At 43.9% G+C, this 144,179-nt stretch overlaps 3 protein-coding genes across 6 annotated transcripts; all 3 read right to left on the bottom strand.

The window, feature by feature from the left end:
- Nucleotides 1-13,926: 13,926 nt before the first annotated feature.
- On the bottom strand, nt 13,927-16,788 carry LOC106571453 (leucine-rich repeat-containing protein 4). Of its 2 annotated transcripts, none has more exons than XM_014144582.2 (5): nt 16,679-16,788; nt 16,136-16,353; nt 15,701-15,889; nt 14,825-15,523; nt 13,927-14,645 (listed from the first exon to the last, which is right to left on the bottom strand). In XM_014144582.2, exons 3-5 carry the CDS (start codon nt 15,882-15,884, stop codon nt 14,455-14,457), a joined length of 1,074 nt encoding a protein of 357 aa, XP_014000057.2. In that variant the 5' UTR covers nt 15,885-15,889; nt 16,136-16,353; nt 16,679-16,788; the 3' UTR covers nt 13,927-14,454. The 2 variants fall into 2 exon arrangements, with proteins under 2 accessions (XP_014000057.2, XP_014000058.2); XM_014144583.2 differs by having other exon boundaries at nt 15,701-15,886; nt 16,679-16,783.
- A 6,977-nt stretch (nt 16,789-23,765) lies between these two features.
- Nucleotides 23,766-33,974, bottom strand: lbr (lamin B receptor). Of its 3 annotated transcripts, none has more exons than XM_014144578.2 (14): nt 33,808-33,974; nt 31,333-31,507; nt 30,863-31,066; nt 30,452-30,529; nt 29,089-29,260; nt 28,511-28,704; nt 27,852-27,906; nt 27,432-27,626; nt 27,021-27,124; nt 26,463-26,588; nt 26,207-26,375; nt 25,994-26,074; nt 25,741-25,863; nt 23,766-25,547 (listed from the first exon to the last, which is right to left on the bottom strand). In XM_014144578.2, exons 2-14 carry the CDS (start codon nt 31,501-31,503, stop codon nt 25,387-25,389), a joined length of 1,833 nt encoding a protein of 610 aa, XP_014000053.1. In that variant the 5' UTR covers nt 31,504-31,507; nt 33,808-33,974; the 3' UTR covers nt 23,766-25,386. The 3 variants fall into 3 exon arrangements, with proteins under 3 accessions (XP_014000053.1, XP_014000055.1, XP_014000054.1); XM_014144580.2 differs by having other exon boundaries at nt 30,881-31,066; XM_014144579.2 differs by lacking the exon at nt 33,808-33,974 and adding an exon at nt 32,540-32,559.
- A 2,165-nt stretch (nt 33,975-36,139) lies between these two features.
- Nucleotides 36,140-142,682, bottom strand: LOC106571529 (protein enabled homolog). The gene is given in 17 exon segments (XM_045695746.1): nt 36,140-39,313; nt 39,519-39,576; nt 39,998-40,076; nt 45,270-45,336; nt 45,556-45,613; nt 45,913-45,961; nt 46,240-46,397; nt 47,347-47,543; nt 47,546-47,655; nt 51,299-51,468; nt 51,521-51,711; nt 51,714-52,037; nt 54,873-55,348; nt 75,951-76,023; nt 107,749-107,926; nt 118,246-118,411; nt 142,654-142,682. Coding segments are annotated over 17 exon segments (2,406 nt in total). The 5' UTR covers nt 142,668-142,682; the 3' UTR covers nt 36,140-39,275.
- Between the last annotated feature and the right edge of the window lie 1,497 nt (nt 142,683-144,179).

Here is a 144,179-nt window from a genome sequence, read left to right as displayed (position 1 = left end):
GAAAAAGTCTCCTTATAGTCTATTCCTGCCACTTGACTATACCCCTTTGCAACATATCTTGCCTTGTATGTCTCAGTCTCATCTGAATTGTTTTTGACCGCATAGACCCACCTGCCCCCCACTGCATTTTTACCCTCTGGCAGTGTGGTTAATGTGAATGTATCATTTTCCCTAAGGGAATCCATCTCCTCCTTCATAGCAGTAGCCCAAATCTCTGATTTTGGTGAAATCATTGCTTCTTTGAAGGTTTGTGGTGCATTGCACATTACTCTGTAGCAGTAGTCAACACTAGGTGGTATCTGGTCATCACATTTCACTTTACACTCATAGTCTTTTAAGTACTGGGGTTTCTTCCTCGCTCTGTCTGGATAGCGTGGACTCTGACCATCTGAAGTCTCAATTTGCACATCTTGTGTCTCTTCTGAGTTTTGATCTGCCATCTTGGCTTTCGGCATGGGGTTTTCAAATCTCTCCCCATGAAGATCATCACTGTTTTCCAAATCTGTCTGAGTTTGGTGTTCGACTACACCTTTTGTAACACACTTGACTAATCTGTTTTTAAGAACTTTCCCAGTGTCTGGGTAGTAGACTAGGTATGCTGGACTATTTTTATCATACCCGACAAAAATACCCTTTTCACATCTTGAGTCTAACTTTTTCTTGTTCTGTCTATATGCATAGCAAACAGATCCAAATTCTTTCATCTTTGAAAGATCAGGCTTTCTCCCAGTAAACATGTAGTGTGGAGTCTGTCCTACACGCTTATTGTAACACCTATTGCGAATTACTGCAGCAGTCATTACAGCATATGTCCACAAGTTCTTTGGTAGGTTGCTTTCAAGTAGCATGCATCTTGCCATTTCGAACAGTGTTCTCCAATTTCTCTCAGCGGTCCCATTTTGATGGGGTGAGTAAGGGGCTGAAGTTTCATGTCTTATGGCGTTCTTACTGAGCAGTGACTGGAACTCTTTGGCTGTGAATTCTGTGCCATTATCTGACCTGACACACTTTATTTTCCCATAAGGGGCCACATCAGCAATAAACTTCTCAGTAGCTTTTACAGTATCACTCTTTGCTTTTAGGAAATACACAAAAACTGCCCCTGAATAATCATCCGTAAATGCTAGAGTATATCTGAACCCATCTTTCGCCTCTGGCTCAATAGGGCCAGCCAAATCAGTGTGCACAAGCTCAAGAGCCGCTTTTACCTTTTCATCAGGCTCTCTGTTTCTGCTCTGAACAAATTTTCCCTGAGTGCAGATTTCACAGTTGAGGGTAGATTTGTCAATCTTACCTGTGATTTTCATTCCCTCTGTCACATTTTCTAACTTTGACACATCCTCAAAATTACAGTGGCCAAGAATTTTGTGCCATGTGTGAATATCATAGCACCCATGACATCCATCATCATTTTCATCACTTACAGTGTTAAGATAGTAAAGTCTATCGTACTCCTTGATGTCAAAAGTGGTACCGTTCTTGTGGATGAGCTTGTTACACCCCTGTCGAAAGTTGACTGAAGCTCCGTTGGCTGTCGCTGCTTTAACAGAGAAAATGTCCTGTGGAAACGACGGCACGTACAGCGCCTTCGTCAGCGTTGTTTTTACCCGACGACCCGTGTTGTCTCTCAGGTAAACCTCCGCTGCACCTCTCCTCTCCGCGACACCATTCGTTCTTGTTCCGTCAGCCAGCTCCACGGAATGTTTTTCCGGTTTGAAAGTCTCGTCAAACTCCTTAAACTTCCCGATGTCCGTGACTATATGTGACGTTGCTCCCGTATCAACCATCAGCCCTTTCTGTTTCAGTCCACTAACCTGACAGTCACTTATTCTGAATGCAAATGTGTGGCTTTCAGCATCTGTTGCTTGTTTCACATTGTCTCTTCTTTTTCGTCTGCAATTTGCGTCAGTATGAGTGGATCTCTTGCAAAAACTACACCACTGTCTCCGTTCTTTGCGCTCTCCAGTAACGGTACATTCCCGGGCCTTGTGCCCTTTCTGGCCACAGTTGAAGCAGGTTATCTCGGTCCCTTTATCTCTCCCTCTTGGCCAGCTAACTTTAATGTTACTTGCCTTCATCACGTTGTCGTCAGTGGAAATGGCGCTAAACTTCTCGGTGCTTTCATAGCTCCTCAACTTGGTTTTGAACTTGCCAAAAGTTGTCGGCTCGTCACTCTGCGTAATGTGGATGGCAAACGGCTTAAATGATTCGGGCAAACCTTTCAGAATCATTGCAATCAACAGCCCATCACTTAAAGTCTCTTCAGCATTTCTCAGTGCTGTAATAGCCGTCTCAGCACGAATGATATAGTCCGTAACACTTTCGTCAGCGGCTTTCTGAAGAGAAGTTAGTTCAGTGTAGAGGCTAATCACACGTGGCTTCCCTTTACCTGCATAATGTTCCCTCAATATCTTTAACGCTTTTCTCCCATCATCTGCTGCTTCTCTCATTATCAGGGAAAGACTTTTATCATCCAAAACCTGTATCAATTCGGCGTAGGCTTCTTCATTTTTCTCTCCGTCTTCTTCATCTTCATCCACGCTCAATATGGCGGCCTTTAGCCCAAGCAAACGCAAGTGCCCCAAAAACTTTGTCTCCCATAACTCGTAGTTTTTTTCATCTCCGTCGAAATATAATCTATTCCATCGGCTTCCATGTTCCCTCCTGGGCCCATAACCTGTTGGTGCTGACATCTTCAGGACAGGAATACCGGTTTACTTAACGGAGGAATAAACACACATGTTCATCATTGGTGTTTCAACCAGAACGGGGGAAAATGCACTTTATTTATTTTCGCACATGCGCAGTCATACATCTCTCATAGGGCATGACTGTACCAGTGTAAGAACACAATTCAACAACATATTAGTCCACATGCCAACACGAAGGCACTGTAATTGTGTGTGTGGGGCACATTGATAGGGGTGGTCATTCAAAAATCATGTTAACACCGAATGAGTCCATATTAAGTGATTTGTTAACCACATTTTGACTCCTGAACCTATTTAGGCTTGCCATAACAAAGGCGTTGAATCGTTTTTGACTCAAGACATTTCACCTTTTCGTTTTGTATTTGTTTCTACAATTCCACTTTAACGTTATGGGGTATTGTGTGTAGGCCAGTGACACAAATTCTCAATTGAATCCATTTTAAATTCAGGCTGTAATACAACAAAAAGTGGAAAAAGTAAAGGGGATAGGAATACTTTCTGAAGGCACTGTACATCATGACTAGAATGAAGTGATCACTACAATTGGCATACAATACTACTAGAACGCAAAGATGGACTGACAGGGAGGAACTACATATGTAAAATGCATGACATATGATTAGAACATGGATAATAAATCAGAGCCTTAACCTAATGCTGCATGTAAGGATGATGACCTGCAGACAAATGGCCTGAAACAGTATGCACTAATAAGACAGCAGATACTCTGATTTGCTCAGAGCAGAAAGCACCAGAATTGTATCTATACAAGCACACTAATCCAGACCAGTCTGCAAATGAAGTTAAATATGTTTCTAGCTTAAACCTTGTAAAGGGATAAGGTTCCAAAGAATATTCAGAAATAATTTGTACAACATTTAAAGTGTGACTGCTGCGCTGATGGTGTGCCTTGCAGCGGTCTCCTGAGCTGCTCGACAAACAGTGATAGCTACTATCGATATTGACGCTGCACTAAACAAATTAACGGCCGCATGGAGACAGAAATACTGTCGAATCACTGCGCTAAGCAACATCTCCTGCTCATGATCAGAAAACATTGCTACTCACTCAGTGTGTATCGACACATAGGCTGTATAGCTAACCTAGCATAGGCTACTTCCTCCTTGTATGGACAAGAGATTATTCCCCATGATGGGGTGTGTGTTCACCGAGTGAGCGCACAGACTCTGCCCGAAAGCTGGCATTGGGAACAAACAAAGTATACTCCAGACACTAATTCTACTTAGCTAGTTGTAGCCGGCTATTGCCTGACAACAGTAGAGCAGCAACATGGCTCAATCTTTAGCTAGAGGACTCCTGATATCTCCAGGAGTGATTAATCAAATGTTTGTCTTAATCTGATGTTGGCTATTTTGAGTACTGTCTGTCTTCTCAGTAGCCTACTTGGTGTGTGATTTTCTGACTGCTCATCACTTGCAACTGATTGTTGACACATCATCCAGTATTAAGGGGCAGAGCAATTTGTAACTGTTGTTGTTTGGCAATCAGTAGCTGTATTGGAAGGGAGTGGTTTCTTCTGTACTAGGCAATCAGCAATTAATACCGGGAGGTGTGCCCTTCAGCTCTGCTAGGCAATTAGCAATTCACTTCTCTAGGGTAGGGGGCAGTGTTTTGACGTCCGGATGAAAGGCGTGCCCGTAGTAAACTGCCTGCTACTCAGGCTCAGAAGGTAGGATATGCACACTCTGAGGTTTGAATGATGTCTGTGAGTATAACAGAACTCATATGGCAGGCAAAAACCTGAGAAAAATCCAACCAGGAAGTGTGGAAATCTGAGGTTGTAGTTTTTCAAGTGATTGCCTATACAGTATACAGTGATTTAGGGTTCATTTTGCACTTCCTAAGGCTTCCACTAGATGTCAACAGTCTTTAGAATGTTGTTTCATGCTTCTACTGTGAATGGGGAGAGAACAAGAGGTCCTGGAGTCAGATGACTGAGAAAATGACATGAGTTCAGTGGCGCACTCACGTGAGAGTGAAATGTGTTCCTTTTCTTTTTTGAAGACATTGGAATTGTCCGGTTGGAATATTACTGAAGATTTATGATAAAAACATCCTAAAGGTTGATGCTATACATCGTTTGACATGTTTCTACGAATGTAAATATAATTTTTTTTTAACTTTTTGTTGTGACATTTTGGCGCGCTTCCTGCATTTGGAGTTGTGGATTAAACGCGCGAACAAAAAGGAGGTATTTGGACATAAATGATGGACTTTATCGAACAAAACAAACATTTATTCTGGAACTGGGATCCCTGGGAGTGCATTCTGATGAAGATCATCAAAGGTAAGTGAATATTTATAATGTAATTTTTGTCATTTCTGTTGACTCCAAAATGGCGGGTATCTGTATGGCTTGTTAGCGCTGTACTCAGATTATTGCAAACTTTGCTTTCGCCATAAAGCTTTTTTGAAAATTGACACAGCGGTTGCATTAAGGAAAAGTGTATCTATAATTCTTTAAATAACTGTTGAATATTTTATCAACGTTTATGATGAGTATTTCGGTAAATTGATGTGCTCATTCACCAGAAGTTTTGGGAGGCAAAACATTTCTGAACATTACACGCCAATGTAAAATGGTTTTTTTGGATATAAATATGAACTTTATCGAGAAAAACATACATGTATTGTGTAACATGAAGTCCTATGAGTACCATCTGATGAGGATCATCAAAGATTAGTGATTAATTTTAGCTGTATTTCTGGTTTTTGTGACGCCTCTCCTTGCTTGGAAAATGGCTGTGTGGTTTTTCTTGTTTAGGTGCTGTCCTAACATAATCTAATGTTATGCTTTCGCCGTAAAGCCTTTTTGAAATTGGACAATGTGGTTGGATTAACGAGTATCTTTAAAATGGGATATAATAGTTGTATGTTTGAGAAATTTGAATTATGAGATTTTTGTTGTTTTGAATTTGCCGCCCTGCTATTTCACTGGCTGTTGAATAGTGTGTCCCGCAGATGGGACGCTAGCGTTCCACATACCCCAGAGAGGTTAATATTAGTACTTCAGCATCCCCTGTTTTCTCAGTGGCAGCTGTAAGCGGCGGTCGTGTCAGCAGCGGTCTCGTCGCCAAAACAAACACGGTTCTGCCGAGTTGTTCTAGGAAGGAAAGAGAGAAGGCTCCACTCTCTCACTTGAGTATTTTTACCTAGTTATTTTCAGATTCTCATTTAGCTCTTTTGTATTTTTGTCAACTATGTGTGTGTTTTCTATACCTGTTAGCTCCTCTTCCTGTAGGAAATGATTGTGGACTACAGCAAAAGGAGGACCGAGCACGCCCCCATTCTCATCAACGGGGCTGTAGTGGAGCAGGTTGAGAGTTCCAAGTTCCTTGGCGTCCACATCACCAACAAAGTAACATGGTCCAAGCACACCAAGACAGTCGTGAAGAGGGCACAACAAAACCTAATCCCCTCAGGAGACTGAAAAGATTTGGCATGGGTCCTCAGATCCTCAAAGTCCTACAGCTGCACCATCGAGAGCATCCTGACTGGTTGCATGGTGCCTTGCTCGGCCTCTGACCGCAAGGCACTACAGAGGGAATTGTGTGCACATCACTGGGGCCAAGCTTCCTGCCATCGAGGACCTCTATACCAGGCTGTGTCAGAGGAAGGCCCAAAAAATTGTCAGACTCCAGCCACCCTAGTCATAGACTGTTCTCTCTGCTACGGCAGGGCAAGCGGTACCGGAGCACCAAGTCCAGGTCCTAGATGCTTCTAAAGAGCTTCTACCCCCAAGCCATAAGACTCCTGAACATCTAATCAAATGGCTACCCAGACTTTTTGCATTGCCCCCCCCCTTTACGCTGCTGCTACTCTGTTTATTACTCTACCTACATGTACAAATTACCTCAACTAACCGGTGCCCTCACACATTGACTCTGTACCAGTACCCCTTGTATATAGCCTCGCAATTGTTATTTTACTGTTGCTCTTTAATTTGTTACTTTTATTTATTGTACGTATTTTTTTTAGCTGCATTGTTGGTTAAGGGCTTATAAGCATTGTAAGGTCTACACCTGTTGTATTCGGTGCATGTGACAAATAAAATTTGATTTACAGATGCTCAAACCCTTCTATTTTAGTGTACTCTGCGCACCCAACCCGTGTGGAATTCCTGGTCTTTGATCTGTGGTCAAGAATGGCGAGTTCATCTCAGCCTATGCTTGACTTTTTGGCTGTGACGGAGACAAGGATCATCCCAGAAAAACACTGCTGCTCTCCATCGGAAGACATGTTCTCTGAAGACATGTCCGAGCATCTGGTCGTCACGGTGGTGGCACAGGGCTACTCATTTCTCTAAAGTGGAGATTTTCTATTTTCTACCTCACTCATCTGTCCATCTCCTCATTTCAATGTCATGCTGTCACTGTCACTTGTCCACTCAAGCTTAACATTGTTGTCATCTATCACCCACCACGTGCCGTTGGAGTTCCTTAATGAGCTTGACACCTTGATAAGCACACTTCCTGACGATGGCTCATCGTACTGGGCAACGTCTGCCTCCCAACATCTGCCTTTCATAAATCTTCATTCTTTGCCCCTTTTTAGACCTCACCCTTTCCCTGTCCCCTCCTACTCACAACACAGGCAATAGGTTTGACCTCATCTTTACTAGAGGCTGTTCGCCTACTAATCTCACTGGTCTCTGATCACTCAATTCTTTATTTTTCTCCCCATCTCTCCTCCAACCCTACCCACTCAGCCCCTACCCAAATGGTCATGAGCCTTTGCAAACTTTGCTCTTTCTCTCCCACTACTCTCTCCTTCTATGCTATCATCTCTCCCTTCTGCTAAATACTTCTCTCTCCTGTCTATTGATTCTGCCTCTTCGACCCTACTCTCCTCCCTTTTTGCATCCTATGACTCACACTGTCCCCTTTCCTCCCAACCGGCTCAGCCCTCCCCTCCTTCATCCCCCTTGGCGATTTTCCTATTTTGTTGCATTACAACCTGTAATTTAAATGGATTTGTATTTGGATTTCATGTAATGGACATACACAAAATAGTCCAAATGTTTGAAATGTAAAAAATGAAGTCACAATTAGTTAGTTGGCACACAGGTGGACTTTATTATAGTGTCACATGATCTCAGTATGTGTGTGTGTGTGTGTGTGTGTGTGTGTGTGTGTGTGTATATGTGTATATATATATATATATGTATGTATATATATACACACCTGTTCTGAAAGGCCTCAGAGTCTGCAACACCATTAAGTAAGGGGCACCACCAAGCAAGCAGCACCATGATGACCTAGGAGCTCTCCAAACAGGTCAGGGACAAAGTTGTGGAGAAGTACAGATCAGGGTTTGGTTATAAAAAATATCAGAAACTTTGAACATCCCACAGAGCACCATTAAATCCATTATTAAAAAATGGAAAGAATATGGCACCACAACAAACCTGCCAAGAGAGGGCCACCCACCAAAACTCACAGACCAGGCAAGGAGGGCATTAATCAGAGAGGCAACAAAGATAATGCTGAAGGAGCTAAGGGGACTTATTAGTCAGTTGTACAACTTAATGCATTCAACTGAAATGTGTCTTCTGCATTTAACCCAACCCCTCTGAATTAGAGAGGTGCGGGGGGCTGCCATAATCGACATCCACGGCACCCAGTGGGTTAACTGCCTTGCTCAGGGGCAGAACAACAGATTTTGACCTTGTCAGCTCTGGGATTCGAACTTGCAACCTTTCGGTTACTAGCCCAATGCTCTAACCACTAGGCTATTGCTAACCATTGCTGTACATCAGCGGAACCCATCCAACTTGAAGGAGCTAGAGCAGTTTTGCCTTGAAGAAAGGGCAAAAATCCCAATGGCTAGACGTGCCAAGCTTACAGAGACATACCCCAAGAGACTTGCAGCTGTAATTGCTGCAAAAGGTACAATGTATTGACTTTCTGGGGGTGAATAGTTATGCACGCTCAAGTTTTCAGTTTTATGTCTTATTTCTTGTTTGTTTCACAATAAGAAATATTTTGCATCTTCAAAGTGGTAGGAATGTTGTGTAAATCAAATGATACAAACCCCCCAAAAATATATTTTAATTCCAGGTTGTAAGGCAACAAAATTGGAAAAATGCCAAGGGCAGTAAATACTTTGGCAAGCCACTGTATCACTCTACATTTCAAGCTTTTGCTTGTAGCCCTAGGAAACAATTTTCCACCTCTTTAATCCTCCACCCCCTCACCCCTCACCCTCACCTCCCTCTCTGTGGACAACTTTGTCAACCACTTTGAAAAGAAGGTTGATGACATTCGCTCCTCATTCAGCCTTTTTGAGTCTTTTGTTCCCACTCACATATAACTACCCTACACCTTGACCTCTTTCTCCTCTCTCTCCAGATGACATCCTGCGGCTAGTGAGGTCCAGCCACGCAACAACCTGCCCGCTCGACCCCATCCCCTCTTCCAGACCATCTCTGTAGACATTTTCCCATTCCTCACTTCCCTCATCAACTCATCCCTGACCACTGGCGGCATCCCCTCTGACTTCAAAATGGCCAGAGACTCTCTTCTCCACAAGAAACACTCGACCCCTCTGACACTCAACTATTTTTGACACCCAGTCTCATCTCTGCCTGCCCGCTTGGTTGTCGGCCCACCACCTCAAGCTCAACCTTGACAAGACAGAGATGCTCTTCCTCTGGGCTAAGGCCTGCCCGCTCCAAGACCTCTCCATCATGATTGACAACTCCATGGTGTCACCCTCCCAGAGAGCAAAGAACCTTGGTGTGTTCTTTGCAAACATCAAAGCAGTGACTCGCTCCTGCAGGTTCATGCTACACAAAAATATGTTGTATTGTCACATACAGCAGATACGTGCAGTGAAATGTGTTGTTTTACAGGGTCACCCATAGTAGTACAGCGCCCCTGAAGCAAATTAGGATTACCTCACACAGGAAGTGGCGCAGGTCCTAATCCAGGCACTTGTCATCTCCCGTCTGGACTACTGTAACCTGATATTGACTGGGCTCCCTGCTTGTGCCATCAAACCCCTGCAACTTATCCAGAGGTTCTCCCATGTCACCCCGCACACTCTACTGTCTTCCAGTCAAAGCTCACATCCACTACAAGACCATGGTACTTTCCTACAGAACAGCAAGAGGAACCGCCCCTCCCTACCTTCAGGCTATGCTCAAACCCTACACCCCTTACACCCCTACTCCATTCTGCCATCTCTTGTGTCTTGGTCCTCCCACTTCTACAGGACGGCAGCTCCCGCTCAGCCTAGTCAAAGCTCTTCTCTGTCCTGGCACCCCAATGGTGGAACGAGCTTCCCCCTGAAGCTAGGTCAGTCCTTGCCCATCTCCTGAAAACATATGTAACCCTACCTCTTCAAAGAGTCTTTAATAATCGCCCCCCCTCGTATAAGAGCATCTGTTAAATGACAATGTCAAATGTAATGCTTGACGCTCGCAATCAATGACATCCTCACAGCAGCCAAACATTGCAACATGAGCATATTAAACGACGCGTGCGAGGTTCAAACACAGCTAGCGAGCGTTCACAAAGAACATTTCATATCAGAAAACATTAGCATAGCGAGTACATGTGGTTACAGCAGCAGCAAAAAAAGCTAATGCATACTAGCAGCAGGGTGTGTGAGCAGAACCAGTCAGCTTAAATAAACTGCCAAACAAGGTAGGTATTAGAAACTAGCACTTAATTGTTGCAATCTCAGCTGATGCGTCTCAGGTTGCCATTGTCAACTGGCTTCGTTCTATTTATCAACCATGTCTTTCTACAGCTATCCCCTCTCTGTGATCTGTTTTCCCATTTAGCTTGCCACACAATTTAGAATTACAATGGCTGATTCAATTTGCAACCTCCACATATTAACCCAAATTGAATTAACTTGTTTATCTCACTTTCTGAGTTTTGAGTCGCCTCCCCAACCCTGTCAGCTGTCCCTGGCCTGATACATCATGATGTGTGTGGGAATGTAAGAGTGGGTTGTTTAGTGTTCAGACAACAGATATTACAACATAGACCATGGGCTGTTGTCTGCAGCCCAATTCTATGTACAGTAGAGGAGGCCTCTATACAATGTTGTATTCCATACTGTTTGTACTATAATTTCAAACCTTTATCACACTGTTTTGATGTCAAACATGTTTCCTCAATTGAATTGACATATTTCTTTGACTTAATATCGTAATAGTGTTGTATTTCCCATCCCTTCAACAATGATTTCCCAATGCATGTATACATTTATGGGAGGTAATTGAAGGAAGACAGCCAGCTTGCTATGCGGGAGACGCATAAAGAAGCAAACCAACCATGAGTCTTGCGACCATAAAAATGTGGGCCTGTGGTTTGGATTGTGCAGGTAAGGTGAGTGAGTGTCATCGACAACTTCTGGCTCCAGACTAGTGGGGTTTTCCAACTGTCCATTCCAACACCATCTGCTGGTTCACTCTATCAGCAGTGTGAGATCATGGACCACCAGGATTCAGACATTTTTGGAGCTAATTAATGACATTTATTCTTTCTTCTATATGCTGTGTATCACTGGCCATAATTGGTTTGTTTTGAAGTGTAATTTTCTATACCAATACAGGTGATCCAAAAATACTTTGATGTACAATATAATTCATTGATTTAGAGCTGTAGAAAGCCAGTTACATAATAGCCTATTTTCACCGCATACTATAGGCCTACTATAATTATACCCCGTACCTTATGTTGTTGCTGCTACAATGGAAAGCCAGCCATGTGAAAGGTAAGACAGGTTAGCATTTGAGACAGAACTGTGCCATGGTGGAAGGCCTGCCTAGATGCTCAGGTCTATGCTGCCTCAGCAGCCTGTCTGACTGGCTCTGGAATGTGGAGGTGGAACGATGATTTCTATGGAAGCTTATTCAGCTGTAACAATCCGATGAGGAATTCCTTATTCCTTCTCAGGTGGTGATGGGAGTTTACCGTCACTTTGCAAGTAAAAAGGATGTTTTAACCTACTTTCCCTCTTTGAAGGAGCACTTCTCTACACAAAAATGGCTGGAGCAGAAAATAGCTGCATTTTCTGAACTTATGAATAATTTTGCAGTTGGTATTAAGGCTTGAATAACTCTTGATGTGATGAAATCATGTGTATAAACAAGATCCACTGCACTTCAGTAACTGTGAGAGATGACATGCTGTTCATTGCACAATGGCCTTTATTTCAAAATGTATGTACAGTATGAAATCAATTAGACTACAGACTTAGTAAATGCTGTTTTAGAATTGTACAAGTACAATAGCAGTAGATATTTTTCACTCAATGGAAACAATAAGATATATTCATTGTGCTTTAGATTCACTCATTACAACCTACAGAGTGAAGCTCGGAAGCATAGCCAAATCCTCAAAGATATCAAGCTAATAAGCATGGAATGATTCCATATCTGTGAAAATAATACAATTGCCCTATATACATATTGAGTTATGAAAAAAAACTCATGTTAAGATGATAGGTTTATCAGCATAGGATATTACTGTAAAGAAGTGCTAGAAATGAATTTCAGTTAATATAAAATATGCAAGAATAAAAAATAAAGCAGGAGAAGGAGCAGTATTAGAGAGGGTATTACAGTAGCATGTTTCTCAGCACACTTCCATAATAGCAGGTTTAACGAACGTGTAAATTGTGTGTTTGGGGTTGATGAAAAGTATAATATTTCAATGACAGAAAGCTCAGGGCAAGCTATTACATATCCCCTTCAGCTCTTCTTTCTCTTTGGCTTGTACAGCTAAACTCAGCAAAAAAAGAAACGTCCCTTTTTCGGACCCTGTCTTTCAAAGATAATTCCTAAAAATCCAAATAACTTCACAGATCTTCATTGTAAAGGGTTTAAACAATGTTTCCCATGCTTGTTCAATGAACCATAAACAATTAATGAACATGCACCTGTGGAACAGTCATGAAGACGCTAACAGCTTACAAACGGTAGGCAATTAAGGTCACAGTTATGAAAACTTAGGACACTAAAGTGGTCTTTCTACTGACTCTGAAAAAACACCAAAAGAAAAATTCCCAGGGTCCCTGCTCATCTGCGTGAACATGCCTTAGGCATGCTGCAAGGAGGCATGAGGACTGCAGATGTGGCCAAGGCAATAAATTGCTATGTCGGTACTGTGAAACGCCGAAGACAGAGCTACAGGGAGACAGGACGGACAGTTGATCGTCCTCGCAGTGGCAGACCACGTGTAACAACACCTGCACAGGATCGATACATCCGAACATCACACCTGCGGGACAGGTATAGGATGGCAACAACAACTGCCCGAGTTACACCAGGAACGCAGAATCCCTCCATCAGTGCTCAGACTGTCCACAATAGGCTGAGAGAGGCTGGACTGAGGGCTTGTAGGCCTGTTGTAAGGCAGGTCCTCACCAGACATCACCGGCAACAACGTCGCCTATGGGCACAAACCCACCATTACTGGACCAGACAGGACTGGCAGAAAGTGCTCTTCACTGACAAGTTGTGGTTTTGTCTCACCAGGGGTGATAGTCGGATTTGCGTTTATTTGTCGAAGGAATGAGCATTACACCGAGGACTGTACTCTGGAGCGGGATCGAATTGTAGGTGGAGGGTCCGTCATGGTCTGGGGAGGTGTGTCACAGCATCATCGGACTGAGCATGTTGTCATTGCAGGCAATCTCAACGCTGTGCGTTACAGGGAAGACATCCTCCTCCCTCATGTGGTACCCTTCCTGCAGGCTCATCCTGACATGCTCATCCTGACATGCTGGTGGCATGACAATGCCACCAGTCATACTGCTCGTTCTGTGCGTGATTTCCTGCAAGACAGGAATGTCAGTGTTCTGCCATGGCCAGTGAAGAGCCAGGATCTCAATCCCATTGAGCACGTCTGGGACTTGTTGGATCGGAGGGTGAGGCCTAGGGCCATTCCCCCCAGAAATGTCCAGGAACTTGCAGGTGCTATGGTGGCAAATCTGGTGCAGTCCATGAGGAGGAGATGCACTGCAGTACTTAATGCAGCTGGTGGCCACACCAGATACTGACTGTTACTTTTGATTTTGACCCCCCCTTTGTTCAATGACACATTATTCCCTTTCTGTTAGTCACATGTCTGTGGAACTTGTTTAGTTTATGTCTCAGTTGTTGAATCTTGTTATGTTCTTACAAATATTTACACATGTTAAGTTTGCTGAAAATAAATGCGGTTGACAGTGAGAGGACGTTTCTTTTTTTGCTGAGTTTATAATAACTTTCGCTGATGGCTGTACAGTAAAAGCTAATTTTACAGTTGTCAGTTACCGGGCCGTGGCTGGCTAGATGTTGCACAATGACATGTCATTCTGTGGTGGGACCTAGGCTAGGGTTGCACAATAATGGGTAACTGTTCTGTCGTTGGACCATAGCTAAGTATTAAGTGTTGTATAACAGGTTATTCTGTAGCAGGAATGTATGCAAATGTCTGCACTCACTACTGTAAATTGCTCTAGATTAGAGTGTCTGCAAAATATGTCAAATGTAAAAATGTAACGTGGCTGATGCAGGATGCTGGTGTGGAAGAAAGATTGATGTGGCTTTAGTCTAGGTCTGGTAGCACAGAGTAAAGGTTTGAGTGGCTCTAGTCTAGGCCCGACAGCACAGAGTAAAGGTTTGAGTGGCTCTAGTCTAGGTCCGACAGCACAGAGTAAAGGTTTGAGTGGCTCTAGTCTAGGCCTGACAACACAGAGTAAGGGTTGGTTTGGCTCTAGTCTAGGCCTGGCAGCGTAGGTTCTGGTCTTTCAGGCTGCTGAGGGATTTGTTGCGGTACTCTGTCGGGGCAACACACCTCAGGGACTCCAGAAGGGAAAGGTTGGCCTTTGTCTGGGACACCCAGCGCACCAGGCCATTGATGTTGCAGTCACACGTCCAGGGGTTGTCATGGAGATACACCTCCTTCAGGCCTGGCAGGAGGTAGAGGACAATCAGATTATGCTTGTTATGACACTTTTTTATAATAGAAATGTATATTACTTTTTATGAACATATGGCCAAACATGAAGTACACATATGACACATATAGTCCACAAATGCGTTTGAAAAAACACCTTGAAAAGTTTGCTGTACATTATTAATCTCTTACCAGACAGCTGGGTGAAAATGTTCCCATCCATGTTTTTGAGCCGGTTTCCACTGAGGGCCAGCTGGGAGAGCTTGGGTGTATGTCTAAACAGGTCCTGGGGCAGCCTCTCCAGCTCGTTGTTCCTCAGGTAGAGCTCCTGAAGGTTGGACAGGCCCTCCAGAGTGGCTGAGGTCAAAGTGGACAGCAGGTTGTTATCCAGCACCAGCATCTCCAGGGAGGCCAGAGGCTTGAAAGCACCAGCCGAGATGCTCTTCAGACTGTTGTTGTCCAGGTTGAGGAACAGCAGCTCTGTCAGGCCCACAAAGCCCTTTGGGGAGATCCTCTCGATGCGGTTGAGGGCCAGGTCCAGGACCTTTAGGGCGATCAGAGGCTTGAAGGCGTTGGAAGGAAGGGCAATCAGAGAGTTGAGGGGCAGGTCCAGGTCTGAAAGGTTCCTCATGCCTGTGAACATGTCTGGTTTGACACTGGAGATCTGGTTCTGGCCCAGCATGAGGAAGCGGAGGTTGATGAGATCCTGGAAGCCTTTCACAGGGAGTTTGTTGATCTGGTTCCCATACAGATTGATCAGCATCAGTCTCTGGGCTCCAGAGAAGGCCTGGGGGTGTATTGATTTGATGGCATTGCGTTCCAAGTTGATGCTTTCAATCTTGGGGATGGGTTTCAGGACGTTTGCTGGGAGGTCGACTATTCCGTTCTCACCTGGGACATGGACCACAGAAACAGCATGAGAAATCAATACCAATGGAAGATGGTAATACCAGCCTCTTTCTTGTGGTTATGTCAATAAAATAACCTATCGATTTGGAGCCAAATAGCTGGCACATACTAAAGTGGGACGGTGGTTTTCCCACAATTGCAAACAATAAGTGGACTCACCCATCTTTAGGATCCAGGAATCAGGGGGCAGTTTGGAGGGAAATGTCCTCATCCCCTTCTTGTGGCAGTTGACCTCTGACCTTTCAGGGCTGGTTTTCTTGGTGCATTTACAGACATCAGGACAGTTCTCTACAGCTTCTGCCACCCAGAACACCAGCACTGCTAAACAGGCTACCAGCCGCATGCCTACTACACCCACAGGGAATAGAAAAAGTCTTCAGCACTTGCAGACTGATTAAGTTTGACAGTTTAGTTTGTGTTGGAAGAACGATTAGAAATTCAATTTAAGATAATCCTATTTAAATTATATGAGAGTATTAAGAATTAACATCTTGCAGACATGCTCCAAAAAAATATAGACAAGTGCAGGGTGAACGGCTGCAGAGCTACAGTTTATGCTATTAGACTGATCAATATTTTCTCATCAGCATTTACCTGAACAGTTGGTGAGACTTGTCGTCGTATAAACCTCTTCTTTAAGCTGTCTGCTTTGTTTTGCCTCAAAGCGAGGGAGTCAGATTTTCTTAAACTGCCTGTTCTGCTGTCGTGTAACTTCTTGTTAGTCAGAGTGAATTAGCCCAGCCGTCTGCCCAGCAGCTACAGCAGCCAGCCTGCAAAACTACCAGCACAGCACCACTGCAATGTCACAGTCCCTGGAGAAAAATGCCATCCTCAGATTATGGATCAAAGCCACCTCACAGAAACGGAGAAACCTCTGCCAAGTTAACTCCTCCGTGCCCCAGAGGAGTGCATGGGGGTGTGTGAGAAATAAGACAACTCAGTCAGTATGTGCCAGTATGTGTGTGTGTGTGTGTGTGTGTGTGTGTGTGTGTGTGTGTGTGTGTGTGTGTGTGTGTGTGTGTGTGTGTGTGTGTGTGTGTGTGTGTGTTTGTTTGTGCCAGGAGAAGTGATATTCAAACTACACACAGATTGATGTCATGGAGTCTCAAAGACAGAGAGAGAGAGGATGTTGGGTACCTCAGAAGGCATGTCTCCCAGCCAACATCATGGAGATTATACTGAGGTTCTGCGACTCGCGAGGAGCCCAGCCGCACACAGACAGCCCGAAAGGAAGTCACGCTCGCAACTGTAATTCCTTATGAGGGGAGAGGAACAATCACACATGTCACTCTCTGTTACACAGGGCCAAGTGCTGAGAGAGGGAGGGGGAGAGTAGAGAGAGCGAGCGAGAGCAAGCAAGAGCAAGAGAGAGATACGGAAAGGCCAAGCTCCCCAGTAGTGATAAGGGATTACAGAAACACATGTTAAGAATAGCTGCAGATTGACGCGTCTGCTGAGTGAGACAATTTTATTGTATGCTAAAGATTAAAAGCTATTTTCAAGCCTAGGCAACAGCAAGACAATATGCAAGCCATCTGGAGCAGCGTAATTATGGTGTTCTGACTGAAGGCTCAGATGAGCAGTCACACCAGTCAGCTCCTCTTCACTGGAGGGGAGAGAGAAGCCCAGCTAACACACACTGAGTTTTGAGGAACACACAAGAACTTCTACAGCGATATGATATCATTCACAAACTCTACTCAACTCAATGTGGTGGGCTGGGCATTCACTTGGCATGGCTTGGCTGAAATTATTCCAATATTATTGCCAATTGCAGCCAATTGATCAAATGCTGTTTCTATCGAGTGGCCCGCCTCAGTTTCTAGTGCATACTGACATGAGGAAGATGATAAAAGACATGTGTAAGGTCTTGTAAAAGAATAGATGTGAGAAGTCTCTATTGAACAAGAGAGCTAGCTGTCTTTACATCCAATCAATGGTGTGGCATTGACTTATCTCCCATTTCTACAGTATGTTAGTCTTCAGTTAGCTCCATCATAAAGTACCCTGACTGTCTATCTACTGCACTGCACAGCTGTAAGCTCTAATGCACACCTAATGATGCCTTCCGTTTGCATACACCCACACTTCAAACATCTCCGAAAATGATTGTTTTTCGATCATTTTCACAATATCAAAGCTGGCCATTCTTACAACATTCTTCCTTGTCATCTTGCTTCTGACCTTGTCACAGTGGCCTAAAGATTCTGTACACGTTTACTTTGTAAAATAACGATTTATGTTTTATTATAGACTGCACAAACCCCCCTTTGCATCTCAAAGGTCACGCCATCCTTCACACTAGTTTTGACAGATGTTCTCTGCTCTCTTACAAACTACAGTGAAAAGCAATTTGTCACACAATGCATTCCATAATAAAGAACATTGTCTCACCAACATGCTCCAAACCCCTCCTCACTGTCAAACGCTTCATTTTATTTCAACTGACAAAGGAGTCTGACAAAGACTAAGAGGCTATTGGACTGTTATTCTCACTATTTGCATGAAAGACGTATTTCATCTACATCCTACAGATGCATTGTGCTAAAACGGAGGTGTGATAGATTTGAGTTCTTTAATGTCATAGTCTTTCCATTGATGCTAAAAAGCCAAAAAGTTTTCCCAGTTTTCCAATTAAAAGATGTGAGATTACTTTCCTAATGACAGCTCTTTGGGTTTCTATAAGACAGCAGTTGTGTCTAATGATGCTCACTTAAGCGTGGCAGCCCAAGCACCTATTTCCTATGTAGAACATTTAGACGGCTGAGTCAACCACTGTCTAATTAACAGAGAAATCAAGCACTGCTATCACTAATGAATCTCCCTCATGATCTTCGTTACTACGCTCTATCTCCAGTTCAGGAGATAGTTCTCTCGCTCTGCAATTTGAGTCCCCTGGATCTGATGTAGGACCCCCAAAGGAACACAATTACCATGGCACTTGAACCATCTGCAGCTCAGGAGTGATTGTGCCTCACTTGCGGCATCTGGTGTTCAAGTGGATTATCACTATAGCATTATTGTACATTTCACAGTCACTTCAGAACCGTCCTATACCCTATAATTTCCCTCCTACAGAGCTGGATCTTGACCGTGTTTGGATGAAATTTCCTGCTGCTAACAGATACATAGCTGGTTGTTTAAACATTTCTGACCCTGCTTAGTTGCAGAAGGATGAAGCGTTAGGTGTCTGGAGTGAATTTAGAGGCTTGTAGTCGAATAGAAAGGGGTTTTAACTGGATTCTTTGGGTGACGGGAAACAAACAAAGAGACATCAGCCACTAAAGCCTGAAATGTTCATTATTTCAACACTTCAATCTATCATGAATATTCTATTTGCATTATTTAGTGCTGATAGCACCACATATCACACCACAGGTATAGCTGTCAAAGAGAAAATGGTGATAGGCACTTGTTCCATTCTGTCTTTAGTACGAAAGAGACAAAGATAGAGAGAAATATTGCCTACGGCACCTGTCAGAATACCAGAACCCCAGTCACACACGCACATGGTCAGACACAGATTCCACCATGACAGGCCCAGCGTACATGCATGCTTCAATCCATGCCTGACATGAGCTATGGAGAACAATGAGAAGTTTAGAAGGAAGTGCATTTCAAAGTCTACTGTAAAGTTTAAACAATGCCGTAAGTTTCAGACAAGGGTACAGAATTCACAACTCACCATCCATTTCATAAAAAAACTAAAATAGAGGCAGCTATTTCTCAATTATCAGCAATCAAGGATTGTGAACATACTGCTTTTCCTCGAGAGTTTTCAAATATAGTCAACAAATATTACAGTAACTCCAATCCTTTTCATAAAATTATGTTTTACTCTTTATTATCACTAGTGAGGACTCTGGCACTGCTGAAAATGAATAGCAGCCAGGACAGAAAAAAACAATTTGCTTACGTAAGGGAAGAACAAACAGCAAAGGAGAAAAAAAATCACCTTGTTTTATGATTCAACATTTCTCACTTCAAAGAGTTCTTAGAATCAATTACCCTTGTCAAAACAGCAGCCTCTGTGTTCTAGCGTTTCTCCCTCCTGTATTCCACAAACCATGACCTCCATGTTGTGATTCTGAGTAAACACAGCTGAATGCAAAGCAATGCTGCTTTACTTTGATGTTATAAAATACTATTGGGTTACATAATGAGGCCGACCTTTATTGAATAGCAAAGTTATTACATTAATTTAAAAAAGTGAGTAAATCTCTGATGCTTTGCAGCACACTAGATTTGTCTGGGGACTTCCAGATATGCACTGGTAATGTGTGTCACCTTAGGAACAAATTGACAGTTTACTATGGGCCTCCCATTCACTTACTCCTGGTATTTCACTGATGGCACCCAACGAATCAGGTCTGACCTATCTGTTTTGAAACTGTTAAGAAAATGGGACAGTGCAGGTATAATCCAAACACCTCTTAGAATGCTACACACAATCAAAACAGATATCTTTATGTATTCTAATCTAAATGAAAACCTGTTCTGTGTGATATAATCTGTTTAAGCAATAGAGGTATACAGTTGAAGTCGGAAGTTTACATACACCTTAGCCAAATACATTTAAACTCAGTTTTTCACAATTCCTGACATTTAATCCTAGTAAAAATTCCCTGTCTTAGATCAGATAGGATCACCACTTTATTTTAAGAATGTGAAATGACAGAATAATAGTAGAGGGAATGATTTATTTCAGCTTTTATTTCTTTCACCACATTCCCAGTGGGTCAGAAGTTTACATGCACTCAATTATTATTTGGTAGCATTGCCTTTAAAAATTGTTTAACTTGGGTCAAACGTTTCGGGTAGCCTTCCACAAGCTTCCCACAATAAGTTGGGTGAATTTTGGCCCATTCCTCCTGACAGAGCTGGTGTAACTGAGTCAGGTTTATAGGCCTCCTTGCTCGCACACACTTTTTCAGTTCTGCCCACACATTTTCTATAGGATTGAGGTCAGGGCTTTGTGATGGCCACTACAATACCTTGACTTTGTTGTCCTTAAGCCATTTTGCCACAACTTTGGAAGTATACTTGGGGTCATTGTCCATTTGGAAGACCCATTTGCGACCAAGCTTTAACTTCCTGACTGATGTCTTGAGATGTTGCTTCAATATATCCACATAATTTTTGTTTCCTCATGATGACATCTATTTTGTGAAGTGCACCAGTCCCTCCTGCTGCAAAGCACCCACACAACATGATGCTGACACCCCCGTGCTTCACGGTTGGTGTTCTTCGGCTTGCAAGCCTCCCCCTTTCTCCTCCAAACATAACGATGGTCATTATGGCCAAACAGTTCAATTTTTGTTTCATCAGACCAGAGGACATTTCTCCAAAAAGTACGATCTTTGTCCCCATGTGCAGTTGCAAACCGTAGTCTGGATTTTTTATGGTGTTTTTGGAGGTGGTTTCTTCCTTGCTGAGTGTCCTTTCATGTCGATATAGGACTCGTTTTACTGTGGATTTTGACACTTTTGACCCTGTTTCCTCCAGCATCTTCACAAGGTCCTTTGCTGTTGTTCTGATATTGATTTGCACTTTTCGCAACAAAGTACGTTCATCTCTAGGAGATAGAACGCGTCTCCTTCCTGAGCGGTATGACATCTGCATTGTCCCATGGGGTTTGTACTTGCGTACTATTGTTTGTACAGATGTACACAAAGTACAGGTCAAGTGGACTTGATGGGTCTGTGAGGACAATACACATCTTCATGCATTGGTCTCATAGCAAGACTGCACAGATTCTTAAACTTAATGCAAGGTAGGTTTAAGGTTTAAAAGTGGATAGGATCTTACAGGTGCTTACCGTTCATGCGATTATTCAAATGACAGTCTAAATTATTTATAGATTAATTAACATACCATAATGATCTCGCTGCAATCCCCTAGGATCTAGTAAGGAAATATACCACTAATTAAAAAGACAACAGACAACAGGATTAAACCGGGAAAAAAGCAAATCAAGTGCGATGTTTATTTGGCCGGTTACTTCTTGACCTCTATGCTACTTCATGTCAGTGAGTGACCTTGTTTCTTAAACTCAACTAGGTGTTGGGATGGTGTCTGTGGGGGAGGTAGAACAGTGAGGAGAGAGGAAGAGAGCCTAGAGTAGAGACGGAGGCCGACTGCAGGCTAGACCACTGGGTATGGGAGGTGATCAGCTAAACTCTACTTCTCTGCGACCACCACTGCTTCCTATTCTGTTCCTATCCTGCCAGAGCTCAAGCGCTGCCTCCTGAAGCGTTAGGGGAAACTAAAAGGGTTAAGGTAAGGGTTAGGGTTAGCTAAAAGGGTTAAGGTTAGGGTTAGCTAACATGCTAAGTACACTACATGACCAAAAGTATGTGGACACGGGACACCTGCTTCTCGAATGTCTTATTCCAAAATCATGGGCATTAATATGGAGTTTGTCCCCCCCTTTGCTGCTATAACAGCCTCCACTCTTCTGGGAAGGCTTTCCACTAGATGTTGGAACATTGCTGGAGGGACTTGCATACATTCAGCCACAAGAGCATTAGTGAGGTTGGGCACTGATGTAGGGCGATTAGGCCTGGCTCGCAGTCGGCTTTCCAATTCAACCCAAAGTTGTTCAATGGGGTTGAGGTCAGGGCTCTGTGCAGGCCAGTCAAGTTCTTCCACACCGTTCTCGACAAACCATTTCTGTATGGATCTCGCTTTGTATACAGAGGCATTGTCATACTGAAAGAGGAAAGGGCCTTCCCCAAACTGTTGCCACAAAGTTTGAAGCACAGAATCATCTAGAATGTCATTATATATTGTAGCGTTAAGATCTCCCTTCACTGGAACTAAAGGGCCTAGCCTGAATCATGAAAACAGTCCCAGACCATTATGCCTCCTCCACCAAACTTTACAGTTGGCACTGGGCATTTGAGCAGGTCGCGTTCTCCTGGCATCTGCCAAACCCAGATTTGTCCGTCGGACTACCAGATGGTGAAGCGTGATTCATCACGCCAAAGGACACGTTTCCACTGCTCCAGAGTCCAATGACGGCGAGCTTTACACCACTCCAGTCAAAGCTTGGCATTGCACATGGTGATCTTAGGCTTGTGTGCTGCTGTTCGGCCATGGAAACCCATTTCATGAAGCTCCCAACGAACAGTTCTTGTGCTGACATTGCTTCCAGAGGCAGTTGGGAACTTGCTAGTGTGTTGCAACCGAGGACAGACGATTTTTATGCGCCTCAGCACTTGGCGGTCCCATTCTGTGAGCTTGTGTGGCCTACCACCTTGCAGCTGGGCCGTTGTTGGTCCTAGAAGTTGACACTTCACAATAACAGCACTTACAGTTGACCGGGACAGCTCTAGCAGGGCAGAAATTTCACAAACTGATGGAAAGGTGGCGCCACGTTGAAAGTCCCTTAACTCTTCATTAAGGCCATTCTACTGCCAATGTGCTTGTTTTTATACACCTGTCAGCAATGGGTATCTGAAATACCCGTATCAACTCATTTGAATGGGTGTCCAGAAACATACTTTTGTATATATAGTGTAGTTGCAAAGTAATTAAAAAGTAGTAAGTAGTTGAAAAGTTGCTAATTAGCTAAAGCTGTCCGTGATAAGATTCGAACTTGCAACCTTTGGGTTGCTAGACGTTCGTGTTACATGCCCGACCAACCTTTCATTTTTGCCCTATGTAATCATACCCAACGTAACATATTCTAAATGGAGTGTCTCAGATTTACATACGGAATAATACCAAATGCTCCGAGACTAGGTTGAAACTCGTCACTCATGGTCATGCCAAACAATGTTTGGTTTAACAATGAAGAATGGAGCTGGCAAGAGCACAATCAGACCTTGGACCAGGCTACCAAACACCTGCAGAGATGTGACTTTTACATCACTGTGGTGTCGTACTGAGAAAAACAAACACTAAACTGTCCCTTTAGATCATTTTGGGGATTTACTGCTCTTCACACCAGTCAGTGTGATGGGTCACAAGATTTAGTCATGTCTAATTGATTCCCAGAGGGTCTGCAGCAGGGGCCTGGGGGAATAGTCTCTGGTCCTGTCCAGATCTACACCTCAGCAGGCAGTTAGCCCCATTCCTGACTTAGAGGACAGCCCATCACCTGACTGCATCTCAGTTGTGTTGAACTGCTTACTTTCCCAGTTACCTCCTATTGTTCGGTTTGACTATTCACATAATGCACTATCTGTTGAATAGTTTGACACCTCTGAATAACATGGGATAATGTAAGTGGAAACCTTTATTTTTTGCCAAAATGTTTGTACAACGCAAGCTTTCCAGCCACAGGTTTGATCTGTCTCCACCAGAATTGAACGATTCAAAAACTTTGGGTCTTCCAAAGTCTTAGTTACTTCCAACTTTTAGCTTTGACAAACTACCAGCTGACCAAAACAGGATATAGTTACCAGTCCCATCCATCACAAACACAGGGGTTGGGTACAGAACGTGGCTCAATGAGAAATAGTTCATGATAAATGACAAATCACAAGTAATCTTCTCAGATGACTGAGTCAGTAATAACAGCAGATCTAGCTGTAAACAAAAATGGCTACAATGGTAATTCAGGCAATTAACTTAAAAACAAAACAGTTAGAATCAAATGTAACTTTAAATATCTACTTGTGAAACAATATCTATCATTACTACCATTAACTTGTATATTTTTTACTTAAAATAAAAACTCATTTAGAATATGTACATTGCATTCAGTCACAAAATGCCACATATTCTAGTTGACATAAAAATACTTGATTTGGTTTGAGAATGCACAGGATAAAACACCAATGTTGCCAGATGGCTACCACACTACACAGCATTGTGCAGAATGTCACAGTATAAAACTTGGTGAAAATACTTGAATAAAATAAAGGAACATTAAAAAAAAATCACGTCATTATTGACACATTTTATTTTTTAAAGTACGGTCTTAAATAACTTAAGGTTTGTGGTGCTTGAACGGATACTGTCTATAAGCGCCTTTGCAAATTCTAATGGTTTTAAATAAGATGATGTGTATGTAGATTTAATAACAGATGGGTTGTCTTCCCTCTGAAACAGTGACTATCACAGGAGCACTAAGCAACACCACCATCCAGAGGACTGGGGAGGAATTTGACAGAACCTGAGGTAGCAAAGACAAATAATAGACTTTGGGTATAAAACGCAATCTCGCATAGCGCATTTAAAACCACCAAATATATTTTCAGTTTTTTTTACACTCTCAGTTAACACTAGGCTACATATCTCTATATAAAAAAATATACATAATTTAAGACCCAAAAAACCTAAACGCAATTTTGTGACAACGTCGTGATCCTAAGGGAGAACGTTAGTCCTATGTCAACTGTACAGGGGGAAAAAAGAGCATTTAAATCCCATCATTCACAATATACACAAGTAATGTATACCAAAGGTATCATTACAAAATACTTCAAAATAAAAGCCAAGAAAATATTGTATACTTCGAATATGGGAGCAAAGAAAACTTTAACACAGACCAAATATAAAATGTTAACAGGTATCTTTCAGTAAAAAAAATGTACACATATATACACATCACTAGATTCTGAGGCTTATTTTTTCAAATGTTTCTCTCCAAACAAAGGCATTAACCAAATTCAGCCAGCCAATGAGTGTTTACCTTCCTAAAACCATGTAACTTGAAAAGAAAGCTGCTCCTGTGGTACTTCCAAGAATCAAGCTTCCCCCTTTCCAAAATTCAAATGTTCTCAACCTAACTTGCAAACAACTTGTTTTTTCTCAGTGAACTCATGCAGCCATGAAATGAGTCGTAAGCTTGCAGAACTGAAGGGCGTGGCGTGGGGGCAGGGGTGGCATTGGCCTCAGTAGACTCTGGGGATGATGCGGTAGCGGACCTCTCGGCAGTAGTCATCCCACGCCGAGCCGTACTTCCTCCTGCACTGGGCCTCATCTCGGGCCTCCCGGTGAACCAGTAGGATGGATAGGTAGATCACATAGAAGTATGGCAGGATGTGGGTGAACCCTACAGGTCAACCACAGACAACACAAAAGGTCAACATACACTACAGTGTCTCATCTTCGCACTATACACCCATCAAAACACATCTAGCTTTACTGGGCTGTTTCTGATGCCTTGTCAGTACAACATGCACACAAAAAACAAATACCTGGTAACTAACTAGCTGATTTAACTAGCTGAACTAGCCATCACTCACCACAGGGTAGGGACCATGCCAGAGCCATGATGAGGTCCCCCAGGTAGTTGGGGTGACGGACTAGCCCCCACAGACCAGATACCAGGAGACTCTTCCCAGTGGCAGTAGGGATAGTCTTCAGATCTGGAAAACACAGAGATGCAGTGAGTCCAACAACATGATGGGGACTAACTCCATCCCTTTATCAAGGCAGGGAGCCTGCAAATGGCTAATGTTTATACATGAATAAGATACACTGGGACTGAGGACTTACGGGATAATGTGGGGTCTGATGGATTTCTTCTGAAGCAGTTTTTCTGTGAGTTTGCTTTACGGAAGATGCTAAATCCAATGACTAACAAATGATGTAAAGAAAATGTCACTGTTAGTCATACAACAAAAAGAATATCACAGATGACACGTAGGACTAATATGAACATAAGCCAATACTAAAGGTCTGAGTACTGAGGCAGTACTACCGACTAACCATTGAGAGTGACGATGCCTACGATCCAGGGCAGAGAGAGGTGATTGGGGTGGTGAACCAGGTAGTAGGCTTGGAGACTGAAGGTGAAGGGGACCCACATCAAGTCTCCAAATGCCAGCATGAAGCCAAACCCATCATGGGTAATATCCATATAGCTCAGCACGCCCTCCTGGGGAGCAACAATCCACCATTAGATTACAACCAAATAAATGGACTAAACACCAAATCAGGCAGAAAGAAAAAGCAGGTTTTGTACCTCATGCCAGAAGGCATCAAGCACATAGAGCAGGTGGAAGCAGTTGACCAGGATCATGGCTGGTGAGGGGTAGTCCAGGTGGTGGAGTTGCATCTCAGCCAGAGCCATGGCAGCGTTGATCACCAGCTGGACAGAACAGAGATGTCAAAATCTAATCAAATTGTATTGGTCACATACACATATTTAGCAGAAGTTACTGCAGGCGTAAAGAAATGCTTGTGTTCCTAGCTCCAACAGTGCAGTAGTACCTAACAATTCACAAATCTAAAAGTAAAGTAATGGAATTAAGATCACAGGTCTGATTAAACACTCGTTGAACAGACAGTTAAACAAACTGGCTCCAAAATGTACAGTAGAATTATTTTGGGATTTATTCAAAGCAGTTTACATTTTACCACTAGAGGGAGTAATGAACAGAATGGGAAATTGAACAGAGTTTATTTTGTTTTTGCAGTTGTGTTTGAGGAAATAAACAGCTTAATCTACACTAAATGTCTCTAATATACAGCTGAAAAGTACTTTAATGGAAATATTTCAGTACACTACAGTCAAACTTACCCAACCAATCAATCCTGGGCGCAGCTCACAGAAGTATTTGAGATCAAAGCCTTTGATCCGGGGGTTAAGTTCACTTCCCATGAAGAAGTCATAAATAACACTCCCTGAGGTGAGAAGAACAAATTAATCATATTATGTTGACCATTTGTGAGGCATCATCATGCAAATTGGTAGTACAGAAATACAGCTTTCACCTCAAGGATTGGAATGCATTCTCCTGTCAGAATTAATTGAACATTTGATGCCAAAATGGTGGATACTTTACCTAATTCTATAGCTCTGGATCAATTCACCTTTGCTCTTAACCTTATGCTGGTCCATGTCATAATAGAGCCATTTCATGGAATCATATCACACCCAGAATGTAGAAGAATGTTTACCAGTGACAACTACACACTAACACCCACTCACCAGAGTTTCCTCCAGGGGCCAGCAGGTCCTGGGTTGCCCAGCGAGAGCGGACATACAGGTAGACACTAAGCAGGACAGAGCAGAGCAGGGAAGACACAGCCAGCTGGAGGAAGTGGCTGTGGATGTAGCTGAGGTCTATATTGTGGTGCACTGCAGCCCCCAGGGCAGCCACCGTCAGCACAAAGGCATAGAGGGCTGGTGGTGGAGGAGAGGGAGACATACAGGGTTAATACGCAGTACATCAACCAAAAGGTATTTCCTAGTTTCCTTTCACGACTTACATGTTAATGAAATACATTGGCATTGTGCTTTACTACAGCTATCAAAGTGCTGGGGGTAACAGACTAGTTCATCTCATTTCATTCCTTTGAAATGAAAAAAAAATATTAAAAAAAGACAAAACACAGAAAAGTGCCTCACTGTTCATTCTGTACTTCAGCCTCTCTCCATTCTTCAGTGGCATTCCTTCCACAACCTGGGGGTGACAAAAGCACACAGGTTGGACATTCATTCAACCTTACAGGATATACATTATCTGAGAGGGTAAATGTAGATAGGACAGGTGACTTTATGTACAGCATCCCTTTTACTAATGTCTCCCAGACCTAGAGAACATGTGATTTCCTGGGAGCCATATGGTGAAAGTTTCATACATTCTGAAAAAGACACGTGTGCTTCAACGTTTTTCAGAAGGAAGATCAGGAGATTATGAAAATAAGAACAAAATGTCCCATTCTCTCCTGTAGAGTTCCAGTGTGGACCGTAGCCTACTCCCGCTGATTAATCTCATTTCTCTCCTCTGCTCCGGCTAATGAGCAGAAATGAGACGTGAGCGCTGGTCATGTGCTCTGTTCAGGTCACAGATGGGAGTCATGTGCACTGCCTGTACTCTCAGGGGCGGTTGGTGTGTTTATTTGCCAGTGTGTGTACAGTCTTCAGAGGGGGTGGCAGTAGAAATTCTAAGAATGCAGTCATCTATGGTTCAGTTCTTTTTTCTCTCCACAATGACAAGAACAGAATTTGGTGATTCTGATTCTACATGTGTGCCAACAGAGCAGTGAGGTGGGCGGTCATGGTACCTTTCCAACAGGCAGCACGTAGAGCAGGGCCTGGAAGAGCAACCAGAGGACCACCATGCCAAACACCTGTAGGTCCCACAGGGAGTCAAGGGCAGGCAGAGGGGGGGAGCTCATCAGGCTAGCATCCTCCTGACTGCAAACCACCATCAGTCCCAACACCGTCGCAGGCAGGAGCAGAGTCATGCAGAACACTCCTGCAAATACAGGGGGAAAGACACTGAGTGACTGGAGCCAAGGGAAGTCAGCCTGGTCCTTCTCCAACTGTCTGACTTATGGTTTACCCTGTTACCGGCCCCTCAAGAAATATATTGTCAAAGGATTTACAGACCTAGTCTGGGTACCAGTTTGTTTAGCTATCATTCCACTCCTTACCACGCTAAACATCTGACATATGACACGGAGCGAAAGGAGTAGAATGTTAGCTAAACAGAAGGTACCCAGGCTAGTGCAGACAAGAACCCTAGTGCAATTTGATTGGCAAAACATTGTGCAGACTACCACCATTGTTTTTTCCCTCACTTTATCCAGCACACAACAAGATGGGATAGGCACAGCAACCCCATTTCTCAGTTTCTCACCTAGCCTCCCTCCAAACTCCAGCTCAGTGGTGATGGGGGCTGTGGCTACTGCAGGCTTCTGCTCAACCTCCTCCGTCTGCTCGGCTGGCTTGGCGTCACCGTCATCCTTCCTGCGTCTCAAGTTGTAGCGGCTCTCTACTACTTTCTTCTCTGGCTCCATCTCTGCAGGCTTCTGGAAGTAGACACACAAGGGACAGGCTGAGTGGTATTTATTTACACAGACATGAACAACATGTTTAACCAACTGTGACTTGAGCTTATGGGGGAGGTTATCGTGGAATAGACAACGTTTGGTCTCACACAGCTGGTGAGATGGGGGGGGGGTAAAGTGTAATTCAGAGTCTACAGACAGGATAGTCCGGCGTCTCATTGTGACACATAGCCCGAACGTGCACCTCCCCAATATTACCAACCAACATAGCCTTTATTAATTTGAATGTGTTGACAGTTGGAGAAATTTCTTGAGCCGTGCTCAGAATTCAGAAAGTACGAAAGCCAGAGGTGAAATATTCTAGAACACTGCTGCGTGTACACGTACATGATTTGGTTGATAGAGCCGCTTAAGAGGGCAGGGGGCAGACACAGCACGAATGCCTGAGTCTAAAGTAAGGGGCAATGGAGCTTGTGAATTTGATGTAGCCTACAGGCCTTGCTGTTTCACAGGTCAGACAAACATGGGGAAAATACGACAGCAAAATAAGACTATAATAAAAGGTGCAATGTCTCACTATACAGGCCCAAATCTATGATGCAAAGCCAGTGAATTCAGTGACAGGCAGACACTATGAGCGTTCCTGTCATGCCCATCCATTCTATTTGCCAAACAAATTAGCTTTAGATGTGCATCTGCTATTAAAAGGAAAAGTGAACACATATCTTGTTATATCAGGAAATACCATAAACCATTGTTTGGTTTTACTACTAAGTTGGCAGTGTTACATGGCCACGGGCATACTGATAGCCAAAGTCTTGGTATTTGTTTAACGTAAACTTGTCCTCAGAGCCTCTGAGGAGAGCAGAGAAAACAGGCAGCACATGTTACAACAGCATGTGACTGACTGATGGAACATTAGCAAGACGCTAAGTGGTGTGCGTGTGTAGCTCAGTCAGGCTGACTCCCCCATGCAGTCCTCCCAACACACAGGAGGTACAACATGCACGCATCATGACATTCCTACAAGCCGATTTACAAACAAGCTTTACAGCTAGGGACAGTTCCATTGCCTAATGCCATGACTTTGGTTCATCTTGCTTACAGCCCAACACAAACTTTTATTTTGTTCTAGGAGCATTGAGATAATTACAGATGGACAGGGAAAAAAAGAAAAATTGTATTCCTGAAGTACATATCTAGAAGTCTCACCTCGTTGACTTTGTTAGCAGTATCATTCTCCTCTGTCTTTTCATGCTTATTGTTGATATTGTTCTCAATTGGCTTTGCCTGTGGTAAATTAAAATGGAGTGAAGGAAGCAAAAACATCAACATGCAGAAAAAGGAACATGATGACCAACACCGCATGTCTAAGCAAAGATGGACCCACCGAATTAACACTATAAGAGGTTAATTCACACTACACAAAAAAAAAACAGGTCTATTACGCCATTGTTTGCTAATGCTTGATCTATTAAATAATGCCATCTCTGAGGCCATACATTTTACAGTACATCCTGAATACACAAACTCAGGCAGCAAACAAACATCAGTAGAGCAATATTTCAAAACAAAAAGCCATTCTAAATCCCAGCAGTGAGTGTGACATCACATGCTCCTCACCACAGGAACGAGTCTGACCTCCAGCACTTCTTTCAGTTTGGGCTCCTTGCGTGCGTTGTGGGTCTCCGCGATGAAGGTGCTGCTGACAGTGCGTGACGAGGAGCGCCTGGTGGTCCTGGCCGGGCTACGGGAGCGACTGCGCCGCCGCGACGGGGAGTGTGAGCGAGAACGAGAGCGACGGCTTGGTTTGAACCCAGTGGGATTCTGGAACATAAGTTACAGCATTTAGCAAGGTTACAACTTATTACATAACTGAATTGTAAAAGGCAGCGCCAATGGAGCAATCAACTTATCATAAAAGGCTCATAACATTTGATTATGAACTACAATAATATTATAAGCTCAAAATGTCTGAACATTCTCAAGGTATAAAAACACCATCCAAAAGAGAAGTCACATTGTGACATTTATATTAATCTGGGTCACGTCTTCAGTGACATGGTTGCCATGGAGATAGATTGTGCTACTACCTTCATGTCAGCCTCTCTGAGCTCCAGTTCGGTGCCGTCCTTGTAGATAACAGTGTAGAGCTGATTCTTGGCATCGTAGCTCAGCACCTTGACCTCGTAGAACAGGCTGCTGCCGGGCCAGCGGCCCATCACTGTGTCCCCACTCTGAAACTTGGTACTCGGCATCCTCATTTACCTGACAGAGAGAGAGAGAGAGACACAAGTTTTAAAAAACTGGGGAAATACAAGAGGATTTTGAACCTTTGAACTAAGACCGAAATTATTATTTCAGTGTTAAGACATGCTGCTTCTGTTTTCTCTTTCACTTTACCCTGACAAATTTAACAAAGGTAGCAAATTGTAAGTAGGCCTATCACGTTAGATAAACTTTTTCAAATGAATCAGGTGTGCATACCAAAACCGTGCAGGATGGGGGAGAACGCTCCTTTACAACATTTCCCCAATCACGCGCTCCAGTGGCTCTACTTGACTTTGGCGTGAGCGGCTTACGCTAGATGAGACATTTACATTGCGCATTAAGAAAATGTAAAGGGGGACAGACGCGTTTAAGGCTTGACACAATGGAGCAGTGAGGTCAGCGGTATGGAAGGGGCTGCGGAGCTCACAGAAGTGCTGACGTGCCTGTCCCCACTAGGTTTAACTCTGTAGTTTTAAACTCGACATTGCCACTCCAGCCCCCTTTGTCACTCTTTCAATAGCCTTTGTACACTGGATTCGAGTAACGGTCAGGTAACATCAAAAAATGCATTTTAGAAGTTTGACAGACATTGGAAGTTGTGCTTCTATGTCTACCCATAAACCAACACTTCATATCAACAAGTTGAAGCCCAATATTTTTGGACCACAAACTGTCAATACACATTACACACACACTTTGAAAACCTAGATCCTCATCAAAGCAGATATTATTTAAATAGAGGGAAAAATAGATGTGAAATGCCTGACATATATTCCCAACTAATTCCACAGCTCTTGTCCTTGTAACGACCACAATCAACTACTCAGCACTGGCCTGGGTCATATTTCTCATCTAATATAAGTCAAAACGGGACACCACAGCTGCCGAAATGTTTTAGAAAACGAATAAATAAAAAAAGTATCATTTTCCTAACGGCCGACATAGATTATAAATAGAAGCAGTGAGCCCACTAATCTAGTAAAGCACATTCCATAACATCTCCATTAAATTATACCAACACTGACACACCGAAAGGCTCTGTGATGGTGTCCTGGCGTCCCTGCTGAATTCCATATGGTTAAAGGTATAACTAAACGATGCGGACAGTGTTCCCTACTCCAGGAATGATGAAAGGATGCGCGGTATGACGTGGGTGGAGCTTTGAATGTTAGCCCATACCTTTTGTGTCATACCTCGGGCACACAGCCTTTTAAATACAACACCCAAAAGTAAAATAGTTTCAATTAATCGATCGAAATACTCTAATGGGAGTTTGTAATTGGTTTTATAGAAAGTAAATTCACCCAGCCCCCGCTAGGAGTTCATTAGCCTTAGAAGTTCAGCCGCCAGCTTCCTCGATGTGACTGAATGATGGATGTTGCGCGCAAGTCAGTGTTGAACATATTCCCATAGAATTAGACGTTTAAAGTTACTTTAGAAATATATATTTTTATATCTGGGATTTTTTTTATTTTTATCTGTGGATGTTTGGTCGGAGATATATTTAGCTATCTATAGCTAGCTAACTTAGTTGGTCAGAAAAACAAGAAAGTGAGCAACAAAAAACTAACGTTATCTACAACAACAAAAAAAGGGGGCTAGCTAACGGTAGGCTAGCTAGCCATTTTAGCTAATCATTAGATTGAATTGGAAGAGCAATCAGAACGGTGTAGCTAAGCTAACTTTAGCGGTTAGCCAAAGTCAACTATCAAAAGGGGCAACCCAAAATATGAATCAATGTGCAAAAGGTAACCTTAGACTCGTGGTAAAGATTGTTCGAATGTATCTGCTCCTTTAATGATCATAGCTCCAAGTGACAGCGGGATGGAGGGAAAACGTCATGAATTCAAACCTTTGTTAGTAATTGTTGACCTAACTAGCTAGCTAATAACAGGCGAACTAAACTCGGCGACCAAGCATATCATTTATGTCGTCAACGGTCTGTCATTGGGATAGGTCAACTAACGTTATAGATACCTATGTTCCAGGGCATGTTTACGTTTTTGCAACTGTAAACACCGCACCGACGCATAAATAAGTCTAAAATAGCTGAATGTGTAGAGGCAAAACTAATAGTTAGCCACTAATATAAAATGTAAAAAATAAGTTGTTAGCTAGATAACGAAATATGCTCAGCTGTAGTGGTTACTGTAGCTAACTTTAGCTAGCTGACCCCACGCAACCTCAAAACACACTCAAGAAAACCCGTTAGCTAGCGGCCAAGTTCTCAACAAAGACATTTAAAAAGTGACCACATTTATGCACAATAAATGGTAAATATGCATCAACGCTATTACCTTTAGATAACACGGACGAATCCAATTAGGAAAATAAGATATGTATCCTGTTAAAAACGTGGAACAAAAATATAGCTAGCTATATTTGTAAAATCCGTAGCTGAATATAGAGCGCGTTCTCCCTCCCTCTATCCGCGAGACCCACCAGTCTATGATGGCGCGAAGCTCGCTGATTGGCTACAAAGCTTTTCTTTTAAAATTATAAAATATTCTGATTGGTCGATATAGGATTTTAACAGAGTGCGGATTGGTTGTAACCGGGTTGTCCTACCACTTTCTTTGTTGACGGTGTCAGATTTCTAGCCTTGCCAGTTACTTCAGTGATTCCAACTCCGTGTACTCGGTGTCATGTGCCATCAGATTTCTACAAGCGTCAGACAAAATGGAGGAAATATTTTTTGTAATTGTATGGAAGATAATCTTTGTTTTAGTAAAAATGGAAGTTAATGTTTAAATTCATTAATTATTAATTACATCAGCATTATTGATGCTTGGAAAATGCTATATCATACAAACCCTTTCTTGATTTGATTATGTAGTAAATTGTAGAGCATTTACAACAATTTGTTAAACAAAGTAAACTCATTACAGTTGGTCATAAAAGGTTATTTAAAATGGTATTAAACTTAAAACGAAACTATCAACAATTGAAATCTGTAAATAAATGTGCATCATGTAATAACTTATTACTGCCCGTTAATTACACTAATGGAGAAAAAAAACGGTTCGACAGCACAGTTCACCAACACGTTTTTCCACTTTCTAAAATTCAAAAGTGCTCATGCATTCTAGACCTCATTAGATATTGAATCTAATTGTTAATTAATCTGACTGAAGCTGAAAACAGTGCAGAACCAGTGACACTATCTACCAAATGTCAGGTATATATTACATGTTCACAACATCTTGGTGCAGGAGTTGCTTTCAACATTACAAACCAGCTGTAACATGATGCTCTGATTTATCTTCAACACATTGGTCTAACTGAACTCACATTGTGCAATTCAATGTAGGATGTTGCTTTATAGGCTTAGAGGGAGATTGCAAAACTACATTCAAGGAGTCTGAGACATTGCGAAGAAATATTAAAAACATAGGATTATGAAGGATGATTATGATGAAACATATCTTCTCTCAGCAGTCAGTTATAACTGCATGTAAAGTCAAAACAGATGTCACAATTCAAAGTTCACACACATAGTCATTTCATGACTACGGAAGGAAATAAGAAAATATTTTGAAAATTCAAACAAACTCTACAGTCCAATTACAGCGTTTTCTCTGCCCGCTCTCTCTGAGGTCATGAAGCCAAACAGCCGCTTAGTTGATCTTCCTGTCTTACAGCAGTTTCCGCCCCTGCAGAGCATTCTCTCTATTCCGGTACAAATGAAATGCAAATGGACTGGCAGACTTCTCAGACCCTCCTCCAGGAAACATCTTTCTACTGTTCATTATGTTGCAAACAACTGCATACAGTAGTTGACTCCCACTGTGAGATCTTGTCACCCCTGTAAAAAGAAGCTGCAAGACCAGAAGCAGATTATTGGCCTCGTTTTGCAATGGACATAGGCTTGGTTTCAGACAGGAACTGTGTGGGGGGGTTAAAAATAGCTTGGGCAACAGTCTTGAGAGATTTCTCTACTTCATTTTCAGTTATTCCTGCCTCTTCCTGTTCGCCTCAGCTAACCTGTGTCTGTAGAAGAGCGCGAAACCCGAGGCGCCGATACATTCACTGCTAATGGGGTGTGAAATAGGGGGTAATGTAACACAATGTGATTGGTCTGCTACTAAGAATAGGCCTGCTGGGAATTCCCTAGACCTACTTAAGGAACAAGTGGCAGAGGCAGTGACTGACTCATGAGGGGACAGTTCTATAGCAAGTACAGTCTTATGACAAATTCCTATACAGTAATGACCTCTTCATACCCAACATCTGTAAAATATTCAACACAGATAAAGAGTAAAACGCAAGGCTTATAATCACCATGAGACAAGACAAGTCCAAGATTTTCACCTAAGCTCAATTTCAGAGTTTCTGCTGAATTATTTTCAAGCTTGAATATTTGATGAATGCCCTGCATATAAAATGGGTATGATCTCCCACACATTCTCTTTGTTGCAGATAAACAAGTTATATTCAAAGGCTGAGAAGAGCTCTGTGAGAGAAACTGCTGATGCAGCACAAGTCCATGTATGGCCTCGTAACTCTTCAGATCAGTGTCGGAGCTCCTGTGGATCACATTTTGTCCCACAGCAGGAGAGAAATATCCAGATTAAAAAGTTAAGAATGAGTTAATGAAACTACGTCAATTGAACACCACACAAAACAAAGTTACTTTTTAATCATGTATTGCAATTTTTTTTATTTGCTCAAACAATGTTAGCATGTAAGAAAATTCTAATTAATATGAGAACAGTATGGTACAAAGTGAATGATAAAAGAATAAAGGAAACTGAAATTCATTTCAGAGACATTCAGTTGAATTTCTCATGAATATTCTTAATGTCCACCAGCTTCGGTTCCCTCAATAGATGGAAAAATCAGATTTGGGGGACAAAAATGTAACTGTAGAGCACAGGAGGTTGGTGGCACCTTAATTGGGGAGGATGGGCTTGTGGTAATAACTGGAGCGGAATTGGTGGAATGGTATCAAATACACCAAACACATGGTTTGATGCCATTCCAGTCGCTCTGTTCAGACATTATGAGCCGTCCTCCCCTCAGCAGCCTCCACTGCTGTAGAGGATATATACATTTTCAGATTTCCCAAGCGCCAAGAACCTAAACCATGTAACAAACTGCTCTGTAACATACAAATGGCATGAGGAAAATACACCACTTCTAGGGTTCAATTGTGTACAATTGTGACATAACTTCATTCTCCCATTAAAATAACTATACCAGGATGCAAAAAAAAAAAAACTAAACAATGATCATGTGTGAGATAATGACAATTCCTAGAATTATTACTAGTCTTTTTAAATCTTTGACATATTAAATGTAAATTCAGAACAAGGCACAAACCATGAAGATCACAAACAGAATTATCCATGTAGATATGAATGATTCTTAATTAGAATGTGTCACTCCTCAATCCAAAGGACTCGATATATAGACATCTCCCTTTTTCTTGACAATGATAAAACAAAAGGCGACTCAGTAGAGTGTGATGTGTGTAGGAGGAGATTGTAGCTGAAACCTTTGGTGTGATAGCCACACTATTGGCAATGGCTGCATCTTGTAAGCAGGTTCATCATAGTATCGTGAATTTCTATGGGTTTATAAAGTGCAATCGATGCTGTAAACACTCTTCTGTACAAACTTCCAATGCTTTGACTCAGAGATGAGAATGAAATAATTTGTGTTTGAGCAAAACACTCACAAGGGGAGTGTTGTGAAGATAGCTCAGTCACTACGACCCCCTCAGCTGTTGCCATGACAGAACCCTGATCAAAGTCGATCCCCTTACCAGCAAGTCAAGAGAATAGAAGCTAGAGTTTTACATTGGAGACAGCTCTGTTTTACACTAGTCTCAGGGTGACCTCAGTTTGACCTTCTCTCAGTTGATTGTACATCGAGATTTTTAGGAAATCAAAAGTGTTTTGTTTTGAAAAGTTAACATTTTCAATTAAAAGTAGCCATTCCCATATGAGCAAAGTCAAAGGGCGAAAGAAGTATGCCATTATCAGAACTTCATATTATAGGAGAGGAAATAAAGGCAAACAAAAATGCTACAAATAATTATTAAGCACAAGTCAAACACAATGGCACAAGCATGATGCGGATATGTCATGCCGACAAACTCATTTATGGGGTGTCCCTCATGTCTTTTTCATTACTCATTTATGGAGTGTCCCTCATGTCTTTTTCATTACTCATTTATGGGGTGTCCCTCATGTCTTTTTCATTACTCATTTATGGGGTGTCCCTCATGTCTTTTCATTACTCATTTATGGGGTGTCCCTCATGTCTTTTTCATGACTATTTTTTGTATATTTTTTAATGCATGTAATTGTTTTAATGCAAAATACCATGAATTGAAAAATGAATGGCGTACCTCAGTAAATTAAGTACATTATGGCTATAAACAGAGGGGGTCTGTCCATCTCATCTATTCACTACCCATTTGTTTCAGAACAGTTTAGAATCTATTAGGTAGATGTACAGTAGTGAACAGAAGGAGGTACAGAATCACTATCACAACCTCAACAGGGCGCTGGAGTGGAGTTAAAAGAACAGGAACATTTTAAGGAAAACATGTGGGGGAAATTCAACCCAGATGCTACACTTATTGCTTATAAACTGACGGACAATAATGCAACTTCTTGGCAGTCTCACCGTACATGCACCAAACATTTTGACAGAAAATGAGAGGGAGAGGAAAAAAGATTCAGTTCATAATAACAGTAGAGATTTCAAATAGCTTCATCTCCAGATCTGGTCATGGTGATTTTAGCAGTATTAACCGTCACTAATTGACAGAGGTTGTTTGGTAAAGAGCTACAAAGATTGACTGTAGAAAGGCATGTACCCTTTGTGACCGTCTCATCAGCCTGCAACACACAGAAACATTGATAAGAAATGCAGTACAGTAGCTTGTTACAGCGATCATTTCTATAGAAAAAAAAGAAGATAATGATATTCGGATATTAAGCCAAACAGACCAAAAGACAGACCATCTTGAAAATATTTGATTAAGCTACTTGATATGGCCATGGTTTACATTAAATCAGACAATTGATAGACTTGTAGATATCATTTTTTCTTCTTTTGTACATATTCAGGTTAAAATAGTATTTGAGGAAGACAAGCATTACAGAGTCCTGCAGCAGTAGACAATACCAAGTCCACCAGTCAGTCCCTCATTCACATCAAGAGGCTCCCTCCTATGGCCCTATGGGAAACTGAGTCCTACTTCCCTTTCCCTCCCCTCCTGCCTCCAAACTTAACACTCACCCACTAAACGTGCCTTTTTGCTTTGAAATCACAAGTGCGCACCAACCGATCCAAATCTTAGTGTGACCGCTGTCTGACTTCTCACACTTCAATGGTTAATACAGTATACAGCTCAATATAGTTAGTTTTTTATTTGTTGATTTTCCTTGTTTTCTTGTGTTATCGACAAAGAGAGAAATCTTTGCATAATGACAGTCAATTCTCTTCATGACTGTGTCCTGTCCTCCAGGTGAGGCTGCGGGAAAATGGCAGCAACGGCCAGGCTTCACAAGATGGACGCCAGCAGTGCTTCCATGCTACACACCTCCAGCACTCCCTCGTCCCCAGTTGTGTGTCTGACGCTGCTCCGCCCAAAAACTCTGTCTGCTGTATTAATTCGGTTATTGTCATCATCATCGCTACCTTTTTAAACTTTTTTCCTTGTTTGTTTCTTTATAATATTGTCCTATCTGAAGTTGACCTGTCTCAGTTGTCCGGTAATAGGTGTAATTTACAGGGAGGTGAGATCCTTCTACACAGTGTTCGACTTGCCCAGCTCCTCTCTGATGGCTGTGGACAGACAAACAACATGTCAGTTATATTGTGTTTTGTGCCGTCTTTGCTGTGATATGATCTTAGCAGCGGTTTGAATGGTTTGATGCTAATTCTCTGATGACAAAGGTACAGCAGGCCTCGTAAGCGTAAGCGCTTCCTCTCAGCCCTGTCACATACTACAGAGCAGTATATGCATAAGGTTTATCAAGCAATCAGTTACCATCAATGAGTTCCTCTTTCAGTTTTGATAACTCCTTCCTCATCTCGTCCAGAATGTCCTGAAAATACAAGGTTGGAAAGAGAAGATTAGAGACAAAATACAGTGGAAAAACAAATAACTTATCAAACGTCAGGCTCTTTGGACATGTGAGATGGGGGAAAACAGTGAGCATAGCATCAATGAGCGATACTGTCCCAGAGAGCCGAATGAGTTTTAGTAAGCCCATAGTGTCACTCCTCTGTGTTACTGCTCTGACTGAGGCTGCTGCTGTGTGCACAGATAGGGAGGGTATATGAAGAATCCACACTTATCTAACAGGCTCATTCATAGGGGAGAAGGGAGGGATTGCCGCAGCACAGGACACCGTCATTGGGAACACCCTCTCAGGGCTCTTTAGTATGCTGTGTAAAATATTACAGCTCCAGTGTACTGCCAGCAAACAGCAAGTTGGTCATTTTTGACTTGTCTCCTCTGAATACCTGTTTCAATCTGTCGTAGTCGAGACCTTCTGTTGGCACCCCGTTGGCACTTAGGGATCCAGTCGGTGTGGATTTTGGTCTGTAGATGAGATAAACAGAAAAAGTTAAAGTAGTATACCTAAACTGGGGCTCTTGTCAAGGGGGTCTTCAGAAGTCCCTCTTGGAGGAAAACAAGACAGCTAAGTGCCGACTGTAGCTAGATCATCCTCCTCTGCATTCAGTCCTCAGACACTTCAATCACTCTTTTAAAAAATGTGCAACTATAACAAACAAGTTGAAAGAAAGTGCATTGAAACCCCAAAGGAGGACATCTGAAAATTCAAATTGACGGTTTGATATCAAAACACAACAGGAAACCTAGGAAGTTACAGACTTAAACGCACAAAACAAACTGTCATCATACACCAACATTATTATTTTATATTCAGAATTTGGAAACTGATACACAAATATGGCAATGTAGAGCATAAGAGTACCACAATCATTTTCATGCCATTTCATATCCATTTGTCAGCATTGATACGACACTAGTGGTAAACTGAGCCTATTTGACAGGGTACCTAACAATTTGGCTGCCCACATACAGTATGAGGCTCCTTCATGAACTTAGTTCAAGCATCATTATGCTCTGAGAAAACAAATCTAGATTTAGGCAAAGTGAACCAGTAAATTAACTGGAAACTGTAGAGTCCTATGACTGGAATCACAAATAGAATAGCTTAATGCCTTAGGTCAGGGATGAGCAACTTTGATGGGGTGGGGCCACAAGAAATCTGAACTCATCACCAGGGGCTGTAATTAAATGTAAAAGAATTATGTTAGCTGAAATGGGCTAATTGAGTGACTATCAGTGACTGACATAACGGAATTGATCGGAGTGCCTTTAAATGGGGGTGCCGCCAGTTGCCCATCCCTGCCTTAGGTAAAGCCAGCCCAATACACATGCTACATACACCAACCATACGAGTTCACACACCAACTAATAGGAAGGAAACACACAGCTAACATTGGGTAGTTTAGCTCGATTTAAACAATCAAGTTGACTTTGGGAGCCAGAGTTCAGAAACAGGCCGCTGTAGTCACAGCATGCACAAACAATGCAGCAGTCACACACAGCCATGCTTCTCTGCCATTGGATCAGCTGGGACAGGACACAGTTGCCAACAAGGTAATCACCATGGTCTACAACTACAGGAATGATTCAAGGGAACTAAGGAAACTGAGTGTGAAATCAGTGAAGAAATTAACTCTGTGAACAGCCAAAAGCTTGTCAGAGAGGAAGTGGAAGCCAAGAGGGGAAGTGGAACAATTCTCAATAGTTGCCCTTCTGCGTGTTTGTGTATTTGCTCTAGTGGTCTCTCTGGCCTCCTCTATAGGTCAGATACTAAGGCCAGTTTATGTGAGAGAAATGTAGGATGCCAATGCAGGGCTGTGTGGCCTTATCTATTGGGTGCTTCTGGGACAGAATTGGCACGGAAGTGAATATTAACAGCACTGGGCGGGGTGATGTCTCCTCTAGCTTCCTCACTATACAGTAGCACACAACTACAGAGTGTGTAGAGTATGTGTGTACATGTGAGAGTAGGGGGCACTTTGTGATGTGTTCGAGGGATTCCCTTTGACAGGAATTTTGCAAACTAGGCACTGTAGGAGAGATGGACAGTAAAACAAAGATTGTAAAGCAACTGGAAACGTAACATGACATAGACCTATAGATTGTTTATTTTAAAACAAGAATAAACCAATGTATATACGTGGAGTTCATTAGCAGTCTGGTGATTACTTTGCTGGCAAAACTGAGACAGAGTATGTGGGAATTACAAGGCACTAACCCAACCCCCCCCAAAATATCACTTCCACTTCGATTGCAGCAAATTACACAAAATGAGTAAAAAAAGGGAGAATTATCATTCTACAGGCCTGTATACCTGTTTACGAGATCAGAACCCATCGGACTTCTTCACGGTGAGTCAAGTCCGTGAGAGAGAGACTACAGCTTTTAAAAGGCCTGTCCTGTAGCCCCAGGTCCCCTCCCTAAACCAGACCAAACTAAACCTACAGGCTACAGAGAAAACACTGAGTATAGCTGTCAGAGCATATGGAAAAACAACTGCTATTGATGATATATTGACTTTGTTTTAAGTTAACTTTACATTGATAAAAGCATTGTAATAGGAATTTTCTAGGGATCTGTTAATTGTCTGAAACTTTTCACATTAATACGCTAAAATGCAACACCAACCGACTTTAAAGGAAGTTCTAAAAAACATCTCACATTCTCAGCGAATTAAAACAAAAAAGGACTTGTGGTGGAGGCAGTCAGCATTCTGTTTTGCACATGGAAGCTGGAGGTGCATTTCCAGGAACACGTTCTCACCGACAAACCGCCATTTAGAGCCCTGGAATTTGGGGCTTTCATTGACAGATCTCAGGAACACTCACTTTCATCTATATTCTTCGTAGCGGTCTATTTATCACTACAAACCGATGCTGGCAATAAGACCATATTCAACGAGCTGTATACGGCGCTCCTAGTGGCCGGGGACTTTAATGCACTTAAATCAGTTTTACCTCATTTCTACCAGCATGTTAAATGTGCAATATAAATAAAGAACTTCACTCCACACACAGAGATGAGTACAAAGCTCTCCCTCACCCTCCATTTGGCAAATCTGCCCATAATTCTATCCTCCTGAATCCTGCTTACAAGCAAAAATTAATGCAGGAAGCACCAGTGACTCGGTCAATAAAAAAGTGATCAGATGAAGCAGATGCTAAACTACAGGACTGTTTTGCTAGCACAGACTGGAATTTGTTCCGGGATTATTCCGATGGCATTGAGGAGTACAGCACATCAGTTACTGGCTTTATCAATAAGTGCATCGATGACATCGTCCCCACAGTGACTGTACATACATACCCCAACCAGAAGCCATGGATTACAGGCAACATCCGCACTGAGCTAATGGGTAGAGCTGCCTTTTTTCAAGGAGCGGGACTCTAACCCGGAAGCTAATAAGAAATCCCGCTATGCCCTCCGATGAACCATCAAACAGACAAAGCGTCAATACAGGACTAAGATTGAATAGTACTACATTGGCTCCGATACTCGTCGGATGTGGCAGGGCTTGCAAACCATTAGACTACAAAGGGAAGCCCAGCCACGAGCTAACCCAGTGACACAAGCCTATCAGACGAGCTAAATTACTTCTATGCATGCGTCGAGGCAAGAAACACTGAAGCATGCATGAGAGCATCAGCTGTTCCGGACGACTGTGTGATCACGCTCGCCGTAGCCGATGAGAGTAAGACCTTTAAACAGGTCAACATTCACAAAGCCGCAGGGCCAGACAGATTACCAGGACGTGCACTCCGAGCATGTGCTGACCAACTGGCAAGTGTCTTCACTGACAACTTCAACCTTTCCCTGTCTGAGTCTGTAATACCAAAATGTTTCAAGCAGACCACCATAGTCCCTGTGCCCAAGAACACTAAGTTAACCTGCCTAAATGACACTGACCCATAGCACTCATGTCTGGTCATGGCTCACAACACCATTATCCCAGAAACCCTACACCCACTCCAATTTGCATACCGCCCCAACAGATCCACAGATGATGCAAAGTCTATTGCACTCCACACTGCACTTTCACACCTGGATAAAAATAACTCTTATGTGAGAATGCTACTCATTGACAACAGCTCAGCGTTCAACACCGTCAAAGCTCATAACTAAGCTAAGGACCCTGTGACTCAACACCTCCCTCTGCAACTGGATCCTAGACTTCCTGATGGGCCGCCCCCAGTTGGTAAGGGTAGGTAACAACACATCCGCCACGCTTATCCTCAACACGGGGGCCCCTCAGCGGTGCGTGCTCAGTCCCCTCCTGTACTCCCTGTTCACTCATGACTGCATGGCCAGGCACGACTCCAACACCATCATTAAGTTTGCTGATGACAACCGTGGTAGGCCTGATCACCGACAACGATGAGACCACCTATAGGGAGGAGGTCAGAGACCTGGCCGTGTGGTGCAAGGACAACCTCTCCCTCAACGTGATCAAGACAAAGGAGATGATTGTGGACTACAGGAAAAGGAGGAACGAGCCCATCCCCATTCTCATCGATGGGGCTGTAGTGGAGCAGATTGACAGCTTCAAGATCCTTGGTGTCCACATCACCAACAAACTAACATGGTCCAAGCACATCAAGACAGTCGTGAAGAGGGCACGACAAAACCTATTCCCCCTCAGGAGACTGAAAAGATTTGGCATGGGTCCTCAGATCCTCAAAAGGTTCTACAGCTGAACCATCGAGAGCATCCTGACCGGTTGCATCACTGCCTGGTATGGCAACTGCTCGGCCTCCGACCGCAAGGCACTACAGAGGGTAGTGTGTACGGCCCAGTACATCACTGGGGCCAAGCTTCCTGCCATCCAGGACCTCTATACCAAGCAGTGTCAGAGGAAGAACCTAAAAATTGTTCTCCTACCACCCTAGTCATAGACTGTTCTCTCGGCTACCACATGGCAAGATGTACCGGAGCTCCAAGTCTAGGTCTAAGAGGCTTCTAAACAGCTTTTACCCCCAAGTCATAAGACTCCTGAACATCTAATCAATGGCTACCCAGACTATTTGCATTGCCTGCCCTCCCACTTCACACTGCTGCTACTCTGTTTATTATCTATGCATAGTCACTTTAATAACTCTACCTACATGTACATATTACCTCAAAAAAACGGTGCCCCTGCACATTGACTCTGTACCGGTACCCCCTGTATATAGCCTCACTATTGTTATTTTACTGCTGCTCTTTAATTATTTGTTACTTTTATTTCTTAATTTTAAGGTATTTTTCTTAACTGCATTGTTGGTTAACGGCTTATAAGTAAGCATTTCACTGTAAGGTCTGCACCTGTTGTATTCGGCACATGCAACAATTAAAATTTGATTTGATACAGACAGCCTTGCTAGCGGTAGCCTAGTGGTAAGCAGCAGCCCTGTGCTTTAGTCGTATTATTAACCAGTCATGAACCAGCAAGCCCAGGGGTCGGACCCCAGCAGTGAGCCATGCTCTGCTACCCTCTGTGCTCCTTCTCTCCAGTTACATGATAATGAGCGGCAATGCAGAGGCAGTCAATGATTCAGACAGGCAGTGGATATTTTTGACTTAGTTGTGCTTGACCCAATAATGTGTTTAGACTCAGAGACTAAAAATGTATTACCGTTTGTACATGAAATCTAAGCACATTTATGGAATGCTGGTACTTACCTTCCAATGACTGGGGATTTGCTACCATTCATAGTGTTAGTCCTCTCCCATGGTTTCCTGGGCATGTCTGCAGAGGAGAGAAACACAAAAGCATTAGATATATTACACTGATATAAACGTCATCAGAAGACAAACAAATACTGACAGAACAAATCTGCCAAACTACATTAACTGCTGGCCAACACTGACTAGGATCCTGGTGTTCTGAATGTGGAAGGTGTTTCTCTTCTGGTCCTGTGTATCTCTGACCACTACAGTCCTGTACTCTATCCTGTACCCCACTCACCTGGTGTGCTACAGGCAGACACTTTAGGAGTCGTGGTGCCCTCACCGCCGCCGTCGTCCTATTGGAGAGAAGCACAGTGAGTTCAAAAGGTCAGAAGATATAGGTCAGGCAGCTTCAGATGATCAGAAATGCGACCAGGCATTTAGTTAATAACCCACTGAGGGAGAACCATTGATCCTCTTTAATGCCACCAATGACCCTCAAAGAGAAACATATGAAGCTCCAAAGACATCCAGAAGGGATGGATACAGAATACAAACACCAGGCTACTGAATTATAGATGGGTCGACTAGATAGATACTGTCAGGCAGGATATACAGAGATGAACTTTCCCTGGCCTCTGTCTGTCATACTCACAGCTCTCTGCTCCGGCTCAGGTGATGATCCCTTCTCTGCAATTCTTCTCCTGAAAAACACCACAAAATATTAAAGTTCTAACATGCTATATTGTATGTCCTCAAAAAAAATTCTCACGCCAAATTACTTTTAAATAATGTTTGGCTGCCCGTGACAGCTACTGTACATGATCTGCAATGATATGGCACTCAATAAAAATATTTATATTGACAAGAAACATTTGGGTCTCAAGCCTTCCTCAATATTGCCCCCACTCCCTGAAGCCACCCAAACATGCTGTATGCCTCCTCTCTCCATGTTTCAAACAGGAATGTAGTGTCATGTCACCTCCTGGCCAGGAGGGCGCTCATTTCCTCCATCAACCCCCCTCCTCCAGGTGCTCCTCCCAGAGGGCCGTTCCCTCCAGGTTTGGCCCCTGTAGCGCCAGCCAAGCCCCCAGCCATGGCTGCAGCCAGAGCAGCTGCCGCATCACCACCACTATCACTCTGAAGGATAGAAAGGTCTGAGTAAGAGAAGTAGTGGTAGACCATGTTACAGAGGCACATAACTGGGGGTCAGGTATGGTGGAGTGCAGTATATGAAAGCGTGAAGTACAGTATGGGCTACATAATTTAAATGTATCTGAAGTGAGTGGCAGCTCCCAATTAGTGCTGAGTGATTAGTGTTTTGAGGTTGGTTCGCTTATTGTTAGATTATTTAAAAAATAATCCCGATGTTTGATTTCAATATTTTTATATTACGAAATAATGACATTACAATGATTTGAGCATTTTAATGGAAATTCCAAAGGCCAAAATGTGGACCTGTCAGGTAGACGGGTCGACATCAATAGAAAAATGGGAAATTACTATGAAATAATAAAATATTTGAGTTGTGTCTATTACTTAGTTTTTATTTGATTTTTCATTCCTTAAAGTCATAATTTCATCTCTACTCAAGCAGCAGCAGTCAGCCTGCCAGGCCATCTAACGTTACATGCTCCCCATACTGTACTGTCTCTTTAGTCATCCTATTTAGCTAACCAGCCTAAGTACTGTAGCCTACAGCATGCTGCAGAGCTGTCTGACAAAATAATTGTACTAGTTCTTCAAAGTAGATAAGGTAAACTTTCAAACTCTCTGTCCCTCTCATCGTTGTGTACATTGACTTGATTTCTCAGATTTCTCTCGGGAATGAAACAGCGAGCTGGGCTCACCAAAAAAAGTGAACTAAATGGAATTCAAGTAATTGAACAGAAGTCGATTTAATAACCAAAAAACGATGAAATGTTAGTTAATAGCTCAGCACTACTTCAAATAGTTGGGATATAAATTGTGACTGGTGCTGGACAAGATCACAAGCCTGTGAGGATATGGTATGAGACAAACAGTGGGTGTCTGTGTAAGGGTAAGGACTTGTGGGTGTGTTTCTGTTCTGTGCGTGTCGGCCTCTCACCCTTGGCACTTTACGCAGCTTGGCTCCAGCGAGGGCAGCGGCCAGCCCAGACAGGGGGCGGTCCTCCGAGGGGGAGAAGAGGCCGGGTGGCAGGGGAGGGGCTGGTGGAGGGGGAGGGTGGGCCTGGCCACCGAGGGAAGGTGGGGGTCCGGGTGGGGGAGGGGGCACGCCGCTGGTAGGGGTGAGTGTGGGGGGTAAGGGGGAGGGGGAGGAGGGCCTGGTTGGGCAGAGGCTGTGGAGGTCACAGAGGAGCTGGGAGGGAGGGGGGAGGGGGGAGGGGGGTGGGCAGCACCGGCGTCAACACTGTGTCTGTATAGGGGGAGGAGGGAGAAGATTAAACAGTCAGTATCAAAATTTAGGACTCACAGAAAGAGCAGGAGTCACGAGTTCTCTCCTATTTAGTTTATCCTCACACACAAAACTCAGGCTTCCTAAAGTACCCATACTACATTCAGCATCAATACTAACATTATCAGGCTTGACCATCTATTGGGTAACTTTAGACTTTAAAACTTGTATGTGAAGAACAAAACTGGTTTGTGAAGACACGGCATGAAGTCACTAACATCCCCTTGCTGTTTGTCATACAACATGCATGCACATCAGTGAGTTGTGTTAATGGCCTAAATGTATCCATTTGAATGAAGCAAATGGAGACATCCAACACAAACAAGACAGAAAATGCATTGGACACAGGAACTCTAGCAGCCTTAGTTAGGTCAATATCGGCATATGCCTGCAAGAGCAGCCCTAAACCATGGAACCACAGAGATGTATTAACTGGAATAATTAGCTTGTAGAAAATCATTGTGATTCGTCAACCCAGACAGATGATTGGATCAATAAGCCATGATGGATGTGCCCATATTGAGCTCCTGTTAATGAGGGCGTGACCTATAGAATTAGGAATTCGAAAACTAATTATTATAATAGTAATTTAATTGGATCTCTATAGTGTGACCAGTTTCCTTTCAGCCAATGAGAGAGGAGACTGGAGGGCAGAGGTCACGAACACGGGTGGGTCAGTCCAAGTGGGAGAAATAGTTACACTGAATCTACATATACAGTACGTTCGGAAAGTATTCAGACATTTTGTTACGTTACAGCCTTACTCTAAAATTGATTAGTTTCTCCTTCAAATCTACACACACACACACACACACACACACACACACACACACACCCACACACAATACCCCATAATGACAAAGCAAAAAAAAAAGTTTGACATTTTTGCATAAAAACTATACTGCATAAAAACTAAACTGAAATATCACATTTACAAAAGGTATTCAGACCCTTTACTCAGTACTTTGTTAAAGCATCTTTGGCAGTGATTACAGCCTCGAATCTTCTTGGGTATGACGCTACAAGCTTGGCACACCTGTATTTACGAGGTTCTCGCATTCTTCTCTGCAGATCCTCTCAAGCTCTGTCAGGTTGGATGGGGAGCGTCGCTGCACAGCTATTTTCAGGTCTCCCCAGAGACGTTTGATCAAGTTGAAGTCTGGGCTCTGGCTGGGCCACTCATGAACATTACGACTTGTCCTGAAACCACTCCTGCTTTGTCATGGCTGTGTGTTTAGGGTCGTTGTCCTTTTGGAAGGTGAACCTTTTCCCCAGTCTGAGGTCCTGAGTGCTATGGAGCAGGTTTTCATCAAGGATCTCTCTGTACTTTGCTCTGTTCATCTTTGCCTCGATCCTGACTAGGCTCCCAGTCCCTGCCGCTGAAAAACATCCCCACAGCATGATGCTACCACCACCATGCTTCACTGTAGGGATGGTGCCAGGTTTCCTCCAGACATGACGATTGGCATTCAGGCCAAAGAGTTCCATCTTGGTTTCATCAGACCAGATAATCTTGTTTCTCATGGTCTGAGAGTCCTTTAGATGCCTTTTGGCAAACTCTAAGCAGGCTGTCATGTGCCTTTTACTGAGGAGTGGCTTCCACCTGACCACTCTACCATAAAGGCCTGATTGGTGGAGTGCTGCTGAGATGGTTGTCCTTGTGGAAGGTTCTCACATCTCCACAGAGGAACTCTGGAGCTCTGTCAGAGTGACCATCAGGTTCTTGGTCACCTCCTTGACATACATTTGACATTTTAGTCATTTAGCAGACGCTCTTATCCAGAGCGACTTACAGTAGTGAATGCATACATGTCATACATTTTTTTTTCTTTTTTTCCCTGTGCTGGCCCCCCGTGGGAATCGAACCCACAACCCTGGCGTTGCAAACACCATGCATTGCAAACACCATGCTCTACCAACTGAGCTACAGGGAAGGCCCTTCTTCCCCGATTGCTCAGTTTGTCCCGGCGGCCAGCTCTTGGTGGTTCCAAACTTCTTCCATTTAAGAATGATGGAGGCCACGGTGTGGGGACCTTCAATGCTGCAGAAATGTTTTGGTACCCTTCCCCAGATCTGTGCTGACACAATCCTGTCTCAGAGCTCTACAGACAATTCCTTCGACCTCATGGCTTGGTTTTTGCGGTATGCCTTTCCAAATCATGTCCAGTCAATTGAATTTACCACAGATGGATTCAAATCAAGTTATAGAAACATCAAGGATGATCAATGGAAACAGGATGCACCTGAACTCAATTGAGTCTGAATACTTAAGTAAATAAATGTTCTAGATTTTTAAAACATTTGCAAACATTTAGAAAAACCTCTTTTCGTTTCATCATTATGGGTATTGTGTGTAGATTGATGACATTATTTACAGTAAGGGCTGTAAACGTAACAAAATGTGGAAAACGTCATACCTTCCGACTGCACTGTAAATGCTACTGATGAGTTACTCAAAGGGTAGTTTTAATACACCACAATCCAAAACTCTATTATGTGACAAAATAGTATCATTAATGGTACTGGAGTGTTTGAATTATGTCAAATCTGAACTTTTGAAACTGCAATGGTTTTCAGAAAGATTTCAAATGTGGATAACTACTGTTGAATTAAATGTTCTTTCTCATAAAGTTAATAAGGTAAATCAAATGTGATGGCCGGTTAAGGAAGAATAATACAAAGCTGGTCCTCATTTGACATGGTTGTTAGAGGTGATTCATTTATTTGGATCCTCAATGCAGAGGGGACAGACGTGTATGCTAACTACTCTATTTAGGAGAGGGGGAAAAATGATCTTAATATTATTGATTCCAGCTGCTGGATAGCTTCTGACAGTGAAAATCCCTCTAAAGATGGCCCCCGAGTTCAGTCAGGCATTTCCTAATCAAAATACATCTAATATCTATGTTAATTCCTCCGCACTAGCATCCCTCCCGTTCCCTTGAAACGTACAGTAGTGTCATGACAAGAACCCTAAGTGAACAAGGATGGAGCAGAAATGAGTCTCCATCTATCAGTCCCTTTTGTATCACGTGTACAAGCCTACGGTCACCAAGTCCAGCAGGCTTGATGAACACAACACTGACATGACAAGTGAGGGTGAAAAGTCATGGTAACATACTAAGGTCATCACAATGGTGAATTGCAGAAAAATAATAGTTTGAGGTGATAAAAAAACAAACAAGCAAAGGAGAAACAAAGAGACATTGATCCCTCCAGACATAGCTGCGGTGATCTATAGCTAGACGCAACAGAGCCCCCTGTCTGAGTGCACACATACATGCCATGCCCAATGACCAGACACCATTCAAACCAGTTCACCAGGCAACTCAAGACCACGAGCAATAGCATGGACATACATGGCGAGAGGATGCTGACAGAGGCCAGACAGACACCTGACCAACACAGATTAACAAGCACCTAGCAGACCTAGAGCCACAGCCGTACTAGCCACCGCTGCAGCCAGCGTTGGCACCCAGAGCTGGGCCGAGCTGGTTAGGGCAGGCCCGCTACTCCCTGGACCCCCGTTAGTGGGTGAGTGGAGGTAGAGAGCGAAGCTGAGAGAGGTGAGGCCTTACCCTGCTGGGCCAGAGGGTCTGCAGACTGAAAGGCCTCTGGAGCCGAGGAGCAGGAGTCTCCCAGCTCAGAGAGGTTTACAGAGAGGTCAGCAGAGAGGTCAGCAGAGGCAGGGGGAGCTGTGGAAGGAGAAGGGACAACAGCAGGCTGGGATGAGGGAGAGGACACAAGGGGAGCGATGGGGGAGACAACAGGCGACTGCTGGCAGGACAGGGAAAGGGAGAGAGGGGGCAGCGGTGGAGGGGGCGGCGGGGTGGGAGGGGGGGCTGGGAGGGGGCGGCGGGGTGGGGTTGCTGCTGTTGCCAATGGTGAGTGGTGAAGGGGCAGGGAACATAGGAGGCCCATTGGGAGAGGGGGGTTTCTGTGACAAGGGGCTGGGGACTGGGATGGCAATGACAGGGCGTGGGCCTGTTGCCTTGCCCGGGGGACTACTGATCATGACGGGGGCGAGGGGGGCAGAGGGCTGAAGTTTGTTGCTGACCACACCAAAGACTTGGAGGGGGTTGCTGGGGCCGGGGTGGGGGGCGTGGGAGGTACGGGCTGTCGCCTGGGGACTGTGGCGTAGTGGGGCAAGACGGGGTGGAAGGCGGAGCCTAGCGAGGTGGCAAATCGGGAGGCAGAGTGACGTAGAGGTGGGGTGGGGGGTGTTGCAGAGGAGGGTGATGGGGTGGGCGGAGGGTAGTTGGGGGTGGTGGGAGACACAGACGTAGAGGAGGTCTTGGAGGAGTACTCTGGAGGCGGAGGGGTGTAGAGGGTACTTTCAAATGCTGAACAGGACAGAAGCAGCCACCGTGCAGCCACACAAGGGGGGAAAGAACACAGGAGAGGAGAGAGAGAAAGGGGGAGAAACAGAAAGAACAGAGAGAAGGGGGCAAATGAAGCAGGAAAAACCAGCACAGACCTAAATCTCCTTTTTCTATACTTGGTTCTTTCTCTGACAGAAAGGATGTTACTATTAGTACACAAGGTTAGCAGTTGAGACAGAACCTGAGGCACACTCTGTAAACAGTGCGTCAATGTGTACACATGGATAGAGAGGCAGCAGAAAAACATAGACCATCGTACTTTCAGTCGGGAGCGCTTGGCTTGTCCGCTCATTGAATGAAGCCTAATCAAATGATTCCCACCTCAAACACTTTATTAGCCTCTGGTGAAACTCACAGGATCAACACACACCAGACACAGCACTGGTCAGTCACTCACTCTATCCATGCTGCATCCATCCTGTCCATACCAAGACTGAGCAAGCAGAACAGTTGTATTCTACACATTTACAAGTCAAAGAACCACAATTGAGACATGTAACCAATTTGGACATGTTTTGTTCATTGTTCTTACAATAAGCAAACGGTGCAGACTCGAGTACAATCTAAATGAACTAAATAAATAAAATGCTTCAATATTTGGGTGACTCCAGTTTAAATCAATCACCCCTTACCTGCATTCACCATTACCTAGTTTTCTATCAGAACGATTTCAAGTCAGAATCTCCTCTTTCAAATGACAAGGAGTTCGCATAAAGTCTTACAAAACAAATAAAATAACCATCACAAAGTCTGTTTCTCATCAACACACACATCAGTAGTATCTTCTCATCTCTCATGTAAAGTTTAGAACTAGTGAGGTGAGCCATGGCGGAGGTAGTCTCGCTGGGTGGTCACACTGCCAGAGCCTGACTGCATGCTCTGAATTATCCATGCTCTGTTTTGTGGCCCCAGCCAGCGTAGCCCCAGAGTTAGCCCAGAGCGGAGGCCACTCATGCCATATGTTGACTGAGGGGCAATGCTGCTAATCCTTTGTACCAGCCTCATTCTGCTCCACTGACCCTCAGTGGCAGCCACACACACACACACACTCCTCCAGCCAGAAGACTTACTCTTGCCCAAATGTTTGTCTCTTTTTCCCGACCCCCCCCAACTGTCTCCTCCTTTCTCCTCTCCCCTCCCTACCTCCCTCCGGGTGGTAAGTGGGCAGAGGCAGGCCCCAGCTTTGCTCTGTGATCCCAGAGTAAAAACACACACACACACACACACACCCCAAAATGAACCTACACTCCATCTCCTCCATACACACTAACTAAATGTAGCCTAGTGTGTAGCCTAGTGTGTTCCCTAGGAGAGTGGCCTACAGAAGAAGGGGACCAGTATAGGGCGGGCCGGTCTAGAACCATCACATCAGTAGTAGGAACGGCTGTATTAAAGAGGTTGCCATTCACACAAGGAAGCCCTTGTTCTTTTGAATGCGATGAGGGGCATAGCTAATATGAGACAGACGCCACAGTGTGCCGGACTCATCAGGAAGCTCACTTCAGACGGTCCATGGATCTGTGGATGGCCTATTAGCAGACCTCTCAAGTGTTCCATTAGAAGTTGAGGTATGGTTACACACAGAACCAGCATCCATTAGACACTGGCAACATCCAACAGAATACTAAACATACTATGAACCAAACTGGAAATCCAACCAAAAGCTATTGCAAGGCTGTGTACACATTAGGCCAACAGCGCAAATGTTTGTTTTTCCTGCAGGAAAGAGAGCTAGAAGCGTATTAAATGTGCATACTCACACTTCAAACCCAAAAGCTCCCCAAAATGTTACAGCAACATGCAGTGCAACGTTGTTTCTTGTGTTGGTCTTGTCATGTTCTGTGTGAATTGGGTCGTTATGCATTTATTGCATAAATGTCCTGGGAAAAATAAAGTGAACTCTATACCATGATATGTTTATAGTTATGTTGATGTGCTCCTGCGGGGCAGGCAGCATGTTAGCCTTGATGGTTCATTTTTATCCTACTAATACAGAGAATCTGGCCCAGCTAATGTGATGATTGTGGCACTGAACCATGCCAACACTGGCTCCCCCACTGACCCAATATGTAGCAGCAATGTCCATCTCCCATCCTTGATCGTCCCCTAACCAAACCCAGAACCTGAGTCCTGCACCTGCCTATGCTTTGCTGGGCAGGCTGGCTGGGGTTCCCCCTACCATCCACCAACACACAGTCAAAGCCATCCCTGGTCAAAACAGGACCCATTTAACAGGAGTAGGCAGAGAGAGCTGAGTGTGTGTCAGTGTGTGTGTGTGTGTGTGTGTGTGTGTGTGTGTGTGTGTGTGTGTGTGTGTGTGTGTGTTCTTGCCTGCTCGCTGAGAGAAGCATCTAAACACTCCCCTTATGCCCTAGCGCCACTCAAGCTGTTCCACGAGCCCGTCCAACACACAGGCAGATGGGCAGAGAGAGATGGGAGAGAAGCCTCGCTATAAGTCACACTAACTAATGAGCGGCCAGGGATGGCTGAGTAGACTCAGCGTCTAGGCTCCGCTTCAGACTCCAGCTAAATGTCAAGCTGGGATTTTACACCCAAGACGGCTCTTTGGAGTACTACTGCTAAATGAAGTGAGACCTAAACCCACTCACCTGTTGGTGACTATTCTGTCATTTTGTTCTGTCCTGTGTCGTCAGTGTGTAATGTACTACCTTGTCCTGTTCTAGACATCAGATGTGCGCATATGCGTGTTGGTGGGTGTGTGTGGAAGTATGTGTATGCATGTGGGCGAGTATGTGTGAGTGTGTAAGAGGTAAGGAAAAAGGCTTGGCTGCTCACCGGCGTTGGAGATGCGTCTCCCTCTCTCCCAGTCCATCTGCTCTCTGTCCAACTGCTGCTCCTGGTGAGTCTCTCGCTCCATCCTCTCCCTCTCCTGCTTCTCGCTCTCCATCAGCTCCCACTCTCTCTCCACCCGCTCTTTCTCCAATTGCTCTCTCTCCGCCCGCTCTCTCTCCGCCCGCTCTCTCTCCGCCCGCTCTCTCTCCAACTGCTCTCTCTCCAACTGCTCCTGACGCTCACGCTCCAGGCGATCCCGTTCGACGCGCTCCACATGCTGCCTCTCGGCGCGCTCCCTCTCGGCGCGCTCCCTCTCCCTCTCGGCGCGCTCCCTCTCTCGCTCCTGACGCTCACGGTCTTGACGTTCCCGTTCACGCTCCCTCTCCAGCATCTCACGCTCCAGCCGTTCCCTCTCCTGGCGCTCATGCTCAAGCCGCTCGCGCTCCATCTCCTTCTGCCTCTGAAGCTCCTGCAGCTGCCTGCAGGAGAGAGGAGAGAAGAGGTTAGAGAGAGGAAGAGAAAGGGGGTTGATGAGGAGAGACCACAGAGGAGGAGACACCCGATGAGGAGAACTAAGACAGGGGAGAGCACAGAGGAGACACCCGATGAGGAGAACTAAAACAGGGGAGACCACAGAGGAGACACCCGATGAGGAGACCTAAGACAGGGGAGACCACAGAGGAGACACCCGATGAGGAGACCTAAGACAGGGGAGACCACAGAGGAGACACCCGATGAGGAGACCTAAGACAGGGGAGACCACAGAGGAGACACCCGATGAGGAGACCTAAGACAGGGGAGACCACAGAGGAGACACCCGATGAGGAGACCTAAGACAGGGGAGACCACAGAGGAGACACCCGATGAGGAGACCTAAGACAGGAGAGACCATACAGTCAAGAGAGGAAACCATAGAAGAAAAAGGAGAGACCATACAGGATAGTGGAGAAAGCAGAAAGAATAGAGGAGTGGAGAAGATGGGGTAGTCTAGCGGTTAAGAACATAGGGCCAGGTAACTGAAAGGTCGCTAGTTCGAATCCCCGAGCCAACTAGGTGAAAAATCTATCGATGTGCCCTTGAGCAAGGCACTTTACCCTTTATCCTGTAAAATGTCAATGAAGAGATGAGGCCCTGACCTCGTTTCACACGCTGGCCTAACGCACCACGCAGACCCACAGGCAGTGCTGTCACTTGGAAAAGGCCTTTTTGTTATTATATAAGCTTGTTGTCATTATGTAATTACTGTTCTGTGCAAGACAAACCGTTACGCAACCATAGCTAGCTCTGCACATGTTGTTAAACACAAAATCAAATCAAATGTATTTATATAGCCCTTCTTACATCAGCTGATATATCAAAGTGCTGTACAGAAACCCAGCCTAAAACCCCAAACAGCAAGCAATGCAGGTGTAGAAGCACAGTGGCTAGGAAATACTCCCTAGAAAGGCCAAAACCTAGGAAGAAACCTAGAGAGGAACCAGGCTATGAGGGGTGGCCAGTCCTCTTCTGGCTGTGCCGGGTGGAGATTATAACAGAACATGGCCAAGATGTTCAAATGTTCATAAATGACCAGCATGGTCAAATAATAGTAATCACAGTGAACAGGTCACAACAATGTCTTCTTCTGGCTACAGCCTCTCATTCTGTAGTGATAAGGACAGAACCTGTCTGTTATTCAGCTTTTACTGGCATTTACTGTATAACATTCACCAAATACCAAAACGCATCAGCTTGTTCATTCCAACTAGCTCTGCTGAGGTCAGATAGGAGCTTCCCAGGTTGGGAATGACTTACTTCTGCAGTGAGAAATCTCATCACTAGAGGGCAGCATGCTGTAGTAAGAGGTGAGGCAGGCTGCCTCCTGGGGTAGCCTGCTGTAGCTCACTGACTCTGGCTGGTTGGCTGCAGCTCCAAGCCATTTCACAGACTCTTCTCGCTCTCCCAATATCACTACCATCAAGGCTGTGACTGGTACCCGCCCATTCTGTGGGGCTTCATCAGCCTCAACCAGGCCTGCTGTCAAACATTACCCAGACTGTCATAATAACACTGCAGATCCCCTATCCATGACCATCAGTTTGGGACATTTTGGATTGGGTCACATCAATACAATTGAAGCCTTGACCAAATTAACCTGTGGTGCTTCACTTGTATAGGGACAAGCTGCAAGCCCTTTTCCCTCAGTCACTCCTTCAACCTTCCTGTTCAGGTTGAATCATCAACATCAGTTTCAAATGCTATCTGGTGTCACACCTCCCCCTCGCTCCATCTGGCCAGGAGCGAGCTACACACCCCTGCTCCACAATGATGTCACAGCCAGACACCCCCCTCCAGGTACACCCCCTGAATACCCCGCCAGTCAACTTCCCATTGAACCCCTCCTACTTCCCTGGCCCTGCATCCCCTGGTGGGGAAACATCAAGTCTCCACACACCCTTTAGAGAGGAACATGATGGGAATCAAACGCTTTCCTGCCCCAAAACAGGCCTGGAGGAGTATGATGTCCTATCACGTGGTGTAAACGACTTACAATACACCTGTTTATGAATAACAGCACTCCTCTCCCCTTTTCCTATAAGTGCACTGTGTGTGTCTATTCTACACTATGTGTCAAAGTGGAAACCGGCACAAATAAACCCTCAATGTGCCAAGTCAGGGGATTACAGGTTCAATCACTCTATGTTATTCACCCAGAATGATTTCATGGGCTCTAGTGAACTAAGACTAACGATTTACTGGAAGGCAAACAGTCACTCTACTCTTTTTGATGGAGCTTGAAAAAGCCTTGAAATAATCCATCATTAACATACATAGGTTAAGAATGACATGAAAATTATTTCAATGTTACTTAAGACTGTAAAGCTTCAGCTAGTAATACAGAAACAGTATTATGGGCCCAGGCAGCAATCCACTCTGTAGGCTAGAGTAACCAGAGGAAAGGCTGAGAGAGAGTTAACAGATTTAGTTGGTGGAGATCCTCTCTCTCCCAGAACCAGCGTGGAAGCGGCTGAGGAGGCTTTCACTAGCTGTTGCCTCAGCCAGGCTTCCCCCAGTACCACTGACCCCATTATCCATATTCACCAGTCTCACTCTACAAGGTGTCCCCATATCACACTGTGCTGTTATAGAAATGTAGCTGTACCCAGCAGGCTCCCATGAGGACAGCTACTCTCCTCGCCACTGGTGCACTTCATAATGAAACTAACTTGTTACAGCAAGACAGGGAGCACAAAACAGAGCACTACCGTCCTAACTTCACTAAAGCCCCAGTGCAGCACTCATCTACCTCTTCTCCATCCTCCCACGCCTCCCCCTCCACTACCTCCCTCTCAGAGTTAATTAAAGAGCAGGAGTGTTGTACTGCTCATTAGGCGCCGGGCCACTAGAGGTCTGGAGGCAAGGTATCTGGCTCGAAGGACCAGGGGTTTCGCTATAGGATAACATCCCCTTATCTCCACGCTGACATAGTTACAGTAGGGAGTACAGCAGAGAGTCTAGTATATAAGGTAGTGTATGTCTGCGCTAAGATAAGAGGCATTACAGTGATTAGCATATACTCCACCCCGGGGGCAGTCTGCGAGGGGCGGGGGCAGCAGCTCCTCCACAGAGAGTATCAAACTGTGACAGGAGTGCTGACAGTGCCGGAGACTGCTGCACAAGCAGAAGCCTCTTTAAAATATCACATTTCAAATGTAGAATATTATCAGTATGCCCGAGGTTAAATGTAGGCGGGATGGTGTTGAGAGCGGCAGGAAGAGTTGATTATGCACACCACTAGAACAAATGACGGGGTTAGAGAAGGTCAGTGGTGGATGATGCAATTGACCTGCAATGTCAATGACGCCTATATGGAGAGTGGTTACACCGTACAAAACAGAGTGAAACTGTATACAGGCTTGGGTAGTAACGGATTACATGTGACAAGGATGAGGAAAAACAACAAAAAATGATAATTGTGCTTGGTTCATAGAACCGGTCTTACGTCAGTAACCTGCAGTTGCCACTAGATGTGTTTTGTGTCGTTTTCTCTTCCTGCAAATGTTGCTCTATTCTTTGAACGGTTTAAGCTACAAAATATTCTGACCCCATCCCTGAAAGATAAGACTCCCTCTACAATGCCCACAAGCAATAACAGAGTGGACAAGACGAGGAACTAAATCAAACTGGGGGGAAAATAATGTCAATTATGATGTTATATTCTACCTTGAAGATGATACAAAAATATTGCCTGGTGAGCTTCTGAACTTCCCAATACCTTTCTGATGCATTTCAGTCACTTTAAACCATACTACCTTCAGCTGGAAATACTGTCAAAACTGTCAGACTGATTTGTAATAAACTGTCATAGCTACAATTTAAAAAATACAACATTGTCCGTTGATTACATTACGGTTTTTACATGGTGGGGTTTGGCGAATAAAAATAAAAAATCTAAATGGGATCAGGGCCCAAAAGGTTTGGGAACCCCTGCTCTATACGGAACAAGGCTTCACCAAAAAGGGAATATGTTCTACAACGTAGACCTTTGATTAACTTTGGTAATGGTGACACGACATACCTGTCCACAGCAGTAGTTCAGACTATTTTCATCTAGAGTATTTATTGTACATGTAACACTATCTGACACACACTGAATTCCCTGGCATACGAGACCATAACATTCCTACACAACACACAGAGGAGAACAGTTATAATAAGCACTAGGCCTCACCATGTCTGTTAGACGAGCTGGCGTGGTGAGAGGAGGTGGTGGTGAGGAGGAGCTGGAGGGGAGTCATAGGACAGTCTGCTTGCCATTCGTCAAGGGGATAGCAATTTGTTTACATCCAGTTTAACTTTCAAGGAAGGGACGTCATGTTAAAGTAATGTTCTCCTTGAGATGAACATGGATATACAGTACCAGTCAAAAGTTTGGGACACACCTACTCATTCAAGGGTTTTTATTTTTAGTATTTTCTACATTGTAGAATAATAGTGAAAACATCAAAACTATGAAATAACACATATGGAATCATGTAGAAAGCAACAAAAAAAGTTAAATCAAATTAGATTTTATATTTGAGATTCTTCAAAGTAGCCACCCGTGCAAAAACAAATGATAGTCCCACTAAGCACAAACCAGATGGGATGGCGTATCGCTGCAGAATGCTGTGGTAGCCATGCTGGTTAAGTGTGCCAATTCTAAATAAATCAGACTGTCACCAGCAAAGCACCACCACACCATTACACCTCCTCCATGCTTCACGGTGGGAATCACACATGCGGAGATCCTCCGTTCACCTACTCCGCGTCTCAAAAAGACACGGCGGTTGGAACCAAAAATGTCAGATTTGGACTCAAGCAAGTCTCTTATTCTTATTGGTGTCCTGTAGTAGTGTTTTCTTTGCAGCATTTTAATCACGAAGGCCTGATTCACGCAGTCTCATCTGAACAGTTGATGTTGAGATGTGTCTGTTACTTGAACTCTGAAGCATTTAGTTGGGCTGCAATTTCTGTGGCTGGTTACTCTAATGAACTTATCCTCTGCAGCAGAGGTAACTCTGGGTCTTCCTTTCCTGTGGCGGTCCTCATGAGAGCTAGTTTCAGAGCTTTTGCGACTGCACTTGAAGAAACTGTCAAAGTTCTTGAAATTTTCTGCATTGACTGACCTTAATGTCTTAAAAAAAACACCTTTTTGGTTAGTACATGATTCCATATGTGTTATTTCATAGTTTTGATGTCTTCACTATTATTCCACAATGTAAAAAATAGTAAAAAGAAAAGAAAAGCGACATGGGGCCATGCATTATCATTCTGAAACACACTTCTCCAGCGTGCCAGTGGCCATCGAAGGTGAGCATTTGTCCTCTGAAGTCGATTACGACGACGAAGTGTAGTCAGGTCAAGACCCTGGTGAGGATGATAAGCATGCAGATGAGCTTCCCTGAGACGCTTTCTGACAGTTTGTGCAGAAATGTTTGGGTTTTGCAAACCACAGTTTCATCAACTGGCTGGTCTCAGACGATCACACAAGTGAAGAAGCCTGATGTGGAGGTCCTGGGCTGGCGTGGTTACACGTGGTCAGCAGTTGAGAGGACGGTTAGATGTAATCCTCTAAAACGACATCAGGGGCGGCTTATGGTTGAGGAACAAACATTGAATTCTCTGGCAACAGCTCTGGTGGACATTCCTGCAGTCAGCATGCCAATTGCACGCTCCATCAAAACTTGAGACAGCTGTAGCATTGTGTTGTGAGATAAAACTGCACATTTAGTGGCCTTTTATTGTTTCCAACACAAGCTGCACCTGTGTAATGATCATGCTATTTAAATCAGCTTATTGATGCCACACCTGTAAGCGGATGGATCATCTTGGCAAAGGAGAAATGCTCACAAACAAGGACGTAAAGAAATAGGCTTTTTGTGCCTATGGAAAATGTCTGGGATATTTTATTTCAGCTCATGTAACATGGGACCAACACTTTACATGTTGCGTTTATATTTTTGTTCTGTGTATTTAGGGATGTCAGTTTTGAGTACTAGTGTATACTGCACCCATAGCAGAACTTTCATTACATTCCAATATAGAATCTTTTTGGGATATGACAACTATAAAACTCACAGTCTAACAATACAATGTATCATCACTATTAGGGTGAGCCAAGCTGGAGCATTAACAATACGTATCCGTCTTGCTGAGGGAGGGGAAGGCAGCTCCCTGCAGGTCCTACTGAACACAACAATGAGACCAGATCAGAAATGATCAAAGGATTCCTCAGCTCATGTCAACACACAAACACTTTCTCAGGAACCCTACATGCATACCGAGCCGGGTGGGAAAAGGTTGCTATGTACATGACTTCCTCTCTCCCATTTAAGGTATTGAAGGCTTCAAAGATGTGAAAAACCTTGGTGATCAATTTACTGGAGTCTCAGTTCCTGACATGCGTTGCCTGGGGAACGGTTGCTAAGGGAGTGTAGGCAGCACACGGCCTGAATCCGAACATTTTTCAACAACTTACTTCTGCCACGGACTCAAAAACACAAAAAAGCTTTGTCAGTATTTTACAAGAAAACGAGAATCGCTTGAATGTGCTGTGTTTGACAAATTAATTATTTAGACAGTAGGAAATCAGTGCGGAGGAGGAGGACATTACAGTATGAAAGTGTCAGAACGAGGGCAGACTATTAATACAGACAAAATTAGAACCAAGGTTGGGACAGGAGCAAGGGCTGGGCGATATGGCCAAAATATATCACAATATTTTTCTAATTTCTGACGGCATGGCGGTATTTTATGTTTCCGAATAAAAATTCTCAATATGTTTTATGAGTAGTGCATAACCCTTGAATGGCAACAAATGAATTCGGAGTGCTTTTAAAGGGCTTTCTCCATTCTGATGGTTTTATACTCAACCAAACTAGTACAAAACTGATGAAGTAGTACAATTTGTACAACTTTTCATTTTATTAAGCACTCTATCATAATATCGTCATAGACAGTATTGCAAAAATCCATACCGGTATGTGGATCCACACTGGTATACCGGTATTCACGATATAGTTGCCCAGCCATAGCAGGAGCAGATGTTAGACAACATGGTCTACATCCAATGAAAATGCCAAAATACAATTCCGCACTGAAGAGTGAGCATCTTTGGAGTGGTCTTGAGAACTAATTGCACACAGTCCGAGCTTTAGGGTGTAGCGAAGGGAAGCAGAGCCGCACAATCACAAAGCCTGGCAAGCCCCCAGTCCAGTTGGTCAGAGAAGCTTTCCTCATTGGCCTGGTCTGAACAGTTCTGTATCAGTGGACTGAAGCCCAGTTAGTCCATATGGAGCTACTCTATAAATGACTCCGTCCAACTCTACAGCTTCACAGTTACTTCCAGATGTCGGATCAGGGGCCTCAATTATAACCATTGTATAAATTTCACACTATACATCTGCGTGCGCCTTTAAAAAAATTAATAAAAATGATATATATATATATATAAAAAAAATAGAGCTTTATAAACTTGGCGCACACCATACACATGTTTCCCGTTATAAATCTGACACGTCTTTAACCTGTGCATGCGTGAACGAGCATTATAACTCCGCCTGGAAAACACCATGTTAGGCCATGTTAGTTTCTAATAAACTCTGCAAAAAAAGAAATGTCCCTTTTTCAAGTCTGTCTTTCAAAGATAATTCGTAAAAATCCAAATACCTTCACAGATTTTCATTGTAAAGGGTTTAAAACACTTTCCCATGCTTGTTCAATGAACCATAAACAATTAATGAACATGCACCTGTGGAACGGTCATTAAGACACTAACAGCTTACAGACGGTAGGCAATTAAGGTCACAGTTATTAAAACTTAGGACACTAAAGAGGCCTTTCTACTGACTCTGAAAAGCACAAAAAGAAAAGATGCCCAGTGTCCCTGCTCATCTGCGTGAACGTGCCTTAGGCATGCTGCGAGGAGGCATGAGGACTGCAGATGTGGCCAGGGCAATAAATTGCAATGTCCGTACTGTGAGACGCCTAAGACAGAGCTACAGGGAGACAGGACGGACAGCTGATCGTCCTCGCAGTGGCAGACCACGTGTAACAAGATCTGCACAGGATCGGTACATCCGAACATCACACTTGCGGGACAGGTACAGGATGGCAACAACAACTGCCCGAGTTACACCAGGAACGCACAATCCCTCCATCAGTGCTCAGACTGTCCACAATAGGCTGAGAGAGGCTGGACTGAGGGCTTGCAGGCCTGTTGTAAGGCAGGTCCTCACCAGACATCACCGGCAACAACGCCGCCTATGGGCACAAACTACCATCGCTGGACCAGACAGGAATGGCAAAAAATGCTCTTCACTGACGAGTCGCGGTTTTGTCTCACCAGGAGTGATGGTCGGATTCGAGTTTAATGTAGAAGGAATGAGCCTTACATCGATTTGGAGGTGGAGGGTCCGTCATGGTCTGGGGCGGCGTGTCACAGCATCATCGGACTGAGCTTGTTGTCATTGCAGGCAATCTCAATGCTGTGCGTTACAGGGAAGACATCCTCCTCCCTCATGTGGTACCCTTCCTGCAGGCTCATCCTGACATGACCCTCCAGCATGACAATGCCACCAGCCATACTGCTCATTCTGTGTGCGATTTCCTGTAAGACAGGAATGTCAATGTTCTCCCATGGCCAGCGAAGAGCCCAGATCTCAATCCCATTGAGCATGTCTGGGACCTGTTGGATCGGAGGATGAGGGCTAGGGGCATTCCCCCCATAAATGTCCGGGAACTTGCAGGTGCCTTGGTGGAAGAGTGGGGTAACATCGCACAGCAAGAACTGGCAAATCTGGTGCAGTCCATGAGGAGGAGATGCGCTGCAGAACTTAATGCTTACTTAAGTTCAGGGACACATTATTCAATTTCTGTTAGTCGCATGTCTGTGGAACTTGTTCAGTTTATGTCTCATTTGTTGAATCTTATGTTTATACAAATATTTACACATGTTAAGTTTGCTGAAAATAAACGCAGTTGACAGTGAGAGGACGTTTCTATTTTTGCTGAGTTTACAAAGAGCAATGACAAATTTGATCAAATGTTTTTGGAGGTGTTGGCAGAATGTTATCTTTTGCAGTAACTTAGGCTGTATTTGGAAAAGGACTGTGACAGTTTCTGAAAGACAACAAAATGGCAAATTATTGTGGACATGTCAGCTCTTCTCACTAACAGCTACATTTTTATGTTTTTAAAAAAATTATCAACAACAAAAAAAATCATATCACCCATTTGCACAAAATACTTACTTACCAACCACTAGAAAATGTGCGTGCGCATGGTCTAAACTCTGCGTCGAAGTAATGACATTCTCACACCAAGTTCAGTTTTTATAAATAGTAAGTAACCTTTGGGAGAAAATTGGCACATGGTTGTTTTGGGATACATTTTGTATTTCATCACACGAGGCCCCAGAATACTAGTCAAAGCCAAGGAGAGGAATTGGTTTTGTCCAACAGCAGCCCTGTGTGTTAGACAATAACAGAACACAAGCACTATACATGTAGTCTGACACAGCTGCAGGCGCTTGATACCATCCCTCCATTACTGTTATTGTGTGATCTCAACTACTGTTACCATGCGATCTCAACCACATACCGTATGATCAATGTTAAGCAGCAGATAAATGCTCCTCATTCGCAGCTTGTCTCTAAATGATTATGTCAATCGGGTACAGAGCACCACATTATTTCCAATCTCCCTGCATCAGTATGTAGAATATCGTCCTTTTGTCTCACCACCTGACAGATGCTAGAAGCAGGCACAGTGCTACAGTCAAACGGCTATGGTCTCACACCAGCTACTTAAACGTCCCATTATACTCTTTTAATCTAATGGTGGGTTAATACTGGGTATCTCTGCACCTTTAAAGAGGCATCTAAAAGTCTTGGCTGTAGCTAGCTAGCAACATTAGCAAAGTAAGCTGTAGTCAAATATTGGCTACCTAGCAACCGGACATAATTTCCAGAGGCAGTGGAAACACAATTTGAGCTAGCCCACCAAGGCCAGCCCTACCTGGATTGACGTCAAAGTGCCAATGGAAACTGGGCTCAAGTCAGCTGGGCCTCTTGCTTTCTCTCCCCATCCCTCTCCTTTTAATTTGACTTCTGATCCCTTGATCCTTAGTATTTTATGAAGATATTCCAAACAGAGAGGAAGCAGCAAGGTCTCTCCCCTATCTGACCGAAATAACTTGTATGTATATGGAAACTGGTATGCATGTATGCAAGCATGACATTGATAGATGTGACTGGATGTAGGCCTATAGTATAGGCATCTGTTGTTTTCTGAGTGTTTTGTCAGTACGGGACCATTATCATTTATTTATTCTAATTTTAAATGAATGTAGTTCTGTCCTTGAGCTGTTCCTGTCCCTTACGAAAAAGATTGCAGTCGGAGTGCAGTATAACTTCTGTACAATGCAGTATAACTGCAGTTAAAGTGCAGTAACTGCAGTATGCTGTAAATACTGCATCTAAAATAACTTTTTTTTACTACAGTAATTTTGCAGTGTAACTGCAGTTACAGTGTAGTATAACTGTGGTGCTAGGCTAATTATTCTGAAATTACTGTGTCTAAAATACCACCGTCGACTCGAGAGGCTCGTACTGCAATCTTTTATTTGGAAGACATTTACAATTGAAGTCGGAAGTTTACATACACTTAGGTTGGAGTCATTAAAAGTCGTTTTTCAACCACTCCACACATTTCTTGTTAACAAACTATAGTTTTGGCAAGTCGGTTAGGACATCTACTTTGTGCATGACAAGTAATTTTTCAAACAATTCTTTACAGACAGATTATTTCACTTATAATTCACTGTATCACAATTCCAGTGGGTCAGAAGTTTACATACACTAAGTTGACCCTGCCTTTAAACAGCTTGGAAAATTCCAGAAAATGATGTCATGGCTTTAGAAGCTTCTGATAGGCTAATTGACATCATATGAGTCAATTGGAGGTGTACCTGTGGAGATATTTCAAGGCCTACCTTCAAACTCAGTGCCTCTTTGCTTGACATCATGGGAAAATCAAAAGAAAATCAGCCAAGACCTCAGAAAATAAATTGTAGACCTTCACAAGTCTGGTTCATCCTTGGGAGCAATTTCCAAATGCCTGAAGGTGCCACGTTCATCTGTACAAACACAAAGGGACCACACAGCCATCATACCGCTCAGGAAGCAGATGCGTTCTGTCTCAGAGATGAACGTACTTTGTTGTGAAAAGTGCAAATCAATCCCAGAACAACAGCAAAGGACCTTGTGAAGATGCTGGAGGAAACAGGTGCAAAAGTATCTATATCCACAGTAAAACGAGTCCTATATTGACATAACCTGAAAGGCCACTCAGCAAGGAAGAAGCCACTGCTCCAAAACCGCCATTAAAAAGCCAGACTACGGTTTACAACTGCACATTGGGACAAAGATCATATTTTTTGGAGAAATGTCCAATGGTCTGATGAAACAAAAATAGAACTGTTTGGCCATAATGACCATCGTTATATTTGGAGGAAGGGGGGGAAGCTTGCAAGCCGAAGAACACCATCCCAACCGTGAAGCACGGGGGTGGCAGCATCATGTTGTGGGGGTGCTTTGTAGCAGGAGGGACTGGGGGACTTCACAAAATAGATGGCATCATGAAGAAAGGAAAATTATGTGGATATATTGAAGAAACATCTCAAGACATCAGTCAGGAAGTTAAAGCTTGGTCACAAATGGGTCTTCCAAACGGACAATGACCCCAAGCATACTTCCAAAGTTGTGGCAAAATGGCTTAAGGACAACAAAGTCAAGGTATTGGAGTGGCCATCACAAAGCCCTGACCTCAATCCCATAGAAAATTTGTGGGCAGAACTGAAAAAGTGTGTGCGAGCAAGGAGGCCTACAAACCTGACTCAGTTACACCAGCTCTCTCAGGAGGAATGGGCCAAAATCACCCAACTTATTGTGGGAAGCTTGTGGAAGGCTACCCGAAACGTTTGACCCAAGTTAAACAAAAAGGCAATGCTACCAAATACTAATTGAGAGCATGTAAACTTCTGACCCACTGGGAATGTGATGAAAGAAATAAAATCTGAAAGAAATAACTACTATTATGCTGACATTTCACATTCTTAAAATGAAGTGGTGATCCTAACTGACCTAAGACAGGGAATTTTTACTAGGATTAAATGTCAGGAATTGTGAAAAACTGAGTTGAAATGTATTTAGCTAAGGTGTATGTAAACTTCCGACTTCAACTGTATTATGTCATGTTTCATGTGGACCCCAGGAAGAGTAGCTGCTGCATTTGCAATAGCTAATGGGGATTCTAATCAAATAAAGTAGTGTTGCAGACAGTACTAAGCTTAACTGTACTCCGCATCCATTACACAGTCTATTTCGCTCACCTCCAACACAACATGAGGCAGAAAAGAGAGTAGAGACCAAGAGCCTCATTTAAAAATGTTGCGTAGGCACAAAAAGCATGCGCCACTTTAAACAAACTTTGGGATTTATAAAAAACAAACTTGACGGGAGAATGTGCGGTCCTCCATGGACACTGACCCATACGTACGTACATAAACTGGAGAAATTAGAAACTGCGACTCCGATGGCAGAAGGAAGAAACTCGAGAAACGCTTTGAAATTGATACTATTGTGTAAAACAAATTGAAATATTACTTCTCACGTACTATATATGAAGAGTTCCCTGGACTGCACAACAAAAAAAGCACAAAAAACATGATTTAGGATAATAAATACAAATGGAGATATCCGTTTTTGCAAAAGAACCCCTAAAATATGTTGTTCACTTTAATCGGGAATCATACTTAATTGGATCTGTAATTATTAAACAATACTTGCATATTATGAAATTTATACTCAAATAAGGTGAACAGTAGGACAACTTACGTTTAAACTGATGCCTCAGTCAGGCAGATACGAGTGCAGTTTCATATATTGTTATCACATGTTCGTTGCGCAGAACTGTCAATGTGATAATGGTCCTGTCATTGTCAGTTACAATCAGGGTAATTACCACACCTGAAGGTGTTACGCAATTCGGTAGCTTCGACAATCAAATGGGTGGGTATAAAAAGGCATGCAATTACAATGCGTAATGACGCACAATGGCTGCTTTGGCACTGTTGGAAGAATTGGCGAATGGAATAATTCAGAGAGAGCGAATTTTCAGAGACCAGCAAGATTTACTGGCCAATGAGTGGCTTATGAGCCGGTTCCGATTACCAAGAGCTGTTCTCTTGGATCTCTGTGCTGTCGTGGGCCCAGCTTTACAGAGAAGCACCCGCAGAAACCAAGCCATGCCTGTCCCACTTCAACTCCTTGGCAACCTCGTTAATGGTGTCGATGGAGTCTCTTTGCGTTTGCAGGACTGCATCTGTGAGGACATGGCCGCTGGAGAGTTGTGACGCACGAGCTGCAGTGGAGACACTGGGGCTGGGCGCACTCAGCTCCTGCTCAGCGGCAGCACCACCGACCCCGCTGGAACACCCAGCGACTAAAAACAATAGAAAATAACTGTTTCAACACAACTTGAATGCATTTGGTTTACTCTTTTCAAACGAAGGAATACTAATTACATGCCTGGATCATCCAGTGCGTCTTGCATGTCCGTGTCCCCCTCCACCTCCGTCACTACTTCACTCAGGGATTCCCCTATAACACCGGCAAGCCGCTCATCAAGGGGGTTGAGCTCCGGTGTCCCCTTTCCCCCGCCAGTGGCACAAACCCTTTGTCTGTGAAAGGCCTTTTGGCCTCCACTTTTATGTTGGACCACTTCTTATATATTTCTGAGAGGGTCCGACCTTCTGAGCCAGCAGCATTCACAGCGTCCCCCACATGCTGCCACTAACGCCTTTTTGGCATTTGTAATGCCCACACTGTGTCCACCAAACAATATATTTTTTCTGGCTTCAACCTCCCCTACAAGAACTTCCATTTCACACTGGGTGAAATTTCTTTTTTTAAGCCTTTGTCGGGATTTGCCGTCATTGTCGTCATGCAGTCAGTATGGATGAATATTAATTGGGGGCGGTTCACTGACTATTTACAGGCAACTATGGGCGTTAAAAGGGTGGGACAAGACGCTGGCTCACGTGCGCCAAATTTGGAGTTGATTGTGATTTATAAAGGGAAACCGGCGTGGGACGTGCGTGCGCACTGTGTTATAAATCTGAATATTTTTGTGCGTAAGCACTTTGTGTTCCGTCTGTACACCACCTTTTGACGTGAATCCTCCGCACAGTTTTATAAATGAGGCCCCAGCTCTGGAACACGGACACACTGGACCTCTGCATTACTGACCACAGAACAGTTCTTAACCCTGGGTGTGAAAATAGACTAGTGGTGCTAGGCTATTTCACTACAAGGCTCGATGATGGAGGGTGTAATAGGAAACTACTATAACCGAGAGTGTCAGTCATTTCATCATTGGGGTTATTTATAAAAAGGGAAGAAAACAACAGTGACCTTTAAAATACATCCATCTCCATTCTGACACTAAAGACTAGAATGTGAGGTCATGGTAAAGTATGCCTAACCTTCAGGCTAAATCTATGGTGGAAATATAGACCTCGAACAAAGTCCTTAGTAAAAATAAAAAACACTGTCAGGGTCGGACTGAAAGTACTAGGCTGTCCTCTGATAGTAAAGTGTGTGCATGTTCGCGATTGCGTACATGCATCCATGTGTGGAGGTGTTTCTGCACCTGTGTGTATTATTTTTTTAGAGAGTGCAGATGAGTGTGTGAGCCTGTGAGAATGTGCAGCCTAAAATCCATCCTCTCCACTCCATCTCTCCAGGGTGAGCCAGGCAGGATTGTAGTGAGTTTGCATCACAGAAATGACACCAGGCATTAAGCACCCAGCCAGTTCCATTGACTGCAACAGCTAAATATGGACGAAGGCCGGAACAGAACAGAAGAGTCAGAGTGAGGAGGAGGCTCAGGGCCAGATCCATTTCACACACTAAAATAAGTCCTTTGAACACATCCAGGCCTTTTGTGTTAATGACAGAGCCACACAGATTGGGTCAGATATCCTTAAAAGAAGCCATCCTAAAGGAATTCTTAGCTCTGTACTGTATTACTAGAGTATGTTGGACAGACAGACATGTTGCTATGTCAGGTATGTCTTTGTATGATGTGGTCCACCAGCCAAGGAACATTTGGAACGGTCCAGGGACATTCTTCACAGGGAGGCCTATGTCTGAATGTATACTGAAAGTGTTTTAGACTTGGCAATCATTCAACAAGCTTCAGGCCAGGCTACCCACTTCTCAAACCACCCTCCATGTGTGTGTGCCCCATGTTAGCGTGGAGCAATATACCAATTTGTTAATGATGGGGTTAATATCAAATCCATGTCAGGATCTAATTGTATGACTTTCAGGTGGGAGAGAGTGGGTTGACTTTACAAGGCGGCAAAAACACATACGTGCCTGTGTAAATAACACGTATAACAACTGCTCTAGTACAGGATAAGAATCAGATAGGGCTTGCCCCGACAAATATTATATTCGGGGCAATCGATTGGTAGAAATAATTTTTAAGAAAACGTATATTTTTCATTATATAGACGGTTTTAATAAAATCAACTATATATGCATTGAACTTCTCTGATGCTCTAAGCTCACTATTTGATGAAATAAGACAAATTACTAAAAAGGGAGCCAGATATCAAGATAACCAGAAGAAAAAAACCTTAACCTGTCCCATGCATCCTCCTATCATTCCTACTGGCTTTCAAAGGTTCTACCGTTACTCTCCAGAATTTGATATACGAGGAGTCAGCAAAATGTATCATGTGGAATGCCAATTTATCTTACCATTTCTACCGATCTGCCAGTTATGGTTTTCATATGCACATTTTCGTGGAACCGTTTCATTTTATTCATAATAACATCTTATCTCAAAATCATTGCTATGTGGTTAATCAAAATGCTTTCCAAATCTAAAAATGATAAACCTAAAAATGATGTAAAAATAGCCCAGAAAGCCAACAAATTAAAACATTGCAGCCTGCAGGCAGAACATTTCCTGATAAAAATAAATATCCTATAAATCGCATTTGCTACGCATGGCCTGTCTGCAACCAACTTGAAACATTGCATCAACTATTAACTTGGGTCCGGCCTGAAGCTCCTTGCAACATTGTATAAAATATTCTGGGCCCTCAGAGTTTCCCGCCCCAGTGAGCTCAGGACAGACACAGCTGTAGGCTATTTGCGCAAGGGACAAGAAGTAAATCAGGCAGGCCTATTTTATGACGTTTCCTCTAGATCAGAGCATGACATTTCTCCCTTTCACGCTGGGTGGTTATTGAAAGAGAGCTGGAAAGGTTTTTCAAATACATTTAGGAATTGTTGTCATTCTCAATGGATGTAAAAACAGACTTTGTTTGCTTGCTGATTGAGGTGAAGAAACATTACTTTGAGAAGCTCCACAGCTCATTAGTGGTGGTGCGTTCAGCCAATCAGAAATACTATCAGATACCCAAATGGGCAAATTTATATGCCTGCATTTGCGCGCAGGCCAGGTAGCCTATAGGCCTACTTCTATGCATAATCAGGTGCACGTCCTTACTCAACATTGACAGGAGCGCTCCAAAAAATAAAACAAGGACTAAATTGACAAAACTCGTAAATGGAAGGAAATACACCAGAACTTGTTTCTCACGAGTGTAGCATAGGCTCTGCAAACAACATGTCCACTCCGACAATGAGAATGGTAAAAGACTGAAAAAATAATATACTGAATGCATTAACAGACATGAAGTAACCAAACAAACATTGTAGATTAGAAATTATAGGCTTGAACGGTAAATGTACTACTGATAATATAAGTAACGGGGAATTGATAAACGCTAACAATCAAATGCAAACAATTCACACAATGAAGTTATGAAACAACAAATGTGCACATATTGGCAGCAGAGAGCGCATTCTGGAGACAGAAGTGGATTGCACAGCCACACCCCTTCTTGGACTTTGCCATTCCCTCGGCCTCCAAATGGATTAGTTCACTGAGATGGGCGCGAATAAGACAGGTGTCTCGTTTGCCATAAAATATATATATATGCTACGGCTCGACTAAAAACAATCTCGGTCCACCAACATCCTTTCGACCAGTCAAATAATTGGGGTCAGCCCTAGAATCAGATGCCGTATACCCTGTGGAATGCCTCATCTAAGACTAACAGGGATGGGTATGAATGAAATGACAAGTCCATCTCACGTACAATATACCACAATGACATTCCCAAGGCAGTCACTGCCAATAAACTTCTGCTAACCAAATTGCCAAGTGGCCTTAAAGCAGACCTTGGGGTTTCAGTGAACCTGCTGAAACAAGAGGATTCATTTAATGAAAAGTGTCATGTTTGCTGAGTCACCATACATCATGGGACGACAGGAAGGGACCGCAAAGACACAAATAGGCCAGATACACACCTATTGGACGGACACAAGCACACGAACACAGAATCGTCAAACTCTTTCTTACTCACAATCTTCAGAGTTAATTGCCTGTAACAACTAGTGGGTACTAAAGCAAGCAAATCTAGGCCGATTAACAAATAACGTCATGGGTGAGTTATCTTTCGATTGTAAAGTTAAATTCAAAATCCCATGGGCAGGTTGTCTGGGATTGAAATGACCCTGACTCGCATACAGTTACCATGATAAATCTCAACATAGAGCCAAGTCTCTCCATCTTAAGTTTACTTCCATTGCAGCTCCTTTATGGTCAGACACGTACATCATATACTGCTGCCATACCAGGAGTCTGTTCATCATTCATAACACAGCACCCTGACCAACGGCAGCCGCCTACTCTGCAGGCATCACACACACACACCCACTCTCCCGCCATACTACCCGTCAGTCAGCCAGAACATCTAAATCCACAGCACATTACTCTGTAAATCGGCTGCAGTCTAGAGGACAAGGAGAGAGGGCCAGGGGCAATCCAAACTCCAGATGCTCTCTACCGAACTACCAATGTTCTCTGCTGCTGTGACGCAGGATATGGCACTGAGGGAGGAGGGGGTCATATTGTCATGATGCCATGTCTTTGTGTACACGGGGACAGGACAGGTGGCAGTCCCTGTGTGGTCCTGTGAGATCAGGCTGCAGGCTAATTCAATAAAGTTTTATAGGTTTCTGTGAGGAGGTAATAAAATAGCCGACAGACAGCAGCTGGCTCAGATTAATACTGCTGCTACAGTGCTACGCTGCACTGTCCTGTGGTGCCCCACTGAAGAATGGGAGGGGGGGGGGGCTCTTTACCACACAGAGAAACTCAGCGTTAGCTGCACATTATTACCACCCAAGGGGGAACAGGTTCATTGCCATTTTAGGAGAAGGAAAAACAATTACAGGTACAGTACTCCGTCTAAGAGCTCGCTTGAGTCTGAGCCGCAAAACAGAAGTGACTGCACGAGAAAACACACACTTAACAAAATGTGTGTTAGCTTAGGTAAACTCATATGAATATGAATACGGACGGATCTCATGCCAAGCGTTATTGAGTGTGTGTGCAGCAGGAGAGGGAGACAAAGGATTTCGAGCAGTGTGTTTTCAGAATGGGAGAGAAAGCCAAAGTCCCCTGAGAGTGATAGGGGTTTGCTGTGGAATAGAGGCTTTCTTAATGAAAAGCTATCAGTCCATTTCTTCTTTTGAAGTCTCCAAACACACACAACATGTCTGCCTCTCTCACTCTCTGATGCACACCAAGTCAGATACGCTTTCTCTCACACACACACTTCTCACAGAGTGAGTCTGCCTGTGTGTGTGTGAGAAAGAGTTAAGCCAGCTCCTAACCTCAGGCTATGAGTGTGCCATTGCACTCAGCAGTGTATTGTGATTCCACCTGACACACTTATGTGGTGCCTGTATCTACAGCCTGCCACAAGCGCTATCATCCTCTCACCCAGCCCTGCTCTACTCAAGGGGTGTCTGAACACAAACTGGCAGCCATCAGCCTCACTCTGTGCCAGGATGTGGAAGAACACTACCTGCAGGCAGGCAAACACTCCGCCTGCCTAGTTAATATGGGAGTGGAAGTGGTGAGGGCTGGAGAGGTAACAGCCTTTTAGAGCATAAGTCCAAAGCCGGTTGTATCCATTCAAAAGTACAGCATATAGACAAAAGTATGTGGACACCCTGTCAAATTAGTGGATTCGTTTATTTCAGCCACACCCGTTGCTGACGGGTGTATAAAATTGAGCACACAGCCATGCAATCTCCATAGACAAACATTGGCAGTAGAACGGCCTTACTAAAGAGCTCAGTTACTTTCAATGTGGCAATGTCATAGGATGACACCTTTCCAACAAGACGGTTCGTCAAATTTCAGCACTGCTAGAGCTGCCCCGCTCAACTGTAAGTGCTGTTATTGTGAAGTGGAAACTTCTAGGAGCAACAAAGGCTAAGCCGCAAAGTGGTAGTCCACACAAGCTCACAGAACTGGACTGGCGATTGCTGAAGTGTGTAGAAATTGTCTGTCCTCGGTTGCAACATTCAATACAGAGTTCCTAACTGCCTCATGAAGCAACGTCAGCACAAGAACTGTTCATCTGGAGCTTCATGAAATGGGTTTCTACGGCCAAGCAGCCGCTCGCCTCTAGCACTGCATCTCAGTGCTAGAGGCGTCACTACAGACCCTGGTTCAATCCCGGGCTGTATCACAACCGGACGTGATTGGGAGTCTCATAGGGCGGCGCACAATTGGCCATTGGACTCTGAAGCAGTGGAAACGGGTTTTCTAGAGTGATAAATCACGCTTCACCATTTGGCAATGCCAGGAGAACGCTACCTGCCCCAATGCATAGTGCCAACTGTAAAGTTTGGTGTTGGAGGAATAATGATCTGGGGCTGATTTTCATGGGTCGAGCTAGGCCCCTTAGTTCCAGTGAAGGGAGAGCTTAACGCTACAGCATACAATGACATTCTAGACCATTCTGTGCTTCCAACTTTGTGCCAAACAGTTTGGGGAAGGCCCTTTCCTGTTTTAGAATGACAATGACCCCATGCATAAAGCGAGGTCCATACAGAAATGGTTTGTCAAGATCGGTGTGGAAGAACTTGGCTGGCCTCCACAGAGCCCTGACCTCAACCCCATCAAACACCTTGGGGATGAATTGGAACGCCGACTGCGAGCCAGGCCTAATCTCCAACATCAGTTCCCAACCTCGCTAAGGTCCCAGCAGCAATGTTCCAACATCTAGTGGAAAGCCTTCCCAGAAGAGTGGAGGCTGTTACAGCAGCAAAGAGGGGACTCTATATTAATGCCAACGATTTTGGAATGAGATGTTCGATGAGCAGATGTCCACATACTTTTGGTCATGTAGTGTACTTGGTTCAATATATTTAGGCAAGCAGATAGTGTTAAGCAGGCAATTGACTGATTGGCTCGTATTTGATTGAAACACTGAACTCAAACAGGAATTTCTAGTCATAAGTGTGTGTATCTACGAGATGGATTGGGGTCTGAGTAACAGTATTATATTTAGTGCTGTCGTGCTGAGTTAAGGTCTGTTGTAGGCTCAGATCTTACTTTCTCTGCATCTCCAGGTCCTCTGGCGAAGGTCCATTCTGAACCTGGGGGGCCTGTCTTGGCAACGTCGGGCCTGGAAGGAGAAACACACAGAGATGGTCACAAATCCGCTCTGAAGGAAATGGCCTCTGGACTCATCGCTTTTTACTCAAATCTCAACGTCTAAATATTTAGTATAGTCTCATTTATTGAGGGAATGCAACATCTACCCAGTCATTTTTCTCAGCATTTCATTCAAAGTTTCAGTCTTAAATTTGTTTCAAAATCAGAATCAAATGCTATTCACACAAACTACAGTCTCCTTCCCAACTATTTCTTCTTTCAGGCCAGACACATACTTTTGGTCATGTAAGCGTAATTTAAGCGTAATTCCCTGTCAGCCGGCTAGGTTGTGACCTAACGTCTGACATACTGATCCATTCCCAGAGCTGTCTATTAGCCTGCCCTCACAGCTACTCCAACCAATCAGCCATCATATCCACTGACAGCACTGGACCGCTGCCAAACAGCCACAGAGTTACTAAACAATCAATTATCTGGTAGTTGTAGAGACGACAAGACCATCGAAAGAAAATCAACACAAATACAATCAAATTAGTAAGAGAGCGCCACGTTTGGCCAGGGATCAAAGACACAGTACCAGTCAAAGGTTTGGACACACCTATTCATTGAAGGGTTTTTCTTTATTTTCACTATTTTCTACACTGTAAAATAATAGTGAAGACAACAAAACTATGAAATAACACATACGGAATCATGTAGTAATAAAAAAAATAAAAAAAATAAAAGAGTTAAACAAATCAAAATATATTTTATATTTGAGATTCTTCAAAGTAGCCACCCTTTGCCTTGATGACTGCTTTGCACACTTGGCATTTTCTCAACCAGCTTCATGAGGTTGTCACCTGGAATGCATTTCAATTAACTGGTGTGCCTTGTTAAAAGTTCATTTGTGAAATGTATTTCCTTCTTAATGCGTTTAAGCCAATCATTTGTGTTGTGACAAGGTAGGGTTGTTATACAGAAGATAACCCTATTTGGTGAAAGACCATATTATGGCAAGAACAGCTCAAATAAGCAAAGAGAAACGACAGTCCATCATTTATTTAACACATGAAGGTCAGTCAATCCGGAAAATGTCAAGTACTTTGAAACTTTCTTCAAGTGCAGTCACAAAAACCATAAAACACCATCACGAAACTGGCTCTCATGACACCACCACAATAAAGGAAGACCCAGAGTTACCTCTGCGGCAGAGGATAAGTTCATTAGAGTTACCAGTCTCAGAAATTGCAGCACAAATAAGTGCTACAGAGTTTAAGTAACAGACACATCTCAACATCAACTGTTCAGAGGAGACTGAGTGAATCAGGCCTTCATGGTCGAATTGCTGCAAAGAAACCACTACTAAAGGACACCAATAAGAAGAAGAGACTTGCTTGGGCCAAGAAACACGAGTAATGGACATTAGACTGGTGGAAATCTGTCCTTTGGTCTGATGAATCCACATTTTTGATTTTTGGTTCCAACCGCCGTGTCTTTTTGAGACGCAGAGTAGGTGAACAGGCGATCTCCGCATGTGTGGTTCCCACCGTGAAGCATGGAGGAGGTGTGATGGTGCTTCGCTGGTGACACTGTCTGTGATTTATTTAGAATTGGCACACTTAACCAGCATGGCTACCACAGCATTCTGCAGCGATACGCCATCCCATCTGGTTTGCGCTTAGTGGGACTATCATTTGTTTTTCAACAGGACAATGACCCAACATGCCTCCAGGCTGTGTAAGGGCTATTTGACCAAGAAGGAGAGTGATTGAGTGCTGCATCAGATGACCTGGCCTCCACAATCACCTGACCTCAACCCAATTGAGATGGTTTGGGATGAGTTGGACTGCAGAGTGAAGGAAAAGCAGCCAACAAGAATATGTGGGAACTCCTTCAAGACAGTTTGGAAAAACATTCCTCATGATGCTGGTTGAAAGAATGCCAAGAGTCGGCAAAGCTGTCATCAAGGCAAAGGGTGGCTACTTTGAAGAACCTAAAATATTAATTATATTTTGATTTAACACTTTTTGTTCATGGTACCATATGTGTTATTTCATAGTTTTGATGTCTTCACTATTATTCCACAATGTAGAAAATAGTAAAATAAAGAAAAACCCTGGAATGAGTAGATGTGTCCAAACTTTTAACTGGTACTGTTTGTTGATCAAATGTATACACGTTAAAGTGGTTTTAAGTGATTCACTGAAGCCTACGTCCAATAGGTGAAAAGCCAATGCGGTTATGGCCAGACTCAAAGTCCAGTGTGGACAGAAGTCGGAGGGCTTGGATCTGACCAAAAGAGATGAGTCTTCTATGCTATCAGTATTCAGGCTGGCTAGTGTCTGTGTAGAGCAGTGATACATTGATCTGCTATTCCAGACAGATGGAGAGAGCTCTAAATCTGAGAGAAGAATAAGGCTTTTATCTACAAAGGTTTGGCAGCAGTGACTCATATATAACCTTCTGTTCCTACACCAGACCTGCTACTGACAGGGCACCACAACCACAGCCCTCTCCACACTCATCAACAGTAGTATCTGCTGAACAAGCATTTGATATCACAAACGTTCATTAGAAAAGTTCCATAACCATTACCTACGATGACAGGATTGATAATACAAAACTTTTGTAACTAAAGGTATTATTGACTTGCACCTCAGCCCAGGCAAGTCCAGTCAGAACAAGTAGTAGCAGGGCCAGGTCTCTTAATAGCAGAGGTATCAAACTCATTTCCCCCCGGGGGCCACATTCGGGCTTTAACAATGTCCAGCGGGCCGCACTGAATTGGTTACATATTTCCTCACAGCAAAAATGTGCAACAAATAGTCCTCTATCCATAGTTTTTGGAATGTTCGATGCTCCCTGACGGTCTAGCTTTCATTTGGGTGATTTTTAGCTAGCTGGACCCTGTCAAGTAACTGTATAAATGTAGGTCCATTATAATTTCTACACAGTTTTGATTTGAGTTTAGTCATTTTAAAGTATATTGAGTTTGTTTATATACAGTGCCTTAGGAAAGTATTCAGACCCCTTGATTTTTGACATTTTGTTACTTTACAGCCTTATTCATGTTCTCCTCAATCTACACACAATACCCCATAATGACAATACAAAAACAGGTTTTCAGAACGGTTTGCTAATTTATAAATAAAAAAACATCAAATATGACATTTACATAAGTATTCAGACCCTTCACTGAGTACTTTGTTGTAGCACCTTTGGCAGCGATTACAGTCTGGAGTCGTCTTAGGTATGACGCTACAAGCTTGGCACACCTGTATTTGGGGAGTTTCTCCCATTTGTCTCTGTAGATCCTCTCAAGCTTTGTCAGGTTGAATGGGGAGCGTTGCTGCACAGCTATTTTCAGGTCTCTCCAGAGATGTTTGATCAGGTTCAAGTCCAAGCTCTGGCTGGGCCACTCAAGGACGTTCAGACACTTGTCCTGAAGCCACTCCTGCGATGTCTTGGCTGTGTGCTTAGAGTCATTGTCTTGTTGGAAGATGACCTCAGACTGGGGCGAAGTTTCCTGAGCGGTCTGGAGCAGGTTTTTATGAAGGATCTCTGTACTTTGCCTCGATCCCGGCTAATCTCCCAGTCCCTACCGCTGAAAAACATCCCCACAGCATGATGCTGCACCACGCTTCACCATAGGGATGGTGCCAGGTTTCATCCAGACGTGACGCTTGGCATTCAGGCCAGTGTTCAATCTTGGTTTCATCAGAGCAGATAATCTTGTTTCTCATCGTCTGAGAGTCTTTAGGTGCCTTTTGAAAACTCGGGCGGCCAGCTCTAGGAAGTGTCTTGGTGGTTCCAAACTTCTTCCATTTAAGAATGATGGATGCCACAGTGTTCTTGGGGCCCTGCAATGCCGTGGAACTTTTTTGGTACCCTTCCCCAGATCTGTGCCTCGATATAATCCAGACAATGCATTCGACCTCATGGCTTGGTTTTTGCTCTGACGTACACTGTCAACTGTGGGACCTTATATAGACAGGTGTGTGTCTTTCCAAATCATGTGCAATCTATTGAATTTACCACAGGTGCACTGCAATCAAGTTGTAGAAACATCAAGGATGATCAATGGATACAGGATGCACCTGAGCTCAATTTCGAGTCTCATAGCAAAGGGTCTGAATACTTTCCGAAGGCACTGTGTGTGTGTGTGTGTGTGTGTGTGTGTGTGTGTGTGTGTGTGTGTGTGTGTGTGTGTATATATACACACATACACACACACAGTACCAGTCAAAAGTTTGGACACACCTACTCATTCATGGGGTTTACTTTATTTTTACTATTTTCTACATTGTAGAATAATAGTGAAGACATCAAAACTATGAAATAACATATGGAATCATGTAATAACCAAAAAAGTGTTAAATCAAAACATTTTATATTTGAGACTCTTCAAAGTAGCCAGCTTTTGCCTTGATGACAGCTTTGAACACTTGGCATTCAACCAGCTTCACCTGGAATGCTTTTCCAACAGTCTTGAAGGAGTTCCCACATATGCTGAGCACTTGTTAGCTGCTATTCCTTCACTCTGCGGTCCAACTCATCCCAAACCATCTCAAATTGGTATGAGCTCGGGTGATTGTGGAGGCCAGGTCATCTGATGCAGCACTCCATCACTCTCCTTGGTCAAATAGCCCTTACACAGCCTGGAGGTGTGTTGGGTCATTGTCCTGTTGAAAAACAAATGATAGTCTCACTAAGCCCAAAACAGATGGGATGGCGTTTCGCTGCAGAATGCTGTGGTAGCCGTGCTGGTTAAGTATGCCTTGAATTCTAAATCACTGACAGTGTCACAAGCACAGCACACCCACATCACCTCCTCCATGCTTCACGGTGGGAACCACACATGCGGAGATCATACGTTCATCTACTCTGCGTCTCACAAAGATCAAAAATCTCAAATTTGGAGTCATCAGACCAAAAGGACAGATTTCCACCAGTCTAATGTCCATTGCTTGTGGTTCTTGGCCCAAGCAAATATCTTCTTATTGGTCATTTACTAGTGGTTTCTTTGCAGCAATTCGACAATGAAGGCCTGTTTCACGCAGTCTCCTCTGAGCAGTTGATGTTGAGGTGTGTCTGTTACTTGAACTCTATGAAGCATTTATTTGGGCTGCAATCTGAGGGGCAGTTAAATCTAGTGAGCTTATCCTCTGCAGCAGAGGTAACTCTGGGTCTTTCTTTCCTGTGGTCGGTCCTCATGAGAGCAAGTTTCATCATAGCACTTGATGGTTTTTGTGACTGCACTTGAAGAAACTTTCAAAGTTCGACATTTTCTGGATTGACTGACCTTAATGTGTTAAAGTAATGATGGACTGTCGTTTCTCTTCGCTTAATTGAGCCGTTCTTGACATAATATGGACTTGGTCTTTTACCGATGTTGTGGCAGGACTTAAAATGACAAGTTCATGCTTGAAAAACCACAAATGTCGCTGAGTTACAGCAGTTCTGAGACTGATCAACAACTACAGGAAGCATTTCATTGGAGTCATTGCAGCGAAAGGTGGCACAATGGGTTATTGATTCTAAGGGGGCAATTACCTTTTACACAGGGGCATTGGGTGTCACAAACTTTGTTTATGATGCAAGTTCAGTACCAGTCAAAAGTTTGGACACACCTACTCCTCATTCAAGGGTTTTAGTTTTGACTATTTTCTATATTTTAGAATAATAGTGAAGACATCAACATTATGAAATAACACATATGGAATCATGTAGTAATCAAAAATGTGTTAAACATATCCAAATATATTTTATATTTGAGATTCTTAAAAGTAGCGACCCTTTGCCTTGATGACAGCTTGGCACACTCTTGGCATTTTCTCAACCAGCTTTATGTGGTAGTCACCTGGAACGCATTTCAATTAACAGGTGTGCCTTGTTAAAAGTTAATTTGTGAAATGTCTTTCCTTCTTAATGCATTTGAGCCAATCAGTTGTGTTGTGACAAGGTAGGGGTGGTATATAGAAGATAGCCCTATTTGGTATTAGGTCTGGCATTTGACTAGGCCATTCCAAAACTTCAAATTTGTTGCTTTTTAGCCATTTTCATGTAGACTTGATTATGTGTTTTGGATCATTGTCTTGCTGCAAGACCCTGCTGCGCTTCAGTTTCAGCTCCAGCTCACAGACAGATGGCCTGACATTCTCCTGTAGAATTCTCCGATACAGAGCATAATTCATGGTTCCTTCTATTAAGGCAAGTCATCCAGGTCCTGAGGTAGCAAAGCATCCCCAAACCCTCACACTACCACCACCATGCTTGACCATCGGTCTGAGGTTCTTAATGTGGAATGCAGTGTCTGGTTTTTGCCATGCGTAATAGGACCCATGTCATCCAAAAAGTTATACTTTAGAATCTGTCCATAGAACATTCTATCAAGAGACTTGATCATCCTCCAGGTGCTTTTTGGCAAAACTGATCCCAGGCCTGTTATAAGGAGAGGGGAAATTACATGTGTGACAGACAGTCCCAGTGCTGTGGTCACGCTCACCAAACAGCACACAGCTGAGTCGTAAACTCAGCAAAAACGTTCTCCGTGGCCAATTACCTTATCCCGGCACTGATTATAAAAGTAGCATTTAATAGATCACAGTGTAAACACTAGTCACCCAGAACATGACTCGCAGCAGGCCTGAGATGGGGTGTCTGTCTGGACAATAACAGTGTTGTAAAAAGGGCCACTCCCCTTGCAGACAGTTAGAAATTGAGGTAAATTAAATTTTCCGACATGAGACTAGGTAGCAATGCATTTAGATGATCTCATTATGTAAATGAGAAACAATAAGTACAGGGGGAATGGTTTATTATTATTATTATATTTTTCCCCATACTGTACACCAGCAGTGAACAGTAAAGAAACTAGCTCTTTTCTAGAAGGCCTAGATTTATGTTCTGTAAACTAATCACCAAACCTAATAAAGCAAATTCCTTTTCCAACCACTAAAATCAATAAGTATTAGAGATTAGGACCTAGCCATTTTTTTCTCATGGTTGTTATGTGCTGTAACGGCAGCATAACTTAATGACACCTATACATTGTGTACATATTATTTAGTTGTCTTTTTTTCATAAACTTGTTGTTGATAGTTAAATGAGAATGTATCAATAATCCAGGGATTTTGTTCGGGTTTTTCCAACACTGCATACAAGTCAGTTAAAATTTGCCTGGCTAGCTAGCATACTATGCAGCAAGCTAACTTCAACTGGAACTAGTTGTTTTAGTTTGAATGCGGTCATCGGCTTCAACAGCTGGAGCGGCAGAGGAGAAGTGCAGCGAGAGATTGTGGAGATAGCAGACGCCCCGGACAATTACCGGTGTATGGTGAGCTTTCTGACACCAGCGGCTGCACATCTGTAAACAGAGGAGTAGCTAGCCAGCTACATAGGACAGACTGGGGACAGCTAGGTGTGCTGATGGCTGCGGACCTGTCGGACTCTGATATCACCAACCTCCCTGGCAATGACTGTGCCCAAGATGTTCCCTCCACCGCGCAGACCGTTAGACTTTCATTCTTGTGTCGATTCCCTGATGTTTTTGATTTTTGTTCAATTCGTTGTATAGATCTAATATATGCAAATCGTTATTGTATGCGTTACTGTAATTCAGCTTACAGCTGCCATAGTACACATGAAACTAAATGAAATAAATATCAGGCAGGGCAACAGCAGCAGTGCTGGGTAATGTGGGTGAGGCTTGCTGCTCCATCCTCTGTCCAGAGCACTACCAATTAATGTCAGCTCAGCTTCTGTTTGTGTTAACACAACCCAGGCGTCCACAATGACCACACATTGCATCAACAGGGTGTGTGTCGTGTGTGTACTGAACAGTTCACTGCACCACCATCAACAACTCACTCCACAGGACAGGACAAACACTACGTACCCCTAAAGACGTAGTTTAAAATAACAATAAGCAGGGCCGGCCCATTAGGCAGCCGTCCAGAGCAGCAGATTGACGAGGGCGGAATTCTTCCCAGCTAAACTGATCAAGACCACTCCAACACCTCACATAATTCTGCCCCAAAACAATGAAAATGTCTCTCACCCAGTGGCATATGGGTTATTAAGGTGAGTGCTGATGCCACTCCATGATAAGCAGTGCCCACCTTTGCCAAAGGGAGCAAATTATGTATTTTGTCCATGCCCAGCACGCCTCTCAATGGTGCTGTTGTAGAGATGCACAGCGCTCCATTAACACTCCGTCAAAGTCATCTAACATTAGTCATGTAGCCTATACGGTAGAACGAGTATATAGACTCCGTTGCCTTTTCTGTAGCCTACAGAGCAACCACATTTATGACAGACACTTTTTATATCATGTTTCTGATCAAATCGTCTAAACGGCACCCAAATCAAATAAAAATGTCCTTCAATGTGAATATGAATTAAGATGTTAACACACCATATCCTAAAAACAGGACTGGTCAAAGTAAAATGGACAGTAGCCCACAGAATGAAATCAGACTACTCCCAACTGCTGTCCAGGAGTTTTCACTCAGTGGGCTATAGTGTCAGGGTAATTAGCGATTTCAAGGTTTGTAGACCTATTTGTCCATTTCTGAGCTGATCATGGCGAATAAGAAAATAAGAACCGCATTTTTCAAGCTAACACGAGTGAGTTAAATTTGGGGAAGCTAAGAATTTATCCTACCATTTCTACCGATCTGCGTGCCAGTTATGATTTTCATATTCACATTTTCGTGGAACAGTTTCACTTTTTCAATTGTCAACATCATTGTCACGTGGTTAATACAAATCTGAATTCAAATTAAAAAAAATCTAAAATTCAACTAATGCGAGAGCACCAGCCTCTGCCATATGAACACATTGACAGGCCTAAACCATGAGCCATTGGCTAAAGAAATTAGTGCATGGAACTCAGAGATAGCCTATATGCCAATGTAACAGTGTAGGTTCCGTCCCTCTCTTCGCCCCAACCTGGGCTCGAACCAGGGACCCTTGCACGCATCAACAACTGACACCCCATCGCGCCACAAAAGCCGCGGCCCTTGCAACGCAAGGGGCAACCCTACTTCAAGTCTCAGAGCGAGTGACGTCACCGATTGAAACGCTATTAGCGCGCACCACCGCTAACTAACTAGCCATTTCACATCGGTTACACCAAATTGGCCAATGCAGCATCAGGCTTAACACTTCCATTGTCAACTAAGAAAAAATGATCAACTAAGTAAAAATACATAAAGCCGACAAAAATAAAAACTGTAGATGAAAATTCAGGTTCTTCCAATCACATTCATATCTATGCCTATCTGCTCCCTTTCTATCCTTCTTGACTTGAGCGATCTCTAATGAAGTGCAACATTGATTTTATACAATAAATTGGATCTGTACTGAAGCTGTCGCAAGCGAACTTGTAACATTGTATTAACTAGCCTATTCCGGGCCCTCAGAGTTTCCTGCGCCAGTGAGCTTGAGACAGCTGTTTTTACACAAGGCCAGGGAACAGTGTTCAGGTATTTTATGACGTTTCCACTGGAAATATATGGGCTCATCAGAGCATGACATTTTGCTCTTTCACACGGAGGCCTGGTGATTACCGAGGGGGAGAATGTTGGAAAGGTTTTTCAACTACTGTGAGGAACTATTAGCCTATCATTCGCAATGGATGTAAAAAAATAAACAACTGACTTCATTGACTTAATGTGTGAGGTGAAGAAAAAATTACTGAGAAGCTCAGCTTATTATTAGTGGAGGTCAGAAATCAGAGATCCCCATATTGGGCACTTTCCTACATTTGCGCGCAGCAGGCCAGGTAGCCTAGACCTACTTTATGTAGGTGTTCGCACACCGTCAAGATCAATAGGACAGAGAAACAAGACAGAGTCCAGACACATGCTCATTTGCTCACATGGAGCGCTCCAAAAATGTATTTTTTTTATTCAAACTAAATGGTATGAAATAACTTGTTTCTCACAAGTGTAGCAGGTTGTGAACTCTGCAAAGAACGTTGCCACTCCGAGAATGAGAAGAATAAACGACAGTGAATCGGTGTGTCAATTCTCGAGAAAAACCAACTAAAAAAACCCAGAGGGAAGACAAAAAAAAGAGAAAAAGAAAATGAAAAGGAAACAGTGGCATGGAAAATATGAAGAGTGATGAATACTAGAGAAAGAGGTACAAACAAGAAATCTGAGCTTTCCTCTGATCACACTGCATTGGTCCCTTTGTGCGTTTCCTCACCAGACCATAAAAGTATTGTACAAACACAGCATGATGGGCTTCCTCTTCTAATGTATTCTTTGCTAATTAACTACATGTTTCTTTCCTCCCAGATCAACGGGGGAGATGAAAGGAGGGGAGGAAGAAATGAGAGTAGTCTTGGGGGGGTTTTCCTCTTTCTGTGAAACAGTACTGTTGTGTTTCAGCCCCTTACAGCCCCTGTAGTGCATCTATTCCCCAGGTCCAGCCTATCCTGTCCTATTTCACTTTTCCTGGGTCAGGAAGACATGAATCACTCCCTGGCCTGCTGACCTGCAATCTGACCTGGAACCTGTGAGTTGGGGGTCTTTGGGGATGAGTCATCATGAACCAGTCATACTGATAAAGAGGACCAGGCAGAGCCCATATATACTGCTGAAGTTAGAACCATGGCATCCAATGAAAATAAAATACTTCACACAGTGATATAACTAATAAAGAGTAAAAATAGTTTTGAGAATCCTTAAAGAGGAATGGAAACACTTTAGGAAGTAAATCTAAGCTAAGAGATGTATTCAATCAAAATGGCAATTTACATTTAGCTGGCGTTCTAAATCCTAGAGTTTCCATTCCCCCTTAAACCTTAATATTAGCATTCATTATGATGTCACACCAGAGGTCAAATTCAAAGCTCTAATTAATTGGTATTCAAACTTTTCGGCAGGGACCCCATTTTTCCTACAAGAATTTCTGGGGACCCCAATTTTTTCACCCAATAACTTCATGACCCTACCCCAAATCTAATGACATAACCTTAAAAATTAGTAAATGTCTATTTTTGCATCAACAAAATCTTAAATTCATTGCATTTTCAGCTCTTATCAAAAAAATAAGTAAATGTCCTCAATTTTTAATTTTCAAAATTGTTTTAAAAAAAAGTTTATATACAGTGCCTTCTGAAAGTATTCAGACCCCTTAACTTTTTCTACATTCATTTTGTAATGTTACAGCCTTATTCTAAAATTGATTTCCCTCAATCTACACACAATACCCCATAATGACAAAGCAAAAATAGGTATACATTTTTGCAAATGTATTAAAAATAAAAAAACTGAAATCACATTTACATAAGCATTCAGACCCTATACTCAGTACTTTGTTGAAGCACTTTTGTCAGTGATTACAGCATCGAGTCTTCTTGGATATGACGCTAAAAGCTTGGCACACCTGTATTTGGGGAGTTTCTCCCATTCTTCTCTGCAGACTCCTCCGTTGTCTTGGCTTTGTGCTTAGTGTCATGGTCCTGTTGGAAGGTGAAGTCTGAGGTCCTGAGCGCTCTGGAGCAGGTTTTCATTAAGGATCTCTGTACTTTGCGCCGTTCATCTTTGCCTCAATCCTGACTAGTCTCCCAGTCCCTGCCGCTGAAAAACATCCTCACAGCATGATGCTGCCACCACCATGCTTCACTGTAGGGATGGTGCCAGGTTTCCTCCAGACGTGACGCTTGGCATTCAGGTCAAAGAGTTCAATCTTGGTTTCATCAGACCAGATAATCTTGTTTCTCATGGTCTGAGAGTCTTTAGGTGCCTCTTGGCCAACTCCAAGCGGGCTGTCATGTTCCTTTCACTGAGGAGTGGCTTCCATCTGGCCACTCTACCATAAAGGCCTGATTGGTGGAGTACTGCAGAGATGGTTGTTCTTCTGGAAGGTTTTCCCATCTCCACAGAGGAACTCTAGAGCACTGTCAGAGTGACCATCGGGTTCTTGGCCACCTCCCTGACCAAGGCTCTTCTTCCCCGATTGCTCAGTTTGACCGGGCGGCCAGCTCTAGGAAGTCTTGGTGGTTCCAAACTCTGTGTTCTTGGGGAACTTCAATGCCACAGACATTTTTTGGTACCCTTCCCCAGATCTGTGCTGCGACACAATCCTGTCACGGAGCTCTATGGACAATTCCTTCCACCTCATGGCTTGGTTTTTGCTCTGACATGCACTGTCAACTGTGGGACTGTCCACTGAATTATTTTATAGATTTTTTATTGCCGACCCCACTGCAGTTCCCCCGCAGTTGCAACCCAACTTTGAATAGCACCGCCATAATGCATGAAATGGTTCATTCAAATTATTTGGACATTTCTATTTATTGCAACCATGTTTAGTTTTTTTACTTCAATTTTAGAATTGGTGGGCTCCTGAGAATGTAATAATGAACAATGTTCTGACCTTTTATCTAGCAACACGCATGCCCCACCCATCTGAGAATATCTACAGTATTTCCTGTGTTTTTTTATTAGATTTGTATTTATGTAACCTCTATTTAAGTCAGTTAAGAACAAAATTCTTATTTACAATAACAGCCTACCCTGGCCAAACCCTAACGACGCTGGGCCAATTGTGCGCCACCCTATTGGACTCCCAATTACAGCCAGTTGTGATACAGCCTGGAATCGAACCAGGGACTGTAGTGATGCCTCTAGCACTGAGATGCAGTGTGTTAGACCGCTGCTCCAGTCGGGATCAGCTTGTCACTTAAATCTCACTATATTGATTACTTTCATTGTACTCTGCGACTCTTTCCCACTGTTACTTCTGAGGATTTAACCCACCGTCTTGACACATCACAAGAAAAACACTATTTTGGCGAGTGTAGATTTTTTGTGCAATTAAAAAAAGTCATTTTAATACAGTAATGTGCTGAAATGAAAGCAATTTCCCAAAAAGGAACACTGGGATTATAGTGATATTATGTCTGATCTCGCAAACAATTTTCAGTATTTATAGATAGATGTAATCTAGAGAGGAGCGTTTTGATTTTAAATCGCGTGGGTATCCTTCTCTTTACACACTTGTAGAATTATGGTAACAGAACGTGACAACTGTAATGGATCATTAATGAGGCAAATAAAATTGTATTTATCATTATTTTTAAATACCTGATAGTGCGTTATAAGAAAAGTGACATATTACAACAAATTGAATGCCTGAACTACCACCAAAAAGCCTGAACTCCATTATTTGTCCATGCTAGTACAGTGTTTATGTGCTATAATTCAGTCAATATATGATGATTTAAACAATTCTAAAAGTTCAGTGTATCTTCATCCATTGTCCAGTGGTTGTATTCATCAGCATTGTATTTAAACTATTTAACAACTTTGATCCCCATTGCTACTTTATCTGGGCTCCATACAGAGAGAAACCTTCCTCAACCATCAGCAAGGTCATCCATTCACTTGGGCTGGGTCAAGAAGAGGAAGAGGACCTGTGACCAACTTAAGAAAGTAAACATTGTAATACCATAAGTTATTTTTAACTGACAGATTTTCCGTTGAATTCTTAGCCATAAGATTAGAAATTACCAACATGTGAAGCTCAATATTCAAATATATTCTGTAGGTCATGTGGAAATGTCTTTCAGCTACCTATTTTGGTTCCCCCGAAAGAGGGGAAGTAAGTTGGAGAGGAAATCATGACTGATGTACTGTACTTGAGGGGAGCCAAAATTACTTTTTGGGAGGCCATCTCAGGTAATGGTTATTGATCAATCATGTTGAGAGAGACGGGAGACCAGCGTATTACCCACAGTCTCTCTACATTTTACTAACAGGGACAAGCGAGGAGACACAGTTACACATGAGTTGGTACATCTGCCAATTCTCATTCCACTACACATGCATTTTCAGGTCAAACAGACAAACTGTACTGCCAACATTGTTTACTGTTCAGGACTTTGGTATCAGAAAAGCAAAAACATAGTGAAGCAATAGCCATGTTCAATAGCAACCACTAGTAAGTCATTCAGAACTGTGCTCATTTCCAATTAATCAAATCTCATCAGAATTGTCACCCAATTCCACCAATCAGGAATCAAAGCAACCACAAGAGGGCCAAAACAAGTCTCCATCTCCACTAAAACATCAGCCTGTTCTCTCGGTCTCACAATACAGATATTAGACAATTATATGTGGCAATAGACATAACATGTCCCCAAGTGTTCCATCACTACCATTGCTGCTGTAACACCACCCGTCTCATTACAACCCCAACCCCGCTGTGGTAACACCGCCCGTCTCATGACAACCCCAACACTGCTGCTGTAACACCACCCGTCTCATGACAACCCCAACACTGCTGTGGTAACACCACCCGTCTCATTAGAACCCCAACACTGCTGCAGTAACACCACCCGTCTCATTAGAACCCCAACACTGCTGCAGTAACACCACCCGTCTCATTAGAACCCCAACACTGCTGCAGCAACACCACCCGTCTCATTAGAACCCCAACACTGCTGCAGCAACACCACCCGTCTCATTAGAACCCCAACACTGCTGCAGCAACACCACCCGTCTCATTAGAACCCCAACACTGCTGCAGCAACACCACCCGTCTCATTAGAACCCCAACACTGCTGCAGCAACACCACCCGTCTCATTAGAACCCCAACACTGCTGCTGCAACACCACCCGTCTCATTAGAACCCCAACACTGCTGCAGCAACACCACCCGTCTCATTAGAACCCCAACACTGCTGCTGCAACACCACCCGTCTCATTAGAACCCCAACACTGCTGCAGCAACACCACCCGTCTCATTAGAACCCCAACACTGCTGCAGTAACACCACCCGTCTCATTAGAACCCCAACACGTAAATGTAAACACTGCTGCTGTAACACCACCCGTCTCATTACAACCCCAACACTGCTGCTGTAACACCACCCATCTCATTACAACCCCAACACTGCTGCTGTAACACCACCCGTCTCATTACAACCCCAACACTGCTGCTGTAACACCACCCGTCTCATTACAACCCCAACACTGCTGCTGTAACACCACCCGTCTCATTACAACCCCAACACTGCTGCAGTAACACCACCCGTCTCATTACAAACCCAACACTGCTGCTGTAACACCACCCGTCTAATTACAAACCCAACACTGCTGCTGTAACACCACCCGTCTAATTACAAACCCAACACTGCTGCTGTAACACTGGTTGAAACCCACAAATGAGACCCCCCCCCAAAAGCAGGAGTCCGTTGTCTCGCAGCATAACACTCACAAATATGCAGTGTCTAAACAATAGGCCTGTGAATATACCAGTATCGCAATATTTTTTCAAAGGCAAAAAAGAAAACATGAAGCAGACCAAACTAGTTGGTCCTTTAAAAACCTGTTGTATGTAAAATATTGTGTGACATAGCTTGGAAAACAAAGAAATGTGATTGGATGACACCATAATTAGGTTTGTTTCCAAGTACCACGATACTGATATCGTCACAGCACTCTTAAACAATGGCTAACCCCATTTTGTGAAATTGAGTGCTGCTACTGTGAACAGGCCAACAGATGTGTGGATGCTGGGAGAAAAACTCCCAAGAAAAAGGATGAAGAGTCAGAGAGCAGATGATTGGTCCTCCTGACTCCGCAGGCTCTCTACGCCTGGATAGAAGTGGCTATAAACAGTTTCACTGCAGTTTGGGGTGCCAATCAGGTTGAGCAGTTGTCACAGGTCAGTTCACCGTCCGTGGCAACAGGACTGGGGGTGTGGTGATGGATGATGGTAGGTGTTGCATGTCAGAACATTAAGCCTACTTCCTTTACGGTTACAAAAACAGCTTTCGAGGAGTCTGCAATCACAGACAGCCTGTGATATATTATTCATGGCTGCTGCAGTGCAACCATTTCCCGTCTCCCATAGGGAGACAGGCATACAGTACAGACGGGTAGACAAACGTAATGACAGGGCAGGCCGTATACACTACACCCAAGACCTCAATCCCTTTCACCCTCTTCTCCAAGGTGGGGTCTTATTCTGGGGCGGAGGGAGAGACTGGGGGTCTAGGTGTCAGTAGGAAAGTGACCCCTCCCCCCTGTCCTTAGCAGGGCTGTCAGTAGCACAGCTAGCCATATCCATTTCCACAGGCAAGGCCACCGAGACGCAGCACCTGACACCAGGCCAGCTCAGGGGCCCGGATGCCTCAGCTCAGGTCTGACGTAAAGTTACCTAATAAAAGCTGCCCGTCTCGAAAACAGTACGCCCATAAGCAGACGCAGCGCAGGCCCCCCTTCATCCATAGGAGAAGGTAAACATGTTATTTCTGGCCACCGTGTTAGGGGAGGAGCCCGGGCTATACAACCCCAGACCAGGCCAACGGGCACCTGTGGATGAGTTCATCATGGAGCTCTGCCAACGCCTCGGAAGTAACTGCCCCCACGGAGCACCCAGGAAACGAGCCCCAAAAGACACAGCACCCAGGAAACGAGCCCCAAAAGACACAGCACCCAGGAAACGAGCCCCAAAAGACACAGCACCCAGGAAACGAGCCCCAAAAGACACAGCACCCAGGAAACGAGCCCCAAAAGACACAGCACCCAGGAAACGAGCCCCAAAAGACAGCACCCAGGAAACGAGCCCCAAAGACACAGCACCCAGGAAACGTGCCCCAAAAGACAGCACCCAGGAAACTAGCCCCAAAAGACACAGCACCCAGGAAACGTGCCCCAAAGACACAGCACCCAGGAAACTAGCCCCAAAAGACACAGCACCCAGGAAACGAGCCCCAAAAGACACAGCACCCAGGAAACGAGCCCCAAAGACACAGCACCCAGGAAACTAGCCCCAAAAGACACAGCACCCAGGAAACGAGCCCCAAAAGACACAGCACCCAGGAAACTAGCCCCAAAAGACACAGCACCCAGGAAACTAGCCCCAAAAGACACAGCACCCAGGAAACTAGCCCCAAAAGACACAGCACCCAGGAAACTAGCCCCAAAAGACACAGCACCCAGGAAACTAGCCCCAAAGACACAGCACCCAGGAAACTAGCCCCAAAAGACACAGCACCCAGGAAACTAGCCCCAAAGACACAGCACCCAGGAAACGTGCCCCAAAGACACAGCATCCAAGGGCTAGACCCAAATGCAACTGTTTTGCATTGTAAGGACATGTGTGTCCCAATTAGCAGCCATGCCTTTAGCACTGGATAGTCAGCAGGAATGTTGCCTAAACACAGCCTATTTTAATGAGAAAGCCCTGGTGTTCTGCTGCTGATCCTAACTGCACTATAGGAATCATCAGTTTTGCGAGCCAAGCAGCATGCAACAAAGACATATCCTCATGACCCTAAAGCTGTCACAACCGAGAGAGGAGAGACAGAGCTTTCCACAGGGTTCGCCTCCAACCGAAAACACAGAGCTAGCTGAACGAAGCCAACTGAACACTGGTGTTGAGGGCATAAGAATGGAGCAGCATTCAGATCTATGCCTAAATGTACCTTTTCTCTCCTCTCCCTCGAGGGTTGAATTATTTGTGTGGACTGAACAGAGCCTGTGTTTCTGACTCCGTAGCTAGGAGACTCAGGAACACTTTTAAGTGATTTAATTATCTTTCAAAGATCGTCTAAGCACAGAAACAGAGGTCAAGGCTGCCCTCCATCTCCTTGCCCTTTCTCTTTCAGCCAGGGGCTTCTTAGACTGTTGCTACAGAGCACCAAAGTATGGAACACAGCTTAGCCAATCAAAAGGAAGAGCAACTGATCTCTGACCAATCATAAGAGGACTCCATCTTCCTTCCAGATGAACTGTGTCCATCGCCTATCGGGACAGTGTATAATATATAGCAGGTTACACTACAGGCAACTAACACCTCTTTCACTGACATCTCAAATAGAGCATAAAACATTCATGTTATACAAGTTACATAAGGACTTGTTAGCACTAGTTGTGTTAGTAAGAGAGGAACTCAGTCAGTTGTACTTCCTGTTCAACTAACGCTCTGCAACATGCAATCAGTGGTGTAGTCATCTGCTCCCTCCCACTCCTGCACCACCCTTTCTTCCCATCAGCTGTCTCACTACACCCCCCAAATCCTCCTCCAAATCAAACCCCTCCAGTCCAGCTCTACTCACTGCTGAGGATGATCTGAGCGCGACTGATATTCTGCTGCAGTTGGAATCAGCTCACTCAGGGAGCAGGCATGTCTGTGGACGCCTGGAGGGCCTTCCTCTGTCTCTACAGTGCCAGCACCAAACAGCAGCAGTAGTCTCTCCCCCTCACAGAGGAGCAGAAGAGGGCTGAAAGAGATCTGAGGCAGCAGGGTGTGGAGCACCAAACAGGACAGCACCCACCCTGGACTGGGACACAAATCTAAAAACAGCAGGCCCTGGTCCCTCTCTCGCTCTCTGATCACACTGCTCTCAATGTCTGGTCTCTCCCTCTCTGGTCTCCTTCCCTGATAAGTACAGTGTTGTAGTCTCTGGTAGGCACAGTGCTGGGGTTTCACTCTCTGGGCCGTGCAGGGCAGCTGTTCTGTCAGTGTTAGTAGTAGTAGTAGCAGGCTGGCTAGCTGGAGAACCTCTCAGCAGCGTGGGTTATTACGGCAGTATGGTGCCAAAGAGCATGAGCTCATCAACAAAAAGTGAGGCAGGCAGTAGGGACTCACGTCACAGCAACCTCCATCTCGACTGGCCCAGTGACGCAATGGGGTTGACATGGTGGCATGAGTTAAGAAAGCAACACAGCAGACACCCTGAGACACGGTGGAGGGTGTCAGTGTCCAACCCCCTTACTCTCTCTGTCTGCACTCGTTTAAAAAGGCAGGGCCTTTAGCTGCAAAAACAAACTTCTTTTGGCTCAGGGATGCAGCTTGTTTCTATGACGGGCAACAGTAGGCCACACAGAACCACAGCTCCCGCGTTGTTCTCACACTGAGGAAGTAATGGTAACAGACACACTCGCCCTGTATTCTGCTCTGTCAACAGGCCATCACAACACGGTATTTATACCCCCAAAAAGGTGCCCATCAATAAATCTACCACTGGTCCCTCACACCATGCTGCCAGGCTGGGCTGTGTTGCTAGGGGTGTAGTGGGCAGAACGGGGGCTGCACAGGGCAATGGGTGGAGGTTTAGGGGGCCAGGGGACCCCCCAAAGAGAGGGACCCCACTGTGTCGAGTCAGACTGTGTTCAGCTGTTTGTCCCGGGGCTCAGATGGCCGTCTGTCAACATGAAGACCCAAACAGAAGCTGTGGAGTTTGTTACAGGACCACGTCTGAAAACCACTTTCCCTCTGCCTTTCAACTTGGTGCTTTGTAGCCTTACATGGCCCTTTCTCGCACACTGCCTCATTTCTCTTATGTCTCTTTTTCCTCTCTCTCCAGCAATCTGTCAACAGCCAGATGAAAAGGAGGGGATTACAGCCAGACCAGAACACTGACCGGCGCCCAGCGGCCTGACCGGACCTTCAGTCCAGTCCTTTTTTACCCATTTTAGGAGAGCAGAGAGAGGGAGGTAGACTGAGGACATCTGTCTGTATGGGCCTCTATGGGTTACAGAACATGACCGACACACACAGAGGGAGCTCAGGTCAAAGCCCAGAACTAACGTCCCTACTGCCCAACACATTCAGCACCACACTACAGCTCTTTGACTTGGGGATCAATGAGGTTGGACCTAGACATGGGGAGAACACAGTTGCTTTGGTGTGACCTGAGGAGGGTCACAGACAGGCTCCACCAGACTGATGTGTATTACCAGAAACCCTCGACCTTCCAAACATCACATGACCTCACCAGACCACAAACACTGCCTCGTCTCTGACGGTAACCGATCAATCCTTTGTCTTGGCGTGCGCACACACACACACACACACACACACACACACACACACACACACACACCCACACACCTTCTCGGCAAAGAGGACGAGAAACACACTCCCAGTGCTGTTCTGTTGCTGTTCTGACAATGGTTCAAATTACAGCACCTGGGGCTCCACGCTAAACACAGAAAAGGTGCAGTTTGGTTTGGACCGGCTGGTTTCTGGGTAAACCAAATTTCACATTTCCATACAGACAGTCAGATAGCTCATAGTTAGAATATGTACTCATCTGTCTGTCTGCGGGATACAACACCTCATCACAGGGCCTAAACAGAGGAAACATGAACTCTGAACCCATGACGTCCCTGATCTCCAGGAGTCCGCTCTGCCCTTTGTCCTGTGGCTCAGTCACTCATTTAGTGTTTTATCTGACTGGGAAGGAAGGTGACAACAGCCATTTATTTTAGAAAAGCCCACATGCCACACAATCTCAGGCAATAGCAGCACGGTAAGCAGAGACAGCTCTGGTGTCAGTGTCAGCCTAGCTCCGACTGCCTGCCATGTGATTCCCAACCACACATTTCACTCTGCTAAAATTAGACCAGATACTATAGAGACCCTAGAAACTCTAGGGATATAGGGAGAGAGGAGGGCTTTCTGGAAGTACAGTAGGAGACACGCATGTGCACATATAAAGCACACACACACACACACACTCATTCAAGAGAAAGAGCTACACACTTACACCAAAGGCAGTAAAATCCTGCACTGCCAGCAAAAGACAGAATCCTCCCCCTGCGTTTTTCTTCTCTCCTCCTCCCAAGCAGCAGCATCCGTTTTCCAGTGGAGGAACAATGGCGAGAGAGAGGCAGGATCAATCACAGTGCAGAGAATGCAACAGAACAGACAGCAGCTGGATCTACATTCAGCACAGGCCACAGGCAGAAGAGGCCTCAGTCAATCATGTCAACACTGGATTTAGCTAGCGGTGAAATAACAAGTATTATAAAAAGATAGCGTGAGTCCATTCCTCTCTTGTCCGGTGATGAACCCCAGTCCTGGGAGTGAATGATGTTGAGCCTCGTGTCATGGAAGGCTTATCTTGTCTAAAAGGGACACCTAATAGAACAGGAGTACCATCACATTGGATGATAAGAATAACACTGGAGTGCCTCTGCACAGTTCTACATACAACCAACAGGAGGCAGAGAAGAGCAGAAAATCACATCCATATCTTAACTACAGTTCTCAAAGTGCCTCTCAAACAAAGTTGCTCACGAACAGGGTTGCTGTAACTCAGCTGTAGCCTGTAACCGAACCTGTGTAAGTGTTCAGCTCCTCTCTGCACACCCCTGACGAGAACTACTGCACACAATACATGTTTCCATCTCAGTTAAGGACAAGTATAGGAGAAAGCTTGGCTGCACTGGGCCTCCAGTGGCGTGCCTTCAGTGGCGTGCCTTCAGTGGCGTGCCTTCAGTGGCGTGCCTTCAGTGGCGTGCCTTCAGTGGCGTGTCAGCCTGTTCCAGCCCTCTATGGTCGCTGAAACCCCATCCAGTCAGGCCTATCCAACACCATCAGGCCCCATCCGGCCCCATCACTGTGCTGGACTGTTGCTGCTGTAAACAGCTTACTGAACACAAAATGGGGCTCTGACTGAGGCTGGGCCAATTAGTGTCCCATCGTACCTCGCCTAGCCTTTTCCCTCTGCCAGCCTGGCAGGGCTTTGGTAGGGCCAGCATAACACTCTCTGCGTTATAAAGCCCGTGGCGCTCCAGCTCCCAGCCTCCATCCCAGTCTAGCCCATATGCAGCCTCAGTCTCGGCTCCAGAGCAGATCCCCTGCCGCGACAACCAGCCTCAGCCTCCAGCACCAAGTCTAAGCCCCCAACCAAACACAGGGGAATTCTGCAAACTCAGCACTGGAGGAGTTCAGCAAAAAGAATAACAGCTAACAACCCCCCTTCTCTAACGAGGGGAGAAAGAAAAACAAAGGAGAACAGCAGAGCGAGAGAGGAGGATAGAGAAGGGAAGGAAGGAGAGAGGAAGAGGGCGTCTGAGAGAAAAGCCCTTGGTTATGTCGTTATTAAGACAGCTCAGACTACAAACGTTGTTGCAAACAGACAGGGGAATTGGAGAGGACTGACACATCCTCACTCGCTCCCTCTCTCACACATACATGCACACGTTGAGGATATCCTTAGACTCCTTCAAAGTGCAAGCAGACCCCAGGGTCTCCTCCTGTCAGAGGCAGGCTGCAACAGGCAGGCTTTGATAGTGTGAGAACACCCACACCGCTGGAAATGTCATCACCATTCCCATAATCAAGCGCATCACTATTGGGTAATTAATACAGGCTAGAAAAGTTCAGTGAGAACCAAGCATTCAGCCTCAGGGAGAGATGAGGGCTAGAGGTCACTGGGGTAAACAGAGCCAGATACACTAGTCAGGGGATAAGCTAGTCGGGGACAAAGAGCTGAAGGACAGGGGGAGAGTCGGAGAGGGTGACAGGTAAGCGACAGGGGCAGAGGCAAGGAGGGAGGCAGGGTAAGGGACAGGGGTAGAGGCAGGGTAAGGGACAAGGGCAGAGGCAGAGGCAGCTAGGATATGCAATGTTCAGGGTTCTCATAACAACTGTGTTAAATATCATACTAATTTACCAAGAGATCTATATTTTTTGTAGCTGTCAATATACCGCCACACACCAATGCTGGCACTTAGACGGCACTAAACGAGCTATATAGGGCCGTAAGCCAACAAGAAAAAGCTAATCCAGAGGCAGTGCACGCAGGAAAAATAAAATCCGTTTTACCTACCATAATTTCCGGACTATTGAGCGCACCTGAATATAAGCTGCACCCACTGAATTAAAAAAAATATATATATAGTATTTTGAACATAAATAAGCCGCACGTGTCTATAAGCCGCAGGTGCCTACCAGTACATTGAAACAAATGAACTTTACACAGGCTTTAACGAAACACGGCTTGTAACAAAAATAAAAAATTGCAGTAAACAGTTGCCTACCAAGAAAGTCAGTCGTCACTATCCTCCTCCTCCTGTGCACTGAAACCACTGAAGTCATCTCCTTTCAAAAAAAATTGAAAGTGGGAAAAATCCATATATTAGCCGCGTCATTGTTTAAGCCGCGAGGTTCAAAGCCTGGGAAAAAAGTTGCGGCTTAAAGTCCGGAAATTACGGTAATTATGATAAGTGTACAATATTACGTAAAAATAAAATGTACATTACCGTGCAGTTTACCTATAAAAAACGGTGAAGTAGACATACTTGGTATTCATGTCACAAAATCTATAAATGAGCTCTCCACAATGAATTTCAATAGAAAACTTTAAAAAAATAGACAAGATCATGCAACTATGGAGAGGTAAACACCTGTATATTTATGGAAACATTTCATTGACTAACTCCTTAGTCATATCTCAGTTTACTCACTCATGGCGCTGCCTACTCCTGATTAGTTCTCAAATCATATGAGCCAAAAATATTTTGCTTTATCTGGGACGCTAAATCAAATCAAAGTTTATTTGTCACGTGTGCCGAATACAACAGGTGTAGGCCTTATAGTGAAATGCTTACTTACAGCCTCTAACCAATAGTGCAAAAAAACGTATTAGGTGAACAATAGCTAAGTAAAGAAGTAAAAAAAAACAGTAAAAGACTGAAAAACAGTAGCGAGGCTATAAAAGTAGCGAGGCTACATACAGACACCAGTTAGTCAGGCTGATTGAGGTAGTATGTACATGTAGATATGGTTAAAGTGACTATGCATATATGATGAACAGAGAGTAGCAGTAGCGTAAAGAGGGGTTGGCAGGTGGTGGGTGGCGGGACACAATGCAGATAGCCCAGTTAGCCAATGTGCGGGAGCACTGGTTGGTCAAGCCAATTGAGGTAGTATGTACATATGTACATGAATGTATAGTTAAAGTGACTGTGCATATATGAGAGTAGCAGCAGCGTAAGAGGGGCTGGGGGGGGGCACACAATGCAAATAGTCTGGGTAGCCATTTGATTACCTGTTCAGGAGTCTTATGGCTTGGGGGTAGAAACTGTTGAGAAGCCTTTTTGTCCTAGACTTGGCACTCTGGTACCGCATGCCATGCGGTAGTAGAGAACAGTCTATGACTGGGGTGGCTGGGGTCTTTGACAATTTTTAAGGCCTTCCTCTGACACTGCCTGGTGTAGAGGTCCTGGATGGCAGGCAGCTTAGCCCCAGTTATGTACTGAGCTATACGCACTAGCCGAGCAATTTCCGTACCAGGCAGTGATGCAACCAGTCAGGATGCTCTTGATGGTGCAGCTGTAGAACCTTTTGAGGCTCTCAAGACCCATGCCAAATCTTTTTAGTTTCCTGAGGGGGAATAGGCTTTGTCATGCCTCTTCACGACTGTCTTGGTGTGTTTGGACCATTCTAGTTTGTTGGTGATGTGGACACCAAGGAACTTGAAGCTCTCAACCTGCTCCACTACAGCCCTGTCGATGAGAATGGGGGCGTATTCGGTCCTCCTTTTCCTGTAGTCCACAATCATCTCCTTTGTCTTGGTTACGTTGAGGGATAGGTTGTTATTCTGGCACCACCCGGCCAGGTCTCTGACCTTCTCCCTATACGCTGTCTCGTCATTGTCGGTGATCAGGCCTACCACTTTTGTGTCGTCTGCAAACTTAATGATGGTGTTGGAGTCGTGCCTGGCCATGCAGTCGTGGGTGAACAGGGAGTACAGGAGGGGACTGAGCACGCACCCCTTGGGGGGCTCCAGTGTTGAGGATCAGCATTGCAGATGTGTTGCTACCTACCCTCACCACCTGGGGGCGGCCCATCAGGAAGTCCAGGATCCAGTTGCAGAGGGAGGCGTTTAGTCCCAGGATCCTTAGCTTAGTGATGAGCTTTGAGGGTACTATGGTGTTGAATGCTGAGCTGTAGTCAATGAATAGCATTCTCACATAAGTGTTCCTTTTGTCCAGGTGGGAAAGGGCAGTGTGGAGTGCAATAGAGTTTGCATCATCTGTGGATCTGTTGGGTCTAGGGTTTCTGGGATAATGGTGTTGATGGGAGCCATTACCAGCCTTTCAAAGCACTTCATGGCTACGGACGTGGGTGCTACGGGTCTGTAGTCATTTAGGCAGGTTGCCTCTGTGTTCCTGGGCACAGGGACTATGGTGGTCTGCTTGAAACATGTTATTACAGACTCATTCAGAGACATGTTGAAAATGTCAGTGAAGACACCTGCCAGTTGGTCAGCACATTCCCGGAGCACACGTCCTGGTAATCCGTCTAGCCCCGCAGCCTTGTGTATGTTGACCTGTTTAAAGGTCTTACGTCGGCTACGGAGAGCGTGATCACACAGTCATCCAGAACAGCTGATGCTCTCATGCATGCCTCAGTGTTGCTTGCCTCGAAGCGAGCATAGAAGTGATTTAGCTCGTCTGGTAGGCTTGTGTCACTGGGCAGCTCGCAGCTATGCTTCCCTTTGTAGTCTAATAGTTTGCAAGCCCTGCCACATAAGACGAGCATCGGAGCCGGTGTAGTATGATTCAATCTTAGCCCTGTATTGACGCTTTGCCTGTTTGATGGTTTGTCGCAGACAAGACAAGGGGTGGGTTGAGATAATTAAATATAAAAGCACTAAACCTCTCTAAAAGCTTCACTCATTCAAAAGTTTTATTTGAACCCTAAATGGTTCAAGTAGATTACTAAGAAAAGCTCATCCATTGCTTAAAAATTGCATTTTTGCCTTTGTGCAGATTGCCATGTCTCATTTTCGATTAATTGAAAATGATACTTTTTTCAAAGTATCTCTCTTTTTCAAACAAGCACTGCAAAGCTGGCTCCAATTTCAATTTCATCCCCCTGAAAAGATACAACAAATATTATGGCTGAAAGAACTGTATTTATGGGAAAGATATTTGAAAACAGTATGTTGTTTTTAAATGATATTGTAAATTGGAATGGTAGAGTTATGTCTTTCATGGAGTTTTCCGAATTGCATGGGAACTCAATCCAAGATTACAACCAATTGATTACAGCATTACCCCCAAAAATGGAGGAGGAGGTAGGGAACTGGTCTGTCTGCCCAATATAAAGGATCAAAACTGACAGAGGAATAAAAACGGCATAAATAGGAAACTATACCAGTTTCATGAGGACCAGGATGTTGACAGCTGTGCCATACAGATTGCAAAATAGTTGGGAAGAGATTTTTGATGTACCGATTCCACGGTACAGGGTGTATGAGTTGATATATAAAATGACGCAAAATTCAAGACTTCATGCTTTTCAGCTAAAATTATATGAAATTCTTGCCACCAACAAAATGTTGAATATTTGGGGCATACAATCATCGAAGCTCTGCAGATTTTGTTGTGAGGATACAGAATCAAGACCATTTCTTTTGGTATTGCCCTCAGGTAGCATGTTTTTGGTCTCAGGTTCAGGAATGGCTGAAAATGCATAACATTTATGAAAAATGTACCCTAGAAATAGTACTGTTGAGAGACTGGGTCAGTCAGTTACAAACACCTCTTAGTAAAAGTATTTATCTTCAACTCACAATCTATCTAATCAAATAGAATCCACGGACTGCATGTATTTTAAACATCACAGCATAGTTGAAAGATATATGGTGTATAGAAAGCCGCATGTGGAATTGGAGACAAGTGGGAGTGGAGTTGCTGGGCGGGGGATAGAATGACGGTCAAAGATAAAAAGCTTAAAAAATAAAGTCAATATAAAACATAACAAAAAGTACGTTTGAATGACACTGAGGGGCAGTGTTGTTACAGTTAATGCCGGATTGCCTGAGGCTGATGCCGTGCAGGTGTTCGTACACATGCAATATACACACGCTCTCATTCACGGACACACACGTAAATAGTGCCATACATGCACTAACATATTCAGTTGGCCTTGCTGTGATTTTTGTTGTCCTTGATGTCTTTTGTTTTTTGCTTTGTTGTTTTCTGTTTTTCCTTTGTCTTTTTTATATTTTGTTGGTGCATTTGAGGGGGGGGTCTTGAGGGGGAATGGAATTATTGTATTTATTTATTTATTTCTCGGGGGGGGGCCCTTGGATGGTTTAGCGGCAGCTCTTGGGGAACTATGGGGGGAATCTTGGAGGGTTGGTGGCCTGGTGGTTGGGAGCTTGGGCCGGTGGCTGATGGATCACTCATTCGGGTCCCTGTTTTTGACCTTGTGGGAGAACTGTCAACGTGCCCTTGAGCAGGGCGTTGACCCTGGTTGCTTGTGTGTGTCGCTTTGGATGGAAGTCTGTTAGATGACTAATGTAATGTAGTTGAGTGGCTTCACTGCAAGTATATTGTATACTTTAAATATTCAATAAAACGAACTAAGTCCATCGACAACCTCATCGCCAAAGCGACGTACATGCATATCCCAACCAGAAGCCATGGATTACAGGCAACATCCTCACTGAGCTAAAGGCAAGGAGTGGGACTCTAACCCGGACACTTATAAGAAATCCCACTATGTCTTCCGACGAACCATCACAGGCAAAGCGTCAACAAGGGACGAAGATCGAATCCTACTACTCTGATGTTTGTCAGATGTGGCAGGACTTACAAACTATCACAGATTACAAAGGGAAACCCAGCCACGAGCTGCACAGTGACACGAGCCTATCCGACAAGCTAAATGCCTTCTATGCTTGCTTCAAGGCAAGCAACACAATCATGCGTGAGAGCACCAGCTGTTCCAGATGACTGTGTGATCACGCTCTCCATAGCCAATGTGAGTAAGACATTTAAACAGGTTAACATTCACAAGGCCGCAGAGCCAGACGGATTACCAGGACGTGTACTCAGAACATGCGCTGACCAGTTGGCAAGTGTCTTCACTGACATTTTCAACCTTTCCCTGACCCAGTCTGTAATACCATAAACTATCAAAATAAAGAAAGTCGCACCAACGTTTCAACATCATTGTGCCTTCCTCAGGGTGCTAGTCAGCACCTCCACACAAACTATTATTCTGGGTGTGCGCCAGCTCATGTTTTTTTTTAACCAGTCTAATACCTACATGTTTTAACAAGACCACCATAGTCCATGTACCCAAGAATGCCAAGATAACCTGACTAAATGACTAATCACCCTGTAGCACTCACATCTGGAACAATAAAATGCTTTGAAAGGCTGGTCATGGCTCACATCAACACCATCATCATCATCCGTTATCAGAGGAAGGCCCTAAAAATTGCCAAAGACTCCAGCCACCCTACTCATAGACTGTTCTCTCTGCTACCGCACAGCAAGCGGTACCGGAGCGCCAAGTATAGGTCAAAAGGCTTCTTAACAGCTTAACAGATTCTACCCCCAAGCCACAAGACTGCAAAACAATTAATAAAATCGCCACCGGACAATTTACATTGACACACTCCCATCGCTTTTGTACACTGCTTCTACTCTGTTTATTATCTATGCAAGTCACTTCACCCCCACCTACATGTACAAATTACCTCAACTAACCTGTACCCCCGCACACTGACTCGGTACCAGTACCCCCTGTATATATTTTCTTAACTCTTCTTGAACTGCACTGTTGGTTAAGGGCTTGTAAGTTAGCATTTCATGGTAAAGTCTACACTTGTTGCATTTGGCGCATGTGACAAAGTTTGATTTGATCAGTCTAAAACTGCACATACACTGCTGCCATCTAGTGGCCAAAATCTAAATTGCACCCGGGCAGGAATAATACATTACGGCCTTTCTCTTGCATTTCAAAGATGGTACAAAAAAATACAAAAGAATGGTTGATTGTTTCTTTGTATTACCTTTTACCAGATCTATTGTGTTATATTTTCCTACATTCCTTTCACATTTCCACAAACTTCAAAGTGTTTCCTTTCAAATGCATATCCTTGCTTCAGGGCCTGAGCTACAGGCAGTTAGATTTGGTTATGTCATTTTAGGCGAATTTTTTTTTTTAAAGGGGGCGGATCCTTTTTTTAAGGACGTGTAAGTAAGCATTTCATAGTAAGGTCTACACCTATAGTATTCAGCGCATGTGACAAATACAATTTGATTTTGATCCCAGACACTCTGGACCCACTCCAGTTCGCATGCCCCCCAACAGATCCACAGATGACGCAATCTCCATTGCACACCACAGTGCCCTTTCCCTCTGGAACAAGAGGAACACCTACATGAGAATGCTGTTCATTGACAACTCAGCGTTACACACCATAGTGCCTTCAAAGCTCCTCACTAAGCTAAGGTCCTTGGGACTGAACACCTCCCTCTAACTGGATCCTGAACTTCCTAATGGGCCGCCTGAAGGTGGTTATTGTTAACTCTAGGCAACACATCCATCACACAGACCCTCAACACGGAGGCCCCTCAGAGGTGCGTGCTTAGTCCCCTCCTGTACTCCGTTCACCCACGACTGCTTGGCCACGCACGACCCCAACACCTTCATTAAGTTTGCTGACGACACGACGCTGGTAGGCCTGATCACCAACGACAATGAGAGCCTATAGGGAGGTGGTCAGAAACCTGGCAGTGTGGTGCCAGGACAACAACTTCTCCCTCAATGTCATTAAGACAAAGGAGCTGATCGTGGACTACAGGAAACGGAGGGCCGAGCACGCCCCCATTGACATCGACAGGGCTGTAGTGGAGCAGGTTGAGAGTTTCAAGTTCCTCGGTGTCCACGTCATCAAGAATATATCATCGTCCATAGTCATGGAGAGCACAACAGCGCCTCTCCTCCTCAGGAGGCTGAAAAGATTTTGCATAGGTCCTCAGATCCTAAAAAAAAATATATATATATATATATATATATATATAGCTGCACCATCAAGAGCATCTTGACTGGCTGCATCACCACTCGGTATGGCAACTGCTTGGCAACCGACCGCAAAGCTCGCAGCCATCCAGGACCTCTATACCAGGCGGTTTCAAATACTCCAGCCACAGACTTCACTCTGCTACAGCATGGCAAGTGGTACCAACACACCAAGTCTGGAACCAAAAGTACACTGAACAGCTTCTACACCCAAGCCATAAGACATCTAAACAAGAATGCTAAATAGCTAATCAAATAGCTACCTGCATTGACTCTTTTTTGCACCAACTCTTCCACTGACTATGCACACACACACACACACACTCACGACATACTTACACTGACACGCCAACACATACGCCCACGCCGCTGCTACAGTCCATCTATGCTGTTGCCTAGTCACTTTACCCCTACCTCTATGTACAGTATATATACACCTCAATTATCTCGTACCTCTGCACATTGACTCAGTAATGGTACTCCCAGCTACAATATTTTCTACTCCCTATATAACAATGTTATTTTTACACATTATTTTTATTATTTATTCACTGTGTATTTTTTCCAAGTGTCGCTATTTATGTGTATACTTTTTTTTATATCTCATCTTCAACTCTGCATTGTCGGAGAATGACCAGTAAGAAAGCACTTCACTGTTAGTCTACACCCGTTGTCTACGACGCATGTGACAAATAAAAGTGTATTTGCTTTGAAACCTGGATTCATTCATAAAGACTTGGTTAAATAGCTTCTGAACTTCAGTCAGTCTTATTCCAGTGGCAAGGAGACTATAAAACAGTAACTTTCCCCTCAGAGAAGAGATTGGGTGCAGTGTGCGTTGAAAAACAACAACCGTCGGATCTCTCAAAATGACTGATGATCCGCTCTGCAATCATATTACCAACAACCAAACACACCTCTCTCTGTCCCAGGCAGCCAGCCCTCATTGAGGAAATATCACCAGAGCTACAGTGTGTATATTACTCAGGCGTGGTGGTGGAGATTACAGGAAAGCTATTCACATTAGACGCAGTGGCTCATCGCATCCGTCAACAAATTAAGCTAAGGCAGCGCAGGCAACCAGCATAATCACAGTCTGTTCCAAGGCCACTCTATCTGAGGTAACTCTGTGGGCTGGGCTCAGCAGACTGCTGCTTGGAGAGAATACAGATACATTGTAGCTATCCCCCCCCAGAACACTGCCAGGCCAGCCGCTTGCTAGCCTTTCCTCTGATTAATCATATCTGGAAAACAGAAATGGCCACCACTGAAAACAATGCATCATTTGTTAGCAATAAGTAAACAGTTTGACTAAAAGGCCTAAACAGCCTGGTGAGAGATACTAGGCTCAGTGTGACTGCTGTTATGTGGAACCCCTGAGGGCCTTGTCACAAGTTGTTGCAGCCACAGAGGGAGGTGGTCAGGAACAGGGCCTTGATTGAGCCCCTCACTAGGCCCCTGCTCCAGAACCAGACTTCCCCAACACCACACACACACACACACACACACACAACCTCCCAAGACACACATCAGAACGTCTAACTGCATCCAATTTTACGAGAGCAGGTCCTCAGTAAACATTTGACCTCACTCTGAGGACAAGAGTCATTCTACCAAACCAATATAAACAGCGGATCAAAAAGAATTAGACGGAAATCATTTCTTTGTATTTTTATTCCCCCCCCTCACCCGACCATATTCAGCTTAGTGAAGCAAAAAAATTCTGCAAAGTGAGGCAAAACATTGATGAGTCATCTGTGTGGACTGTAAACACAAAAATATATTTTTAAAGTGCCTTGGGCAAATGTCTGGTCAAGTACTGTAGTTTTAATGTGACGCTCAACTGTGATGACATTTATAGAGGGTTTCGCTCTACCTCTTGGGTCCTGCTTAAATCCACCAATACCTAGTCACGTTAACCAGTGTGTCTGAGTACAGCACTCCAAGGCTAACCCTTGCCCAGCTTCTACACCAGCCAAGAGCTGTGCATCCTTGCCCACTAAACATCCAGGACACCTCTCACTACGACTACTTGCAATGGGTGTGGCAACAGGACGGCAACAGGCAAGAACACCTCTCATTTGTCAAAACACCAAAGAGAGCTGGATATCTCAGGTCATTACAGCAGATATTCTTCGTCGGTCAGCAGAGCTCACCCTCACCTGTGTCCTGAGAGTTGAGCACCTCCAGGGCATGCATCATGGCACTGGCGAATACGTTGGCATCCTCCTTGCTGCCAAAGTTGAGTCCGTAGACCTGCCTGGCATCGCGCCACTGGTGGAAGGTCTGTGTGGCCTGGTTGTACTTGAGCCCCTTGGGAATGGCACAGTTTATTACCACCTGGAGAAGAATAGAAAGGGGGAGAGAGAGGGATGGTTTTTGAGATGGTTTTGATAGCTAATTTCAATTCCTTAGAGGAGTACTTGTGATGCTCAAAACAATTATCAAATCAAATTGTATTTGTCACGTGTCGAATACAACAGGTGTAGGTAGACCTTAGCGTGAAATGCTTACTTACAAGCCCTTAACTCTATTGTTGGTTAAGAAAATATTTACGAAATAAACGAAAGCAAAAAATATAATAATAAAAAGCAACAATAAAATAACGAGGCTATGTACACGGGGTACCGGTTAGTCAAGGTCATTTGTACATGTAGTTAGGGGTAAAGTGACTATGCATAGATAATACACAGCGAGTAGCAGCAGTGTAAAAACAAAAAGGGGCCGTGTCAGTGCAAATAGTCCGGGTGGACACTTGATGAATTATTCAGCAGTCTTATTGCTTGGGGGTAGAACCTGTTAATAAGGAGCCTTTTGGACGTAGACTTGGTAGCAGAGAGAACAGTCTATGACTTGGGTGACTGGAGTCTGACAATTTTTTTGGCCTTCCTCTGACACCGCCTAGTATATAGGTCCTGGATGGCAGGAAGCTTGGCCCCAGTGATGTACTGGGACGTACTCACTCCAGTCTGTAGCAGCTTACGGTTGGATGCCGATCAGTTTCCATACCAGGCAGTGATGCAACCGGTCAAGATACTCTCGATGGTGCAGCTGTAGAACTTTTTGAGGATCTGGGGGCCCATGCCAAATCTTTTCAGACTCCTGAGGGGGAAAAGGCATTGTTGTGCCCTCTTCACAACTTTCTTGGTGTGTTTGAACCATGACAGTTTGTTGGTGATGTGAACACCATGGAACTTGAAACTCTCAACCCACTCCAGCCCTGTCGATGTTACCGGGTGTGTGTTCGGCCCACCTTTTCCTGTAGTTCACAATCAGCTCCTTTGTCTTGCTCACGTTGAGGGAGAGGTTGTTGTCCTGGCACCACACTGCCAGATCGCCGACCTCCTCCCTATAGGCTGTCTCATCGTTGTCGGTGATCCGGCCTACCACCGTTGTGTTGTCAGCAAACTTAATGGTGTTGGAGTCGTGTTTAGCCATGTAGTTGTGGGTGAACAGGGAGTACAGGAGGGGACTAAGCATGCATCCCTGAGGGGCCCCAGTGTTGAGGATCAGCATGGCAGGTAAGGGTTGCCTTCCCTTACCCGCTGGGGGCGGCCCGTCAGGAAGTCCAGGATCCAGTTGCAGGGGGAGGTGTTTAGTCCCAATGTCCTTAGCTTAGTGATGAGCTTTGAGGGCACTATGGTGTTGAATGCGGAGCTGTAGTCAATGAACAGCATTTTCACATAGGTGTTCCTTTTGTCCATGTAGGAAAGGGCAGTGTGATTGAGATTGCGTTATCTGTGGATCTGTTGGGGCGGTATACGAATTGGAGTGTACCTAGGGTTTCCGGGATGGTGTTGATGTGAGCCATGACCAGCCTTTCAAAGCACTTCATGGCTACTTTCATGAGTGCTACAGGGCGGTAGTCATTTAGGCAGCTTACCTTTGCTTTCTTGGCACAGGGACTATGGTGCACTTCTAGCGAGAAGGATAGGGAGAGAGAGTGAGATGGTTTGGATAGCTATTCTGAAGTACTGCGAGGACTACTTAGGTTGTGCCGGGGTGGTGTGGGGGCTATGCTTTGGCAAAGTGGGTGGGGTTATATCCTGCCTGTTTGGCCCTGTCCGGGGGTATCGTCGGACAGGGCCACAGTGTCTCCCGACCCCTCCTGTCTCAGCCTCCAGTACTTATGCTGCAGTAGTTTGTGTGTCGGGGGGCTTGGGTCAGTCTGTTATATCTGGAGTATTTCTCCTGTCTTATCCGGTGTCCTGTGTGAATTTAAGAATGCTCTCTCTTTCTGTCCCTCTCTCGGGGGACCTGAGCCCTAGGACCATGACTCAGGACTACCTGGCCTGATGACTATTTGCTCTCCCCAGTCCACCTGGCCGTGCTGTTGCTCCAGTTTAAACTGTTCTGCCTGCAGCTATGGAACCCTGACCTGTTCACCGGACGTGCTACCTGTCCCAGACCTGCCGTTTTCAACTCTCTAGAGACAGCAGGAGCGGTAGAGATACTCTCAATGATCGGCAATGAAAAGCCAACTGATATTTACGCTGACCTGTTGCACCCTTGACAACCACTGATTATTATTATTATTTAACCCTGCTGGTCATCTATGAACATCTTGGCTATGTTCTGTTATAATCTCCACCCAGCACAGCCAGAAGAGGACTGGCCACCCCTCATAGCCTGGTTCCTCTCTAGGTTTCTTCCTAGGTTCTGGCCTTTCTAGGGAGTTTTTCCTAGCCATCGTGCTTCTACACCTGCATTGCTTGCCGTTTGGGGTTTTAGCCTGGGTTTCTTACAGCTGATGTAAGAAGGGCTTTATAAATACATTTGATTGACTATTTGTGTTGCTCAAAACAAGTGTATCGTGACTACAGGTAAGGAAATGTATGTTTTTAGAGCTCATAAGAGTCATACATTACAGATAATACAACCTCAGTCAGTCTACTACCAATGTTCCCTCAGAGCTGTGTGAATGCGCGCAGCTCCCCTCAGACTGCCGTGCAGAAGAAAAATGAGCCCGCTACAGTTTCCCCCCATTAGTTAACACTCAACGTTTTGCTCTACTGCCGGAATTGTGTTCGAATCAACACAATATTAGCCACTTTCAGTATAATATACCGAAACAAAACAAACTAGGCAAGATTTAGTATGCAAAACTAACTGTGCAAGAGATTTTCTTGTAGGCAGAGCGCATTGGAGTAGGATTCAATTGCATTGACAGACTCAGGCCCGTACTCTACACAGACCGGAGCGCCATAACCAATCAGAGCTGAAGTAGGCCTATATACACAAACAGCCATTGCCGTATCACTTTGAACTGAACTGAGTTTAGTCTACAGTATGAACGGTCGGGAGTAAATGTGCTTGTTTTGAGATCAAAGTGAGAGCTGCATGTAGCCACGTTCATATTCTTTGGTAGTCAGTTATTAGCCCAGTTATAACTCATTTCTAGTCAACAATGGGAGAGCGGTTTCTTCCAATGAGAGCAGAAAATGTGTGTATTTCTAGCCATCTTTGAACAGTGAGTCAGCTAAAGAGCTTTTTATGTCTTAAAGGGAAAGTGTTGTATTTTGAGACGATCTTGAATAAGCTAAGTAGCCAATAGGCAGAGAACGGGAATAGTAATGAATTTTATTTTGTAAAGTGGTTTCTTGCCTCAAACATTTTCAGTCACCTTGTCTGAAGGACAAGTGGATAAACAGCTTCATGACAGGCCCTGCATGTTTTTTTTGTGTCATGGAATGTAGGCATTGAACACCCCACATTGGATGATAGAACAGCTATTTCCATGTTAAAATGTTATGGGATGCATTTTCTCCATTGTTTTTGATGGTAGGCCACTCTGGTAGCCCTACATTTCAGTCAAATAGCCACAGTAGCCTACTTGGCCACTGTTAAAACTGTAACTTAAAGGGGGGTACCTAGTCAGTTGTACAACTGAATGCCTTCAACTGAAATGTGTCTTCCGCATTTAACCCAACCCCTCTGAATCAGAGAGGCGCGGGGGCTGCCTTAATCGACATCCATGTCTCGGGCGCCCGGGGAACAGTGGGTTAACTGCCTTGCTCAGGGGCAGAACGACAGATTTTTACCTTGTCAGTTCGGGGATTCGATCCAGTAACCTTTCGGTTACTGGCCCAACGCTCTAACCACTAGGCTACCTGCGAAGCGGGTACAGCCTCAGTGTTCACAGTAAACGTGCGCCGGAAGTTACACAGGACTTTCGCAACATTCAAGTTCGCGCTCAGCAGATTTTTTAGGAGGGAACATTGACTATCACCACACTTACTACAGTAAAGTATAAGTGACCTTGAATGATAAATGTGGTTATTTAACAGCTTAGTCTTCAGGTCAGAGAAACATTAGCACACCTTTCATAAACAAATGGAGGGTATCGAATGAGCTGCGTTCAGCTCACAAGCAATCATTCACAGCTTGAGGCAGTTCTTCACTTCAAGGTACTTCTTCACTTCTAGAATGCTAAGGTTAGCGAAAAGCCGTAGGGAAAGAAATACCTAGAATATCCGCACCAAGTTCATTTCAAAAATCTATAATTGAATTAGAACATTCCTTTGGCTCTTGAAAGTGAAGATGTGATGGTTTCTCACTTTTTTTCCCTTTAGGCAGCCAGGCCAGAGATTTATATAATCTGTTCTATAATTTATTGTTGATGAGCACACTGAGGCACACAGAAGAGCAGAGAAAACGAAACGGGTGTCAGTTCGACTCCAGCCCGAGAGACACAGCATACAAACAGTTAAACTAGCCCCTATCAGAAATCAGCTGTAGTGTATCCTGGCCAAGAATCACTCTGGACCCCTATTAGACTTTAAACGAGTCAGGCTTGGAGAGGCATTCAAGGCATAGCTATAGATTTTACTGCTGTTGTCACCAATTGAAAAAGAGTCATTGCAAAGGGAAAAGTAGCCTATAGATGCTGCAATTGAAGGATAAACTGAATGTGCTGGTTCTTGGTCATGTTTTTCGGTTTCATATTGCATTCTTCAAATAGAAATGTTCTCTGAGGGGCCAACGCCACAACCAGACAGATAGTGGAGAGAATCGGCAAGAGAAAGACTAAACAGAAGCAGACAGGAAGCAGTCTCAGTTGGATAATAATAAGAGCCATTAAATCTTGAAGCATGTTGCATTTATCCTGTCTCATATGAGATAGAAGTCAATAATCACATCAAGACTAAATCACACAGTGTGTGTACTTTTGAACTTCTCTGCTCATTATGAGAACCCAGAAATCCATCAAAGCCTAATTAATACGCTACAGGATTATGAAGATTCAAGTCTGTCAGCGTATGAAGTCTGACCGAGTTCTGAAGCAATATAGAGACATGTCCCTCTATTATCAACTTATTGACTTACTAAAGCAGAGTATGAATACAACAACATTTGTGACAACATAAATCCGATTGCCGGTCTAATTTCCACATCATGCAGTTTAGAGTTAACTCTTGGGTTTGGGTTATACTTAGGGCCAGGATGATAACAATATTGTGATACTCGTTAGTATTGTGGCAAGGAAACAAAACTTATTGAGGAAAACAGACCTAATGTTGGAAACAAAATTCATTATGTTGTTATCCAGACTTATTTTCCAAGCTATAGCATACAATATTTTACATACAGAAGGTTTTTAAAGGACAAAAGAGTTGTCGTCTTCGGTTCTATTTTCTTTCATTTTTACCAACAGAAAAATATTGTGATACTGGTATCTGGCGCACAATTGGCCAAGCGTTGTCCGGGTTACGGTTTGACCGTGGTAGGCCGTCATTGTAAATAAGAATTTGTTCTCAACTGACTAGTTAAATAAAAAGGTTCAATAAACATTTTTTTGCGTCCCGGGCCTAGTTATCCTTAGACGGTACATAACGTCCAAGCGCTTATGAAAGTCATACAAATGCTTCCCGAATATCTTATCTAGTCCTTGGGCTACAACAATGTAACCAGTTAGCTGCGACAGACGCAGAACAGGGTGCCGCCACTGTCAACATGGGCTTAGACTGTGTCTAATTCTCATGTGAACCCAGTTCTAAGATGAGTCTAGTTCCTCCTACATGTGAAAGATGCATCCTCAGGTTCAGATGGAGATGTGAATGGAGCCTGGCTGGTGTGGGTGGGTGGTGTGTAAGCAGTATATACACGAGTCATGTCTGCACGTTATGTGTCTCCAGTGATGGTGTCTATGTGACAAGGGCTTTTTTTCCATTGTGTTGACATGAACAGCAGCAGGATTAAATGACAGGCCGGGAGATGTCAGGGAGAAGACAGAAAGGGTTCTGGGATTGCTGATAAAGCACATGGCGACCGGCACCGCTTCCACCGAATCCTGTGTGTTGGATGGATTGGTCACACCTCCTCGTCATACACAGCGTCACTGGGTAAACAGCCTCCCATGACGCTGTTCACACACACGGTCACACGCGCGCAGTGTCTTCACACACACTCCTGGGGTCTGTCTGCTGTGCTCATCCATCACAAGACATGGCAGGGCTTGGAGGGTATGGATTCTGCAATGCTCAGCAGCTGTGGAGACAACAGCAAGACCTCGCTACACTGGAGACTGTACTATGAAAACCTTCGTCATCACAGGCGGGAGACTACTGGATCAGTATTTAGAAACTGAAGTGTGTTTCTAGAATACACAATATACATCAAATGTAAGGACAAAATGTCAAGGCAATCAACTTTAAGAACTAGTGAGTGAGGGAGTGACAGAAGCTCTTTATTGCATTGGTAAAATGAAACCAATATCATAGAGGCTTTTCCACTGCGTTAAATACCTCTGCTCTACAGCAAGTATCCTAGTAGACAGGAGGACCGAGGTCAGGCATTCCAGAAACAAGACCTTCATAAGGTGAATAGGGGGAAGGAACTAGTTCAGGTCTTATTGCTTCAGGGGGAACAAATAGAACAGTGGTTTTTCATAAAGTCTTTAAAGAAAAGAAAAAAACAATAGTAAAACAGTAGGATTGCACTCAATCGGTCATTGACACCCCCTGCATCAGGGCTGGCTTTGGTATTGTCTTTAACTGGCCTCCGTGGAATCAGTTCTCTGAGGGGAGCGAGGCACTGCGCTGAGAGTCCAAACCTCCTGGATTTACTCAACCTTATTATGGTAGAAAACTCTGTGAATCTGGCCGGTGTGCTTATGTCTGACCCCCCCCAATACCACACCTCTCTGTCTGAATCACTGGCTGCATGGTACTCACCAGAAACACGTCAAGAGAAAATAAAAGCCTGTCAACTGAGTCCAGTAAGTTTAACTATTAAGCTTCTGGGAGAGTTGACCATTCCAATAAAGAGGGATACTAGACTTAGAACTAAAATACACTTTTAGAGTTTGTAACCAGCCAACTGAGATGATAATGATAAGCATACTTTATCTGGAACTGCAGTGCCTACCTCCCTCCAATCGTCTGACCAGTCCTCCACTCCTCCCTCCCGCTCTCCCTCCCTCTCCCCATGGGCCTCTCCTGAAACCGCTACAGTATGTAACAGGATCTACCACTGCAGCAAAAGGCCCTGTCCTCCCCTCTGTGCCTCTGGATCGGAGACAGCCAACTTTGATGGGGGTGGGGGCCACAGAAAAATCTGAACTCATGAGGGGCACAGTGGCTCGCAGGTTTGTGATCAAAACATCCATTCCATTTTTGTGGCCCGCCTCTTGATAATTGTTTGTACGTTTTGGAGTTAATTTCATGCAATTATACTAATTTTACTATGGGGTGGAGAGGAAAATTAGCTGTTTAACAGCTTATTTCCTACAATTCTACTATACGGCAGAGAAATGTTTGCATTTGTTTATATGACATATGTGTGAGTGACGGTGACTAACAAAAATCTAAATGGGGCCACCCAGCCGGTAATTCGACCATGATAAAGTAATTTAGCAATATATATTTTCTTTGTGCAGACTTGCTAATTGACTGACATAAGAGAAACTGCTGACGCACAACCAAATTTTTTAATTGCACCTTGTGTATTTTACTATTCACGCAATAGTAAATTGAGACCGACTCAGTTCCTAAAAAAGAAACACTGAACAAAAAACATAAACGCAACATGTGAAGTGTTGGTCCCATGTTTCATGAGCTGAAATAAAATATCCCAGAATTGTTCCATTCGCACAAAAAGCTTATTTCTCTCAAATGTTGTGCACATATTTGTTTACATCCCTGTTAGTGAGCATTGTGCCATTGCCAAGATATTCTATACACCTGACAGGTGTGGCATATCAAGAAGCTGATTTAAATAGCATGATCATTACACAGGTGCACCTTCTGTTGTGAACAAGAAAAGGCCACTAAAATGTGCAATTTTGTCACACAACACAGTGCCACAGATGAGGTTGAGGGAGCATACAATTGGCATGTTGACTTCAGGAATGTCTACCAGAGCTGTTGCCAGAGAACTGAATGTTCATTTCTCTACCATAAGCTGCCTCAAACGTCATTTTAGAGAACTTGGCAGTACGGCCAACTGGCCTCACAACCACAGACCATGTGTATGGCATCGTGTGGGAAAGCGGTTTACTGATGTCAACGTTGTGAAAAGAGTGCTCCATGGTGGCTGTGGGGTTATGGTATGGGCAGGCATAAGCTACGGACAATGAAGACAATTGTATTTTATCGATGGCAATTTTAATGCACAGAGACACCGTGAAGGGATCCTGAGGCCCCTCATGTTTCAGAATAATAATGTAGCAAGGATCTGTACACAATGCATGGAAGCTGAACATTTCCAAGTTATTTCATGACCTGCATAGTCACCAGATATGTCACCCATTGAGCATGGTTGGGATGCTCTGGATCGACATGTATGACAACGTGTTCCAGTCCCCGCCAATATCCAGCAACTTCGCACAGCCATTGGAGGAGTGGGACAACACTCCACAGGCCACAACCAACAGCCTGATCAACTCTATGCAAAGGAGATGTGTTATGCTGCATGCGGCAAATACTGACTGGTTCTGATCCACGCCGCCACTTTTTGTTTTTAAGGTACCAGTGACCAACAGATACATATCTGTATTCGCAGTCTTGTGAAATCCATAGATTAGGGCCTCATGAATTTATTTAAATTGACTGATTTCCTTACATGATCTTTGAAATGATTACATGTTGCATCAGTTGCCCATCCCTGGATGTACACAATGCCTCAGTGGACTACACTAGTACTGCACTCAGCCCTCGACACAAACACTCTTCCTGCATGCCAATGAGGCCCCGGGATCCTATAGTGATCCTCCATCAACAAAGGAACAGCACTCGACGGTGTGAAAGTATATCCACTGACAAACACCATTACAGTGAAATCAACTAAATCACAACAGTCTGATGCACTGAGGGAGTTACTCCCAGACAGGTAGCGTAAACTCTTTTAGGACAAATGCGGGATCAAGTCAGACCAAGCTAACCATCTGTTCAGTCCCAACCATGGCAGGATAATAAACCTCAGTTCAAAAACTATTCACTCTTGAAGCTGAAAACAGTCCATCATGGCTTCCTTCAAGTCTATTTCAGGGGATCAATTTTCAGGGGAAAGAGATAGGGTTGCAGAGAGGTAGCTCGCTAAGCAGTTTGTTTGTAATGAGAATAACAGAGTTTGTCAGTTCCTGCTGACATAACTGAATTGAGGGGTGGGGGGGGAAATTCTGCTAAAAACCCTGGAGCTGGTTTCGGGCCGAGGTCATCTGTAGTGGGTACACTAGGAACACACACAGAGGGCTACAAAACAGACAACAATCAGCCCAGACACTTACCCGCCAATCAGAGCGGTGTAGTCTGGTGCCGTGGAAACGATTCAGCAGCACCTGGTGTTGTGTTTCTCGAAATAGGTCTTCTATTTTTCCTGAGAACAGGCCATCCTCTAATTTTCCACTAAAATATTCCCTTCATTAAATACAGATGTGTATCACTGGCTGTCTGGCCGATCATATCGTATGGACTAAGACAGTAAGCCAGCGTCAGTGGAGAGGAATACAGGAGACTTACGTTTCCTCTCTGGCATGGAGCTACATTGTTGTCCCCCCTCTGTTGACTCTATAGCTAACCATGGGCTTTACTCTTGGACCAGGGACAAAGACAGATTGACTGATGTTTTTGAGACCTTGGCTCTGCAAGTCCAGACATGGCGGTCATGTGCTGGTGACTGGTGGAGCAGGAAAGCTCTCAGACCTGTTTTCAATTACAGCACTGGGTCATTCCTGAGAGAGACACTGGGTCATTCCTGAGAGAGACACTGGGTCATTCCTGAGAGAGACACTGGGTCATTCCTGAGAGAGACACTGGGTCATTCCTGAGAGAGACACTGGGTCATTCCTGAGAGAGACACTGGGTCATTCCTGAGAGAGACACTGGGTCATTCCTGAGAGAGACACTGGGTCATTCCTGAGAGAGACACTGGGTCATTCCTGAGAGAGACACTGGGTCATTCCTGAGAGAGACACTGGGTCATTCCTGAGAGAGACACTGGGAGGCAAGATGGCTGCCAGACTGCTTTCCTACTGACACAGGGCAGACGGAATAAAGTATAAAGAAGTCTAGAGTCATCAGATCAGTTTTCAGCCACATGTGAAATCCCAGTCCCACTTTAAACTAACCACAACTTTTAAAAGCTTTATATATTGTAGCATTTATATTCAGTAAGCACTACTATGCTTCACACATCATCTAGGCCTAGTCCCAGTGAGTCACCTGATGGTCCTGTATTTTGCGTCCCACCACCCGGAAGGCGTTGTTGCCCGTGTGGTGGTATATGTGCACTCTGCTGAAGCCCGTGGAGCCGCCGGCTGGAACCCATTTCTTATTGGCATCGTCATACACCATGACAGCGGCCCGCGCCTGACAGATACTCTGTTCACTGCAGAGAGAAGGAGAGAGAGAAAGAGAGCAAGAGACACATTAACAAGCAGCAGTACACAGAGGGACATTGGTTTCCACCTTAAGCAGAGCAGTAAGAATGAACTACCCCTCCAGATGATCAGAGTTAATCAAGCCTGGCCATCCCAGTGACATTTTTGGTCTCCTGAAAGTCAGGAAGTGATAGAGTGGCTGTCTGGGCGGGAAATGGTATTGGAGAAGTCGTTTATGTAATGACATTGGACATGATTAAAAGGAGAAGAGTCTAAGGGGGAGTCAAACATCCATAAAGATATATCAGGGTGAGTGAGTGTGAATATACATGATAGGCAGTCCACCTGCAGAGGGGAAACCATATAGCCTAGGTCTAGTATTTAACAGTCACCCACCACACTCCGGTCTGTCCACAGTGAGAACTGACAGGCCCATCTCACCACACAGGGCTCTGTTCAAAACTAATGCACTACACACCGAGTGTAAAAAACATTAAGGACACCTGGTATTTCTATGGCAGACTGAAAGCTATGATCCCTTATTGATGTCACTTGTTAAATCCACTTCGAAATCAGCATAGATGAAGGCTTAAAGGATTTGTAAGCCTTGAAACAATTGGGACATGGATTGTGTATGTGTGCCATTCAGAGGGTGAATGGGAAAGAAAATATTTAAGTGCCTTTGAACAGGGTATGGTAGTAGTTGCCAGGCGCACCGGTTTGTGTCAAATCCCAACACTGCTGAGTTTCACACGCTCAACAGTTTCCCGTGTTTATCAAGAATAGTCTACCACCCAAAGGACATCCAGACAATTTCACAACTGTGGGAAGCATTGGAGACAACATGGGGGGGTGCAACAAAAAATTAGGAAGGTGTCCTTACACTCACTGTATAGGCTATAGTAGTGGGTGTCATTTGAGACTTGTCCAATGACAGTTGTGTTGGGTGATCCCTGACAACTGTTACCAACTAGCGGGACAAAACAAGTAGGCCAAGGCCCTGCCAGGCAGCAGAGTGAATGATTCACCAACGTGCTTCACCCTCCCTCCCACTCCATAGCAACTACTCCAACGGGAGGAGACCGAGGAGCAGAATGTGAGAAGAGGAAAAAAGTAAGAGAATGAGGAAAAAGAGAGCGAGAGAGAGAAAAGAGAGCGAGAGAGAGAAAAAGAGAGCGAGAGAGAAAAAGAGAGCGAGAGAGAGAAAGAGCGAGAGCGAGAAAGAGAGAGCGAAAGAGCGAGAGAGCGAAAGAGCGAGAAAGAGAGAGCGAAAGAGCGAGAGAGCGAAAGAGCGAGAAAGAGAGAGAGAGAAAGAAAGAAAGAAAAAGAAAGAGAGAGAAAAAGAGAGAAAAGAGAGAAAAAGAGAGAAAAAGAGAGAGAAAGAGAGAGAAAGAGAGAAAGAGAGAAAAAGAGAAAAAGAGAGAAAAAAAGAGAAAAAAAGAGAGAAAGAGAAAGAGAGAGAGAAAGAGAAAGAGAGAGAGAAAGAGAGAGAGAAAGAGAGAGAGAAAGAGAGAGAAAGAGAGAAAGAAAGAGAAAGAGAAAGAGAGAGAGAAAGAGAGAGAGAAAGAGAGAAAGAAAGAGAGAGAGAGAGAGAAAGAAAGAGAGAGAGAGAGAGAGAAAGAAAGACAGAGAGAGACGAGAGAGAGAAAGACAGAGAAAGACAGAGAGAGAGAGAGAAAGACAGAGAGAGAGAGAGAAAGACAGAGAGAGAGAGAGAGAGAGAAGACAGAGAGAGAGAGAGAGAAAGAGAGAGAGAGAGAAAGAGAGAGAAAGAGAAAGAGAGAGAAAGAGAGAGAGAAAGAGAAAGAAAGAGAAAGAGAGAGAAAGAGAGAGAGAAAGAGAGAGAGAAAGAGAGAGAGAAAGAGAGAGAGAAAGAGAGAGAGAACCTCCCCATACAAACTCTCACCATGTGAGTGTCAGCAGGGGAGAAGGCAGTGTTGTTCAACAACAACAAACCATGCAGGGGAAACTCCCGCCTTTTCCACTTTCTTATTTGAAAGAGACTTGAAACATGTCTCTCTTCTCCACAGCTCTGCTTGATAAATCAGACTCCATTTCATCTGGCGGTTGTTTCAAATCAATCTAATCGTATTGGTCACATGCGCCGAATAAAACAGGTGGACTTTACCATGAAATGCTTACTTACGAGATCTTTCCCAACAACGTAGAGTTAAAAAGAAAATTCACAAATAAAAAAATTAAGAAAGAAATGGTAACACAATAAAATAACAATAGCAAGACTATATAGAAGGAGTACCGGTTCCAAGTCAATGTGCAGGGGTACGAGGTAGTTGAGGTAATATGTACATGTAATTAGATAATAAACAGAATAGTAACAGCGTGTGTGAAAGTGTGTGTGAGTGTAGCGTCAGTGTGGTTTGTATGTGTGTAGAGTCCAGTGAGTGCGCATAGAGCCAGTGCAATAATGGGGTCAAAACAAATAGCCATTTGATTAACAGTTCAGCAGTCTTATGGATTGGGGGTAGGAGTTGTTTAGGAGCCTTTTGGTCCCAGACTTGGCACTCTGGTACCGTTTGCCGTACGGTAGCAGAGACAAAAGTCTTGGGTGGCTGAAGTCATTGAAAATGTTTAGGACCTTCCACTGACACCTCCAGGTATAGAGGTCCTGGATGTAGGGCTGGGCGGTATACCATATTTTACGATATACCGGTATTGATGCCGGGTTTTTACTTTACCTTCTATAACAGCATTTGAATGTTTGGATAGTTAAATGTGATACCCTGTATGTAGTGTCCAATTATATAGTTTACATTGCTACTTGAGTCATCTCTCTACACTCCCTTTCTCTCCATGTCGCTTTCCACATAGACCTAGCACCGCCCGTCACTCAAGGAGCGAATGTTGTTCCTCGACCACGAGACACTTGCTTACAGTCTGTATGGTCAATGCAGTACATGCAGCAATGTTGTTTTCACTTCGCTTCTTAATATAAATCCACTAGCATTCTATAATTACACTATTAGTTAGTGTTTGTTACATCTGCAAACAGATAGTTTGTATTTTCTTAGCAAGTTGGGCCTAAATCTTGATAGCAGCTAATGCTAATCGCTAGTTAGCTGGCTCGCTAGCTAATACATTTACTGAGTCAGAGCAAACGTAATTAGCTATACAGCCTGATAATAACAGTGATGGTGTAGACCGGAATCAGCATATTGTTTAACAGTATCTTCAGAATCAATGACGAATATGAGAAGCACGAATATGTTAGCTACGTGAAGTAGCTAAGAGAAAACAGTCAATGTAGCCAAAGATTGTAGTGTCCCCTAGGAAACACAACACTTTTGGTTCCTAACCTGTCACAATAACTCCTCCCTGGTATTTCTTTCGATGTCATGTCAAACTAGACTGTATTCAAAGTGCCCACTATTATATTCTACAGAATTAGAATAATCATTACATTTCCATGATTCCAACAGTTCACCCAAGTGTTTTGCTCTAAATCGCAATATTTGGTTGAACATAAGGCCTACATTGTTTGCCCATATCATGCTGCCCTATGTGGCAGTGTCTAAATGACCTCAAATGAGTGCAGAATATGCAGAAATTTAAGAAAATGCTGAATTCTTGAGGGGGTTCAATTGAACAGTATAAAACAAATCAGAATGGCTCAAGACCCATTGAAATCACTTAGAATGTATGTGTTGCCACCCTAGGGTCACGCACTACTCATAAAGCAAACTTCAAAATATTAAAAAACATAAAATACCGTCAAATGCTGTGATATGATATTTTGGCTATATCGCTCAGTCCTACCTGGATGGCAGCTAGCTCGGCCCCAGTGATGTACTGGGCCGTATGCGCTACCCTCTGTAGTGCCTTGCGGTCAGATGCCGAGCAGTTGACATACCAAGCGGTGATGCAGCCAGTCAAGATGCTCAATGGTGCAGCTGTAGAACTTTTTGAGGATCTGAATGCCCATGACAAATGTTTTCAGCCTCATGGAGGGGAAAGAGGCGTTGTCGTGGCCTTTACACGACTGAGGAAACCAACGGGTGGAACAATGATTATTGATCTCTAGTCAGACCGGCGCTGGCCGAGAGACCGAGAGCAATTCCACAAAAGCCTCAAAAGGGAGAAAACAAGATAAGAACAGAACTGCAAGGCTGGCTAAACACTGACAGGCCCTAGGCCTAAAGGGAGGAGGGGAGCTCCCAGACTTGATGTGGGAAGTGGATGCTTTGGAAGGGAGGAACAGGGGAGGGCCTCTTACTCAGCAATACCGTCCTCATCTCTCAACCCACACCTCACTCTCAGCACCCATCAGCATACAGAACTAAAAATAAACTAAGCCCAGCCAAACAGACAGAGCCATGAAGGTCACCAGCCTCTCTACAAAGGAAAACAACCAATAAGCAACCTCATGCTCAGAGACAAGCCTCACTCCATCTTTGATATAATGACCCATGAGAACAGGGTAGACACCGTTCAGCCATAATAACTGCTATGCTTACTGGCTGTACATTAGAAGGTAATTGGAACAGCAAATTGCTTTGTCAATAACACAGTACTAGAGTCTACGCACAAGTTACTCTTAAAAACCACTAAAATATTTCAAAATCTGAACAGTATTGTGGCGTAGCTGGAAGGTGATCTATCCACTTTCAGAGAAAATCATCATTCCATTTTTGCGTTCCATTAGCTACTGTGACTATCTTTAGAACTGAATTGCTTTAGCCGGGCAGAGAGTACTATATCTGCCTGCCTGCTATAGTCTGTCTATAGTGACAGTTCTATATCTGCCTGCCTGCTATAGTCTGTCTATAGTGACAGTTCTATATCTGCTGCCTGCTATAGTCTGTCTATAGTGAGTTCTATATCTGCTGCCTGCTATAGTCTGTCTATAAGTGACAGTTCTATATCTGCTGCCTGCTATAGTCTGTCTATAGTGACAGTTCTATATCTGCCTGCCTGCTACAGTCTGTCTGTCAGTGACAGTTCTATATCTACCTGCCTGCTATAGTCTGTCTATAGTGACAGTTCTATATCTGCTGCCTGCTATAGTCTGTCTATAGTGACAGTTCTATATCTGCCTGCCTGCTATAGTGAAAGAGTGCTAATAACTTGCCAAGAGACTTGAACCCACGTATCCCAGTAGACACAGTAAGCTTCCCAGTGTAAACACACACACACACACACACACACACACACACACACACACACACACACACACACACACACACACACACACACACGACAGCAATAAATCCCACAGTCCTCAGGAGAAAGGAAACACTGCATAACACTGAATGGAAGTATTGTGCAACAGTCAATCCTACTGCTTAGATAAAGAGATGACGCGAAATAGAAAAGGATGTGGTTAAAAACAGTTATATGTGGACCATGAACTACGGCATAATATCCAATGCTAATGAATGGAGAAGAACAATGGAAATGGAGTGAGCTGTAATTTATTCAGACTACTGCTCTACTCCGTATTCAAATACATTCTATAACAAAGCTCCTAGTTTCACATTCCCACTGGTTTCCTTGTATCAGACGAGTCATGAAGGAGACGAGTCATGAAGGAGACGAGTCATGAAGGAGACGAGTCATGAAGGAGACGAGTCATGAAGGAGACGAGTCATGAAGGAGACGAGTAATGAAGTACAGTATAGTGCTCTAGTCAGAGAGAATCTGAAACAAACGCAGGCCTTTGGTAGCTGATCCGCCACCACTTTCCAACCACAGGCAACTGAAACCCAGAGGAATCCAACCCCAGACTAAGTGTCCAGGGCAGGGGAACATGTGTTAGTGGAGCCACACAGCCCAGTCAGTGGGATTGAGGTAGCAACGTGGCATTGGTGGTGGCAGGGCTGCCCTTCCCCATAAACATCAGTGAGGGCGTTCATTACCCCTTCACTTTCTTTATTCAAATCTGCACAGTCATCTAAGCAATGGTATTGGCTGACCACCAAACACATAACGGTTGAGTAATGTGTGTGTACCACAGCTTACTGTTGTCATAACACACACACTGACCCAGAAAGGCTCTTCGCATCACTGAAGCTAAGGGAAATCAGAAGAATTGACAAAGCAAAACATTGAAGGTACTGTAAGTAGCTAGCTTCCCAGTGAAGGTTGCTGTGGAGTCCTGCCTAATAGATGTGTAGTGAGGAATGTAGGAAAACAAAGCTAAGGACACTGGCTTCTCTCTCATTGCAGATTGTAGTATTTCAAGTCTGGCCTTAATGCTTTGTTAAGTAGACCCAGACAGACACGCACACCCTCTCATTATAGTCCTGATTCCATTCAGAGTCTCCTTATCTCCCCATTAGGCCCTCTCCGTATGCTCTCAGTACACCTACACAGCTGGCTCTGCATGGGCTCTGTTCAGCCTCTCTGAAGGACAGGGTACAGTACTCCTGAGTACCACCACTCCACCCCCTTAGAGACATATCAGAAGGGGTCATATAGTGTGAACTCTATAGTAAACACAAACACAGAACACACACACACACACACAAAGCTGTAACGTTTGAGCTAGGTGGAATTGGAACACAATAGGAGAGCGTTTACCTTCTTTCCCTTCATTAATGTTAATGTCTCTATACCAAAATATAACATCAAAGGGCCTGGATGTGAGAGATGAGGGAGAGCAAGCTAGCGGTGGTGACGTCAGAAAAGTACTCCAGGGACTAGCTAGACCTGCCTGCTTACGCAATACAGCGCCTGCCTTCTATATCCCTACCAAAGAACACATGGCAAGATATTACCGCTCTGTTTCTTACTGCTAAGAACAGGAATGCAAATTCATTTGGAAGGAACACTCCATTATTTAGGTGTGTAAACGGGTCCAAATCATCATTTTCATCACAGTCGAATGAACAGACCCCATGCGGAGGTTTGTTGGGCTGTCCAAGTCTAACAAATAAACTGCAGAGAAGAGTTTCTGGATTTCCTTCAGACTCGTCAGTCAATCAGTCAGTCTTCCCTGGGGCAGACCGACAGCACTTCCCTCCACCACTTCCTCTGCCCCCTGTAGGCGCTACACCACAGGGAGGCCTCGGTCGATGGTTGTGTTGTTTCTGATTGCCACAGAGCGAGCAGAGAAACCCTGAGCCTTAAATGGTGTACTCGCATGCAGTGGTTAGGGCCAAACAAACAGGAATGTTGGCCTAGGAATCAGTCCGCAGTTTTAATGCCATGTTTGCTTTAACAAGCGGCTGAACTATGCTCTATACTCCAAACTAAATCCGAGGACGAACCCTGTAAATCTAAACAAAACAAAGTATGACAAAAGAAACACGAAGGACAATGTTTTTTTCCCCACAACTCATGTTCTGAGCCTCTGTGTAGATCTAGATAGAACTGGTTTGTTTTGGACTTAGGTCTGAATTTCCATGGCCAGAGAGTGTGTCTGCTCTGTGTAGCTGGATGAGAGGGCCAGGGGCCAGGGAAGAGGGCAGGGTTGCTGCTCGTGGAGCAGTGACGAGAGACAGGCGCCCACAACTGCAGCATCCACAGGACACTCAACACTGGGGCAGATCTTTGCTGCCCAATGCAGACAGAGCTAGCAAGGGGGAAGAGGCATCCAGGTATGGACACAGGAAGGCTGTACAACTCAATTAGCCGCCAACTGCTAACTAGAACCAGTCAGTTAAGCAGTCAAAATACCATGCTACTGGAAATGTACAGGGAATGAGAAGGATATAGTAGTACTAAAACCACTCATTGTTTGTTCGAACATGGAAAACAAAAAAAACATGAGTAGCCACGGTTACTGGAATGTCAGTCACTGTGACAGAACCCACCTCCAATGAAGGCGTCTGCTAAATTACTGATATGTAAATGTAACGAGGGCTCATTTACCTGGCGAGTGGCTAATGAAAAATACCAGATGGATCTCTCCACAGTCAACCAAAGCAATACTGATTTGTCAGTTGAGCATTCTGCCTGACGTGATTACACGTAACCACATGTCAGCGAGGGGAACCAAAAGAAGACTTCCAGTCCATCTGGAAGGCATTAGGGGAGGGGATGGATGGATGGATGGATGGGAGGTCCACAGGCAGTGGTATATAAAGTGTGTTGAGGGACTGGTGTGGGTCAAGGTTATGGTTCAAGACTTCGACTGGACCGAGAGTCCTGTAGAGCCAGAGTGAAGACTCCTAAGGGACGGGGACACACACACTGGGGCTAGCCTAGAACACTTTGATCCACCATTGGCTGACACACACACAGCTGAATAGTGCAGCAGCACAGCACACTTCCCCACATGGGCCTCCCGTGCAGCAGAGTGAACATACCAGTACTAGCCTCCACTGCCTGGAAACCAGAACCTGGTCCCTACTCAGGTGGCTACTGGCTTGTCGTGTCCCTCACACAGTGAATGAGGAGGAGCAGAATCTCAGGGCTAGCCTGACACCAGAGTACTGCTGGCTAGAGATAGGATGCAACGGTACCCTTAAAACTCAACATGTGACCAGAGAGTGGACTGTTCTGTTCCTAGACTTCTTCCTTCAGAGCACAAAACGTGATATGCTTTCATTTGCTCAGCAAACAGCTCACAGAGGTAGTTTAAAACACTCCTACGTTTTAACACTTTCTCCACAGCTCCAGAGGGCTACAGACCTATAGCAGACAGAAATAATACTGTGGATTCCTCTCAGCTATGGTAGAAGAGCAGAAGGGGAGGCGTGAGAAATGTCACTGCTGTAAACTCACTGCTGGTGGTGCCAGAAGCCTGCTGTTGTTCAGACTGTTAAGAGGCCCAGTGTAGTTAGAGGTGTTGGACTGTGACCACCAGACCCCTGCTGAGAAATGCATGGAGGTCCAGTATCAAGGCTAACGCTAGCAGGCTAATCAGGCTAACACTAGTATGCTAATCACTGAAAGACCTCAACCTCCTCTTCAGCTTGTATTCAATTTAAAAAAGACAGCCGACTGATTATAGACGTAAGATCATAATTTGATGACACTGTTGCACGATAACGTGTAGTGTATCTAAGACTTGATACATTTTTCATAATGAAAAATCTATCAACCCCTACAAAAATGTCCATTAACTATAATCCACTGTTCCTGATGCTGCAGGATTATTTTCCTACTGTAGCAAACCGGCTCAAATTAAGATCCTACATCTGTATGTCATCAATAAGGAATTCATATAACTCATAGATGGTTTGGTGATAGTCTGGACCATCTGTATAGCTTTGGCAAACATGTCTGGCATGACAACAGTTAGAGGCAGATCGTTATAAGAGTTGGCTAGATAACACAGCGCTCTGTAGCCAGGATGGTTTCTAGCAGAAGCATTGGAACACTTTGTGGTCTTGTTATCCTTGAATGCACTGTAAATACCAGTGTAAGAATGAAATGCCATGAACACCCTACATTTTTCTGAGCAGATGAAATCATGTAATAGAGATCCAAAGAGAAGGCCTTGATTGTCAGGAGCAGCACTACATGAACACTGTCAGTCGTCGTTTCCAAGTTCAAGCTGTTCTCTTAAACGGCTGAGAGTTGTACTGATGTCCCTAAAAGACAAGGTGTGTGTGTGTGTGTGTGTGTGTGTGTGTCGCTCTCAACCCCCTCCACAGCATGTCACAGCGCAGAAGGAAGATTCTCAGTGGAAAGAGTGCAGAAAATGGATTCCTTTTCATTCCCATGATATCTCCCTCAGACCTTTCACTGCACGCCCCTCAATCTCAACATGTGAAACTAGTAACAAGGAAGACTGGTTGTAGGGGGGCATGTTGTGGAAATGTGCAGTGAGCCCCCTCCCTCACTAGTCACAATCCTTCATTGGCGGTTCACAAATTTTCTCCAAACTACAGCCATCGCCTTAGCAACACTGTGTAGGTGGGTGGGTTTTGATTTGGATCCCTGGCTACTTCCGCGTAGCTGGGAAAGAGCGAGACAGCCAGACTAAACCATTCATCGCTCTCACTATTTCACACAGTCACACACAGGCTTGGAGAGCATCAGATAAGAGGGATTGACCTATTGCCTTGGTGTGTGTGTGTGTGTGTCACTCTGCTTGTATGCATGTCCACGGGTGGGGAGGGAGTGAGAACGTAAGATCACAACTGTTGTACTCAGTCATTACATCCTGCAGTCTGATTATCCTCCTTTCACACACACACAGTCGATCACCAGCAGCTGTTTTCCTGGGCCTGCCACACGTACCGCCAACACCTCAACACCCTACCTCACCTCTTACCTCCGCACTGACACCAGCCATACAGAGGGAGCCCACTCCACACCACCAACCAACCCTAGTATAACAGAGGGAGCCCACTCCTCACCACCAACCAACCCTAGTATAACACAGAGGGAGCCCACTCCTCACCACCAACCAACCCTAGTATAACACAGAGGGAGCCCACTCCTCACCACCAACCAACCCTAGTATAACACAGAGGGAGCCCACTCCTCACCACCAACCAACCCTAGTATAACACAGAGGGAGCCCACTCCTCACCACCAACCAACTCTAGTATAACACAGAGGGAGCCCACTCCTCACCACCAACCAACCCTAGTATAACACAGAGGGAGCCCACTCCTCACCACCAACCAACCCTAGTATAACACAGAGGGAGCCCACTCCTCACCACCAACCAACCCTAGTATAACACAGAGGGAGCCCACTCCTCACCACCAACCAACCCTAGTATAACACAGAGGGAGCCCACTCCTCACCACCAACCAACCCTAGTATAACACAGTGGGCGCCCACTCCTCACCACCAACCAACCCTAGTATAACACAGAGGGAGCCCACTCCTCAACACAGAGGGAGCAGACACACAGCTTAAAAATACACACCACTCACTGCCATAAGTCATGCATAACACAAGCAGATTTGGTGGGATAGACAGCGAGAGCGAGATAGACAGCGAGAACGAAGGGGGGGGGTGAAGAGAGAGGGAGAGAGAGACGAGAGAGACAATGTTCATTCATGCTGCTTGATAGGCAGGACAATGTGAGGCATCACTGTAAAAACATTCAGGCGGGCCCGCTGCTGAGGTGACATCTCTGAGCTGGCTGAGGCTAAACTATATGGGCTGTATTTACGAGGCAGGGGAGGCCTGCCCTCAGCCGCTGGCACACAGACTGGAACACTCTAAAAAGGGACAGTTGGGAGGCGACTGACTGACCATTAATACCTTCATAATGATGACTTGGTGAGCTCTTCACACTGGGGCTCACGCAGTAGAGGCGATCACAAAGCACAATTCAAATGTGAAATGTAGCTCAACTGGAAAACAGGAGGCCTTCACTTGCTTTCAGGAGATAAGTGGAAATGGGACAACTTTATTACCTTTGTGAAGCCACAGTCTGAACGCGTGATATTTTCAGTACGTGTGATGCAATCTTCAGGTCAGATGACAAGGGTCAGTACCAGCTCTCGTTCATCGGAGCAAGCGTGTTAACTGGTACATTGATGATCAACACAGGACTCAAGTGACATGGAGTAAGGTCCAAGTAAGCTAGTCATAAATTCAAAAAAAATGTACCTTTCCAGGGAAAAACTTTTCTTAATCTTGTACTGTAGTAGCAGTTGTGAAGAACACAGACCATCCCTGTGGATTCAGTTCCACCCAAATGAAGTCATTCCCCATAGGACCACTAGATTACTGGGTCCTTCACTGGTGTGAGCAACAGGTAGCTGCCTCTGATTGGCTGTAATTGGTCTGACCTTTGACAGTACCATGGTAGCCAACTCCAGAAAGAACTCCTGGGGAGTGGCAGAATAAACCCTGAGCATGTCTGTTCACCCACGACTTTAACACCAGTTTGCCAACGACACGGAAGTGGTAGGCCTCATCACCGACGACAATGAGACAACCTATAGGGAGGAGGTCAGAGACAGTGTGCAGTGTGGTGCCAGGACAACAACCTCCCCCTCAACGTCAGCGAGACAAAAAAGGTGCCGATCGTGGACTACCAGATTAGGAGGGCAGAGCACGCCCCCATTCACATCGGTTTAAAGCCCTAAAAATGAGAGACTTCAGCCACTGAAGTCATAGACCGTTCTCTCTGCTACCGCACTGCAAGCGGTACTGGAGCGCCAACTCTGGGACCAAAAGGCTCCTGAACAGCTTCTACCCCCAAGACATAAGACTGCAGTTAAACAAATGGCTACCTTGACTATTTGCACTAGATCTACGCACACTCACCTACACTGACACTCCAACACACATGCATATTGATGCCACTCACACTTTTAGGGCTGACCTCAATTAGTCAACAAAGTTTAGTCAAGCAGTAACACACACACACACACACACACACACGAATACTACCAGTCAAAAGGTATTACAACACCTACTCATAAAAGGATTTCATTATTTTCACTATTTTCTACATTGTAGAATAATAGTGAAGACATCAAAACTATGAAATAACACATATGGAATCACGTAATATCCCCCCGAAAAACTAAAAATATTTTAGATTTGAGATTCTTCAAATAGCCACCCTTTGCCTTGACAGCTTTACACACTCTTGGCATTGTCTCAACCAGCTTCATGAGGTAGTCACCTGGAATGCATTTAAATTAATTGGTGTGCCTTCTTAAAAGTTAAATAGTGGAATTTATTTCCTTCTTAATGCATTTGAGACAATCAGTTGTGTTGTGACAAGGTAGGGGTGGTGTACACCCTGGAATGAGTAGGTGTCGGTACCACACACGCCAAGTATTCAGACCCCTTGACCTTTTCCACATTTTGTTACTTTACAGCCTTATTCTAAAATGTATTAAATCTACACAATACCCCATAATGACAAAGCAAAATCAGGTTTAGACATTTTTGTTAATATATTTAAAATACAAAATTAAAATATCACATTAACATAAGTATTCAGACCCTTCACACAGGACTTTGTTGAAGCACCTTTGGCAGCAATTACAGCCTCGAGTCTTCTTGAGTATGACGCTACAAGCTTGGCACAACTGTATTTGGGGAGTTTCTCCCATTCTTCTCTGCAGATCCTCTCAAGCTCTGACAGGTTGGATGGAGATTGCCGCTGCACAGCTATTTTCGAGTCTCTCCAGAGATGTTTGATCAGCTTCAAGTCCAGGCTCTGGCTGGGCCACTCAAGGACATTGAGACTTGTCCTGAAACCACTCCTGCACCGAAATGCACTGTTAACTGTGGGACCTTATATAGACTGGTGTGCGACTTTCCAAATCATGTCCAATCAATCGAATTGACCACAGGTGGACTCCAATCAAGTTGTAGAAACATCAAGGATGATCAATGGAAACAGGATGCACCTGAGCTCAATTTCAACTCAAATGGCAAAAGGTCTGAATAATTATGTAAATATATATTTTTAACTGTTTTCGCTTTTTCATTAGGGGGTATTGTGTGTAGATTGATGAGGACTTTCCTTCATCCATTTTAGAATAAGGCTGTAATGTAACAAAAATGGGGAAAAAGTCAAGGAGTATGAATACGTTCCCGAATGCATTGTGTGTGTGTGTGTGTGTGTGTTGTACGTACACGCACGCACACACTTGCGCCCATCTCAGTGAACTTATCCATTGAGGAGGACTAAAAGCCAATTCATGCTTGATCCGAAAAGGTGGTCTGAGGCTCCATGTGGAGGGTGTGACAATTGTGGAGCCTACAGAGGCCAAATTGAGCTCAGTACCGCAGCGCCATGTGCCTCCCAAATTCTGTAACAATGTGGAGGGCTCCATATAGTTCCGCATTGACATGATTGGTTAACGGTAGGTGGGGCAGTATATCATGTATAAACACAAACTCACTTCCTTGACAACAGCTTACATACTGTACATCACCAGTAGCACATGTACCATTAATTCCTATCATTTGTAATATACAATGTTTGTTACTCTGGTTATGGTAATTTATTTTTAATGCATTCAATATTATTTTTCCAGTCTTTTGAGAATTTTCCAGTCTACACTTGTGAGAAACAAGTTTGGTTTTATTTCATTACATTTACGAGTTGTCAACTGAGTCTTTGTTTGGAGCGCTCCTGTCCATGTTGCGTAACGACGTGCATGCATAGAAGTAGGCCTATAGGCTACCTGGCCTGAACACAAATGTAGGTATAGAAATTTGCACATTTGGGTATCTGATAGTATTTCTGATTGGCTTAACGCACCACCACTAATGAGCTGTGGATCTTCTCAATGTAATTTATTTATTTTATTTATTTAACCTTTATTTAACCAGGAAGGGCTCATTGAGATGTAAAATCTCTTTTTCAAGAGCGTCCTGGCCAAGATAGGCAGCGCCAAGTCATTACAAAAATTACAGACAAACAACATGAAAAACTACAATTAATCTAGTAAAAACCATAGAATTAACAAAGAATATAACAAAATCAAAAACAGCAAATTAAAAACATTGACATGTCAGGGAATCAGTATCAAGATCATTCATCAGTGATTTAAAAATACCAAATCGGGACAAGTTCTTCCAGTTTAAAAGTATTTTGTAAGGCGTTCCAAGACGATGGCGCAGAGTACATAAAAGCCCTTTTACCAAATTCAGTTCGGACATTTGGAACAGTTAGCAGGATAAAGTCCTGCGAACGAAGAGAGTACCCACCACATTTCTGAACAATAAAAATGCCCAAATAAAAAGGTAGTAAACCAAAATGGCTTTGTAAATAAAAGTATACCAGTGACTGAGCCTACGAGTGACTAGAGAAGGCCAGCCAACCCTGGTATACAAAGTGCAGTGGTGCGTAAGGGTTTTGCAATTTAAAATAAATCTCAAAGTGCCATGGTAAAGGGTGTCAATTGATCTCAAACACTGAGCGGAAGCATTCATATATAAAATATCCCCATAGTCTAGTAAAGGCATAAATGTAGCTGATACTAGCCTCCTTCTGGCTTCAAAAGAAAAACAAGCCTTATTCCTAAAATAAAATCCTAATTGCAGCTTCAATTTTTTTGTAAGTTGTTGAATATGCATTTTAAAAGAGAGGCCATCATCAATCAAAATTCCAAGATATTTATATGAGGTTACAACCTCAATCTCCTTGCCCTGACAAGTAGTAATAGGTGAAAGGTTCAGAGGTCTATTTCTTGCTTTAGAAAACACCAGTAGTTTAGTTTTGTCAGTATTGAGGATAAGCTTCAATTGAGACAAGGTATGTTGAACAGTATTAAAAGCAGTTTGCAAGTTCTGGAAAGCTTTTGTAAGAGATTAAGCACAACAGTAAATAACAGTATCATCAGCATAAAAATGAAGTTGTGCATTTGACATTTTTGTCTAAATTATTTATATAAATAGTGAATAAGAGAGGACCAAGTACAGAGCCTTGGGGCACACCATTTAAGACAGGCAATTTAACAGACCTAAGCCCATCAAATTGAGTGCAGAGTTCTATCAGATAGATAATTAACAAACCATGCAACTGCATGCTCTGAAAGACCTACACTCGACAATGTCTGCCTTAGTATAGCATGATCAACTGTATCAAAAGCCTTAGAGAGATCAATAAAAAGTGAGACACAATGCTGTTTTTTGTCAAGAGCTTCAGTGATATCATTTAAAACCGTCATGGCTGCTGTAATTGTGCTATGCTTCTTCCTGAAACCCGATTGGTACATTGATAAAATAGAGTTAGTAAATAAAAACTATTTTAGCTGTTCACTCACAAGGGTTTCAAGTATTTTCACCAGGGGTGACAGCTTTGAGATTGGCCTATAATTATTTAAAAGAGTTGGATCTCCCCCTTTTAAAAGTGGCAGGACAAATGCTGATTTCCAGATCTTTGGAATTTCATTACATTCCAGGGTTAAATTAAACAGATATGTAAATGGTTCAGCTATGAAATCAGCTGCCAGAATTAAAAAGCAGGGATCCAAAAGATCAGGACCTGGAGGCTTTCTCTGATCTAAGGATTTCAGGGCTTTATATACCACCTGCACTGAGAATGGCAAAAAGCTAAAGGTTTGACCAGCTCTCACTGGTTCATCCACACAGGGTTGTACAGAGACAGAGGACACTGAATCAAACAGCCTACCAGATGATACAAAGTGCTCATTGAAACAATTCAGCATTTCAGTTGTGACATATATAGCAACAGAGTCCTTCAATACACATGACGGAAATTTATTAACATTACTGTTACCAGACAGACTTAATAGCCTTCCAAAACTTTCTAGGGTCATTCAGGTTATCAGTGGTAACAGACATAAAATATTCAGACTTGGCCTTCCTAAGAAAAGAACACTTGTTTCGTAACTGCCTAAAAACAAGCCAATCAGCATCAGAACACGATTTCCTTGCTTTAGCCCAGGCTAGATGACGGTCGTGAACAATGCAAGAAAGCTCAGACGAAAACCATGGATTATCCCTCCCTTTAAAATCAATTTTTATGCTATTTTTCTCGTAAAATAGCGATAATATTCCAACCGGGCAACGTTGTATTCATTCAAAGGCTGAAAGAAAAAAATTGAGAAGTCTCGTGAACGCGCATCTCCAGTCTCACTGTCCCCAGGCTGACTACTTACAAACTCTGCTGCTGTACTTTGCCCAAAGACAGCAGACATCCCATTCCACTTTCTGGCGGCTTTAGAGAGCCAATGGAAGCCTTAGAAAGTGTCACGTTACAGCACAGATGCTGTAATGTCGATAGAGATGCAACAGAAGGACAACAAATTGTCAGACAGGCCACTTCCTGTATGGAATCTTATCAGGTTTTGGCCTGCCATATGAGTTCTGTTATACTCACAGACACCATTCAAACAGTTTTAGAAACTTTAGTGTTTTCTATCCAAATCTACTAATTATATGCATATTCTAGTTTCTGGGCAGGAGTAGTAACCAGATTAAATTGGGTACGTTTTTATCCGGCCGTGAAAATACTGCCCCCTATCCCAAAGGAGTTAACGAGTTACCATCTCCCAAATTAAACTCTAGATGATATATATTGATAAATATTAATCATTACCTCATATTGGTCTCATAATTAGCATACTCATTGCATCTGCACAAACCACAGCTTTACTGATCATTCCGTACCACACACATTGATTTAATTATTTACAAACGAAATGATCACACAGGATAGATATATATATATATATACACACACACACACACGGTATAGGTTATTGATTAGAAACTTAATACGATCAAAACAGGTTCCTAGCGGACTAACAACATGACTGCTTGTTTAACTGGAGTGTGGAGTGGGGGAAAAGGGAGAAAGAGAACACTTATACACTTGAAACTACGCTCACAGTAATCATAATATTTTACCCCTGAACCGCCGCCCGTTTGGAGTAAGAGATAATGAATGTATTTGTGTTTGAATGTCTTCCTTCTATGCTTCTCTGTTGGATGCAGGCCTTTGAGGAAAAGGTTCTGTTATGCCTTCTCCCGAGCTCTTAAGTGTAAGGCTCTGATTTATCTACAAGAGGTCACAATGTCCTCCTTAGTTGTCCGTGGCTTCAATGCCTTGTCCTGTAGTCTGAAGCAGAACTAACAGGATGGTGTTTACTTTCACTCGTTCTGGAAGAGTGGTCCTCTGAAGACCGCTAATCAGCCGTGTCGATGATCCCCAGTGGGGTGATAAGAGCAGTGTAGTAGACAACGGTTTGAAGAGAATAACAGGATGGTCCTTCTTAAAATCGCTTTCTTAGATACAGTACTTAGAACAGCTACTCAGCCGTAACATTGATTGTTAGAGGCTACTTTGTTTTCACCTCGTGTTGATTTTCAGGGTTGTAACCAATGGAGACCGACGCTGCAGCTAGAGTCCTTCTGGTCTGATATGTTAATTCTCAACTCATCCTTTGTATTCTGCTAAAAAGAAGGCTTTCTGTCATGCTAACACACTCTCTGAGCTCCCTCGGGCGTGGCTACTCACTGAGGCAAAGTATCATCAAAACTATGATCTCGTTAGAAAACTAAAATCGCATTCCTATCTTAACAAAAATGCTCTCATTGTCTTTATTTCCTACGCAACGTAAAGGATGAAAACCTGACATGTATAGTGTTCAAGGAACAATATTTTTGTTATAACTTTGAATTAAATTTTTCATGAAATCACAAAATAGACATCAGTTTTCCATAGACCATCTCTCATCATTCCCCACATTCGGATGTTAGGAATATTGTTCCAGTGTCCGGCCGTGATTGGGAGTCCCATAGGGCGGCGCGCAATTAGCCCAGCGTTGTCTGGGCTTGACCGGTGTAGGCCGTCCTTGTAAATAAGAATTTGTTCTTAACTGACTTGCCTAGTTAAATAAAAAATTGGGGACAAAGTCACATTCCAATCACCAATACTAATACTAACCAATACTGCGCGGAAGAGTCCAGTCCATCATTAATTTAAGACCTGTAGGTCAGTCAATCCGGAAAATGTCAAGTACTTTGAAAGTTTCTTCAAGGGCAGTCGCAAAAACCATCAACCACTATGATGAAACTGGCTCTCATGAGGACCGCCACAGGAAAGGAAGACCCAGAGTTACTTCTGCTGCAGAGGATGAGTTCATTAGTTTCCAGCCTCAGAAATTGCAGCCCAATGAATTGGGTTCAAATAACAGACACATCTCAACATCAACTGTTCAGAAGAGACTGTGTGAATCAGGACTTCATGGTCGAAATGCTGCAAAGAAACCTCTACTGAATGACACCAATAAGAAGAAGAGACTTGCTTGGGCTAAGAAACACGAGCAATGGACATTAGACCGGTGGACATCTGTCCTTTTGGGTTTCCAACCACCGTGTTTTTGTGAGACGCAGAGTAGGTGAATGGATGATCTCTGCATGTGTATTTCCCACCGCGAAGCATGGATGTTGAGTAACAACACAAACAACGTGGCCAGTCAACCCTGAGACAACCAGTGGTGTCCAGCCAGTTCCCATGCAGCCCAACAGGGCCTGTTCTGTTAGCCAAGGGGGTGGTGGTAGATTGATGGCTGTGTTCCATATGAAATCCTCTCTCTGACTGGCTGAATGGCAGCCCACAGTGCCCAGTAGGGTAAAACATCTCCAGAGGAGGAACTGGTCCAAGTTAGCACTAACCTGCCACTTTCTCACTGCCCCGCTAGCCACCCTTTAAATGCCTGATGATTTAAATGCCTGATGAGGTTGGCGTGTTCACAAACAGTGTTGCTGCTGTCACTCACACAGAAGCTAGCAGTGTGTTCTCAAGGCTGGAGCCTCCGGAGGGTTGAGGCTGCACGCAAACTAAGTTTCTCCTCAAACGCATTCTGTATGACGTGTTTTTCTTTCAGTTGCCATGTCATTGTTTTGCAATCTCATTCCGTTTATGTGGAACCTGTTTGGTTTGTTTCTGCTTTATGATTGAGTTATGATCCTTCACACCTGGTGAGTGCAGAGAGAGTACACATGGTGCAGTTTTGGTATGACAACACTGTATTACAATGTCTCGCCCACACCTCTCTCTACTAGAACCTCTTGCAGTTAGAACCCCAGAAAGACCTCAAATACAATTTTATTTGTCGCATGCGCCGAATACAACAGTCTGTTAAAACAGACTTTGTTTGCTTGCTGTTTTGAGGTGAAGGAAACACTAGATATCCAAGATGGTAGCATGTCAAGTCGTTTGTCTGTGACTAGTACATTTTATCCTACTAATAACCTATTTATTTATGGCTGAATAACTTCCTTGTTGTGTAGTGCAAACTTTTATTTTTGCTGCTGTAAAGATCACGGGTCTTCCTCAACTTGGCACTTCAACTCGGCACTGAAGTTTACCAAAGTAACCCTATCTCTGGCTGGCCTGAGTTCCTTCTTCATCCACGGAGTGTCTCGTCTAAGCCGCTCCTTTTTGCTCTTCGTCTGGCTGTCAGTGGCAGCTCAACAATCCCCCAACCCGCTCTCTCAATCGACCTCAACACCCAATCTACTCACACGTGCAAATACTCACATTCAGACGTACATATACGCTGTCCCTCTCTCCCCTTACCTTCATTGGGCTCTATTATTTACATTTGTCAGAGAAAATGACAATTTGTGGTATTGCTTTGTGCACTGACTTTAACGAGATCTGGAGAAAACGAACATTGTCGCTGGGTGAGTACATCTGACAATGTGCTCTCCCGTCCATTGGACATTTTGTTTGCAGGAACTCGCTCTTTTTCACTCGTTCCACTCGTCCAAGTGCCGATGTATTTGTGGCATGACGTGAACATTACGAATTTGTGTCACTACCAAAGGCTAATGGTTTTAAATGACTTTTGTATTGTCTGGAAACTCACTTGTAGACTTCGCTTGCAGTAGGTCTCTTAAAAAAGAGAAGCCGTGCAAAGTTATTAAACAGAGGTGCCTAGTTATTCTTCTATTGTTGATATCAGGTAACGTGCAGCCTAACCCTGGCCCTGATATGCAATGTCTCCAAACCCCCTCTGATTTTAAATCAAGATCTGGTCTTGGTATTTTTCATTTAAATGTACGCAGCCTGTTGTCAAAAATGGATGGGGTTAGGATTTGGGCTAAATCAACTGATGCTGATATAATTGTGTTTTCTGAAACCTGGCTCAGCAAGTCTGTTCTTGATACGGATATTTGTATAACTGGTTACAATGTTTATCGCACTGATCGGGTTAAGAAAGGTGGGGGTGTGGCTATATATGTAAAAACGAAATTCCCTGTAAGTGTGGCAAAGTCTGAAACTAATTGTAAACAGTTGGAATTTCTTGCTTTGAATATTGAGGTTTCAAAGGGTCTTTCTATAACTGTGATTGGCTGTTATAGACCCCCCTCTGCTCTCGGTGATGCATTTTCTTCTTTGACGCACCTCATGTCTAAACTTCTTTACAGTGAAATGATTTTGATTGGTGATCTCAACTGGTGTTGGTTAACCCCTGTGCGGCGGGACGGACATCCAGCGAAAAATCATATCGCCATTAGCATAACAAAATGTAATCATTTTTTTTTTTCATTTTTTTTCTTCAAATAATATCGTTTTATAGATACACCTCTCCTGAATCGAACCACGTTGTCCGATTTCAAAAAGGCTTTACAGCAAAAGCAAAACATTAGATTATGTTAGAGGAGTATATCGTAAAAGTAGCCACATAGCCATTTTCCGACCAACCACATGCATCACAAATAACCAAAAAACAGCTAAATGCAGCACTAACCTTTTACAAACTTCATCAGATGACACTCCTAGGACATCATGTTACACAATACATGCATTCTTTTGTTCGATAAAGTTCATATTTATATATAAAAACAGCATTTTACATCGGCGCGTAACGTTGACTAACTATTTTCCCTCAAATGCATCCGGTGAAACAGTGCTACAATTTACTAAATTACTATTCGAAAACATTTTTAAAATGTAATATTGTCATTCTAAGATTTATAGATGAATATCTCTTGAAAGCACCTGTAATGCCAGATTTAAAAATAACTTTACTGGGTAATCACACTTTGCGATAAAAGGGGATGCGATACTCAGAACAATAGGCTAGCAATAGCAATAGGCTAGCCATCTTGGAACAATCGCATATCACATCTAGTCTTGTATACTATTGTCAATAATCCCTTACCTTTGATTATCTTCATCCTTAGGCACTTCCAGGAATCCCAGGTCCACAACAAATGTATTTTCGTTCGGAAAAGTTAATCCTTTACGTCCCAATAGCTTGTTCTTGTTAGCGCGTTCTGAAGGCTTCACCAAAAGTTCCGACGTGTGCGGGGCTACTCTTTCAACAAAATGCATTTTTTTCTTATTTAGGTTCGTTCAAACATGTCAAACGTTGTATAACATAAATCTGTAGGGCCTTTTTCAACGAGAGCTCCAATAAGATTCGAGGGGGACGATTGCATTGTGTTTCAAAACGTTTCGAAAGGGGAGGGTAACCAGGGCGCCGGCGTCATAATGGTGATGGCCCTCTCCATGTGACCACGTTCCACAGCGTGTCATTCTGTCAGTTTTCACAGTAGGAGACTCAAATCACTTTGTAAAGACTGGGGACATCTAGTGGAAGCAATAGGAAGTGCTCAATGAACCATAGCTCACGGTGTGATTAATAGGCAACGTGATGAAGTTGAGTTCGCAATTCAGAATTCCACTTCCTGTTTCGATCTGTCTCGGGGTTTTGACTGCCATATGAGTTCTGTTATACTCAGACACCATTCAAACAGTTTTAGAAACTTTAGGGTGTTTTCTATCCACAAGTATTAATTATATGCATATCCTAGCTTCTGAGTGTGAGTAGTAGGCCGTTTAAAATGGGCACGAATTCTTTTCAAAATGCGCTGTGGCGCCCCCTATCCTAGGCGACCGTCAAGAGGTTAATGCCGGTGTCTGATTTAAAAATGTTTTGTAATTCTATGAATCTTACCCAGTTGATTAACTCACCCACTCGCCCAAATCTAAAATGCCCAGATAAATCTACCCTGATTGATTTGATATTGACAAATGTTCCTCATAAATATTCTGCGGTTGGTGTTTTTTGTAATGATTTAAGTGACCATTGTGCTGTTGTTGCTATTAGAAATACTAAGATTTCTAAGTCTAACCTGCGTTTTATTCGTAAGAGAAATCTGAAGTGTTTCATTGAGCAGGCTTTCTTTCATGATTTGTTTTATTTTGACTGGAGCAAGATTGAGCTTATCCCTGATGTGGAAACTGCCTGGAAATTCTTTCATGATGGTTTTCTCCAAATAGTAAACAGGCATGCTCCATTCCGCAGGTTCAGGGTTAAGTAGAAGTCCTGGGAGTGCATTCTTATGAAGAACAGCAAAGGTAATCCAATTTTTCTAATAGTAATTCTGAGTTTAGGTGACCCCGAAGTTGGCGGATGTCAAATTAGCTAGCCGTGATGGCTTTCGCCGAAAAGCTATTTTAAAATCGGACATAGCGATTGCATAAAGGAGTTCTGTATCTATAATTCTTAAAATAATTGTTATGTATTTTGTCAACGTTTATCATGAGTAATTTAGTAAATTCACCGGAAGTTTTCGGTAGGTATGCTAGTTCTGAACATCACATGCTAATGTAAAAAGCTGGTTTTTGATATAAATATGAACTTGATTGAACAAAACATGCATGTATTGTATAACATAATGTCCTAGGAGTGTCATCTGATGAAGATCATCAAAGGTTAGTGCTGCATTTAGCTGTGGTTTGGGTTTATGTGACATATATGCTTGCTTTGAAAATGGCTGTGTGATTATTTGTGTCTATGTACTCTAACATAATCTGTTTTGCTTTCGCTGTAAAGCCTTAAAAAAATAATAATAATAATAATAATAAAAAATAAAAAAATTAATAAAAAAAACAATCGGACAACGTGGTTAGATTAACGAGAGTCTTATCTTTAAAATGGTGTAAAATAGTTGATTGTTTGAGAAAATTGAATTCTGGTATTTTAGTTGGCTTTGTATTTCGCGCCGTGCGACGCCATTGGCTGTTGGCTAGGGGTTCCGCAGGCAGAACGGGGTTCCGCTAGCGGAACGTCTGTCCTCAACAGGTTAAATAACTTCTTCTGTGGTGCCACAAATCCTAATGAGTTGTTACATGATTCATTTGAGTAAAAATGAAACCTAGTTAGTCGATTTGATATATAACAGTCATCAGATTAATGTCACGTCATGTGTTATTTCATAGTTTTGAGGTGTTCACTATTATTCTACAACGTAGAAAATAGTAAAAAATAAAGAAAACCCCTGGAATGAGTAGGTGTCCAAACTTTTGACTGGTACTGTATATGCCGTTTGAAATTATGATTTTGCTTCAGCCCCCAGTAGGCAGAGGCTAAATACGCTCAGTGCACATAGAGCAGATATGTGAAGGAACTGATATTAATATTTTATGAAGATTCTCCTTTGCTTAACTTGATGTTTATGGCTTGCTTAATGTTCCGGCAGCCAGACTAAGTAGTGTACATGTCTACTGCTCGTTGGGGAGCTAGGCAGGAGAATGATACGAGCATACAAACAGCAGCATCTGAGAACCACTTATTGTAACATGAACATCCGCGTCAGGAAATATATATAACGTCATACCAGAAGAATAACGGAACAATTTAGATATTAATGGACCAAACTCTTTACCTATTTCATAGAACAAGGCTTCATGTGAAACCGTTCCTGTCCAACCCTTCAAGCTGTGTTTAAGATGCCACAAGCCTGGAGGCTCTGCTTGAATAATATGCAACAGTTTATTTGATGAGGAAGACATGACTGCAGGGCACATTCTGTACTGAGAGAAAACCCCCAAAAGATTCTCCAACGTAGAGAGAGGAGGAATCTAGTACTATATTAGACTATACAGTACAGAAGGTAGGCAGGCTACAGTACCTACCGGTATATGTCCATTTTGGAAGACAAGCAGCATGATCTTTCATTAAGGATGAAGCTGGAAGCCTTGCGGTGTGTGGAGGTGTGGAGCTGCATGGCTCTCCCCCAGCCCCCCCTCCCTCCTCCTCGACGCTCCCCTTAGCTCAGCGTTCGCCGTTACTGCTGCCAGACTCAGAACGGTGCAGACCGTCCACCTTTCTCTCTACCACCCTCTCAGATTCATGTTGCCCCCTTCTTAAAAAGTCAGTGACTCATGATGAAGCGCTGGACGGGTGCTGCGAGTCAGCGATGCTGCTGCTCCATGCTAGCCTAGCACTGATGTGAACGGCTGCTGATGCGGAATCCGGCTTCTCACAGTGGTGGAGGGGTAACCTAGCAACAGGCTCTCACCCCACCCCTCACCTTGCAGGCAGACAGTTGTTAAAGGAAGATCATGTTGTTTGGAGAAGATGAAATCACTGCACACACACACACACACACACACACACACACACACACACACACACACACACACGTGTTTATAGCTGGCCTCAGTTCAGCAGAGCTTTCTTCTCCTCATCATCCACCACCCTCATCTGTCTCCCTCCAAAATAGACTTATCATAATAACCAGGCAGAATTAGCAGTGTTTCGGAGCATATTAACGAGGCTTAACCAGGCATTGCCGTGGAGTTATGACACAAAACGTTGACAGAAGGAAGTCTCCCTTTCTGCAGGTGATGATTCTAAAACTAAAAAGAGGACCTATTGTCTGAGAGCGAATGGATCTGACCAGAATCAGCAGTGCTTATGTAACAGTTCATGTACAGTATGGAAAGAGCACTGAGGGTATGGCATTGCTCCTGGGGTCCTGATGACAGGTTCGTCAACACACACCCTTGAGCTGACACTCTCCCACACACAACCTTCAGCCAACAACATTCATCTGGACACACACACACACCCACTCCTGTACTGGCTGCTCCATGCTTGTTATCAGCAGTCACTCAGCACAGTGAGATAGGATTAACCATGTGATAGCCCCTACAACCCTGGCTGATGAAACCATAGAAACCAACCACTCTCACAGAGTCACTGTATCATCTTGAGGTCAAAGTTGTCCTTTACCACATATTTAGGGTCAGATTACCAGACCCATAATCATAATCTTAGACTAACCTTTAGAGAGGTTACCGACTCCACCTCCAATGATACTACTTTCCCCTTCCAGAAGGGCTGATAGATGCATTCTGGTCCTGGTGTGTGGCAAGGGTGGGCAGTAGCGAGAGGAGTGATTCCAGAACTCACTGCATGTGAAGCGGCGGTTGGTTTTCCATGGGAACAGGAGTGAGTAACAGGTCAACTGCAAGGACACAGTCAGTAACAGACAGAGCAGGGCTGCCCCTGCAGATGCATGGGCATAATCAGGACCCCACCTCATTCATGAACCCATAAACACTTGTATTAATTATATACAGTGAGGGGAAAAAAGTATTTGATCCCCTGCTGATTTCGCGTTTTTCTGGATTTTTGTTGTTATTCTGTCTGTCTC

Source organism: Salmo salar, chromosome ssa15 (genome assembly GCF_905237065.1).
Source record: "Salmo salar chromosome ssa15, Ssal_v3.1, whole genome shotgun sequence".
NCBI classification, from domain to species: Eukaryota; Metazoa; Chordata; class Actinopteri; order Salmoniformes; family Salmonidae; genus Salmo; species Salmo salar.
The sequence above is the reverse complement of the archived record's forward strand: the minus strand, read 5'-3'. Positions and strand labels throughout refer to the sequence as shown.

Excerpts from the sequence above, each read along its gene's own strand:
- LOC106571453 (XM_014144582.2), bottom strand. The coding sequence starts at position 15,884 with ATGCGGCTGGTAGCCTGTTTAGCAGTGCTGGTGTTCTGGGTGGCAGAA. Across the intron at positions 15,524-15,700 it reads TTCCTGGATCCTAAAGATGG|GTGAGAACGGAATAGTCGAC; the intron begins GTGAGTCCACTT and ends TCCATGTCCCAG. Across the intron at positions 14,646-14,824 it reads CATTTTCACCCAGCTGTCTG|GCCTGAAGGAGGTGTATCTC; the intron begins GTAAGAGATTAA and ends ACCTCCTGCCAG.
- lbr (XM_014144578.2), bottom strand. The coding sequence starts at position 31,503 with ATGAGGATGCCGAGTACCAAGTTTCAGAGTGGGGACACAGTGATGGGC. Across the intron at positions 31,067-31,332 it reads TCAGAGAGGCTGACATGAAG|AATCCCACTGGGTTCAAACC; the intron begins GTAGTAGCACAA and ends CTTATGTTCCAG. Across the intron at positions 27,125-27,431 it reads GGCCCCTGGAGGAAACTCTG|GGAGTGTTATTTATGACTTC; the intron begins GTGAGTGGGTGT and ends TTCTCACCTCAG.